The sequence below is a fragment of the Alligator mississippiensis genome, chromosome 11 (assembly GCF_030867095.1).
Source record: "Alligator mississippiensis isolate rAllMis1 chromosome 11, rAllMis1, whole genome shotgun sequence".
Classification (NCBI taxonomy): Eukaryota; Metazoa; Chordata; order Crocodylia; family Alligatoridae; genus Alligator; species Alligator mississippiensis.
Window position 1 is genome coordinate 49,932,637 of NC_081834.1, and position 143,768 is coordinate 50,076,404.

The 143,768-nt window shown below is 46.9% G+C and overlaps 3 protein-coding genes and 1 long non-coding RNA gene across 5 annotated transcripts in view; all 4 read left to right on the plus strand.

Moving 5' to 3' along the window:
* Positions 1-6,481: 6,481 nt before the first annotated feature.
* On the plus strand, positions 6,482-30,502 carry LOC106740117 (butyrophilin subfamily 1 member A1-like). 2 transcript variants are annotated; one of them, XR_009455662.1, is made up of 10 exons: positions 6,924-7,424; positions 11,314-11,465; positions 13,503-13,838; positions 18,628-18,909; positions 21,464-21,568; positions 22,801-22,821; positions 25,989-26,015; positions 26,507-26,539; positions 27,542-27,732; positions 29,394-29,478. XR_009455662.1 is itself a non-coding variant. In XM_059715018.1 (9 exons), exons 2-9 carry the CDS (start codon positions 11,369-11,371, stop codon positions 29,990-29,992), a joined length of 1,500 nt encoding a protein of 499 aa, XP_059571001.1. In that variant the 5' UTR covers positions 6,482-7,424; positions 11,314-11,368; the 3' UTR covers positions 29,993-30,502. The 2 variants fall into 2 exon arrangements, 1 of the variants encoding a protein (XP_059571001.1); XM_059715018.1 differs by lacking the exon at positions 27,542-27,732 and having other exon boundaries at positions 6,482-7,424; positions 29,394-30,502.
* A 4,197-nt stretch (positions 30,503-34,699) lies between these two features.
* LOC102572568 (putative selection and upkeep of intraepithelial T-cells protein 1 homolog) lies at positions 34,700-48,970 on the plus strand. The gene is made up of 10 exons (XM_059714043.1): positions 34,700-34,945; positions 39,593-39,742; positions 41,165-41,512; positions 42,204-42,318; positions 43,882-44,048; positions 45,086-45,190; positions 45,818-45,838; positions 46,772-46,793; positions 48,137-48,213; positions 48,592-48,970. Exons 2-10 carry the CDS (start codon positions 39,640-39,642, stop codon positions 48,678-48,680), a joined length of 1,047 nt encoding a protein of 348 aa, XP_059570026.1. The 5' UTR covers positions 34,700-34,945; positions 39,593-39,639; the 3' UTR covers positions 48,681-48,970.
* A 40,269-nt stretch (positions 48,971-89,239) lies between these two features.
* Positions 89,240-113,957, plus strand: LOC109283433 (butyrophilin subfamily 1 member A1). Its single transcript, XM_059714044.1, is given in 5 exon segments — positions 89,240-89,283; positions 95,128-95,279; positions 100,634-100,981; positions 102,996-103,277; positions 113,387-113,957. Coding segments are annotated over 5 exon segments (1,386 nt in total). The 3' UTR covers positions 113,947-113,957.
* A 24,385-nt stretch (positions 113,958-138,342) lies between these two features.
* The window catches only part of LOC102564161 (uncharacterized), a 12,662-nt gene continuing 7,236 nt past the window's right edge, over positions 138,343-143,768 (plus strand). Inside the window, exons 1-3 of the long non-coding RNA XR_002090595.2 lie at positions 138,343-138,493; positions 139,305-139,331; positions 139,904-139,936. This is a non-coding gene — a long non-coding RNA (uncharacterized LOC102564161). The remainder of the gene's footprint in view (positions 138,494-139,304; positions 139,332-139,903; positions 139,937-143,768) is intronic.

Consider the following 143,768-nt stretch of genomic DNA (forward strand, 5'->3'; position numbering starts at 1 on the left):
AGGTGACCAAAGTGGGAATTCCTCAGGCAGTTTCTCATCTAGGAGGATGAGGCAAAATGCTGCTTGGTGACTGAAACTTGGTGAGAAGTCAAACAGGACCTTGTGGCTTAGCACCACTTTGATATATGGTGTCTGGATAGAAGCCATGGCAGAAAGGGACAATGGCTTGGTTTGGTCTTTAAGAGTTTTCACATTGCTATCCAGTATTACTTCAGTCTTCATGCAAAAGTCCTTTTGCTGCAACCCTTGCTAGGAGGAGTTTTCATTCCTATTTCCATTTGTTTCAGAGTGGAGAAGAATCATGATCCATCCAGGTACGGAAAAATCATCATGGATCAATGTCTCCTTTTTACAGTGATACTCTAGGACTAACAGTTTGGGACATGAGAATATTTTTACCAAGATGGAAGGAGTCAAAACCGTTTGTGCCAGACTGAGTATTTTGGGGTCTCTGACTGTCCCCATCCCACTGGGGTCCATACGATTCTCAAAGTGGTGGTAAAAGTGGAGAACTTGGGAAGGGGGAAGTACCGGGGGGGGGGCAAAGAGCCCAGTGAAGGACTAAGTTGCTCAGTTATAATTTTCAGATTCTTGAACTGGCACCTGTGGTTGCCAATTTCTTCATTTTCCCCTCCTATTTTCATTAACATGAGTGCCTTACAGTTATCTTACTGGGTACAAAAGGAACTGACTCAGATAAAGCTTTTATTTTTCAAACCTGGAAAAAAAACTCTTAGAGAATATTTTTGACAACTTTCAGTGCTTAGTTAAAATTTCTGCATGGCTGCATAAAAGTCAAAGCTTTAGAAGTTAGAAAGAACATCAACTGAACAAAATACAGATCACCAGCTGAAAGTCCTGGCCTGGAGAAAATAGAGTGTGCAGATGGAGGAACTGAAAGTCAGTGGAGTAGTGAGGGTGGGTCAGTGGAGAGCTCAGTTATGTGAGTTCCCATGTTCATACTCATATATACAGGGCCAATTTTCTCTAATCTTCCTCTTTCTGGAGCCGATTCCCTGCCCTCCTGTCATCATTCAGGGCTCTGAAATCTTCTTCCACCCACAGTCATCAACACTACCTGCTGGGAGCAAATTTGGGAAAGTGTCTGCTCCTCCATTCAGCCACCATGACCATGATCTTTCTCCTATGTCATTGACTTGAGGCATCAATATTTCCTCTCTGTTTTTACTACAGTTGACTTCTTCATTTGGTCAGTCCTTAACCCTTTTCTCTAATGCGCACACACACATCACACCATGCCCATACTCTACTCCTCTTCACCACGTGCACACACACACACTCCTCCCCTGCCATTTGGCTATATATTTTTCTCAGTCCTCTTTACCATAAGGGGAGACTCTTCCTTTCTGTTACCCACTCAGTATTTGAGAAAAAGGACCCATTCATGAGCAGTACAAAAGCTAAAAGAAAACATACCTTGCGTCCTGGTGGTCTATGTTGTCTCTGCCATGGTCTGCACAACTGGGGATGTCTCTGAGGGAGACCGAGTCCTGGGCTGGGGCAAGTGGAGCAGGGTGAGATTTTAAAATGAGGACTAGAAACTGTCAGGGACAGTGAGCTGTGTGCATGCTTGCCCCATAATATACTGCTGGGACTCCCTGTGCCACCAGGGCCTCTAACCCCCACCTCCTGTGACAGACAGGTGCAGGAGGGAAACAATACTGAGTCCCAGGCTGGACCCAGCCAAGTGTTTCTGTCTATCACTAACCCATCGCTGCAACCTGCCTTGCCCTGTGCTAAGGCCCCAAAACTCCTTCCATTCAGGGCTGTGTGAATCTGGAGGGCAGGAAACTCTTTAATTCACCCTCAAACTGGGGCTGGTTCTGTCACTGACATGATCAAACTCTCCCCCAGGACACAGCTCTGCCCCAATGCCCTGATTCTCTCTTCTCCTGTGCAGAGAAAGTGATTCTGGATCCAGACACGGCTCATCCCTACATCATCTTGTCTGAGGATGGGAAACTCGTAGAAAGAGGCCCCAGATGGCAGAATTGGCCTGATACCCCTAAGAGATTTACTACCCTTCCCTGTGTGCTGGGCTCTGAGGGATTCACTTCAGGGAGGCATTGCTGGGAGGTGGAGGTGGGGGACGTGGGAGATCTGTGGGCTCTCGAGGTCTCTAGAGAATCAGTGAAGAGGAAGGGAGGGAGCAGCCGTGATGCTGACGATGGGATCTGGGCTGTGGAGCAGTACTTGCGTAAGTGCAGGGCTATGACCACCTCGAAGTGGGTCCCCTTGGGCCAGGTCCCCAAGAGGATCTGGGTCGTCCTAGGCTGTGATGAGGCATGGGTAGCGTTTGTCAGTGGTGATACGGATACCCTGATGTACACCTTTTCACAAGCCTCATTTGCTGAGGAGAGAATCTACCCTTGATTCTGGCTGGAGTATATTACTGAGGAACCCCAACTCCGACTCTGCCATTGAGATACAAGCAAAGTGTGGCAGAGAGGACCTTTAAATACCTGCTTCATCCTCAGATTATTCAGTTTAATCCTTATGTCCCTGGAGGGGCAGGGTTGGGTTGTTGGACTGCCGGACTACAGAGAGTAAGAAGTGGTTGAAACAGAAAGCCTAATCTCTTAGCCTATCTATCAGATCCTTTATGGACTGCAGGATCAGAAACTGCTAGATGGGAACCAATGGAGGGTGGGATGTTGGGTAATGGAGAGAAATGACCCCAAACTAGGAAACTTTGGGATTTGTAAATGCCACTGAAACTGGAAATGACCTGCATTGCACTGTTGCTTTACTTAAAGCCTTAGCTAATTTCAAGTGGAGACATTGCAAGGACTTATACATTTGATTTAGATAAACTTTTGTTCTTTCCACTTATTTCCTTGTTGTTGCTTACTCTTTCCCCAGTGATTGGATGTCCTTACAATTGCAGAACATATAACTACTTTTGCTAAATGCAAAATTGGTTTCTTGGTCTGTGATTTCGCCAACTCTGTTTTGATATTTGGTCCCTTGATGAGAATTTGTTAGCAGAAGCAGGTAGGCTGAAAGAATTAGGCTCCTCACTGACCATATCCCTGTTCCTGACTGGAGGGTCTTGTTCTCAAGATCTGCACATGCAGGATCAGGAAGGACTTTTTCCTTAGGTCAGATAGAAGGGCTGTCAGAAAGAAAGTCAGCAGGGCATAATAATGGGATCTTGCACTTGCTGATAATTAAAAGCCTAGTACTCTATGTAGAAAAACCAGGAAAATGTGCAGCTAGTATCCCACCTGCAGTCCTTACAGCGGCTCCTAATGCCACTGTCATGTGTGTTCGAAGGAAAGCCCATGAGGAAGCTGCTTCCTGGCAATAGGGCAGTGATGCTTCACCTGAAGGTTATCCAGTGGAGAGTGACTTTGGGCGGCTTGAGGCCTCTTCTGGTCAAGGAAAGGGACTAGAGCCTGTTCGAGGAGGGGAAAAGGGCACGTGCTTTTCTGGCTGTCCCTGAACTCTGCAGAAATAATTGTCCCTCATGTACTTTTAGATTAAAGATGGTCAAAGCACTTGCATTTTCAAAGTTTCTTCTAAGAAAGAGAATTTGTGGGGGGAAACTTGTGCCTTTCCATGTTGTCAACCAACTGTAAGTGAAAATCACCTTCCCTAGTGCAATCAGGCAGTCAACCAAGAGAAGTGCTCGGTGATGCTCACTTGCAGCAGAATTACACATTTATGGGGTACCTCTCCAATAATGTATTTAATCACACGATGAGTAAATGGGAGACACCTCCTTTCCAATTAAAGCTGAGAGCATAAAATTAGCCTCATTTGTAGTAGCTTCCATTGTGTTAACAATCTTGCTCATCTTTCTTTCATCCCAAGTGGTCATTGCTCAGACTCCCTGAGCCCCTTCCCATCTGTCACCAACTACCTGCTCTGCAGCCAGAATAAATGCATGGCCTAGCTATCACCCTCCAAATGGGAAGGGTGAACAGCAGGGAAAAGCAGAAAGAGCAAGAAAATGTGAAGGTACAAGGAACGCTAAGGTATGGACAGGCCAGCACTGTGAGTGGAGAGGAGGCTTTATTGGCAGTAATGGACATTGTATCTGTGCTGGGATTTTGCAAGTAAGAACTTTTCCAGCCAGTGGTGACCTACAGCACAAAAGCTGTTATGTGTCTTATGTTCAGCAGAGCCCTGGGTGTCCTTGACCTGTTGAAGCATTTATTTAAACATGGAAACATTTCTATATGTCAGTCTGACACTTGCCAGAGAGGAGAGCACAGAAGACCTGGGCTGGGCTGGGCTGGGCTTCAAACTTTGGACCCTGCAGTAATACATAAATGAACTTCATCAATCAAACAGTTACTGGTGACTCAGCTGTTTGGTGAAGTTATTCCAGTTTGGCAATTAAATGAAATGTCCTTTGTATTTAACCAGTCTCCTCTCCAACAGCACAGAGAACAAATGTCTCAGCATTGCTCTTGCCTTCTTCTAAAATGGAGGATTTGGAAGACAGTCTACAATCACCAGTGCTGCCAGTACAGCCAGTCTGTGATGGCTTCTTTGAAGAATTCTTATCTCCCAGTCCTAAAGAAGATGCCCTCAGGGACTGCCATTCCTCCTTTGCTACAGGTATCCTCGCTTGCTACTTCTATGAAGGCAGCAAGAAGGACAAGGAGGTATGTTACAGGTCAGCGTGAAAAAAGAACTACTTTTCAGTAGAAGAGTGGAAGGAAAACTGTCATCCAGCTCCTGGGCTTTGGCCCTAATTTGCTTTGGACAGTAGCCACACCTAGAACTTGGGGCAGTGTCTGGGATAGGATGGGCTGATCTTCATGCTCGTACGTAGGCACCTCAAAGGTTCATCATAAGGCTGCTCTGCTCTTCTGCTCAATGTCAAGCCAATTGTCAAATTAGGGATCAAGATTTTTCCCTTATGTCAGACTGGCAAGGACAGCAGGAGAGATATTTCTCTTCCTTGGATCCTCTGAGCGTATATTCAATAACTTCTCTCTCCTTGCAGTCTCAGTGCCTGCATGTCCCCTTCTTTTACCTGTGCCATTTTCTGGGGGCGGTTCTTCTTTAGTCAGGTTGTTGTACTTGTTGTAGATGAAAGTTTGCAGTGGGTCATTGTTAGGAAATATTTGGGCAGGGGGTGCCTGGAAATACAGAGGACTGAACTGGATGGCCTTAGAGGCCCTTCCAGACGTCTGTTCCTAGGCAGGGCTACCCAGAGTGGGGGGAAACTGGTGCAATTTGCCCTAAGCCCCTGCTTAGCAAAGGCACCGCATCGTAGAGGGCACGCTGTCTCTGAGCCGGTTACGGTCTGTCACCAAATCCGCACTCTGCAGCCAGAATGGATGCAAGGCCTAGCTATCAACCTCAGTGTGGGAAGAGTGAACAGCAAGGAAAAGCAGAAAGAGCAAGACAATATGAAGGCACAACAAATGCTAAGGTATAGACAGCCCAGCACTGTGAGTGGAGAGGAGGCTTTATTGGCAGAAATGGACATTGTATCTGTGGTGGGATTTAGCAAGCAAGAACTTTTCCAGCCAGTGGTGAACTACAGCACAAAAGCTCTTATGAGTCTTATGTTGAGCAGAGCCCTGGGTGTCCTTCACCTGGTGAAGCATTTGTCTCAGTCTGACACTTGCCTGAGAGGAGAGCACAGAACTGGGCTGGGCTGGGCTGGGCTGGGCTGGGCTGGGCTGTCTGGATAGAGGCAAACCCAACTCAGGCAGGAGATTGGACTAGATGACCTCTGGAGGTCTCTTCCAGCTGTACTCCAGCACAGCAAGGTGCAATTGCAACATCTAAAAAAGATGTCCTCAGGGACTGTCACTCATACTTTCCTACAAGGATCCTCACTTCCTACCTCTAGAAGGCAGCAGGAGGAAGGAGGTCTGTTTCAGGCCAGTGTGAAAAACGTTAAAAACGACTTTTTAATGGAAGAGTGGACTAAACTGGATGGCCTTTGAGGCCCTTCTAGGCCTATCTTCCTAGGTGCCCCTACTTGCATTTTATTGGAAGTGTGGCTGTTTCTTTAAGAGCGGACTCTATTCCCACTTGATTGGATTTGAAATTGCTCCATCTTTCTGTATGCGATCCCTTCACTTTCCAGCCAGGGAACACTGCAAGAGGAAATCTCATATATCAGTTTGGAAGGAAAAAAAAGGACTGTTTAATCCTGGAAGGAATGGCTGAGGATAAACCCTGCAGCTAGTTTATAATGGCGATTAGTTGTGAAACTTAATATTTTACACTGTGTATAGGGCCCCGGCCAAGCCGGATCATGGGGCAATCAGATCCCAGCTGCTCTTTCAGGGACGTGGCATTGCATGGGGGAGCAAGCAGGGGAATGCACTCCCCTGCAGTGGCTCTTCCCCACCCTCCTCCCCTGGCCCTTCACCTGCAAACTTTCCAGGGGGGCTGGACAGGGTTACACATGCACACTCGGACCCCCCAGATGAATTTTTCTTGCTTTGCCTATGCTTAGAGATTTGGCATAACTTTAATGGATGAGGTCTGTATGGATTTAACACTATGGAAGGACAGTGTCCCAGCGAGTCCTTCCACATGTTGCCCCATTTGTGTCCAGCATCACTCTGGTCTTTCCTGGCTTTTGCTTGAGCCAGATGCTCCTCATCCAGGTGTCCTTTACAGCTGCATTTGCTCAGATACGTTCTCACCCCGATTTCTCTTTCTTTCTGTGGAGAAGAGCTGTGATCTATCCAGGTAATGAAAGTTCATACCGTAGTGTATGCATTGTGTAATGTAATGTATTGTGTGACAATAGGAAATGTAACGTTAGTATATAGCAGAAGGGGAGCAACCCTGCAGAGTCCTGAGGGCTGTGATGCTGAACTATGCGATGCCTCCCCAGCAAATGAGGCTTGTGAAATTGTGATGCTTCCCAAGCCTCATTTGCTGGGGAGGCATCACTGTGGTGCTCCTGCCTGAGTATGTATATCGGCACTACATTGAATCAATGGTGAATGCTCTCTTTTCCTAGGACTTCTGTTCCCTTTTTCCTTTCCAGACAAGTTCTTAGGCTCACTAAGAGTTAGTGGCAGGAAATGCTTTTTACTAACATCAAAGGACTCAAAAGCTCTTAGGTCCGGACTTTTTTGGAGGAATCTAAAAGTCCCCACCACTCTCACAGCACTTTCTGTACATGTAAGTGCTCAGGACTGAGCATGTGCAGCTGGCTGCGCCCTGCCCAGGAACCTGCTCTTCCTTTCACTTCCCAAGTTAACAAATGCTGCAAGATGAAAACGCATATAGAAGTTTGAAATTTTAAAAACTGGACAGAAAAGCTACATTTAAACACTATAGCTCATTAACTGTGGGAATTAGATATGGATCTTGTTATCTGATATTCTGAAAAGCTTCTTTTACCTTGAGAAAACCGAAGTCATGTTTCGGGGGCAGAACACAGCACAGCACTGCTCAGCAGGATCAGCCAGGTAGGGGACCTTCACTTGATCGAGAAATATTCAGGAGACCTTTTATACCCTCTAAAATGCTCCATTTTTAGATTATGTAATAATACAGAGATTAGATGATCCTTCAACATTTTTTTTATTATTTAGGCAAAAACTAAATTATTTGTATATTCACAAATAATTTCATTAAAAATACTTTACAGACATCAGCAAAAACAAAACAAAAACCTCAAAAAACCCCCAAAATCCCCCACAAACCACCTAAACGAAACAGAAGAAAACAAACAAATCTTGCTCTAAGTTAAGACACACTTTTGTAAAAGAGAACCTCTTCTATTTGGGGTCCAGGAAATAAAAGAATATTCTGATCTCAACTTGTATCATTTTATTTTTTCATTATTTCTTTTGACCTTTTCTTTCTGCTTTTTTCATGCTCTGATTGTACAGTTATTTTAATATTTTTCTTTGAAAGAAGCAGGAGAATAGTATTTCCAGAATTAATCTAATAGGAAATTTGTATGTTTTATTAAGTCTGGAATCAGTGGGAATTTAGCATGTAATTAAATATTAATAAGTATGGAAATACATATATGCTGAATTGGGACCAATATTTCCAAAGATACTGTAATTTTCCATTGACTTAACAAATGTCCGTGTAGTAGATGTGGAGCACTGGCCTGCAGGGATAATTATGATATAGAGTCAGGGAAGATTTGATGACGTATTAGTGAAATAAGCATGTTACAAGTGGTGAATTATACTATTCTTCACAGTTTTTAATACAGGACAGAAAGTTTTATTGGAGTGTCTTCGGGGAGAGTAAAATTTTTTAACAATTTTTCATGAAAGCTTTTCAACATAATGGACTTTTCTTTATTTTAATTTTTATGACCTTTTTTCCAATTGTTTTAGAAAGCAATTCACAACACATATTTTTGTGTTGTCACAAATTAAATGGAAATTAAAACAAAATGAAACAAAAATGTTCCTAAGGGTTTTTTCTTTTTTTTTTTCTCCTTTAAGAATCAATAGAGAGTAAACAGTGAAAATCTATAGATTCCCGGCAATGCATATTTTTCACTTTGAAACTATTTGAAACAAGATCTTGTTTGACATCATTACATGACAAAATTAGAGGGGTAATTGCAGGAATACTTTAAACAATTTTAAAATTGTTTTAATTGCCATCTATGAATCTGTATTGTAATGCTGTTCACTTCCACTGCTACGTCACTAATGTAGAAATAGATAATGCTTTTCTTAAAGCCTAAGCTCCTTGATTCCTGCTATTAAATAATATTTACTGCTCCAAATTTTTCTGGTGTTTTTGTTTTTTAAAGAAATTTCTCATCCCTATTATATCAGAGAAAATTATATTCATATTCTTTCATACTCTCGATAATATGATCCCAGGATTAATGAAGGTCTCAGGTGACAGAATTCAAAATTAATTTTACACCCCATTATTTTTAGGCAAGTCCTATCAGGTCTGGGGCCCTGACTCATGCTTTTTTGAAGACTTGGTGTTAGCAGGTCCACGTGGGAGGCGTCTCTCCCCCAGCTTCTCTCACTGAACCCACAGCAGTTTGTGCAGGGCTTGGGCAGAGGGCAGGCAGCTCTGTGGGTTGCCCCTTTATGTGCGGGGATAAAGATCCAGACCTGCCCCTAGGTATTATAATATCTCCAGCTAAACGAAGGCAGTTCCTGCACAGCACAGGACAATGCTGCTCAAAATTCAAGAGCCTGATGCAATGATTGTTTCCCAGACTCACTTGAAATGTGAAACGACTCAAGGCGTGTCTACACCATAGTTTGTAGTAGAGCATGAAGATACCCGGTCTACCTGTAAATAACTTCCCAGGGAAGTGGTCCTCGCCCCTACCTTGGGCAAATTCAAGAGGAGGTTGGACGATCACCTGTCTGGGGTCTTGTGAACCCAGCATTCATTCCTGACTGTGGCAGGGGGTCAGGCTAGATGATGTGTTCAGGTCCCTCCTGACCCTAGCTATGAAACTATGAAGTTAGCTTGAGTAGGGGAATAGTGTAGCCACATCAGTGTGCAGGTTACTCTGCTACTTGGTTAGTCTGAAGAAACACTGCTTTGGGCTTCAGCTGACTTTCACCAATTATTTGTCTACACTTGGGAGCTGTCATGACCACAGCTGTGAAGACATAGCTGTAGTGATAGCACCCGCGTGTGGAGATGGTGGCAACTCAATCTGCCTGGTTTATTAATCTAACTGCATCTAACTACATCTACCTGGCAACTGAATTTACCTACAGTTTATCTATATTCAGAGTTGTCATATAGTGGATTTAAGTATTATTATAATTGTGATTTTATAATGGCAAAAAGTGAAGTTGAATGACATTTAGATTCATATTCATAAAAGAGACACTTGTGTGCCACTTACTTGTCTATGCGGCAAAACAGGATTTTGTCCTACGTATGGTTGTTTCGTAACTCCTATAAAAACTGTGAAATGTCATTTTGAGACAACCTGAGAACAGTATTAAAATAGAGATTGCCACGGGCACGTATCAAGAAGCGGGAATCCTTAACTTTCCCAGCTTCCAGAGTCACACCCCAGAGATCCTGGAAGCAGGGAAAGCCATGCAGGCACTCCTGAGGTTGAGGGGCCTGATCCTTCGTGGAAAATCCCGAGGCACACAAGGCTGAGACCCGAAACCCAAAGACCTCCTGCCTGAGGTGGCTGGAGAGTGTGGGAAGCTCCAGGCTGCCTGTGCTTCCCTGCCATAAAGAAAATAGATGTCCACCACAATAAAGCAGCACAAATTACTGCTACCTTTTTTAGCAAACACATTGCAGTATGACATAGAGTATGGCTGTCTATTTGCTTTTGCTTTGTACCACCATAAAAATGTGTATGGCATCACAAAGGCAAGAACAGTTGATGTCTGTATTGCTGTGCAGGATTGAATGGACACCTAGCAGGCGCCTGTGCCCAGTTTTACACAGCAGTGGAAAGCCTTCTCAAACATATATGTCACAGCCAAGTCAAATGGGTTTCTCTTTTGATTGACTGGAAGTTAAAACACTCAGTGTAGGTCTTCTGTCCAGGGGGAGTAATTCCAGAATAGCCATTCCCAATTAACTCTACATGTCAAAACACTTACTGTGAAGTAAGAATATCCACAGAGGAAATGATCAGGAACACTTTGAATTTATATTCTTATTCTATATTAATTTCCACTCATTCCATTTTGTCAAAACCACAACTTCCCTTTCCATGGCCAAGCTCAGTAACCAAATATCTCAGCAGCTTTTTCTGATGAGTCTTTGTTTTCCATCAGTTATGCCACGAGACTGTCTAACACTAGGCCCCTGGCATAATTGCATCGTTGTCTGTAAGTGAAACTCCTTTAGGCTGCTTGGCCTGTTGGAAATAGTGAAGGATTGTGAAAGTGTTTGAAACTCTAAGACATTGCAAAACACCATCTCCACACTGCAGAGCATTCAGCTCATTATGCAGTACTGACCAACACTTCCCACGTTTGCCACAGCCATTGACGCAGTACTCTGAAGAGCTTGAAGAGGGCAAATCTGATGTTGCCTTGAACAGCTATATTGGCATGTAACTGTATCTGGACCCCGTGTTTCCTTTTTACCAGCTCACAGTATTATGATTCTAGATCTCATTCATTTAAGATGGTCTAAAATGTAATGAAAACTCTTGATCGTCACCTGACTCAACACATGGTTTTTCATTGAGGGGAAAAGAGGGAGGGAGATATCAGGGATAATCCTGGAATTCAGCGGCTGTTTTAATTCTGAACTTTCATAAGTTTATTCAACCCAAGAGTGCTCCCCTTGTATACTTGTACGTGCTGTCCTCCTGCTATCTCATCCAGTGCACAAAGGTGGTAACCAGCGCTGTGTGTTCTCCAGGTGAATACTTTTCTGCCTTCCCCTTGTGCTTTTGGCTGAAGTTTCAGTGAAGAAGATGTCTTCCTCGTTGTGCCAAATCTCCAGAGTCTCCACATCGCTGCCTGGTTTTCTCGCATTCTTCATTACTTTTCATACTTGCAAGGTGGAATCAGGTAGGTATCTGCTCCAAATTAACATGTGGTCTCCTGCTGCTGAAAGGTTTATTTAGTTTTCTGTTAACACATTGCACCAATTGCAGTCTTTTCTTGAAAATGGAAAAGAATTTGTGAGAAGTTCCAGACTGCATCAGCATCATTGTGTGAGAAGAAACAATAGCTACATCTAAAATAAAAAAGTTTTCCTCTTTTTCCCCAAGCATACAGAAGAATAGCTCTTTATCTATCACCCAATCATATTTCCATATTTCTGTGTGCTCCTATGTTCCTCGTTCACACAGTATCCTCACATCCTCCTTCTCGTCAATCCACTGGCATTTCAAAACCATTAGTGAGGGGAGAAATCCTCTTTTACCACATTTCAATGATATGATATTTGTATCTAATCACAAAATGTGATTCAATCATCAAGACAAGTTTCCTTGGGTGAATTTGAGATCTTTTATTAGACCAACCTAAATGGTTGGAGAATAGTTATTAAGCAAGCTTTCGGGTTCAAAAACCCTTCGACAGGCTAAGGAAGCTGCAGCAGTTGGTGTGTGCTCTGCCGGGATGGGATGAGAAGTAAAGAAGCCAGGGGCTGGGCTGGGCTGGGGAGTCAGTTGCCAGGCAGGTTATAATGTATCAAAAATCCAATGTCTATGTTTAGTCCATGATCTCTAGTATCCAGGAGGTTGATGAAATGGAGCTCATAGGCTCATCTCTGGGATGTGTTGTGTAAATTTCCCTTGAGGATCAGGACTGAGAGATTGGAGAGAGAGTGGCCCTCCTGTGAGAAATGTGCCCCCACCGGTAATTGGGTGTTTCTGTCTTTGATGGATTTGTAAGATCCTGGGATGCTGTGGGGCCATTCACCCCTCCCTTGAACCTGTATGGAAAATCCTCAAAAAATTGCAACCCATATTAGAAAAAGACCCTATTCTTAAAAAGATCTTCCCAGAGCCACCCATCCTAGCCTTCAGACAAGCGCCGAACCTCGCCAACCTCATCACCAGAAGTAAACTTCCTCAAGCCCAGAACACACCAAAAGGATCCAGACCGTGCCAGGACAAGAGATGCAAAACCTGCCCCCACATCTCCACCACCCCCACTATTACTACACCCCACAACAGAGCCAGCAGCATCCCAGGATCTTACAGCTGCACCTCCAGGAATGTAATATACCTCATCCAATGCACCAAATGCCCTGATGGAAGGTATGTAGGAGAGACCAGACAACAACTGCGCACCAGAATGAACGCACACCGGAAATCCATCAAAGACAGAAACACCCAATTACCAGTGGGGGGCACATTTCTCACAGGAGGGCCACTCTCTCTCCAAGCTCTCAGTCCTGATCCTCAAGGGAAATTTACACAACACATCCCAGAGACGAGCCTATGAGCTCCATTTCGTCAACCTCCTGGATACTAGAGATCATGGACTAAACATAGACATTGGATATTTGATACATTACAATCTGCCTGGCAACTGACTGCCCAGCCCAGCCCCTGGCTTCTTTACTTCTCATCCTATCCAGGAAGAGCACACACCAACCACTGCAGCTTCCTTAGCCTGACGAAGGGTTTTTGAACCCGAAAGCTTGCTTAATAACTATTCTCCAACCATTTAGGTTGGTCTAATAAAAGATATCAAGTTCACCCAAGGAACCTTGTCTGCCTATATCCTTAGACCAACACGGCTACAACCTAAACCCCTGCATTCAATCATCAAGGCACTAAAGTTTTTTATGAGATACAATGTTCAGAAAATATCCAATTAAACAAGTTGACATTTCTATGATGAAAATACATATGTTATATTAATTCAGGATTTTCTATCATTTCACAGAGACTGAATATCTTATGTTCGGCACTCAGCTGCAGTTCAAGTTGCTCAGGCAACTATTTTAAGCCTGTGCTTTCAGTTATTTGTCACTTTACCAGTCCAGGCTAAAACTCTGCCAGGTGGTTATCCATCTCATGTTGAGTATCTTGGATTTCTCTATTTACTTCTTAGTTTACTTCAGGGTGTTTTTGGTACATCTTTTTACAGTTGTTGGACCTGATCAGACAATCACTGCCATTGTGGGGGAAGAGATCGTATTGCCATGCCGCCTGTCCCCCAGCATGAGCGCTGAGAACATGGACGTGAGGTGGTTCCGACCTGGGTCTACAAATTATGTTCATCTGTACCGTGATGGGAGAGATCAGTTTGGACAACAGATGCCACAATACAAGAGAAGGACAGCGTTTTGGAAAGATGGCATCACAGCTGGAAATGTTTCCTTGAGGATTCTCAATATTGGGCCTTCAGATGAAGGGCTATACATCTGCCTTGTTGAAGATGATATTACTTATAAAGAAGCTGTAATAGAACTGAAGGTAGCAGGTCAGTGGCTTGTGTCAGTTTGTCTGCATGGTTTTCAGGTTTTTTCTCTTTCAAAATATGCCAACTTCATGAAGACTATGTATGAATCTTTTTACTATTAGACACTGTATTTCAATTTTATCCAGCCATTTTCACATTTCAGTATTTTAATAATTTAAAGCAACATCTCAAAAGCAGTTAGTTTTTTCTTTGCTCTTGATTTCTCAGTGCTTAGGACCTTCTAATTTCACATCCAAGTTATATCCATTTTTTCTTGGACCAACATTGTCTTTTAGCTTAAATAGTGCTTTTTTGTTCATCATATTTACTCCCCAATATAGTTGCAGATAGCAAAAGTATCCCTCTCTGCCTCTGTTTTCCTAGGTTGTAAAAGCCCAGAAGTTCTCCTAAGATAAACCTTTCTCTTTTGAAATCCCAAACCTCAGTTACAGGCCTAGTTTGCTTCTTTTTCAATTTAATATGAATCCTGTCAGTCTGTAGTCAGTCAATTCCCAAGATAAGTTTCTACAACCAGCCCTTCTTAGCAAAACCTGGTAATCATTTGCCCTGTAGAGAGAGAAGATTTTAGCCCATGATCTGGACCTCTTTTGCAAGTTTAGACATGGAATTAACATACACCTACAATTCCCTTAATTACCACCACTCAGTCATGGGAGGGGACCCCTACTCCTTTTCCCTCCAGCCTTTACCCTATCTTTATAGATGGCTTTTTCTAATAATCTACTAACTGTTCTCTGATTGCCTTTGTTCAAATGTCATTGTCTCATGGAAACTTCTGAAGCTGAACTGAACCAGTTCTGTTGTGAACTTGGATGATGTCAATTGGTTGGGATTGACGTTCCTATGAAATGTACACTTCTGGGAAGGCAGGATTTCTTATCCCCTTCCTTTCACCTAATTGAGAGTTTTCACTGATGAGGCTGCTTTGTTTTCACATCTAGGAGGCTTGAACACAAATATCTATTATAAAACAATATTGAATACATTTAGTTACATTAATCATTACTGTAAGATAAAGCAGTAGTATTTCATAGATATCACAGAGTGTAGTGTCAGAAAGGACCTATCAGATCATTGAGTCTGACCCCTTGCCCTGGGCAGGAAAGAGTGCTGGGGTCAGATGACCCCTGCAGGTGTTTGTCCAATCTCCTCTTAAATACCTCCAAGAAAGGGGATAGCACCACCTCTCTTGGAAACGTATTCCATATTTTGGCAACCCTCACTGTGATTAATTTTTTCCTGATATCTAACCTAAATTTGCTCTCCTGCAATTTGTGGCCATTGTTTCTAGTTACCCTGATGGCCATCCTGGAAAATATTGTATCCCCTATTTCCTGCTGCTCCCTCCTGATGAGTTTGTAGATGGCCACAAGATCACCTCTCAGCCTTCTCTTGCAGAGGGTGAAGAGATTCAGGTCCCTCAACTGATCCTCAAAGGGTTTTTCCTGTAGGCCTTTAAGCATATGGGTGGCTATCCTCTGAACCCTTTCCAGGTTATCTAAATCCCTCCTGAAGTGTGGTGCCCAAAACTGCATGCAGTACTCCAGCTGCAGCCTTACTAATGCTACAAAGAGGGGACGTATCACCTACCTAGACCTGTTTGTGATGCACCTACTTATGCAAGAAAGAGTGTTTCATAGTTTCATAGTAGCTAGGGTCAGGAGGGACCTGAACAGATCATCTAGCCTGACCCCCTGCCACAGTCAGGAATGAATGCTGGGTTCACAAGACCCCAGACAGGTGATCGTCCAACCTCCTCTTGAGTTTGCCCAAGGTAGGGGTGAGGACCACTTCCTTGGGAAGTTGGTTCCAGATTTTGGCCACCCTAACTGTAAAATATTGCGTTCTGATCTCCAACCTAAACCTATTCTCCATCACCTTATTACCATTGTTCCTTGTCACCCCAGGTGGTGCTGGGGAGAAAAGAGCTCTGCCTATTTGCTGTTGGTCCCCCCTGATGAGTTTGTAGGCAACCACCAGGTCCCCCCTCAGCCTGCTCTTGCTGAGGCTGAGCAGGTTCAGGTCCTTCAGTCTCTCCTCGTAGGACCTGTCCTGCTGCCCTCTCACCAAGTGGGTGGCCCTCCTCTGAACCCTCTCCAGGCTGGCCATATCCCTTTTGAACTGCGGCGCCCAGTATTGGAAGCAGTACTCCAACTGCGGCCTGACCAAAGTCACGTAGAGGGGGAGTATCACCTCTCTGGACCGGCTTGAGATGCACCTTTGGATGCATGACAAGGTATGGCTGGCCTTGCTGGCTGCGGTCTGGCATTGGCGACTCATGTTCATCTTGGAGTCAATAATGACTCCGAGATCCCTTTCCACCTCTGTGCTTTCAAGAAGGGAGCTCCCCAGCCTGTATGTGTGCTGTGGATTCCTTCCCCCAAGGTGCAGCACCCTACATTTGTCTACGTTGAACCCCATCCTATTCTCGTCTGCCCACTTTCGTAGTCTGTCTAAATCTAGTTGCAGCCTCTCTCTCCCTTCAAGTGTGTCCACCTCGTCCCACATCTTAGTGTCATCAGCAAACTTGGACAGTGTGCTTTCCACCCCCTCGTCCAAGTCGCTGATGAAGATGTTAAACAGTACGGGCCCATGGACCAAGCCCTGGGGTACCGCACTGCTCACATCTCACCAGGTTGAGTACAACCTGTCCACCACTACCCTCTGGGTGCGCCCCATCAGCCAATTTTGTAACCATCCAACTGTGCAGGCATTAATGCCACAGTCACTTAATTTATTGATGAGGATGGGGTGAGAGAAGGTGTCAAAGGCCTTCTTAATGTCTAGAAAGACTATGTCCACAGCGACACCATCATCCAAGGATTTAGTTACTTGGTTGTAAAAGACAATCAGGTTGGTCTGGCAGGTCCTGCATTTGATGAACCCATGCTGATTGCCCCAGAGCATGATCTCCTCTGCAGGCCCCCCCACAGATGTGCTCCTTGATGATCCTCTCCAAGAGCTTCCTGAGCACCAAGGTGAGGCTTACAGGCATATAATTACATGGGTCCTCCTTCCTCCCCTGTAAATAGTGACCACATTAGCCAGTTTCCAATCCCCCGGCACCTGGCCAGATGACCACGAATTCTCATACAGCCGGGCCAAGGGCTCCCCGATGACCCCCGCCAGCTCCCTCAACACCCTTTGGAGAAGGGCATCTGGACCTGCAGGTTTAAAAATGTCTAGCCCTTCCAGAAGATCCCAAACTACATCTGCACTGACTGAAGGCCTGACAGAGCTATCCCCAAGATTGTCCCTACCTCTGGTAGGTGGGATATCCCGGTCCCTGTTCAGGAAAACAGAGGCAAAGAAACTGTTAAAAATATCAGCTTTCTTGTCTGGTGTGGCCACCAGATTACCATTTGTGTCTTGCAGGGGCCCTACATTGCCTGGTGCCCTCTTCTTGCTCCCAATGTACTTGAAAAAGGACTTTTTGTTGTCCTTAATCCTGGACGCTAGCCTGAGTGCCATCTCTGCCTTGGCCTTCCTAAGAGCCCTCCTACACTCCTGGGCAGAGGAGGAGTACTCCTCCTTGGTGATAGCTCCTCCCTTCCACTGGTTGTAATCCCCCTTTTAGTCCTCAGGCATTGCTGAATGCCCTTGCTGAGCCAAGGGGGTTCCTGAGCACTCTTACCCACCTTGCTTCTCTCAGGGACTGTTACCCTTTGGGCCTGGAGAATTGTCCCCTTAAGGTACGACCATCCCTTGTAGGCTTCCAGCTCCTCTACCTTCTGGGCCCTCAGTGCCTCCCCCACTAGTCTCCTAAGCTCATTGAAGTTGGCCCTTCTGAAGTCAAGGACTTTAGCCTTGGTGTGAGCCCTAGACACCCAAAACTGTGGGTTAGTGTGGTTAGCTTTACTTCTTAGGGCTGGGCAAAATGGCACCATTCCGTTTCAAGGTTTCGACGGAACAGCATTTCATATCAAATTTCAGTTCAATTTGAAACAGCTGTTCCAACAGCCTTACTGTTTTGACTTTGTTTCCATGTTTCGCTAGCTCGGATGGGGACAGGGACTCAGCCCAGCTGGGCTGACTTCCTATCCCCTGACTGATCTTGCACCAGGGATGAAGCGCGGTGGTTGAAACATTTTGACTTTCAACATTTTTTGAGTAGCCTTATTTCGTTTCAAGGCTGTTTTGAAGCCCTTCGTTTCCTTTCGATTTTGCTGTTTCAACCTCAAAATGAGTTGAAATCGTGTCAAAACGAAACAGCTGGGGAAATTTTGCACAGCCCTGTTACTTATTGCTTCATTGTGTTGGTGACTCATTCATTTTGGAGTTGACTATGACTCTGAAATCCCTTTCCACTGCTGTGCTACCGAGAATGGCACCTCCCAGGCTATCGGGGTGTTGATGATTCTTCCTCCCTAGGTGCAACACATGGCACTTGTCTTTGTTAAACTGCATCCTATTCTGTTCTGCCCACTTCCCCAGCCTGTCCAAACCCACCTGGATTTGCTCCCTGACCTCTAGTTTGTGTACCTCACCCCATAGTTTGGTGTCATCTGCAAGCATGGACAGAGTGCTTCCACTAATGAAGATATTGAACAGTACCAGTTCCAGGACTCTGTCCTGGAACCGGATAATATATATAATAATATATTTGGATTACCTGCTTTAAACCCTTCTGCTCTGTTTAATCTGATCTGCTTCAGCTTCATTTGCTTTCTTTCCTTTGCTCGATATCATGTCTGCAAAGGTTCATTCTGTGGTTACTCAGAAACAGGCTTTTGGGACTTTTGCTAAATTGACTCACAGGTTTAAGAAATATAATTTCTTACTTTTCTAGCTTTAGGCTCTAATCCTATCATCTCTGTGGAGGATTACCAGAAGGGAGGGATCCGCGTGACGTGTCGATCTGCTGAGTGGTACCCAGAGCCCCAGGTGCTGTGGAGAAATTCCCAGGGGCATCATATTCCATCGCTTTCTGAAATAAAGTCCCCAAAGGTGAATGGCCTGTTTGAAACAGAAATTTCTGTTGTCATAAACGGACATTCAAACCAGAACTTGTCCTGTTGGATCAGGAACAGCCTCCTCGACCGAGAGAAGGAATCAGCAATTCATATATCAGGTCAGTTTCCATTAAACCCTCCAGTGAACCGCCTCCGCTGGAAACCAAGTGAAACAGGAAGCAAACACAAACATGGCTAGCATTTCCACAGGGTCATAATAGAAATCTGTTGAACTGTGTGTTTGCAGTTTTTCTGAATCTGGATTTTATCTCACTCTAACATCTGAAATTTTACCTTAAGGAAACTGGCAGACACAGTCATTCAAACTATCATCGAGTCCAGCCCCCTGCCCCAGGGGCAGGAAGTCACCAGGGATCATAGGATCCCAGCAAGATAAACGTCCAATTGTCTCTTGAAGGTGTTTAAAGTAGGTGCTTGAACCACCTCCAGCACCAGTCTATTCCAAACCTGGGGGCTCGGACAGTAAAGAAGTTCTTCCTTATGTCCTGCCTGAAATGGTCATGGAGGAGTTTGTGACCGTTTGACCTTGTCATCCCTTGGGGCACTCTGGTGATTCCCACCGATCCTGCTGAGCGCCCCTGAGAAACTTATAGGTGGCCACCAGATCACCCCTGAGCCTGTGCATTTCCAGGCTGAAGACTCCCATAGCTCTTAGACTCTCATCATAGGGTCAGGAACACAGACCTTCAGCCCCCGCCCCATTCAGGTCTGACCCAACCCTCCCCTCAACCCCCCTCCTGCTTCAGGTCCAGACCCAATCCCCACCTACCCCACTTCAGGTGCAACGCCACCCCCTACAGTACGAGTCCAACCCTGGCCCCGCTACTTCCCCTTTTGGGTATGAACCAGCTTTCCCTGCCCCACTTTGGGTCTGACCCTGTTTCCCACCCACCTTTGGTTCTGACTCTGCATGCCCCCACCCCCCTGTTTGGGTTTGACCCTGATCCCCTCTTCCCTCCCCCCCTGCTTTGGGTCCAATCCTGCCTCTTCACCCTTCCTGCTGCTTTGGCTCTCACCTTGACTCTATGGTTCGGGTCCGACCTCACTTGCCTTTTGCCCCCCCCCCCCCCGCCCCACCTTCCTACTGGTTCTTGTCCGAACCCTCTCCCTCCTCCCCTCCCCTCCACTAAGGCTCCTACGCCACCCCCCATTCAGATCCAACCCAGTGCCCCCCTCCCCACAGTTTGGGTATGGCCCCGCTTCCCCCACTCCGCCTGTTTGGGTCCTATTCCGCCCTGCTTTGGTTCTGCCCCCGCCACCCCTAAACCCCTGGTTTGGATCTGACACTGCCCACCCTGCTTTGCGTAGTACCACGCTGCCCACTTTGACCCCGGTTTGGGTCTAACGCCACTCCCCTTCCCTCCCCCACACTGAGGGTCCTACCCCACCCCCCACAGTTCAGGTCTGACCCCACCCCTTCTCCTCCCCATTTTGGATCCAACCCCGTCCCCCCTGCTTTGCGCTCACCCCCCAGTCGGTCCAGGTCCGACCCTGTTTCCTACCCCTCCCCCTGCACTTCATGTCCAGCCCTACCCCCTCCCCTCCCTTTGGGTCTGACCGTGCTCCACCCTTCCACCCCACTTCAAGTCTGACACTGCTCCCCCCAGTTCAGGTCTGATCCCAGCACCCCAGTCCCCACCACTTCAGGTCTGAACTTGCTCCCCACTTCCCCTGCTTCAGGTGTGATCCGCCCCCCTGGTACGGATCAAAACCCAGCCCCCAAACCCCACTTTCAGGTCCGTTCCCACTTCTACCTGCTTTGGGTCTGAGCCCTCTTCCCCCCACTTCTGCTCCAACTCTGCTCCCTCCCCCTAGTTTTGGTCTGACCCCCAACGACCCCCGGTTCTGTCCAACCCTGCTCCCCCCATCCCTCTCCCCCACTGAGGGTCCTACCCCACCCCTCTCCCCCACACCGTTCACATCTGCTTCAGCTCCCTTACCCCAGCTCAGGTCTGACCTCACTTTGCCCCTCCTCCCCACTTCAGGTCCGAACCCACACATCCCTTCCCCCCATTTGGCTCCGACCCTGGCTTTTCTGAATGCAGGACTCCTTAGCATATAGTTCTGTAAGTGTGATCTTTTTGGCTTTTATGCACTGGTTAGATATATAATAGTGCTTGCCCTAGACCTTCCTTCTGAGCATGCTCAGTACCCCATTTTATGGCTGTGAAGATATTGGAGCATGTATGTAATTCCACATAGATCCCAAAGCTTTATTCAGAAAAAAAAAAAGACTTACAGCTACCAGTTTTTTGATGATGGAGAACATGGAGGAGGATTTAAAGTATTTCTGGATTTTGTTTCTAGCAGGTTCACATAAAGATTGATCCTCTTCCATTACAGATGGAAAAACTATTCTAACACGGCATAATTGCCAAAAATTGTAGTTATATGGCTAAATCATTTCCACTTAACCATGTAAAGATGAGATAACATGTTTCCAGTTTATTCATTATAAATCACTATGGAAAGTCAGTTTGGTGGTTATTAAAGCATATTTCTGATTTTTTGCAACTCTAGGAGTTGCTGCTGTCATTCATATCTCAGGCAATTCCCGAGAGGAACTATTAATGGATGGCCTTGGAATAAATACATTTGATATTTTTTCACCAATAACAAACTAAAGCAAGCCCTGGGCATCTTGTTTTTCAGCTCTCTTTTTTCCCAGGGTGAATCCCTGGATGGTGGCGCTGAGCGTACTCCTCGTGGTTGTGTTAAGTTTCACAATCCTGAATGTATATCTCTTCAAAATAAAAGGTAAATACAGGGGGAGATACATAGTATAGTTAGTGAATAATTTTATTTGAATAAACCAAAGAGTGTATGAATAAGATTATACTGCAGCCAACCAAAGGGAGGCAGGTAGGCACTGTGCCACACACCAAACCTCCAGCACAGCAATGTGCAATTGGCAGGGGGTGTTGCTTGTCTGCGGGTTGCGGGGAATCAGGAGCTAAAAAAAACCTACTCCCCACAGCCCCCAGTGGACACATACCCCTCCCATCTGATCCAGTGGCCATTTTTAACTCCAACTGCCCCCTAACTTCCCCACATGTCTGTACGTACCATTAAGAAAAAGTGGAGCTGTTATTCTATTAAAACTTCTGTTAACTTTATGTCCTTGAAATAGGTATATGCCTTTTGACACACATCTCTACACTCACATGGTTAGTCAAACACGGCAGAATATTTAATGTCATGCCCCTAGTAATCTATGTAAGTAAACAGCTGCTCAGCACTACTGGGCTAGGTGGGAGCTACTTTTCCACTGCTTTCTTTTGGTTTCAGAAGCAAATTAGCTTTTCTAGACCTTGAGAAAACTCAAGCATCTCAAGTCTTTACACTCTAGCACATACAGGTGTTTAGCTGACCTACTGGCACTCCAGAGATGCCCCTTGTTTAGAGACAAGTGGGTACTAGATCCCATCCTGAAACCACTAGAGGGATTTATGTATCACCAAAACATTTCCCTACACAGCTACATGGAAGAGTACAATACCATCCCCTGACACAACTCCTACCTGGAGCTTGCCCCTCGTACCCTGGAGCAATTGAGCACAGGCTTCATCCACCTTGGCTGTGATACCAGTCATGCTACCGTACAGGACACCTCAGCAACCTTTGACCCACTTTTCTCTTACAGCTTCAAATCTCTTAGAAAGTTCATGATTTTAGAAGGCAGTGAACATGCACACAGACTTGATTCACCTGGTCCCATATATTCAAATTCTTCAAATTAAAAAGCAGATAAAAGAAAGTTAGCACAGATTAAGTAAGCACAAAAGAGTTTCCCATTTCTCTTGCCCATGCACACCAATGAGGCTAGGCAGAAAAGAGAGACAGTTGTCAGCAACTGGACCCTGGATACTACTGGCGGTATTTGGATAAGCACCACAGAGAGGTTGTCACACAGAACAAAAAGTGCCAGGCTTAAACTTATGAACTTGTAGTGAAGAACTTAATCAATATATCTTTTTTTTTCAATCCAGGAAACCTTCAACAAGAACTTGGTAAGTTTTTTCTCTGTCCAACACAGCTTTTTCCAAGGTATTCGATGTAGCTAGAGCTAGCTGTTAGATTCATACTTTCTATGCTGGAAAGCAAAAACTGGCAGCAACACTAAGATGCCCTTGGTCATGAGTGCTTTGCTCAGAGCCCTCAGGCGCTCCTTTCTGGCCTTTCTCTTCGTTATTAGTCCAGAGCACTGCCGCTGTTGCAGCAGTTCATGGAGTGAAATTGGAACATGAATGTAATTGGAGAAACAGCCGTTAATTACTTTGAACCAAAGCTTAAGGTGGCATCACAATGTGGGTGGGAATCATTGAAGGTACTTCAACAAGTGTCTCATGTATACAAGGTACCCCAAGCCATAGAGAAGATAGGCATCTTTATTCTGTACCTATTAGAAACTTCTCAGCCAGGTTAGAGAGAATGACTAATGGCAATCCACCCTATATGGCAATAACGAGAGTCTCTCTGGAGGCAGGTCCACCCCCAGGAAATGGTATAGCAGGTCCAAGTCAGTGGTGTCTTTGGATACTAAGGCTCCCTGGTAGGGCTGTGTGAAATTTGGCCATCAGTTTTGTCTCGATGCTGTTTCCACCTGTTTCAAGGTTGAAACAGCAAAATTGAAATGAAACAGATATGATCAAAACAGCCTCGAAACAAAACAAGGCAAGTCGAAAGGTTTTGACATTTTGCCCATAGGCTATAATGGGGAATGATGCAACAGCCTATACCTTTGTCATTTCTGGCCAGATTTGGATAAAACTTGCGGAAATGGTAGCCACTTCTGAGGGCATATAGTGTGCCAAGCTTCAAGAAGATAGGTGGAGGGGATTCAGAGAAACTGCACTCGTAAATCTTGAGAGCCAAACTTTTGTCACGTGTATGTGTTAAGGCACAGCGGGGCCAAAACTGCAGAGGTGCTAGCCTCTGCTGAGGCAACAAAGCTTGCCAAGTATCAAGGAGGTAGGTGCACCTCAAATCTTGAAAGCAAAACTCATGTCACATGTACATGTTAAGCCACAGTGGGGTCAAAACTGCAGACCTGCTAGCCCCTGCTGAGGCCATGAAGCCTGCCAAGTGTGAAGGAGATAGGTTCAGTGGGAACTACACCTCATGCTGTGGACAAGCAAAACTCGTGACATGGGTGACTATGTGTTTTAAGGCACAGCAGGGTGAAAGCTGCAGGCCTGCTAGCTCCTGATGAGTCCACGAAGCCTCCAGCTGCACTGAGATCGGTGCAGGGGGAGTCTGGGGCTCAGAGACAAACCTCGTGACATGGGTGCTTGTGCAACTGCTGCCTCTCATCAGGCAGCAGGACTGAAGATCCCCCATCACTTGTCACCAAGACCTGAGGGTAATATCTGACCACAGTATGAACATGAGCCGGCAGTGCGATGCTGTAGCCATCAGGGCCAACAATATGTTGGCATGCATCAATTGATGCATCTTCAGCAAAAACATTGCCAAGAAGTGATTCTCCTTCTCTACTCAGCTCTTCTCAGCATGGTGAGACCACAGCTGGATTACTGCATCCAGTTCTGTGCTCTGCACCTTAACAAGGACATGGTAAAGCTTGAGAGAGTCCAGAGAAGGGCTACCTGTATGATCAGAGACTTGCACGGCAAGCCATACACGGAAAGGCTGAGGGCCTGGGACTCTTCAGCCTGAAAAAGAGAAGGCTGAGAGGGGACTTGGTAGTGGCTTACCGCTACACCAGAAGTGTACATCTAGGGCTCAGTGAACAACTGTTCCCCAGGGCACCCTTGGGAAAAACAAGGAGTAATGGTCACAGTCTGGACACCCCAGTTGTGAAGTAGTTTTTCCTCATGTTGAGCCTGAAACCATCTTCTGGGAGTTTATGACCATTACTCCTAGTTTTCCCCAAGGGTGCCCTGGTGAACAGTTGTTCACCGAGCCCTAGATGTACACTTCTGGTCTGGCAGTAATTGATGCATGCCAACATATTGTTGGCCCTGCTGGCTACAGCATCGCACTGCCAGCTCATGTTCATACTGTGGCCAATTATTATCCCCAGGGCTTGGTGACAAGTGATGGGGGATCTTCAGTCCTGCTGCCTGATGAGAGGCAGCAGTTGCACAAGCACCCATGTCATGAGTTTTGCCTGTCATCAGGTAGGAGTGCAGGGCCCCAGAGCCCCCCTGCACCCATCTCCTCGACAGCTGGCAGGCTTTGCGGCCACAGCAGGGGCTAGCAGCCAGGCCTGCAGTGGTTTCCCGCCCCCCCACCCTTCTCCCCCCCCGCCCCGTGCCCCACGACAGACACAGTTGCACAAGCACCCTTTACACAATTTTTGCCTGACAGCAGCCAGAGGTGCAGGGCCCCAGACTCCCCCTGCACCCATCTCAGTGACACCTGGCAGGCGTTGTGGCCTCAGCAGGGGCTACCATCCCTGCAGTTTTGACCCCACTGTGACTTAACACACACATGTCTCTTGAGTTTTACTTTCAGGATTTTGGGGTACAGTTTCCTTGAACTCTCTGCATCCACCTCCTTGAAACGTGTCAGGCTTTGTTGACTCAGCAGGGGCTACCATTCCTTTAGTTTTGACCCCGCTGCAGTTTAACACATGCACATGACGTGAGTTTTGCTCTGAAGATTTTGGGGTGCAGTTTTTCTGAATCCTCGGCATCTATCTTCTTAAATCTTGGCACACTTCATTCCCTCAGAAGGGGCTACCTGCAAGTTTCATTGAAATCAGGCCAGAAATGACACAGTTAGAGCCTGTCGACCTTCCCCATTATATCCTATGGGTGAAACGTCAAAACAGGGTCGAAACAGCAAAACATTTCAACAGAAAGGAACAGAACAGCCGTTTCAATTTGAAAGAAAAGTCAAAACAAAATACTGTTCTGTCGAAATGTCCAAACGCTGGTCGAAACGGAGCACTTCCATTTCGCACAGCCCTACTCCTTGGTCACCGCAATTTAGAGAGTGACTTAGAGATCTGACATCACTTTGATGGAAGAGGTCTGTATGGATTTATTGACATAAAAGGACAGTGTCCCTGTTAGTCTAGTTGCCCCATTTGTGTCCTGCATCACTCTGGTCGTTCCTGGCTTTTGCTTGGGCCAGATGCTCCTCATCCAAGGATCCTTTTACAGCTGCATTTGTTCAGATAAATGCTCACCTCTATTTCTCTTTGTTTCAGGGTGGAAAAGAGCTGTGATCTGTCCAGGTAATGAAAGTTTATATTGAATCAGTGGTCTCTTCCTGTTATTTCAATTCCCTTTTTTTCCTTTCCTGTTCAATTCTTAGGCTCAGTAATAGTTTCTGGGAAGAAGTGCTTTTTATTAAGGTCAAAGAACTCAAAATCTCCTATGGCCAGATTTTTTTGAAGAAACCTTAAAGAACCCAACGCACACTTTCTGTTTCCCTTTGTTAGTGTAAATGGCAGGTTTTAATAATGTAAGTGCCAATTCCTCTTTTGCAGAGGTAGAAATACTATTTCCCTTGACAGCCTGGACATGTAACTATACCTGTGTCATCTGAGCATGTGCAACATGTGATATGTGTGTGGTCCTCTGACAGAAAACCTGTCACAGAGTCTGTGTCTTGGCTATTAATTATGGCACACTGAAGTTTTAGATCTGTTTTGTCCCAATGTGACATTGCAGGTAATCATCTCTGCTAATGAGTTCTCATGTCTGATTCTGTGATTGCTTTTAGGGCTGGGACACACTGCACCGCCTTTGGAAAAAGGTACAATGTTCAGAGTGTATCAATTGCCAAGTCTCTCCAGCGCTGGGAACCTATTAATTTAGATCCTTCAATACATTAACACTATTGAGATCAATATATGTATTAATTGTTACTTTAGATTAATATATGTATTAATAGTTGCTGATCAGATAGAATGGAGATGTGTCCTCCAACATTTCTACACCCATACTGGTGGATGGCAGGGAGGGAAATGAATATGGGAATAAGGAAAAGATCATTCTAGATATATCTAGGGTTTAACACTCTCCTCCTATAGCACTGACTTTGTTCTCCTTCGGAGATAGGATACTGGACTACATGTATCATTGGTCTGACTCAGTAAGGCAGATTTATGTTCTTGTGTTCTTACTGAGTGTGGAAACACGTAACAATTGGACAGTTCCAGAATGTCACAGATTGGGGGCTGGTTGAAAATTGTTGTTTGTCAGAGGTGCCCACATGTACACTGCCCTAGCATTCAAGGTAACATGGTTACCCTTTAAGCGTTGAAGTGCAGTGGTTCTAACAGTGGGTGGGTTGAACAGTGCCAATCAGTGAAGGAGACGAAAAAAGAGGGGGACAATATTATTCTGGCCATATACCACAGTAGCCCGTTCCAGCAGTGGGCAGTGGGGAGCAGATGGGAGGAGCAATGCAATGTGGGATGTCTGGAGAACTGACCAGACCCATGTCACAGACCATTTGGTGTCTGCTTAACCAAAGTACAGTGAACTGGTTCAAAACAACTCTTCATTTTCTATTAGCATAATTAATCAGTTCCAGAATGTTTTAAAACCACGTTAATAGGCTGTTTTAAATTAATTAAGATGTATTTAACCTAGTCTAAGCCTAGCAAGAGACATTGCCAAATTGAAAGGGATCACATTAGAAACTGATCTGCTTTACTGAATGACACACATTGCCCATTATCCCACATTTGGTCTCCTGCCTGATGTGGGACAACAGGTGATGTGTTCCCTGTCCCTCTCTGCCTCACATCAGGTCCTGCAGCGACACAGATGCCCATGACACAGTAATGGATCTGCATGGGACTGCACCTCCTCCTCCAGACCCTTCTCTGCCTGCCTCCTGCAGAGATTTCTGAGAGGTCCTTCCTCCTGATCTCCCCCTTCCCCAAATTCCCTGCCATGTTTGACTACACAGCCAGCAAAGTGACCCAGCCACTATCCCAGGTTAGGCCTTCTCTACCTCAATCACTAGTTGCTGCTGTTCCTACCTCCCTTTTTGCCTCTGTTATAGTAAAGGCAGCACAAAGTCATGATCTGTGGAAAAGGGGCAAAGTGAACATTTTGTCTGAAAGAACAGCCCTACAAATACAGAAATCAGAAAATGGGGAAAATAGAAATTAAGATGAAATCAAGGAGCGAGCAAGAAAAGTATGGGTATTTCAAGCAACAAAGCAGGGTGAGAAAGGAGAAATAAAATATGCACAATAATAAAGGTACCAGGGAGAAAGACAGTCAATGAGAAAACAAGACAGGGCAAAGACTGGGAGGTCTGAGTATTGCGGGGCCAGGATCAAAATATTTTTGGGTGGATCAACAAAAAAACGTACTTGAGGCTGACCAGAAAGTTGGAGGACAGAGCAGGAAGCTGCCTGCTGAACAGACCTGGACAAAGGGGCATTGGAAGGGACTGGAGTTGGCCAGGGTGGCTGAGTGGAGGAGTTGTGTGAGCTCCTGTTTGCACATTCATACACCAAGACAACGTTGTCTAAACTGCTAGTTTTTGGTTCCTCTGCCCTATGTCTATCTCTACTTCCTTCCTCTGCTGTCTCCCCCTACCCAGTGCTGCTCTCTCTTCCTTTTTGTGATCTCTTCATTTGTGTGTCTGTTCACTCTCCTGTAGCTTTCACTTCTTTCCTCTTGCTTTTTCCTCCCCAAAGTTTGCTTGTCATCACAATGAGTGGTGATGAGGGAGAGGAAGAATCCAGCTTTTCACTCTCACAGTCATCCACCCTGTCCATGAGGGGATGTGACTCTCCTTTTATTTCCATTGCTCTTGGCTGGGGACACAGCCGTTCTTGAAAGAGCCACTGACTTGTAGAGACTGTTTGGGGACTGCTCCTCTAGATCATACTTGCTACAGGCCCAGACACATGGAGCAGACCCTTCCATAAGGGGATCTCTTACCGTGAGTTGGAAGAGGAGGCAAGCTCCTATAATTTCAGTAGTTTTGGGGTTGCTTTCCTTTTCCATCCAACCATCACGATAAAATCTTTCATCTTTCCTCATTAATTAGAGGACAGGCACTTACTGCCCAAAAGTTTATCCAAGAGCTCTTCCAAATATAGAGTCAAACCAATAAGATATACCACAAAACATCCTTATCTCATGGGCCGGCAGTGCTCCAACAATACTCCAACTCTATTTATTATGACACCAAGTAAATTCCTGGCTTTTAACACAATTACCTTCAATTAATTAATTAATTAATTAATTAATTACATTAGTCACTTATGGTTTCTTCACTCTCACTTCCCCACACATTTTCTCTCCATTTTTGCCTTAAACCCTTCTTATTAGTGTATATATTTCACTCCCTCCCATCTGCTATGTCTTAGGCTGGTCCTTTTGGGTAAACTCTGAAAAGTTTGGAAATTGGACCTGCACTTGAAGCCTAGGACACAACACATCTTTCTGACATGGACTGTTCTGCTCCAAATTTTATATTTCTTTCGCTGTGTCTTGCTGGAGTAGGAATGTCTCACCTCCTGCTCGGGTCAATCCCGGCTTCACCTCCAGCTGCGGCCAAAGCTGACCCTGCCTTGATCACAGCCTGTCCTCGGGCTGAGCACTGCTCCTCACGCTCCTGTTATCTCCTTTCCCCGCAGAGGACGTGACTCTGGATCCAGACACAGCTCATCCCTACCTCGACCTGTCTGAGGATGGGAAAGTTGTGCAATGGAGATACACGAGGCAGCGCCTGCCCAACAATCCTGAGAGATTTGACACGTGGTGCTGTGTGCTGGGCCGTGAGGGATTCACCTCCGGGAGACACTGGTGGGAGATGGAGGTGGAGGTCGGGGAGGGGAGGTGGTGGGCCGTGGGGGTGGCCAGAGAGTCTGTGAGGAGGAAGGGAGGGATCAGCTTTAGCCCCGAGGAGGGGGTCTGGGCTGTGCAGTGCTGCTGGAGAAAGTACGAGGCTCTCACTGCCCCTCATTGCACCCCCCTGTCCCTGCACCGGGCGCCCAGCAGGGTGGGGGTGTATCTGGACTGCACATTGGGGCGGGTGTCATTTCTCGATGCTGACACCGGGGCCCCGATCTTCACCTTCCCGCCGGCCTGGTTCGCGGGGGGCAGGATTCGGCCCTGGTTCCTGGTGGAGGTCGGTGAAATCAAGCTCAGATGGCGCCAGCGAGAGGGAAAGGGAACGTGCAAGACAGGACCTGCTCGTTGTCCCCTCCGGCCTCAGTCGTGCTCGTGTCTGTGACCCTGGAGGACTCCTCTCGCTGCAGACGATCAGCTGTGCTGTGTCCGTGGTCCTGGATGCGCAGGCTGGGTTTCTTCATCCCCCGACCACGGCGAGCAGGACGTGGCTGAGCTGGACGGTCGTCTCTGCCTGTGTGTTATGTCCTGCATGACCGAGGGGCCCTCGGGGGCCTGTGGGGTCTGGCACCCATGGGTGCAGCTGCGGGGGGTCAGGGGAGGGCGAGAAAAAGGAGGGACCAAAACTCAGGGCTGGTTGTGTTGGGAAATGCAGTTGAACCTGGCCCTGGTGTTCATTGCAGCGCTCCTTGTCCAAAGCCTCCGGTCCTGAGAAGTGGATCCGATGCCACTGGTTTTAAAGTGATTTGTGCAAATTTTGGCCCTTTCCCCTCATTCTGATTATTGAACAGTCACTCCAAAGTGATTAACCGCACTCACGATTGCAGTCAATAAAGCTGTTGCTGATACATATCAAAGTGTCTTTTGATTGGTGATTGATTGATTTATTTCACATCTCATTTCCTTGTCATAAATGTTGTGCAGTGAGCAAGTTTCTTTAAGAGATCTGAGTTCTCATTAACTTTGATTCCTCATTGCCTTCCCTGGCAAGTTGGCATGTCAGTCTGGTGGGACTGTAGCATCACTTGTGTTGTGTAACATCACTTCTTGTGTTGCCCATGAGCCAGACACACATAAATCTTTTCCATGGCTGCAGCCAAATCCCATTGGACCAGTTATCAGTTTGCCCTTCCTGCTAATTTAAAAACCTGAAGTTCAGATGTTCATTGCGCAGCCACTGGTGGGAATATTCGAACACTCGTGGCGCATGGGCCAGGTCCTGGAGGACTGGAAAAGGGCCAATGTGGTCCCTATTTTCAAGAAGGGGAGGAAGGACGACCCGGGCAACTATAGGCCAGTCAGTCTCACCTCCATCCTTGGCAAAGTCTTTGAAAAAATTATCAAGGCTCACATTTGTGAGAGCCCAGCAGGAAAAAATTATGCTGAGGGGAAACCAGCACGGGTTCATAGCAGGTAGATCATGCCTGACTAACCTAGTCTCTTTTTATGACCAGGTTACAAAACGCCTGAACGCAGGAGTAGGGGTTGATGTCATATACTTAGACTTCAGGAAAGCCTTCAATACGGTATCCCACACCACACTGGTGAACAAGATAAGAGGCTGTGACTTGGATGTCTACATGGTCCGGTGGGTGGCGAGTTGGCTGGAGGGTCGCACCCAGAGAGTTGTAGTGGATGGGTCGGTTTCGACCTGGAAGGGTGTGGGCAATGGGGTCCCACAGGGCTCGGTCCTTGGACTGATACTCTTCAATGTCTTCATTAGCGACTTGGACGAGGGAGTGAAGTGTACTCTGTCCAAGTTTGTGGATGACACAAAACTGTGGGGAGAAGTGGGCATGCCAGAGGGCAGGGAACAACTACAAGCAGACCTGGACAGATTGGGCAAATGGGCAGAAAACAACAGAATGCAATTCAACAAGGAGAAATGCAAAGTGCTGCACCTAGGGAGGAAAAATGTCCAGCACACCTACTGCCTTGGGAATGACCTGCTGGGTGACATGGAAGTGGAAAGGGATCTTGGAGTCCTAGTGGACTCCAAGATGAACATGAGCCAGCAGTGTGACGAAGCCATCAGAAAAGCTAATGGCACTTTATCGTGCATCAGCAGATGCATGACGAGCAGATCCAAGGAGGTGATACTCCCCCTCTATTGGGCGCTGGTCAGACCGCAGTTGGAGTACTGCGTGCAATTTTGGGCGCTGCACTTCAAGAGGGATGTGGATAACCTGGAGAGGGTCCAGAGAAGGGCAACTCGTATGGTTAAGGGCTTGCAGGCCAAGCCCTATGAGGAGAGACTGGGGCACCTGGACCTTTTCAGCCTCCGTAAGAGAAGGTTGAGAGGCGACCTTGTGACTGCCTATAAGTTCATCATGGGGGCACAGAAGGGAATTGGTGAGGTTTTATTCACCAAGGCGCCCCTGGGGGTTACAAGAAATAATGGCCACAAGCTAGCAGAGAGCAGATTTAGACTGGACATTAGGAAGAACTTCTTCACAGTTCGAGTGGCCAAGGTCTGGAACGGGCTCCCAAGGGAGGTGGTGCTCTCCCCTACCCTGGGGGTCTTCAAGAGGAGGTTAGATGAGCATCTAGCTGGGGTCATCTAGACCCAGCACTCTTTCCTGCCTATGCAGGGGGTCGGACTCGATGATCTATTGAGGTCCCTTCCGACCCTAACATCTATGAATCTATGTTGTAAAATCAAGAAAATGTGAAATAAAGCTCCTGCCTACTCTCCTTACAGGGAGTATGATAACAAGAAATATCAGTGTCATGTCTGCCCAGACTTAGTGACGTATAAACTGTGAGGAAACACACTTCTCTAAAGACTTAAATTGTCCGTATGCAGAGATAAAGTGACTCATGCAGCAAGAGATGTCATTGTCACCAATCCCTTGATTCAGGGATGATCTCTGCCATGAGTCATTCATGGGTCTTGAGGTGAGTTAAGAGTCCAATCCTTGAGCCATCTGCAGCAGTTAGGGGAAAGCAGTCCTCAGGGGAAAGTAGGCTGTGGGCAGTGATTCCTGCACTTGTCTTTTCTCTGTCCTCTCTTCTCTCCCTTCTGGGCAATATGTTTCACCTTGCAATGGACAGCCATTGGTTGAGACTGGGTCATCACTGCAGACAGTTGGTAGCCAGCACTTCCTAGTTCTTCAAGTCGGCATCCGTTTTCTAGATGTATGCCTTCAATATGCCCTGGCAGCATTTCCTCTGGACACTGTGAGATCTCATGCCAAGCCTAGACTGGGAGCTGAGCAGTTGTTTTGGGAGTCCAGAGTCAGACATCCCCACACAATGTCTGGTCTAGTGAAGTTGGTGCTTGAGGATCATTGACTCCATGATGGTAACATTGGCTTCAGCCAGGATGCTGGTGTTTGTGTGACAATCTTTCCATTTCATGTGGAGTGGAGGATCTTCCTAGGACATAGGTAGTGATCCCTGTACAGGCTGTTGAGATGACCATGGTAGGTCACACTTGTAGAGGAGAGTGGGGATGATCACTGCATTGTAGATCTGTATCATGGTGTCTTTCCAGAGACCTTCATGAATAAAGACCCAAGGGAGCAATTTCCCAAATGAGGCACCTGTACACTGGATCCTATACTAGTATGTATGTCAGTAGGAAGAGGTGGATCAGGGAAAGTGTGGGTCCCTTACTGAATGAAGGAGGCAAGCTCATGACAGAGGATGCGGAAAAGGATGAAGGGCTCAATGTCTTTTTCACCTTAGTCTTCACAGATGTCATCTCCCAGACTACAGCACTGGGCAGCACGTTTCAGAAAGGAGCTGAGCAGCTCTCAGTGATGAAAGAGCAGGTTAGGGACTACTTAGAAAAGCTGGATATGTAAAAGTCTATGGGGCCAGATGGGATGCACATAAGGATGCTGAGGGAGCTGGCTAATGAGATTTAAAAGCCACTGGCCATTGTCTTTGAGCACTCATGGTGATCAGGAGAGGTCCCAGAGGATTGGAAAAGAGCAAAAATAGGGCCCATATTTAAGAAAGGGAAGGAGGAGGATCCAGGGAACTTGTCAGCCTTGCCTCTGTGCTTGGAAAAATCATGGAGCAGATCCTCAAGGAATCCATTTCTAAGCACTCGGAGGAGAAGAATCAATGACTCTATGTGTAGTTGGCAGTCAGTATCAAGTCGAGTGCCCCAGGGGTCGATCCCAGGGCCAGTTCTTTTCACTGTCTTCATCAATGACCTGGCAGATCCCATACAGTGCACCTTCTGCAAGTTTGCAGATATACTGGACGTTTAGGGCTATGTTCAAAGTGATCCTGTCGATTATGGTTTGAATAGGATAGTTTGGATTTAGGCAAACCTGCCTCAGGCAGGAGGTTGGACTAGATGACCTCGGGAGGTCCTTTCCAGGTGCACAGCAAAGTGCAATTGCAACATCTAAAGGAGATGCCCTCAGGGATTGTCACTCATACTTTGCTTCCGTTATCCTCACTTTCTACCTCTATGAAGGCAGCAAGAAGGAGGAGGTCTGTTTCAGGTCAGTGTGAAAAAAGTGAAGAACTACTTTTTAGTAGAAGAATGGAAGGAAAAGCTGTCATCCAGCTCCTGGGCTCTTGCTCTTATTTGCTTTGGACAGTGGCCACATCTCCAATGGGGGCGCAGTGCCTGGGATGGGCTGATCCTCCTGCTGATATATAGACACCTCAAAAGTTCATCATAATGCTGCTCTGCTGTTCTGGTCTGTGTCAAGCCAATTCTCAAACCGCGGATCAGGATTTTTCCCTTACATTAGAGTGGCAAGGACAGCAGGAGGTATGTTCCTCTTCTTTGGATGCTCTGTGCATATATTCAATAACTCCTCTCTCCTTGCAGTATCAGTGCCCACATGTCCCCTTTACTTGTGACATTTTCTGGGGTTACACTGTGGTCTGGTTCTTGAACTTGTTCTATATGGAAGTTAGAAGTGGGTCATTGTTAGGAAACTTTGAGGAAAGGGGAATGCCTGGAAATGCAGAGGACTAAACTGGATGGCTTTAGAGGTGCTTCCAGACCTCTGTTCCTAGGTGCCCCTACTTGCAGTCTATTGGAAGTGTGGCTGTTTCTTTAAGTGCAGACTCTCTTCTCACTGAATTGGATTTGGAATTGCTCTGAGTTCCTGTACGCCGACCCCTTCACTTCCCAGCCAGGGACACTTCAAGAGGAAATCGCATATATCCATTTGGAAGAGAAAAAAGGGCTGTTTCATCCTGGAAGGAATGGTTCCAGTAAAACCTGCAGCTAGTTTATGACTGCATTTAATTGTGAAACTTAATATTTTACATTTTGAATTAATATTTTAGTCCATTTTAATAAATGGGAGTTGTCTCTTTGAGGATTGCACATAGGACAAAACTTCTAAGCAGGATCAATCAGGTAGGTGAATTTCAGCTTCTTGACAAAATTTAGCTGATAGGGGTGTTGTATTTACTCTCTGACAGACACCATTTTTGACAGTTAATGTAATAATACAAAGATTAGATGATCCCATGATAGTTTGTTTCAGTCTTTATTCAAAATTGCATCATTTGTTTCTTCTAAATGAATGGCATTCAGAGTCCATCTGGTCACAGACTGGTTGGTGAGAACAAACAAACAAGGAACCATCCTTCTTGCATTGAAGTTGGAAGTATATTTGTAACAAAAGAGCTTCCTTTATGTGGAAGAAAGGAGGGAACCAAAGGTTTCTCACTGTAGTGTCATGTACTAATTTTCCTCTTTTCATCTCTTTTAACTGCAGTTCTCACGCTCTGACTGCCAAGCTAAATACAGTGATACGTGTCCCTGAAAGTAGCAGAAGAAACCATATTTCCAGAATTAATCAAATTAGAAACCCCATATTGTACTAGCTGTGAGGTCCACAAGAGTCCAAAACATTTTAAAGTATTGATGAATGGGAAAACACATCCCTGCTGAACTGGCACCAGAGGGCATTTGTAGATGGCACGAGATATCCTGTTCATGCTGGCACAACTGCATTTGTATTTGCAGGATTGGGATTTCCCACCACTCTGTGTGTTTTTGGCACGTTAAACTAACACTACTCGGATATGTTTTATTTTGCGGCACTCCGCGGTTACATCGCCTTATCTATGGACTTGCGTCGTTCAAACAGGAATCCGCTCAAAGACTTGTAATTCCTATCTTCTGCCACCAGGCGGCACTGCGCTATTCTGCAGTTCAGCCCTTTGGCCACTGGGTGCCGCTGCGACTCGCTGCTGGTAGCTTTATTTCTTTATTTTATTTGGTTCCAGCTTCTCCCCCCTCCCCCAGCGCCGACCGGGGCCGGAGGCCGGGGCTGCTGCAGGGCAGGAGGGGCAGGGGCTGCCTCTGAGGGCAGCACAGGGGCCGGTGCCTGCGTGTGCAGGGGGCTGTGCGGGCAGGAGATGCTGCCCCTGGGAAAGGAGGAGGAAGAGAGGCTGTGGCCAGCCCCATCGCTGTGCTGTGCCCAGGCGGGTTTTTTAAATACCAGCCAAAAGACCAGCATTTCCTCCCCGGTTTGTTTTCAACACGGCCACCGCTAGTCAGATCTCCAGACCCCAGACTACCTGGCGCAGCACCTGAGCGCCGGGAGCTGAGCTTGAGATGTGCTTTGCTCGGCGGGGGGAGCCGGGGCGGGGCGGGGGGCGGGAGTGCGGGGCGCCGCGGGACCACACGGGGCGGGGGCTGCAGATCAGGGTTGTGCGCGTGTTGCTGGAAATACCTCCAGTGCAGTAGAGTTGCTTGTTGGTCTCTGGGTGAGAGAAGGAAAGGGATGGGGCCCGGCCTGAGAAAGGTGATAATTGGTGTCTCTGAAATGTAAAAACTTTCTACAAAGCCAGGGCTTTTTAGTGAATGACAAACTGAAGGACGTTCAAGGTAGCTCCCCTGACTGGGTAAGCAAACCAGTTTTTCTTCTTTTCAGAAAAGTTAACCAACACTTGAGAAAGTTAGCGCTAAAATCTTATTTCACTTTTCACATGGAAGCTAAATATTAACAAACCACTTAATGTTACATTGAAGTCCAAAGGCTAAATCCACAGGCTAAATGCCTATGTGCAGCTTAGGGCATTCATGCACAGCTGGCAGTTCACCTCTGGGTGTCCAAGCTTGCAAGAGGCCATTGAGCATGTTGGGTGGAGTGCAGATATTAAGGATCTGCAGTTCAACCCTACGTTTAGGAGACATGGAGCCTAGACCCCAGGTCTCCCACTTCTTGTGTAAATTAGCTAAACACCAATCTGTTGGATTAATGCATGCTACTCTTCTCCTCCTTCACCTCTACCCCTAGCAGAAATATAGGCAGTGATTCTGTTTTGCTGCAAGGTAAAGTAGAATCTGAAATTGTTCTTAAGTGCCAACAACGGTAGCTATGTATATGTGCCAATTAATCATTGAGAATGAAACTGGATTTAGCTGTGAGTGTGCACTGTGAAATTCCTTGGAGAAGACTGGGCAAAAGGAGAAGATAAGAGAGCACCAGATATGAAAGAAAACGGGAGGCAGATTTCAGAGTTCAGAATCTAAGAGCCATGATACTGCTTTGAGGGGTGCGTTTGACCCAGCCAACAGAGGAGAAACTCGTGCAAGGGGGTGAGGTTGATTGTGAGGGTGAGGGCAAGGGATGGAGAAGCTGACAGATTTTTTGCACGAAGCACTAGCAGAAACTGAGCTACGCAGAGAAGAGATGCCTGTGAAATTGGATGGCTTCATAAAATAAAAAGGCAACAGGCCCAAGTGGCATCACCCAAGTGTTATGGAAAAGCTTCAGTTGGAAGTGGTCTGGGTTGGCTGTGTTGGGTGGGAAACAGTGCATCTATATTTCAAGTTGGGACTAAGGGAGATCAAGGAAATAATGCAGCTGTGGATTTTACACCTTCATAGGTTAGAATGGCACGATACATAATTCAGGTGAGATGCACAAAATATCTGGAAGATCGTGATCTGAATGTGCCCAAGTAGCCCCATTTCTACAAAGGAGAGTTATGTCTCCCTAATCTTAAAGGATTCTTTGAACACAGCTGTAAAAAGCTTTGGAGAGGAAAAAGAACCATAAATTAGATGAATGGGGTTCATGATGGCAAGAGAAGTTCATTCTTAATTAATGAAATCCACGTAGCAAGGAAAGTTCTGAGCCTCTGAACCGGCCTCTACCAGTTTTTCCAGTCACTAGTAAATGCAAGGGGCAGTGGATAAGATTCACAAGGAGTGTCAAAAATAGGTCTGGGGAATTCCTGACTTATGGTGGTTAGACCATGCTGCTGTAAAACGAGAGAAAAATACAGGTTCAAAGCTTCTCTGTACAAGAAGATCATGGAAACCAGACCTCCAGCTTCCCATGCCAGTGGTCTAACCACTTAGGTACGAGAGCTAAAAATGGGAGAATCGGTTTCATCTGTGATCTTGCTTTTGGGACTTATGTGCTACGCGGTCATCTACACATTCAGTAACAAAACCCTGCATAGTCATCTAAGACTCTGAGACTGAATCCCTAACACAACTGTTATCTCCACGTAAGTGGCATTTTTGGCACTTAAGTAACTAAAAACAGCCACTTAAGGAAATTTCAGTAACAATTTATTACCCTTATTTAGCCACAGTTGTCTTTCCTCCTTACGAGGAGAAGAGGAAAGTCAGTCACTTTTAGCGTCTTCCAAAACATGCACACACTTTACTTCCTTATTACCACTTGCCATTTGTGTATACCATTTTTTCTCTCCTCTTTCATCCAGTGAGGGATTTACTTTATATCAAGTGTCTTTGGGGTTAGGGTCACAGGCCAACAGGCCAATGGGAAGAGACAAATACAGGTACATAAGCATCCACAGTATAACAACATACACTTAGGGGGCAAGTAAATAGGTAGGGTCAGTACCACTGGGGTACATACAATCTGCACGTAGAGGCCCATGCCCACCTCTGGGGATGCCCCCAAAAAACAGCCTTTAGTCCAGAGTCGCTCTGTGCAGGGCTGCAGGTCGGGGATCCTGTGCACTCGGTCTGGGGTTCATCTGTGCTGTGCAGGGGCTTCTCTCCCTTTCGGTTCAGCTCAGGGCAGCACCATCAGCTCCAGCAGTTCTGGCATATAGCCAGCCCGGGCTCAGAGAGATCCCCAACCTCTTCCTGCAGCCCCCTAGGTTTTCTGGCATGTGCGGTCCAGCAGCAGGGCTCTGCAGGGTTTCTTCTCACTTCACTTCCTGCTTCCAGGTGCCTCTGGGGTTTGTAGTCCATGGTTGGTCAGCACGTCTCCACAAGGTTTAGATGCCTAAGTCATGTTTTATCAGTTTTTAGATGTCTAAATCAGGGCTGTCCTACTTCTGAATGGCTGGGGATGCAAAATACACAGTCCCTGGGCCACATGCTGTACCACAGCACATGGGCTACCCCTTGCCACACCACATGGTGGGTTGGGCAACCACTGTTGCACCCTACCACTGCCTCAACCGTGTGCTGCTTGGTCCTCACCCTCTGTGGCATTCCAGCATCCCAGGACCTACTCAATGCAATGGCTGTGGGATCCCCTGGCCCTGTGGGCCATGCCGGGGCAGAGACAGGCCGTGGAAGCTGGAGGACAAGCCAAGAAATAATTCTGCTGCCCAGCATCGAGTTCTCTCTTCCCAAAGCTTTTCCATTTGTGTGTCTGCACTTCTTGTCCGTCATCCTGCTTTAGGAGCTGTTACAAGTGACCACTCAAGCTCTATGACAGCTCTCTCTCTCATGGCAGTTATTACTCCTTGTGTATAAAAATACTTGTAAGAGCAGGATCGTTAAAAGAAAAAAAACTTACAAGGACTCAGGAAAGTGGAAAAACTGGAGCTTGAATTCAAACACCCTTTAGCTGAAATGTATCCACATTTGCAATTGTTTATATTGCTTACAAGTATAATATAGTTCCAGGATGAACATGGAGCCCCAACCTGGACACATTGAATGCAAAGTGTCACCTGCAAGAAATCATCTTCTTTACCCTGAATACACATAACCAGGAAAAGCCAAATTCATTGTACTGGGACTGATCATTATCTTCTCTGCTTTACCCACTAGGTTCATACTCTTCCTCATGCTCCTTTTACTTTTGTATTTGGCTCACTATGAAGAAGAAGGCCTCCTCATTTCAATGCTTCAGTGTGAGCATGTCTCTTCCTGGTGTGATCATTTTCTTCATGACTTTTCATATCTTCAAGCGAACAACAGGTAGGAGGAATCCCCTAATCAATGTATGTCCCTTTGCTTCCTCTGGGAATTATTTCATTATTTGATATAAAGATTGTATCATATTAAGGAATTTGTGAAAACTGAACAGAAACTGCACACACACATGCACACCTCTCTAGGCATACAGAAAATGTTTTTTTCCACCAAGCTCCTCAGAGGTATACTACTTGCTCTTCCACACAACTATATTTCTTTTTCTATGTTGGTATGGATATGGTCCTTAACACCGTTCTGTTGAACACACGTCACCATCACCCCACTGCACACCTGGAAGCACAGCGGTCAAGAAAAGCAAGCTCTTGAAAAAAACATTTCCCAATATATCAATGTGTTCTCATTGCAAAGTAAGCAGACAATTCAAAATAATCATAATTTTTGTGGAGCAAATGTTTCAGAAAATTTCCAAAGAAAAACACTGACACTTTTAAATTAAAAAATGCATTCAGTATTGCACACAAACTGCCAGGTGCAGGCACTGAATAGCTCCAGGTAACGTTAGTTAAGGGCGCAGGTGTCAGCTACAGCTGTCGTTAAGTTTACCTGCGATGGCGAGGGGCGGGGGAGGGGAGCAGACGTAATGACTGAAACATTTCAAATGCCTTTGAACTCTCCCCGTGCTCTGTGAATGGGGTAGAGAGCCTGACACTTGTTCAGCTCCCAGGTTCTCCCTGGGTTTTGTGCTGTTGCTGTGCCCCCACGGGGAGCCCTGGACTCACACTGAGAGCCAGCACCCTCCCCAGCAGGCGCTTGCTTACTGCCCACTGCTGATGCCAGAGCTGGACTCTCTGGACCCCAATCTCCACTCTACCTTTGTGCTCCAGTAAAGTGAGGGAAAGGAGAGATTTGGGGCATGGGGGCTGGAGAGGTGGAAGCTTGGTGGCAGGACATTCCTACCACCATTACACAGCCCTACATCACCACGAAAAACTTCTGATCTCAGCTGCTGCCACCGCCAGAGCTGTGCTTTCCTGCCCCAGTCCTCAGTCCCTCTCTTCCCTGCTGCGAGGGGGAGAGAAGAGGTTGGGAGGATTTGGGGCTGGAGTGTCAAAATCCTGCACTCTTTTCCTCTCTGTCCCAGACAACCCTACAGCCCATCTCTGTAGCGGGTGGAGAGTGGAGCCACAAGTCTGTGCAGCCTCCTGCAGCTGCTCTTGGCTGTGGAGAGAGGTGCCACAGGTGCTGCACAGATGTACTGCAGCGGAAAAGCCCATTACACTTGAAATATTTTGAAAGGTACTTGTGTCTTCACCATGATGCTTTCCTGGTAAAACTGTTTCAGTTGCTTGTACTTTTACCAGTTCTGGCTGATTTCCTCCAAGGTGGGTATCTGCCTCCTGGTGATTCATGTGGAAAATCTCCTTTTCCTTCTCTCCTTGAGTTATTGCTTCATACATTTCACAGCCCAATTTAGGGTCATTGGACCTGATCAGCCAGTTACTGCCATTGTGGCACAGGAAACCGTGTTGCCTTGTCACTTGTCCCTCAACACGAGTGTGGAGAACATGGAAGTGAGGTGGTTTCAATATGAGCCTCAGACTTTTGTGCACCTCTACCACAATGGGAAAGATCAGTACAGACAGCAGATGCCAAAGTATCATGGAAGGACAGAGCTGCTGAAAGATGGCCTCATGGACGGACATGTTTCCTTGAAGATTGTCAACACTAGACCGCCGGATGAGGGGCCATCTCACTGCTGTGTTACAGACGGGATCTCTTATGCAGAAGCCATACTGGAACTGAGGGTAGCAGGTCAGTGATTTCTATCTATGCCAATTTTGTATGACCTACAGCTTTTTCTTTCATAATCTGACAACTAAAAAGTGCCCACTTAGATGACACGTAGAAAGACAATATTACCCATGGGGTACTAGTCATTCAGCAGCCTTCCTGCACTTGGGGCCAATAAAAGAAGGATGCACGTGGCCATGGGCACCTGTTGGGGAAGGAGACAGTTGGCTTTGGTCTCCTTTAGCGTAGGAATCCAGGACATCTATAAGCAGGAGGCAGGTAGCTATAGGTGAAGCAGGCATGAGATGGAGGTGGAGCAGAGAGGACCTCCAGAAAATTAGCTGCCATTAATATTACAGCACTTATGCTAGCTTTAAGGACCAGTGGGATAGATCAGAAACTAGAGCATCATCTAGAGGGAATGTGTAGGAAAGCATGGAAATGCTAAGGAAAGACTGGAGGGTCAACCAGGGAGTGGACCAGCACGTACCCGAGCAGAGAGCAGGAAGCTCTGAGGGACCCATGAGGACGGCTCTGGATTGGTGGGTTCTGGGCAAGGAAGCAAGGTGAGACTCCTGAGGGAGGAATGGATGGGGAGAGGGTGGGAGGTGGGCAACACTTTGCTTCCTAGCAATTGTGACTCCATATTGGAGAGCTCCACAACCCCCCCTGAACATACTACATGTAAGGGCTTGTGCCCTTTGTCCATGAGAGAAATCAAGACAGGAGGACATGGCCAGTTCCCCGCTGTACATCATTCACATTCTAGCTTATTTCCTTCAGGCATCTACCCCCACCAGCAGAAATGTGACTGAGGAGGCCGGCAAGTAGAGCAATGTACATCTAATAACCACCTCTGATTCAAAGATCCATGTCACAGCTCTCCTCTCTGCAAGGATGTGTAACCCTGCCCATCATCTCAAGTCATGGACTCATAGGCCCAGAGAAACAGGGCTGGAAGGGACCACAGAAGCTGACATCTAGTTCATCTTTCCAACTACTCTCCACCTCTTCTAGCCAGTGAATTGTAAATACAAAGTAGAATGACTCAACTTCCAAAGGTGGGCTGGATCAGTACATGGCTTGCCGCATTATGGTTACATACTATGCTAGGAGGTCACAAGAGATGCTGTTTCAAACTCCATCTGGAGAGGCAGGCCTAGGATCCATGTCTCTTTCTTTCCAGGCAAGTGAACTGACCTGTCAACTAGTGGGTCTTAAACACAGGATAACTCTCCTTATTCTCTGTCAAAAGCTGCCAGCGAGAGACTTTTTGGGGGACATAATATTGTGACTTATTAATACACATTGTATGCATGTACTTTGCCATGTACTGGCCTGGCCAGAATGCAGCCTACTGTGCATGTGGAGTTGCTATGTGGATGTTTCTGCATCCACACCACACCACTGCTAACACTTCAAATGAAGCGTAAGTACCAGAAATGGCTCTTACGGGTCTGGAAAACTCTCTTTTGGCCAGGTGAAGTGACATAGGATTTGGCTCTAGGAGCCTAAACGGTTGCTGCTAGACATAATAAGAACTGCCTAAGTGATGCAGGCACTCAGAAATGGGACATTCTCCTGCCCATTTCACCTTCAGAGCCCAATCCAGATGACTTTCCAGATCAGGCCCAAAACCAAGTTGACCATTTAGCTGGTAGCATTTATGGATCATGTTCCTAGGTGCCTGACTCTCCCTATCCTGTGGGAAGTGAGCTGAAGCACCTAGCTTGGACTCTGGGCTCCATGGGCATTTTTACATGTGGTCCATGAGGAGTGGAGGGCCAGGGTGGGCAGGGTTGGGAGGGCACTTTAATTAGTGAGCTACGCTAATTAGAAGTGCCCGTGTGTCACATGTATCAGTGTTCCCCAAGCTGAAAAATGGCAGCAGGGAGTTTTAAACTAAAGTTCATCAAATGAGCTTTAGTTCAAAGCACCTCATCGCTTTTCCCAGGGTGTGGGGATGCCGATTCACGTGACACTAAAGTCCACTGGAGTGCGTTAATGTCGTGCTCCTGCAGACTCAATTAATTGAGTCTGCTTCAACGCACTGGATTTCCAGCTCATCAGAGCCAGCTCCCTGCACATCTATAGTAGCCCCATGAGGTGACAAGGGGAATAGCAGTTAGATACTGAAATACCAATGCTCTTCAGTGCATAACTACACAACTGACAGTAGTCGATCCTCTTGAGTGCAAAGGCTCTCAGCCCCATGCCTTACAATTTACAAAATTAGATCATAACTTTTACAGAAATGCCCCTAATTTTCCTCTAGGCATAGGCTCTGCTCCTCAAATTACTTTTGAGAATTACTGGGATGGAGGGATACGAATGGTTTGTCGATCAGCAGGGTGGTTCCCTGAGCCCAGAGTGCTGTGGAGAGACTGAAGTGGACAGAATTTAACACCACTTTCTGGAACCAGATCCAAGAGGGAGGACGGCCTGTTTGAAATAGAAATCTCTATCATTATATATGAACATTCGCACCGGAACTTGTCCTGTTGGATCAGAAACAACTTACTCAATCACGTGAAGGAATCGGCAATTTTTATATCAGGTTGGTTGCCATCCATAGCCCCAAATTACACCCCCTGGAAGCAAGTGAAGCATTAATAGAAGTTATACAGGGAAGATGGGTGGCTAATCCATATTTGGACTAATTTGATTACCTTGATTTTAGTCTGGCTTTTTTAAATAATAATGAACACTGAGGGACAAATTGATTGCTAGTGTAACTCTCTGAAATCATTTCAGTCTCATAGTCTGAAAATTTGAATTATTTAGTCCATCAAAGAGCACTTCATCAGATAAATCCTGTTGTTTCACTGATAAATCCATGTTAAAACTGTAAGTGGGCATGTCTACATGAGATGATAAATGTGCAGTAGATGAATTCTACTGCAAATAACACATCCTGGTAAAAGTTGTGCTAATGTGCAGAATTAGTCTACTGCACATTAGCAACACTAAAAGACTGTCTTTTGGTGCTACTGTGCATTAGCACTGGTTACTACACATTGAGTTAGTACCTGGTATTTCAGGGCACTTTTACATGTGCTCCAGGGGTAATTGGGGGGGCGGTACTTCAAAGTGCCACCGAGTCTCTTGTGTCAGCACCCTCATACTTAAAAAGGTTGGTAGGGGTGCTTGAACTAACACTTAGTTGATTTAATTCAAGTGTCCCCACCAACATTTTTACGTACAGGGACGCTAATACACACGACGCAGGAGGCTGCTGGAGTGTGGCAATCACCAGGCTCCAGCAGACTCAATAATCAAGTTTGCTCCGACACATGGGACCCCAGCACATTGAAGAAGCCTCCACATTCGTGTACAGGTGCCCACAGATACTAAATGTAATGTGCAGTAATTTCGGCACATTCATGAATGTGCAGATGTGCTCAGTTAGAGGCATATTTGGAATCAGTTTCTGGTTTTTGAGGAGTGCTGAAGAGATTCTGCTCTCATTCTGCCCTCAGGTAAAACCAGTTGGAAAATAGTTGGAGAATAGTTATATGTTTCTGTGGAATTAATACACTTGATTTTTGTCACTAGTTGCACACTAATGGAAGTCCCAAGCATTTTGTTTTTCAGATCCCTTTTTCCCAAAGGTGAATCCCTGGATGGTGGCACTGTGTGTGATGCTAGTGGTATTATTCTGCTTTATTCTCTTGACTATATATCTCCTCAAGATAAAGCGTAAGTTTTCTAAGGGTGGTTATGCTCTATTTAGTAAGGGAGCTTTCTTCTAATACCTTAATCTAACTTATATGGGAAATAATACCCATTAAGAAATGGTGAAACCAGCTTTACCGTGTGCATAATACAAAGCTTGCAGAGTCCCTAAAAATACCCTTGTTGCTAGCACATGGTACAGCATCTCTTTCCCATGTAAAAGGGAAAAGCTTTGTCCAGTGAAATAAAATGATGGTTATGCTTTCTCATGGTCAGATGAGAAGTATCAGTGTAGCAGAAACATAGGAGTGCAGTCATCAGGATATGGACTGTGCAGATTTTCATATAGGGGATGTGCAGGGTTTCAATGTTCATATCAGGGTCAGCGTAATGACCAGGTTACCTCCGGCCCAGCACAAATGGACTGGGGGTCATGAGGAACTTTATGCTGCTCTGAAGCCAGCCCATATCCTTGAAAAGGAATCCTGCCCTAGGACCTCATAGCTCACTGTGTCTAGTTGGGATACCTGGTCTTTGTAGACCAGACCTTTGTAGTCTTTGGATAGATTTTCTCTTGAGAGGGCTGGTCTTAATTCCACCCACTGAGAGACTCAACCAGTGTGTTTTTCTTTCTCATTGTGTCTTATTTAGGTGACCTTCAACAGAAACTTGGTGAGTTTTTCTCTTTCCCTAATGCAATATATCCATGTTCTCATATCTCTCCATCTCCTGCTGTTATTCTGCCCCTCGGCTGATTGTCTGCTCCTTATGCATAAATGCTAAATAGTGATGACACTTATGGACTTCATAGAGTACCTAGTTCTGTCTCTTCTATGGGTATAACCGCCCCTGAAATAAGACAGTGTTGTTCCTTGTTTCTTTTGAGGAGGAGGTGTCAGCACTCTGAGTTCAGGTCCTGCTGTACTGAAAAGACTTTCTGGGCAGCAAGGTTTTATAGACCTTTCTAGGGATGACCAAGGCTCTAAGTTCATTTCTAAACTTTGTTTTAGAGCAACATTACCTCAGCCACATCGCCTCTGCCCACAGCTGTCATCAATTTATTCCTGGGATTTGTGCTCACCAGCTGTTGCGGTCCCTCACAACTGAAATATGGCCATTAATGTAGTTGGTGTTTGATTAAGGCCTAAATCCTAAACTGCCATTGGAAGCCAACTGTGAATTGGAATAGGGACCTGAGCATGTCTTATGTGCTCATAATAGCCTGAGCAATGAAAAGAGAGTGGCAGCGGCATTGTGTACTACTCAAGAGAGTTCATTGTCAGCTCTGATATAGTGGATTAGACTAATCCAACTGGTTGGTGACCCAAGTAGGAATTCATCAGACAGTTCCTCATCTAGGAGGATGAGGTAAAATGCTGTTTCGTCACTAAAACTTGGTGAGAAGTCCAACAGGACATTGTGGTTTAACACCACTTTGATATATGGTGTCTGGATAGAAGCAGTGGTAGAAAGGGACAATGGCTTTGTTTGGTCTTTAAGAGTTTTCCCATTGCTATAAAGCATTACTTCAGTCTTCATCCAGAAGTTCTTTTGCTGCAACCTTTGCTAGGACGAGTTTTCATTCCTATTTCCATTTGCTTTCAGAGAAGAATCATGAGCCATCCAGGTACTGAAAAATCATCATGGATCAACGTCTCCTTTTTACAGTGATACATTAGGACTAATTAACAGTTTGGGACATGACAATATTTTTACCAAGATGGAAGGAGTCAAAACCTTTTGTAACCAGAATGACTATTTGGGGGTTTCACCATCTCCATCGCTCTGGGGTCCGTAGACTTCTCAAAGTGGTGGTAAAAGAGGAGAACCTGGGAAGAGGAAGTAGCTAAGTGGTGGGAAGGAACCTAGCGAAGGGCTAAGTTGCTCAGTTATAATTTTCAGATGCTTGAATAGGTGTCTGTGGTTGCCAGTTTCTTCATTTCTCCCTCCAGTTTTCATTAACATGAGTGCCCTACTTTTACGTTACTGAGTACAACAGGAACTGACTCAGACAAAGCTTTTATTGTTCAAACCTAGAGAAAAAATCTTTTAGAGAATATTTTTGACAACTTTCAATACTAAGTTAAAATTTTTGCATGGCTGCATAAAAATCAAAGCTTTAAACGTTAGAAAGAACATCAACTGAACAATATACAGACCACCAGCTGAACAGGCCTGGTGTGGAGAAATCAGAGTGGGCAGATGGAGCAACTGGAAGGCACTGGAGTAGTGAGGGTGGGTTGGTGGAGGGCAGTCATGTGAGTTCCTATGATCATGCTCATATATAAAGAGGGGCAATTTTCTCTAATCTTCCTCTTTCTGGTGCTGACTCCCTGCCCTCCTGTCATCATTCAGGGCTCTCTAAGCTTGCCATTCAGTACACAAAGTCTTCCTCCGTCCACAGTCATCAGCACTACATCTGGGATGGGGTTTTCCATTATTTCCCTATTTTCCAATGGCAGACTCAGCAGTTACTACCGCGGACTCCTCTTAAGTAAGGAAATGAATCTTCTGTATCATCCATCCTGCAGTCACAGACAAAAGGAGCTACACAGGCTAATAACAGAAATTGGAGGAGCTGGGTTTGTTGTTGTGGTCAGAGCAGATTTGGGAAAGTCTCTGCTCCTCCATTCAACCACCATGACCATGATTTTTCTCTTATGTCATTTTCTTAAAACATCAAGATTTCCTCCCTGGTTTTACTACAGTTGACTTCTTCATTTGGTAAATCCTTAACCCTTTTCCTAATGCATGCACACACACCACAGCACACCCATACTCTATTCCTCTTCACCACATGCACACGCACACACTCCTCCCCTGCCATTTGGGTATATATTTTTCTCATTCCTCTTTACCACAAAGGGAGACTCTTCCTTTCTGTTAGCCACTCAGGACTTGAGAAAAAGGAGCCATTCATGAGCAGTACAAAAGCTAAAAGCAAACATATCTTGCATCCTGGTGCTCTAGGTTGTCTCTGCCATGGCCTGCACAACTGCAGATGTCTCTGTGGGAGACCGAGTCCTGCATTGGCGAAGTGGAGCAGGGTGAGTTTTTGAAATGAGGATTAGAAACTGTAAGGGACAGTGAGCTATTTCCATGATTGCCCCATAATATACTGCTGGGACTCCCTGTGCCACCGGGGCCTGTAATCCCCACCTCCTGTGACAGACAGGAGCAGGAGGGAAACAATACTGAGTCCCAGCCTGGACCCAGCCAAATGTTTCTGTCTATCTCTAACCCATCTCTGCAACCTGCCTTGCCCTATGCTAAGGCCCCAAAACTCCTTCCATTCAGGGCTGTGTAAATCTGGAGGGCAGGAAACTCTCTAATTCACCCTCACATTGGGGCTGGTTGACATGATCAAACTCTCCCCCAGGACACAGCTCTGCCCCAATGCCCTGATTCTCTCTTCTCCTGTGCAGAGAAAGTGATTCTGGATCCAGACACGGCTCATCCCTATATCATCTTGTCTGAGGATGGGAAAAGTGTAGGAAGAGGATCCAGATGGTAGAATTGGCCTGTCAACCCTAAGAGATTTACTACACTTCCCTGTGTGCTGGGCTCTGACTAGACTAAAATAGACTAGAAAATGTTGGGATTTGTAAATGCCACTAGAACTGGAAACAACCTGCATTTCACTGTTGCTTTATGTAAAGTCTTAGTTAATTTGAAATGGGGCCATTGCAAGGACTTACACATTTGATTTGGAGAAGCTTTTGTTATTTTCCCTTTTTTCCTTGTTGTTGTTTAATTTTTACCGAATGATTGGGTGTTCTCACAATTACAGAATTTAAAACTATATCTGCTGAATGAAAAAGGTGTTTCTTCTTGGTGTGTGTTTTCCCCAACTCTATTTTGATATTCGGTCCCTTGATGAGAATTTTTTAGCAGAAGCAGGTAAGCTTGAAGAATTTAGCTCCTCACTGACCAAATTCCTGTTCCTGAGTGGAGGGTCTTGTTCTCAGGATCAATATGAGCACATTCAGGGTCAGGATTAGGTCAGGTAGAAGGTCTGTCAAAAAGAAAATCAGCAGGGCAAAATGATAGGATCTTGCACTTGCTGGTCATTTAAAAACCTAGTACTTATATGTGAAAAAAACAGGAAAATGTGCAGCTAGTATCCTGCCTGCAGTCCTTACAGCGGCTCCTAAAGCCACTGTCATGTGTGTTCGAAGGAAAGCCCATGAGGAAGCTGCTTCCTGGTGATAGCAGTGATGCTTCACCTGAAAAAGTTTCTCCAGTGGAGAGTGATTTTGGGGAGCTTGAGTCCTCTTCTGGTCAAGGAAAAAGACAAGAGTATGCTCTAGGAGAGAAAATGGCACATGCTTTTCGGAAAGCTGCAGGTGACAGAGAAAACCAGCGTGCAAGACTTTACAACCAAGAGCAAAAGCAACAAAGCAGAACCCCTAGGAAGCCACTTAGACATACCCGGTGAGATCCTTGTCTTTTATCCATTCTTTTTCTTTTCCTAACACTACTCTTATAAGCTATAGAAAATCCTATCAATAGGGGATCTTAAGAATGACTCCAAAAGTAATTCCTACCAATTCTAATATTAAGCTACTGACTACATGAATTCAGCTACTGACTACATAAACTAACTCATATTAAGCTATCAACTAAGCTACTAAAAATATAAATACTAATCACTAATAGTACAAATACCTAGACAACAATAAATATAATGGAACGACTGGGAAACCTAGTAAACCGAAACACTCTCCTTATCTAGGTCTCTTGGTGGATAGCAGCAGAGGTATGAGAGAAAATACTTGACAATGCCTTTTTCTCCCTGACATCACCAGTCTTCACAGGGCAGGGAAGAACTTCTGTCCCAATCTTTTCTCAAGGGTGTGTTGGGATCTCATGAGGCTGCAGCAGGTCCTCCTTCCCCCCACCCCTCCCTGCCCGATATCTGATGTACCCTTTTGCACCCCTGTGTCCTCCTTTCTAAGTTTTACCAACCAAGGTCAACAAGGACATCCTGAGTTCAACTAATTTTTGAATTATTTGTTCAAACTGGAGGTCAAACTAGATGGGAGGTAGCTTTGGCTTGGGGAAGAGCAAAGGCCTGGCCCAGGACTGCGGGTCCCTCCAACTCCTGTGCCTGCAAGAAAATGGAAGAACAGGAAACGTTAGGAAAACGCTGAAGCTCCCAGGGCTCAGGGCACAACATCTCCTTTGTGGTCTCTGTGGTGGCCATGATGGCTGGTCACAGAGGCAGTTCGGGCTGAGCAGGACGCTGCCTGACTTCAGCTGTCCTCTCCTGCCAGTGCTGGGGATGCTCTCCTGTCCCACAGCTGTTCTGGCACTTTCCAGCTGTGCAGGATGACTCTTGTCTCCCTGCCCTCCCTGCCCTGCAGGGCTTTGTCACCCTCACTCTGATGGGCCCGAACAGCTCATCCTCTCTGGCTCCAAGCAGAGCCTCAGTGCCAGACAAGACCCTCCCTGGGGAAGGTGCTTGGGGTGGAGGGTATTGGGGACTCCAGGGGATCTGTAATAGGGATGATGTGGAGAAAGCAGGAGGTGTCAGAGGCTGTAGAGGGGTGATTGTGGGAGGGTCCCTGGCAGGGAGAGGACTCCAGACACAAAGATACTCAGCTCCCTGCTGTCAAAGATAGTCCCACTGACACCCTCCCTGGCTCCGTGTGGGCAGACATTAATGTCCAGGGATCTCGCACATGGGCCTATGAGCAAGCCCTTCACCTTCCTCCTCCTCTTACCCAAGCCTTGGCCTCTGCCTTAGAAGCAACTCCTCCTCCTCCTCCCACTCCTGCTCCCAGTCCAGAAAATATTTCTCCACCTGCTGCTCCTTCTCAACCCAGAGCTGGAGGTTCAATGGGACACAAAAGGGAACAAAGAAGGAGTCAGTGCAGACAGCAGCTAGCGACCCCACAAGACATATCCCCACAGACACACCATGGCTCAGGGCTTCACCTTTCTCTGCAACACCCCCAGCTTCTCAATGCCATGGAGCTGGACAAGGGCTTTTTCCATCTCTGCCACTGCTGGCTTCCCTGGTCCCATTTTTGGAATGGCAGGAAAGCCCACCAGCTTTGAATGCTTGGGCATTCGTTGATATTATTAACATCCTGCCAGGAACCAGGGACAGTCCCTTAAGTGCCTTGACATGGCCATGGGCTGGGGTTCCTGCTGCGCACTCTGTGTGATCCCGAGGGGGTGAGTGGCTGTGCCGTCCTCCACACTGTCCCTGGTGGCCCCAGGAGTTGCAGGGCCCTGGCAGGCAGCTGAGGCTCTGTCCAGGGTTGCCCAGGACAGATCTTGCCTGACTTCGCCTTCCCTGGAGCCACAGGTGGCCTGGGACACCCTTAGGACACTTCATTCATTTTGCTTGATATGCATCAGTTAGAATTACCTGCCAACAGAAATAATTGTAGGTCATTCCCATCACTTGTCCATTGATTTCTAATCACACAAGAGATTGAATGAAATGTACTTTTGCATGCCCCACAGTGACTGGCCCAACAGCTGCGGAGTTGGAGAAGCTGAACTTAGTGATTAATCGCCAGAATTATGTTTTTCTAAACATTTCCTCAGCTCACGATAGCTGAGAGCCAGGGCTACATCATTGACCACGCTTTGTCCACTGTCAAGTCTCCAAGTTTTAAAAATAACCCTTATGAGCTTTGCAGTAGCTGTGATAATAGGCCTTATTGGTAGAGAGTTACATCCATGCATCTCCTGGCAACCTTGGGAAAGGACCAAGAGGGCATGGGACTTTGCCCAACGCATGGGGCTCTGTAACAAGTAGCCTTCTCAGGGCTGATCTCAAGGTAGCCCCGCCCACCTTCTTACCTGCAATGCCTTGTTGGTAATTAGTTAAATGATGTAATTAAGCGGGAGGCTGCCCATTTTCTGCCCTGATGCCAGGGGGCACTATCTGCGGCTCCATTCCTCCCCTACACTGCAGCCCAAGCCTCACAGATGGTATTTGAAAATTGCTCTTTATGTTGGGGTCTAGGCCACTGTGGGCCTACCCCTTTTTTTCTCTCTCTAGCTAGGCCTGTCAGTCAAAAAAACCCAAAAAACCCGCCCCGCTAACCAGGGTTTTGACTCCCAGGCTCTAGCTCTCAAAAAAACACAACCCCTCACTCGGGCTCTTGCCCCTCTGTGGTGCTGGGGTCTACTCACCCGTAAATGCTGCGCCCTCTCTGACGCTGGGGTCAGCTCACCCCAAAATGCTGCGCCCGCTCTGGCACCGGGGTCCCCACACTGCAGTGGGCCCCCAAATGAGGCCTCCTCTTTCCCTAAATAGCCTCACCCAAACCACCGGTTGTTAACATCAAACAAGGGAGGCAACATGCCTGCTTACTTCAGCTGATCGTGAGGACGGCTGCGGGCATGGGGTAGTCTTCCGACAGAGACTGCAGCCGCAGCACCGCAGTCATTGGGAGTCCGCCTCCCTGCTGCCCCTCTGGCCTTCTCCACTCGCCATTTGTAGGGTCCTGGCCTCCCTCTTCCTGTCCCCTGACCGGCTGCAGGGCTTGGGCCTCAACCCCTACGTGACCGGCCGGCCGTGACGGGAAGGTTCTGGACATAAAGGGGCCACCATGTCTCCTAGTAACAGGGTCAGGGTTCCCTGTTACAGGCTCCCAGGCTCCATGGTCTACCAATGACTCCTTGCAGTCATCAGGATGTCCCTCATGCACCCTGTGCCTCAGGTACCCCATCTATACAAGCATAATATAAGCACTTGGTTTGAAATCCTCAGGCCATGCCACACTCACCTGGTTGCTGCTGCCAGGTGCCAAACATCTGACCACTACCCTTGTCCAGCCAAGTGCCGGGGAGGGGGGAAGCCGTCCCTGGACCCATTGCAGGTGGTCTGCAGGCTTCCAGGTGGTGTTAATGGAATGGGCTTCTCGCGTGCTGCCAGGGACCTGGAGGTGTGCAAACTGTATGGGAAAAGTCCTGGGCTCAGAGCACAGAGCCCCAGAGCACAGAGAAGGGGGACTCCAGGGGATCTGTAAGAGGGATGACTGGGAGGAAGAAGGAGGTGTCAGGGGCTGTAGAGGGGGTGTGTGTGGGAGCATCCCTGGCAGGGAGAGGACTGAAGGCCCAAAGCTGCTCAGCACCCTGCTGTTAGAGCCAGCACCACTGATGCCTTCCCTGGTTCCATATGGGCAGGCATTAACCCCAGGGACCTCCCACAGGAACAAGCCCTTCACCTTCTTCCTCCTCTCACCCGAGCCTCTGCCATAGAAGATGCTGCTCCTCCTACTCCCGCTCCTTCTGCCTGTCCTGAAAATACCACCTGCTGCTCCTTCTTGGTCCAGAACTGGAGGTTCAGTGGGACGCCGAAGGGAACAAAGAAGGAGTCAGTGCAGACAGCAGCAAGCACCCCCAGGACATCCCCACAGATACTCCAGCTACCCCTCCTTATCCTAGTGTAGTGACACTTGACACATTTACATGCCTGTCGATCAATGAGTGTGACTGAGGCTGCACAATCATGCACACAGAGGCCCTACTATAGGGCTCAGTGACAGGTGTGTTCTTGCCAGGACACCCTCACATATACACACAGACTGCCAGAATGCGGGCTCCTTATGTGTGTGTTTGTGTTTATGTTTGTATGCATCCAACACCCACAGCCCAATAACCATATATGCCACCTTTCAGCCACCTTTGCTTGGAGAGGGAAGTACCTAACCCGTTACTACCTGCGTTATACATGTATGTGTTACCCAGGACACCCTCAAATGTGTGCAGAGATACCCAGAGTGTGGGCTCCATACTGTGTGTGTTTGTGTGTGTGTGTGTGTGCGTCTGCTTGTGTTTGTATGCATCCAGCACCCAAAGCCCAATAGCCCAATAGCCACTTCTAAGCACATGCACAAACACATCTACCCCTTGAGAGCACGGCCATGCCCTAGGAATTCACCGTTCTCCACAGTACCACCAGCTTCTCTATGCCATGCAGCCGGACAAGGGCCTTTTCCAGTTCCTCCAACTGTCGGTTCCATTGGTCCCATTTGTGGACTGGCAGGAAAGCCCGGCAGCTTTGAACTTTTAAGCAGGCATGGAGACTGCTGACATCCTGCCAGGAAGCTGGGCACCGTCCCTTAAGCACCTTGACATGGCCATGGGCTGAGGATCCTTCTGCAGGTTGTGTGGGATCCCAAGTTGGTGGGAGCCTGTGTTATCCTCCACACTGTTGACAGCAGCCCCAGGAATCACAGGGCCCTGGCAGGCAGCTGAGACTCTGTGCAGGGTTGCCCAAGAGGGCTCCTGCCCAACCTAGCTGAACACAGCCTTTCCTGGAGAAACAGGAGGCCTGAGGCACTATTAGCTCCTAGGCACTGGAACGAGACCACATGGGAGTAATGCACAAAGCACAGGGCTCCCAGGCCCCATCCATAGCTCTGCCAATGACTCCTGGCTGCCATCAACAAGTCCCTCATGCAGCCTGTGCCTTGGTTTCCCCATTTATACAAGCAGACTATAGGCACATGTTTGGACATGCTCAGGTCATGCCACACTCACCTGGTTGCTGCTGCCGGGTGCCAAATGTCTGCCCACTACTCTTGTCCGGTGCATGGGGGTGTGGGAGCTGTTCCTAGATCTGGTGGGAGCAGTTCGCTGGCTTCCAGGTGGCGTTAGTGCTATTGGCAGCTCTTGCCTGCAGTCATGGACCTGAGGCTGCGGGAACTGGAGGAAGAGAAGAGATGACTGGGAGAAGGCACTCTGGGGCCCAGGCTCGCCAGGCACAGATGACTTACTCCTTTGCAGTCTATGGGGAACCAGCAGGAGAGCTTTTCCTACCTAGTTGTGAACCCCAAGGTCTAGCACCCATGGATCCTGCCAAGAACCATCATAATCCCTGCTCCTCGAGGGAAACCTCTGCTCATGCTGTGGCCTGGTGCTTGGATAGGTAATATTGTAGGGTATGAAGCTACTGACATCTTTAGCAGCAGGAACTGAAGCAGGAGGGAGAGGATGAACACAATGGGAGTTCACGTTTATATAATTAATTGGGCCTGTATCATTCAGAAATGTCATATGGGACTGTTGAAATAGGGGGAGCCTTGTAAATTAATCTGGTGTGACCTGATAGGAATGAATCAGCAATAGCATAGCTACAGCAGGGCCAGAGGGTGAGAGGTCAGTTATTTCAGGTTTGCTGGTGCCCAAAAGTGAAATCAGACAGTGAATCCATTCCAAGACCCCAAGCTACAGACCAGGAGGATAGAGGGCAACACTAAACAGATTGAGAAGCGGCAGGAAAAAGAAACAGACAAACGACACTAAAATAGAGACCAAAGAAACTCAGAAATTAAACATGGAGAGGTTGCAAGGAACAACATGTTCTCTCGAGCATGCACAAACCCAGACAATAAAAAATCTGCTCCAGGTGAGAGAGCTTGTCTGAAAGCCTTTACAACCAAGAGCAGCAGAAAGGAAGGAGAAGGCCAAGCAAGCCACTTCCATGCACTTGGCGGGATCCTTGTCGTCTCTCCATTCTTACTCTATTCCTAACACTACCCGTATCAAGTAGGGGATACTCTATCAATGGGGGATACTAAGAATTTCTGAAAAACTAATTCCTACCAATCCTAATACTAATCTACTGACTATATGTTTTAAGCTACTAATGACATTAACTAATATTAAGCTGTTACTAACAAAATAAATCCTTATCACCAACAATGCAATAAAAAACTGGGAACTCTAGGAAACTGTTCTGAGTTGATACTAACAGAGGTATGAGAAAAAAATACATAGCAATGCCTTTTTCTCTCCCACCAGTCTCTGCCAATAACTTCTTGCAGCCATTAGCATGTCCCTCATGCAGCCTGTGACTCAGTTTCCCCATCTACACAAGCAGACCATATATTTGGAAATCCTCAGGCCATGCCACACTCACCTGGTTGCTGCTGTCGGGCGCCAAACGTCTGCCTATTACTCCTTGTCCAGTCACGGGGCGCGGGGCGGAGGCAGTCCTCAAAAACATATTTCCCCAGGGCACTAAATTTCTCTTCACACCTTTGCAAGACAGGCTAGTCATTATTGCAGGTTGGCAGATGCCCCCAAATGAGAAAAGACAGTGATTCCATCCCAAGAGACAAGTTACAGACCAGGAGCACAGGGGTCAACACTACAGGGATGGAGAAGCAGCAGGAAAAAGAAACAGAAAGCAACACGCTAGAAGACTGTCAAAAGAGACTCACAAATTATACAGCAAGAGGTTGCAAGGAACCCAAGTACACGAGATGAGAGAACATGCACAGACCCAGACAGTGTCCTTGCACTGGAAAGCGGCAGGTAAGAGACAGAACCAGCGTGCAAGACTATGAAACCAAGAGCAACAGAAATGAAGGAGAAGCCCTAGCAAGCCACTTACACGCACTGGGCGGGATCCTGGTCTTCTATCCGTTCTTGGTTGTTTTCCTAACACTAATCTTATAAAACTATGGAAATTCCTATCACTAGGGGATATTAAGAATTACTCAAAAACTAATTCCTGCCACTTTTAATATAAAGCTACTGACTATATAAATTAAACTACTAACTGTATAAACCAACTAATATTAAGCTACTAACTAAGCTATTAAAACAGAAATCCTAACCACTAATACTACAAATACATAGACAACGATAAATATAATGCAACAACTGGGAACCCTAGTAAACCTAAATACTTTCCATATCTAGCTTTCTCGGTTGATGCCAGCAGAAATATGAAAAAAAATACTTGACAATGCCATTTTCCCTCCCACATTACAAGTGTCCATGGTGACATGATGATACATGTCTTAAAGGGGCGTATGCCCAAAAGGGGCACTGTATCAAGCTCTGTACCTGGGATTTTTCAACCTGGCTGCCACAGCTTTTCTTTCTTCCTTCAAAGCACAGGCATCTGCATTTCTTTTTCTGTGAACAAAATATAAGGCAGGGGAGCAGATGGGATGGATATTGATTGGTTTCCTGTGCTTTCTCTTCCCTTTTCCTCACTCCTGGCCCCACAAAAGGAGTAAAATCTTCTTGCAAGACATTTCTCTAATCAATAGTTTATTTAAACCCTTCCCAACAAACGGGGGAAAGTGATGCTTTTTCCATGAAACCTCATTTTCCAAAGCTCTTGTGTGGGATCAGGAGTCAAAACATGTCAGATTTCCCTGTGCATCCCAGAGGGAGGGAGATTTTTCCTTTGAATGTCCAGGTTTTCCTGTGGCTGGATTCCTTCTTTTCCCCTTTACATTCGATTTCATGGCTGTAATGAAAAAAAACAAAGAAAACTTAGTGGGCAACAAGGTCCCTGTGAGAATCCTGTGCTCTAAAACACCAATCTTAAACTCATCTGGCCAGATGGTTTTCCCAGGTCCAGCCTATGGGCTGGATGTGGAGCGTGGGGCCACATCATCTGTGGGAAAGCTGTCAGCAGCTGTATTAATTGCTGCGCATCCTGGAAAGTGGTTCACCGCACTGCCGCGTGTCCAGCCACGCAGGCAGCCCCGCAGACCGGATGACAAGGATTCAGGCTCTCAGGACCTCGCTTCTTCTCCTCAAGCACAGTCAGCCATGCTCCCTACAAAACGGTTACAGACCTATAGCATTACCCTGGAGACACATTCACTCAATACAGTTAAAAACAACACCAAATGGGAGCTGAACAGGGAGCAGTCTCTGGACCCTGCCACTAGGCCCAGGCTGCCATCGGCCCTGGGGTGAGGTGAAAAGGGCATAAAGGTGTCCTGCTCACAAAACTCTTTATAGGAGCTATGTTCAAAAAAGCCTGCTCACACTGGGCCCCCAAAGCGCTCCCCGAAACAAGGGCAGGCTGGGACTCAGCCCACTTAGCCTCTTTGGTTTCATCCGGCCCAGCCCCACTCTACTGAGGAGCTGCGATGGGTTGTCCTGCAAAGTGGAGGAGCTTTAGGGACACGTTGCAGGTGAAGCCCAGGTGCGGAACAGGGCACGGGCCGACAAGCCTGCTCCTGAGCATGGGCCTGAGTTGCTTCCCCACATCCCTACCCAGCTCCCATCCCACACCTGCCTCCACATTCAATGAGGGGCAATCAGGTGGCTTGTAGAAAAGAGCTTCCAAACCCCAGGGGTGGTTCGGTGCTACATCAGCTCATCAGATGAGCATGCTGCCTGGGGAAGGTCTGCACTCTGCAGTGCAGATCATGCAGGGAAGTGGTAGCTCCCTGCAGAGAGGGAAAAGGGAAACGTGTCCTCGCAGCTCCACTCTGCACCACCACAGCACCCTTGTTAATACAGCTTCCCTTCTGACCTCTTGTATCTCCTGTGGTTAAAGCCCACCTCCCCTTCCCTCTGCAAGTGTTGCTGACCCCAGCGCACACAAGCCAGGAATCACCCACTGTGGAGTTGCAGTGATGGGGGATATTATTCCCCACCTGTGACCTCACACTCACACTCACCAATCCCACATTACCCTGGCCCATAGGAGGAGGAAGAAAAATATGATTTCGGAGGGCTGAGTAAAACGTAAACTAAAGAAATACTTCGACACACAGACAGAAAGAGACAGACATGCACACACACTCAGCTTCCTGGCAATGGTAGCGGAACCCAGCCTGCAGCAGCAGCCCACTTCCGCCCCGTGCATAAATACTGAGGGCATGTGCCCCACGCCTCCCTGGCAGTGCATGCAGCGATGGGAGTCTCTCCACCCCCGCCCCGTCCTGCACCCCTGGATGAGCCCCTGTGACTATGCCCGTCCCATGACCCACCATGGCTTTAGGGCCCCATTGCCCCTGCCCCACAACCTCCCTCACTTCAGGGACCTCGATTTGCCCCCCTAACCCTTCCCCTTCAGGCTTACTGGTCGGTGCTTAATTCCTGGGCTGATCTGTAGTCTACGACCACATGTCTGTCTGTGAGTGTCCCTCCCCCTCCTCCCCACTCCCATCCCCACCGCTACAGCCACCCAGAGCCCACAGTCCTCTGTGCTGCCACCGCCGCCCTGCATTTTGGGGGGCTAGGTCCTGTTAGCCCCGGCCTTCCACCGCCTATGCAGCCTGATCCTCCCTGGCTCTTCTTTTCTCAGTCTCTGACCTGTAGCCTCCTGCAGTCCTGATCTGTGGGATCCCAGGATGGTGGGAGGCTGTGCCCTCCTCCACACTATTAGCAGCAGCCCTAGCAATCACAGGGCCCTGGCAGGCAGCTCGGACTCTGTCCAGGGCTGCCCAGGAGGGATCCAGCCAGGCCTGTTCGAATAAAGCCCTTCCTGGAGCCACAAGAGGCCTGGGCCACCATTAGTGCTCGGTATTGGACCATGACCACACAGGACTAGTGCTCACAACACAGGGCTCCCAGGCCCCCTCCATGGCTCTGCCAATGACTCCTTGCCGCCATGCGCAAGTTCTTCCTGCAGCTTCTGCCTCAGTTTCCATGTCTATATCAGCAGATGTCAGGCACATGGTTTGAAATGCTCAGGTCATGCCACACTCACCTGGTTGCTGCTCCCAGGCACCAAACATCTGCCCAGTGCTGTGGGTGGGAAGCAGTCCCTGGACACAGCTGCTGTGGTCTGCAGTCTTCCAGGCGGCGTTTCTGGAGTTGGCTGCTCTTGCCTGCTGCCATGGACCCAGAGCTGAGGGAAGAGGAGAAACAGAAGAAATGATTGGCAGAAACTGCCCTGAGGCTCAGTCTCCCCAGCCAGAGACCTGCACTTCCATATAAAAAATATCAGTGTCTTCCCCTATTGCATGTTTCTGGTTTCACTTCTGTTGGGGTTGTTGCAGCACAGGGACACCGGATGCTTCTGTATGCCAGAGCCCAGGCACCTGGCCCCTACGCCGGGCTCTTCCCCTGTCCTGTGCGCTGCTTCTCTGCCTGCCGCACCGGAGCCTGGGGACTACACGTCTCTGAGCACATGGAGCTTCCTGGCATCGTCCTCCCAGACATCCCCACTGCAGCTGGTGCTCCAGCCCTGGGGAACCTGCAAGCTGTTACAGGGACCTGCCAACATCTATAGCTCATACTTTGGGATCAGCTCTTGTTGTTCCAGTCCTGACGAAAACCCCCAGAGCCAGGCTGCAGTGCCTAGGAACCGCTCTCTACCCAGACAATAGTCTTCCCTCAGGATCTGCTGTTGTTTTCCCAAAAGTGACATTTCTTACATGTTTTGAGTGTAGGATCCATCTGAGGCAGCTGGGCCAAGACTTCCCCATGAGCCACACTCAGAGAGATCTTTGCATTGCCCCCTCTGCAAACTGAACTCTCTTATCATCCCAGATGTTATGTGACACAACCTCCCCTGCATTAACCCCGTTGCAGGGGCAGATTTCCCGAGGGGGACGGGGTAGGGCTGGGTTGTGGAGCACAGTGGTGCATTCCCACCCCTTCTGATTGTGCTTGGCCTGTGAAATGAGCTGTCTGAGCTCATCAGAGGATCAGTGCAGTCTCTGGCTGCAGCCGCTGCTGTCATGCTACTTCAGAGCTCGAGGGGGTGAGAGCTGCCACCATTCATCACTCCTTTTCCCCTCCCCAAGATGTGGCATGGAGGAGGAAGTGGAGGAGGGAAATGATGGCGCTACCTTTGCTCCTCTCTCCTCATGGAGCACAAGGATGCGTCTCCCCCCTGATGTCGCCCTCTTTATTTAAACTCTGGAATTACACACAAAATGGGAGAAATGCTGAGCTTGTATTATGCTCCAGAGAAGTTTGATCCCTGGGGCCTGGCTGCCTGGTGGACTCTGGGCCTGGGATCTGGGCATTTCACTTCCAGGCCCCTGCTTGCAGCTTGGCCAAGGCCAGCAGCGACTTGGATTTCCATCCACATGGGACATGTCTGGAGGCCAATGTGGAATGGCTGAGATGGAGAAATGGGGTCTTAATGTAGTCCCTGGTGAGCAGCAACTTCAAGGTCAGCAACCATATGGGAATAGTCCTGGCTTCAGAGCACAGAGAAGACTGATAAGCAGAATCTGGTGGCATGGTTTTTATTGAAAGCCTGTATAAAATCAAAGGTAAAACCTGACTTGTGTGGGGCAATGTGGCAGGTCCCAGGGGACACAACACCTGGCGCAGCATTCTCTGTGACGAGGGGATGGTCATTAAGAGGGTCATTTCCTAGGGTGGCCAATTTAGCTATGTGACTTCACCTCCCTCCTCGTCCAGCCCAGGAACTGACCTGCAAGGCCTATCCCAGAGCTATAAGGGGATTGGTACAGCTGGAGGCTTTGAAGCTGCACATGCCAAGCTACACCGAAGACAAGTCACCCAGGCCTAATGCTGATGTTCCCAAACTGAACCCCACAGGCCATGCGCAATCCATTAAAAATGTCTATGCAGGTGCAAAGAGACTTTTTCATGGTGCCTATCACTGTTCCCTCTACTGAACATAAAGGAGTTGCACTGTGGACTGATTTTTTCATGCACCCCACCCATACTGTTCCATAATTTAATTAGCTCTTCTTGAATAAAGAGTTGGCAGCCTCTGGCCGAAAAAATGCCTTCCAGAATTCAGATTGAAAATCAAATGCAGGTCTTTCCATTGGAGCCGCTCACTTATCCTGGGCTTGGGGGGAGACTCTGTCTCCACAGCAGGCCCCTCATTGCTGCATCCTACCACAACCTGCTAAGGAAGTTGCTCTGTCCAAAAGGTGGGCAATTCTTTGGCCTGGAGGGCCACTTAAGGACTTCTAGTGATGTGTTGAAGGTCAGGGCAGTGTGGGGTGCAAATGATCCCGTCTAGCCCTCTGGCCTCCACGCTGAGCCTGAGGTGGGATGGCTGCTCCCTGCACCATGCTGCTCTGCCACTGCCATGACAAGTCTGAACTACCCACTGCCCAGGACCCTACACCCTGTGCTCCCTGCACCCAGACCCCTGCCTCCTAGTTCCCTGTTGGCACTGCACAATCCTGCCACCACAACCTCCAGCACCTGGGTCTACATGACATGGGCCTTGATGCAACGAGCTGAGTAGTCGCCTGCCTGCACTGGATGGAGGAGTCTGTGTGCTGTGCATCCCGACACAGCCCCAGCTGTGCCAGAGTGCAGAGGTGTTGGGCACATCCATCCCTCCTCTGGCGCTCAGCAGCAGTTGACAGGCTGGATAGGATCAGTGGGCAGCCCAGATGTGACCTGCAGCCTGTACTCTGCCCACCCCTCCTCTTACCGACTGCCACATCGTCCTTTCCCCTTACAAGCCAAAGAAGGGAGCGAAGTGATCTCAGAGCTTCACCCTGAGGATTATGGCTCTGGTCCTCTTGCTTTCAGTCCCTGATGTGTACCTTACCGGAGTCCAGGTGAGTCTCAGCCAGCATGGGGATGCTGGGGAGGGTGAGGAATCACCCCAGCCTTTTGCTAGGGTTCATCTGTGCTCTTGACAATCCCAATCTCTTCACACACCTAGCAAAAGTAACTGGTTGTGTCTGGGGAGGGAAACTTGGCTCCAACTGTGCCAGTAAGACAGTGAGTAGGGAGAAGGAACATGATTCAGATTGGCTTCTCTATCTGCAGTCTCTGAGGAGAAGGACTCAGCATTATTAGGGACCCACTTCATTCGTGGTCTTGCAGGTTTAATATAAAATACAGCATCCAGGTTTGTTTGTAAAATCAACAATAAAGCAATAATTTCATAAAAATATAATGTTGATTCCCCAGCAGGAGCCAATGGTCCCCAGTGCTGGAAGGAAAGGCAGCAGAAAGGGCAGCACAAAGTCCCATTTTCGCCTAAACCATTTGAAATCTTCAGCTGTGTATTGTGGCCTGCTGTCTGAATACAAGTTATGGGGTTGACCATCCTTGGCAAAGTGAGCCTGGTTGTGTGTCCTTTTAGTAGTCCACCCTGCAAAACCTAGATGAGCATGAGCATCTATTGTGACCATATTGTTCCATTCAGAGGCACAGGGCCATGCCCCAGGGCTTCACCTTTCTCCCCAGCACCCCCAGCTTCTTCAGCCCATGCAACTGGGCAAGGGCATTTTCCATTTCTGCCAGTGGCTGGCTCCACTGGTCCCACTTCTTGATTGGCAGGAATCCCTGGCAGCTTTGGATGCTTAAACACTCATTGAGATTATTGACATCCTGCCAAGAAAGAGAGACAGTCCCTTAAGCACCTTGAAATGGCCCTGGGCTGGAGGTCCTTCTGCACACTCTGTGGGATCCCAAGGGGACAGGAGGCTGTGCTGTCCTCCACACTGTCCCCAGTGGTCCCAGGAATCACAGGGCCCTGGCAGGCATCTCAGGCTCTGTTCAGGGTTACCCAGATGGCATCCTATCCAACCTGTTTGAACACAGCCTTTCCTGGAGCAACAAGTGGCGTGATGCACCATTAGCTCCTAGGCATATGACCATGTGGGACTAGTGCTGAATGCACATGGCTACCAGGCTCTATGGTCTACCAATGACTGTTTGCAGCCATCAGGATGTCCCTCGTGCAGCCTGTGTCTCAATTACCCCATCTCTGCAAGCAGACCATAGCCACATGGTTGGAAACGCTCAGGTCATGCCACACTCACCTGGTTGCTGCTGCCGGGTGCCAAACTTCTGCCCATTGCCCTTGTCCAGCTTTGCGCGGGGGGTGGGCAGGGGTGCTGTTCCTTGACCTCGTGGGAGTGGTCCTAAAGCTTTCCGGAGGTGTAAGCAGGATGGGCTTGTTGTGCCGGCTGTCTGGGACTTGGAGCTCTGGGAACTGGAGGAAGGGATGAGAGGATTGGCAGAGGGACTCTGGGGCCCAGTCTTCCCGGGTGGAGATAACCCACTCTTTTGCAGTTTCTGGGGATGCAGCAGGGGCACTGTCCCTATTTTATGGGGAATCCCAGGGTCCTGAAGTCCTGGATCCTGCCAAAGACTATTACAGCCACTGGTCCCCATGGGAAAGCTCTGCTCGTTCTGTGGCCGGGTGCTTTGAAAGGTAATATTGTAGGGCCTAAAGCTACTGAAATCTTCAGCAGCAGGAACTGAAGGGAGAAGGTGAGTGTGGGGAGGAGGATAGGAAGGATCCAGCGTTTGGATGTCTAGAGCAGGGTCAGATGCCACCAAGCTTGGGCAAGTGTTACACTCTCCAACCCTCAAGAACACATTTGCTCAGGGCACTAAATTTCTCCTCCCACCCCTGTGAGACAGGCCGCTCATTATTGCAGGTTGGCAGATGCCCAAAATGTGATCAGACAGTGATTCCTTTTCAAGTGTCCAAGCTACGGAGCAGGAGCACAGAGTCTGCACTAAACACATGGAGAAGCAGGAGGAAAAAGAAAGACAGTGACACACTAGAAGAGTCAGAAGAGACTCACAAATTAAACAGCAAGAGGTTGCAAGGATCCCCAAGCAGACGAGATGGGAGAACATGCACAGACCCAGACAGTGTCCTGTATCAGAAAGCCTCAGGTGAGAGACAGAACCAGCGTGCAAGACTTCCCAACCGAGAGCAAGAGAAATGAAGGAGAAGCCCTAGCAAGCCACTTATACTCACTGGGCGGGATTCTGGTCTTTTGTCCATTCTTGTTTTTTCCTCACACTATCCTTATAAACTATGGGGTGTCTTATCAATAGGGGATATTAATAATTTCTTAAAAATTAATTTCCACTACAACTAATATGGAGCAATGGACTATATAAATTAACCTACAAACTATATAAACTAACTAATATTAAGTTACTAACTAAGGAACTAACAACATATATCCTAATCACTAATACTATAAATAGACAGTAAACAATCAATATAATGCTACAGCTGGGAAACCTAGAAATACTACACACTCGCTCTCGGGGGATACCATAGAGGTATGAGAAAAATGACTTGACAATGTCTTTTTCCCTCCCACATCACAAGTCTCCACGGTTCTGTGATGGCACGTGTCATAAAGGGGCACATGTCATAAAATAGGCTGTGTCAGGCCCTGTACCTGGGGTTTCTAACCAGGCTGCCTTGGATATCCATTTTATTTTTCGAGTGTACGCATGCATCTGAATTTCTTGTGTGTAAATAAATAAAAAAAGGCATCGGGGCAGGGGGAAGGGATAGTTCTCAGTTTGCTGCACCTCCTCCTCCCTTCTTGCACACACCTGTCCCAAAAGAAAGGAGAAAAATTATCTTCCTGAAAGTTATTTTGCCTTTACATTTGATTTCATGGCTGTAAGGGCTTGCCAGGACTTCTTCATTTCTCCTGATAGTGGTTTGAAAGTCTTGCACACTGGTTCTCCTTCTCACCTGGAGCAGCTTTCCACTTCAGGACAGTGTGTGTGTCTGTACATCTTCTCCTATCTCATGCTTGGTGTTCCTTGCCATGTCCTGCTGCTGTGAATCTCTTCTGGCTGTCTTTTGGCCTTATGTTGTGTTATTTTTCCTCTTGCTTCTCCATCTGTTTAATGTAGGCCTCAGTTCTCCTGGTCGGTAGCTTGGGCTCTTGGAATAGAATCAGTGTCTGGTCTCATCTTTGAGCAGGGAGAGCTTCAGCCCGGCAGTTCTGGCTCCAGCTCCAGCTGAAGCTCTCCCCGGAAAGCAGCCAGAGCTGAAGCCAGAGCTCCCTGCACTGGTCAGAAGCCGCTGGGCTAAATCGTCCATCCATGCAGCTTTGCCCCCCAACCCTGGTCCCACCCCATCCCCGCAGCTCAGGCAGCAATTGGTCGCGGTTGGGGCAGGCAGACCAACCAGGCTAATCCAGGCACACCTCTGAATCAAGGCCCTGCCACCGCTGGGGCCTCAGACCTCTTTGGTCCTGTGGCCTCTCTTGCTCTCCCTGTGGCACACATTTAGTTTCCTGAAAGGAGAAATATTTGAGTCCATCTAAAGCCATTGGGCTCAATTCTGAGCTAAAGGTAATGGCCAGGAGCATTCAGGAGGTCTGACCTGATGATCTCATGGTCCCTCTTTGCTCTGAACTCCTTGAAATCTCCAAGCTTCTTCGTGATAGAGCGTCTACTTCTGAACTGCTAGGCTCTTACGGTTTGTCCAGCTTCACCTCTTGTCTGGCATCTCATCCAGAAATGGAAAGCTCTGTGGTCCCCACGGGTGGGCACTTTGCTCCATGTTCATGCAGTACCAAAACCTAGGCCATCCTAGGAGCCTGTAGGAGCCGGAGCAACATGTACACTAAGCACTGGACATAGTAAATAGCCTTTCAGATATAAAACACCAGAGACGGGGCAGTTTGTAAAGTTGATAAAGAACAATTTGCACATGCATGCAAAGACACATGCACACACAGAGATGTGCATACACAGAGATGCACATTCAGAAATGCACACACACAAACTCACGTGCACGCATGCACACAAACACACACAGATGCACAAGCACACACATGGACTCACACACACAAAGAGGGGCATATGCAGTGATGCACATACACATGAACTCCCATGCACACCCGCACACAGATATGTGCACACACACAGATGCACGCACACACAGACATGTGCACACAAACATACAGAAGTGCACAGACACATGTATGCACACACACAGACAGACATGCACATAGAGACAGAGAGACAGACAGATATGCATGCCCAGTCACACATGGGAGGGGTAGCTAGCAGGGACTAAGGTGAATTTGGGAGGGACTATGACCCCCCAGTGCCACCGCCTGCCTGCAGAGGCACAGTGCAGCGTGGCACTCCCAGCCCGAACCCCCCCAACCTGATGTAAAGGGAAAAAGAAGGAATCCAGCCACATGAAAAACTAGACATTCAGAAAAATTCTTCAATTGCAAACTTTCAGGCACAAATACCCTTCATCAGGCATTGGAGAAAATATTCTCCAGGTAGAAATGAAAGTTCATATTTCATAGGATTTCACAGAGGCAACAATAGATAGAAAACTTCTCCGGGCAGGCAGCTCTCCCCACATCTGAGGCATTCCCTGGCTAGAGCTTTGCCCCGGGCGCTCCTATAAATAGGAATGATATTTCCCACTTGCTATTGCTGACTCGGAATGATCATTCCCTTTGCTCTTGCACAGCCTCAGTCACCCACATAGACAGCAGGGCCAAACTGCTGGTTAAAACTCACTGGCTTTTAAAAAATGAGGATAGACAGACATTGGCTGAGGAGATGATGTGTGCCTTTGAATAAAATCTGTAAAGAATTGCCTATCCTGGCACTTGTTGGATTTATTTGAACTCTGAGACAAGGGAAGCTCCAGGACCTGCTGTGAAGTGTGTCCTAGCCTCAGGAGGTGGGTGACGGGTTATTGCATTGTATTTGATCCCTTTTGCTGGGGCTGAGACTTGGGCAGAAGCCTGTTACATGCAGGAGGTGTTTGGCTGCAGTGATCTTACTACATAAAGAATGAGATTTCCTGGAGGGCAAACTCCTGGCCTTTCTCTCTCTCTCAGTCTGTCGAGGAAACTCATCTATGGCCTGAGAAGCCACTGCAAAATCTTCCAGACAACTTAATATTGCTGCAGCAGCTCTAAATAGGGGAAGCAGTTTTGAAGCATGGCCTTAGAGGGACCACAGCACAGTACCTTTGTAGCATCACAGGGAGCAAGGGACTGGTGGCCCCACTGCAATTAGGGCAGTCGTGTATTGTGGGGGAGGAAGCTGTGCTGGATTCCCTGGGCCTTGACCTTGGTCCCTGAGGATTTCACCTTCCCTTTCCCTGAACAGAGCCAGGGAGGTGATGGTTGTGACTGGTAGGTGGGGCACAGTCTGGGGTTACAGCAATATCTTTGTGCTGGAGTTCCCACAAAATAAGATAATGAATCCTACTCCTCTGCTTCACTGAGGACTTCTAGTTATTTAAATGGGTATTTTTTTTTACCACCAGCTCAAGATGCATTTTTAAATAATTCATTTCTTGTTACAGATCCTTCTGTCTGTCTGTCTGCCCACGTGTTTGTCTGTGGGTCCTCCCATGTAGTACTATATCTCAAGAGAGTTGCTATCATTGCCTTCCTCCTACAGAGCTGTAAATACCAGTGGGTACAGAAACTGCCCTGAGCTCTTCTTCTCTTCCAGAGGAGAGACTGAGGGCTCACAGGTACAAGGAGAGCTGCCCATCAAAGTCCAGCACAGCCCAAGCTGCTGCTGAATCCTCCAGTGTCTCACACAAAGGGTAAGGAATAAACTCGACTTGTGCCCAGGAGCACAATGCGAGGGCTGGGATGATGGGAAAGGCCTCATGAAAAGGGAAATGTGGTGGGGTGGAGGTGGAGAGGAAAGGGATGGAGAAGCAGAGCTTGCAGGAGGCAAAAACAGTGGGATTTAGACACAGAAAAGCCCAATCTCCCTTCCACAAGGAAGGGGGCCCTTATCCTCGCTACCATTTCCCTCTGCTCTTTTCCATTCCCAGGCAGCTTTCTCCCTTTCCCTCTGTCCCCACCTGCGCAATTTGCCTTCACCCTCTCTCCTCTCTCATGACAGAACAAAATGGAAAGGGAAAAGGGAGGTCAGAGACCATCAAATGAAGGAGCTGCCATGGCATCAGCCTCATCATCAGGAACAGAAGAAGGGCAAGAGGCAGATGCCCATCCTCCCTGCCTGGAGTCTCCAGCAGAGCATGTGCCCATTACTGGTAGGCTCAACTCCTGCATCTCCCGAACCTGTGAGGAGCGTGGCAGGCCTAGAAACGCAGATGTTCCCACCCACAAAGCCCAGATCCGGAAAGGGAATTTCCAGCTCAAGTTACAAGTGGCAAACATAGTGGAAAAGATTCACTTGTTGGGTCTGGAAGGAACAGAGAACGTGTGTGTGAGACGAGAGGAGGCGCTCACCTGGCAGGATGGCAGAGAAAGCCCTGGTGTGACATCCGACCCATCCTGCGCTCCCCAACCTGGCCCTGCAGGTCCCATGGAGGAGGCTGCCCGGGAGTGCAAGGTGCGGGACATACGTGACCTTGGTTCTTTGCAGCTCTTAAGGGCCCAGCTTCTTTCTAAACTAGCTTAACTTTTTTATTTCAGGAGAGCTGAATTTTCTAATATCACAGACCCACTAATTTTCCTTGCCAGAAAACTGTTTCTCTTAACGGTTCTGTATTACAGGCTTCTCCCTGTGGGTCGGGACTGGGAGCACTGGCCAGGAGAGTAATCCTGTGCTTCATTCCAGGCCATAATAATACCAGACAGAGAGGCCCTGATTCCTCAAAGGCAGCCCATTGCCCTTTGCAGGACTGGAGAAAACCCCAATCTGGTGGAACGAAGCTTTCCGGCAATGCCAAAATATGAAGCTTCCCTCAACTCCAGATATAATGAAAGGTCTACCGTAGAAATCCTTGCACCAAGATGGTTTTCTTTTGATATCAGCACAAGCAGGGATTTTCCCTAACTTGCGGCTAGGCAGCCATAGTATTTCTGAGAGGGAGGAAGCTGTCTCCTTTGAAGGACCAAAGTAAAACCCACCCAAACCATTTTTCTTTCTCCAGGAAGAAATTCAGAGCCGTTTGGAGGATCTCAAGAAACAAAGGGAAGAGCTTCTGGGATTGAAACGGGCAGGAAGGAGAAGGAGTCTGGAGTATCTGGTAGGTTCCCAGTCTGTTATCAGCAGCAAACCCATGGGAGACGTTCCCCAGGGGCTTTGGTGGACGTGGGTACTTGCATGCGACTGCATTAAAAAGTTGTGATACAGGAAGTGATCACTGATTGGCTGGAGTCTTAATATTTTCTAGCCTGTAAAAAAATAATGGTAACATAACACTCCCTATAAGAGGGCTCTCTGAAATGTGCTGATCACTGCATGTTACGTATCTTCACCCCTTGACGTGGTCTGAGGGTCTGAGGTAGGACTGAGAGCCCTGTCCCAACAAACCAGGAGTCCTGAAGGACTGTCTATAAGAAAACTGTAATAAAACTCTTACCCTGAAATTACATTAAGTACATACAGAGCTGTTCAATACTAGAATTCTTATTACCATTGCAATGGAAGGAGTTGTTATTACCATTTCATCCTTACTGAACCTGTAAAAATGGAAGTGGTCGATAATAAAACATAACCTGAAAAAAGTTATGGCTAATTAAACCAACAACTTGAAAAATGATAGAATAGGAACAAATCTTAAAAGGGACAAATTATAAGGTGGTTATAAACTGGACAAGTTATGAACAATAACATAGTTAGAAACCTAAGAGAGAAGGAGATTACAGTTCCTGAAATAAGAAAGGTTTCTTAGTGTGTAATTTGACTGAATTCTGTAATATTAAACTCACTAAGAGACAGCCAGCATGATAGGACAAAGATGTTACCTAAGTCTTCAGAGATGATGGTTTGAAAGGGAAAGAGGTATGTAATACCTGCTTTCTTAAGTCTGCAACCTGCCCTATTCCCTGTCTTCCACAGAAACAGACAGATGCTGAGAGGCGGAAGATTGCATCTGAATTTCAGAGTCTGCATCAGTTCCTGGAGGAACAAGAGCAACTCCTGCTGGCTCGACTGGGAGATTTGGACAGGCAGATTGCCAGGAGGCATAAGGAGCATGCCACCAAACTTGCTGGAGAGATTTCCCTTCTGAATGTCCTGATCAGTGACACGGAGAGGAAGTGCCAGCAGCCAGCGACTGAGTTTCTGCAGGTAAGATGCATTATAAACCCCTTGGGTCCCGGCCCCCATAAAGGATGGTTCCTGAAATGTGAGCCCGGAGAGCAAATGTATCCGAATTCTGGCAGCTGCACATGGCACTCAGACCGAAATAGCAAAGTGAGTCTCTTTCAGTGCAGGAGGGTTCACCAGGAGTGTCGTGTGGGACTGAACTCCCTCTCTCTCTCTTTCCTTTCTAGGATGTGAACATTACCTGGAGCTGGTAGGTGGCTCCTCTGCACTCACTCTCAATCTGCATTACATTGGGAAGGGGCCGAAAGCCAGTGTCAAACCTATGTTTCCCATCTCCCATCAGGCTGACATGTGCATCAAGATTACATGCACCCCAGATACAATTATCCTTTGTGGAACATCAACCGGGGACTGTCACCGCTTTATACAAGTCACTGGAAGTCTCCGTCTTAATAGAGAAAAGACTTAAACTATCACCTAAACAAGTGCATCCCCAGGGGGTCTGGCTGCCTTCAGACTCAGGGGCTGGAGCATGGACCTCTTATCTCTAGGTCACTGGTGACACTCATGCCCACGCCAGTCAGGCAAAACCTCTTCCTCCCACCCCCCACCAAGATGCCAAAAGAGAGGTGAGCTGTGCAGGTAGTGAAGTCTCAGCCCAGTGCCCGACGAAGCAATACCCTGGGGCAAAGCTCCCCAGGACTAGATTGGCTGTCAGGGGAGGAAACCAAAATGAGATTGATCATGAAGGACTGACTTGACCTTCCCTCCCTCTTAGCCCTGGAGCTGGTCCTAAACCGTCAGAGGCCCTGGGTAGAAATGCAGTCTTTTTGAATGAACCTAGTGAGGACATTGCTTCTGCTCTGAGGCCAGGATACCCAGAGGAACTAAACGCAGCCCACTTCACCTAGTGTCTGCTACTGGTGTGTCCCAGAAATAATCACAATGTTTTGTTCCCAGGTGTAACAAGCTGCATTCACAGAAGCTGACAGAGACTTTTCTTGAACTGGAAAGGAAGCTCAGTGCTTTTTCTCATCACGCTGTCGCCCTCAGGGAGACTTTGAGGGAATGTCAAGGTACTGATGAGAAGTGAGAGGTGTCGTTATAACCGGAGGAGGAGGCAGGCTCAGGCCAGTTTTTCACCTCTCCTCACTGGGAAGACCTGAATCTGTTTTTGTCTTGTTTGCACTCGCTGTTTTATCATCATTAACGACATAACTATGGTAATTAAACAGTGAGAATATCACCATAAACATAACCCCATGAAATCAGACTTCTTTTCCTCTCCTCCCACACAGACACCCTGACATCGCAACTGGACAAAGATTGGGAAAAATCTCCAGGAACCGATGGGAAAAGTGAGTCTCTGTGTTGCTAGTTTTCTTATATTCAGAAAAAGCATCAGGCATTACATATAAGAAAGAAAAGTGTACCTTCAGTAATATGCAGGTACAAGGAAAGAGTTTTTCACAGAAAAAGGGCTAAGGTCGGCCACACGATCCCAACACCAGCTTTTGTGTCTGGCTCCCCAGCAGACAGAGAAAATCGTCACTGCGCAGGTCAAAAATATCCTTAACTCTGTCCCTGATTTCTGGCAGACATTTGCCTGCTGTTGCTTTTCCTTTCGGAGAAGAGTATAGAGCAGTCCCTGCCCTCAGCCGTCTCCCTTCCCTCCCCACTTCGCTCCCTGGCCTCTTCCATCTCCTCGTCCCAGTTTCTTGGGCCAGTTTGCTTCTCTGCTTTCAGCGCTGCCCACCTCATCCTCGCTTTGGGGCTGGTGCCCTATTTGATGCCCCCATCTTCTCCCTCCTGTCTGGGCCATGGACTGAGCTGCTTCATCCCGTGACACTAACTCTCTGTTTGACTTTGAAGCAAACGTGACCCTGGATCCAGACACCGCCAATCCGTGGCTCCTCTTGTCTGCAGACCAGAAGTGCTTGAGCTGGGCGGCCGTGCGGCAGGATCTGCCTGTCCGGCACCAGCGGTTTCACTCTTCTCGCTGTGTGCTGGGCTGTCAAGGCTTCACCTCGGGGAGACGCTCCTGGGAGGTGGAGCCAGGGCTTTCTGGGGCCTGGGCTGTGGGGGTCTCCAGAGCCTCTGTGGGCAGGAAGGGGTGGGTGAATTTTTGCCCTGAGGAGGGGATCTGGGCTGTGGGGCTCAGCGGGGATCAGTACTGGGCTTTCACCTCCCCTGTAGGTCCCCTGTCTCTGAACCATGTCCCCAAGAGGATCTGCACCTTGGTGGACTATGAAAAGGGCCAGGTGGCATTTTCCAGTGCTGATCACACAGACCCAATCTTCACTTTCCCAGAAGCTTATTTCAGTGGGGAGAAAATCTTCCCTTTTTTCTGGGTGGGGAGAGGATCCCAGCTCAGGTTGTGTCCCTGAGGCCCAGGGTAATAACCCTAAGGATGTTTCTAAAATGGGATTTGCCTAATTGTATTTTGCTTGGGTGGATTTTAATTTGGTAGATGTGGTGTTAGCTCCATACTGAGCACTTGTGAAAATGTGAAGCTGGTCTTTATTGCAGCAGAGGGCTCCCCTGTTCCCATATAGCACCTGGTCTACACAGTGTAAAAGGGTGTGTGAGCCCGTGTGTCGCTGTAGTGAGGAATAGGAGAGAAAAGCCGATTGCCTGGCCTGAGGAAGGGTCTAATCTCTCCCAAACCAGCCCAGTGAGGCTGAAGGATTGGAGCAATGAGAAAAGGGAAAGGAGGAATGTCAGAATGATGCTAAAAATCCCCTTTGTACTAGATTCCTCCCACCATCCATCCACCCTCAGTAAAAGCAAGCAGGGACCAGCAGTGGTAGGGATTCCCCACAGTAACAGGGAGACTCACAGAAGATTGGAAAGGGAGTTCAAGTTCATCCCGGTGAGTGGCACAGAAAACACGCCCTGTGCCCATCACATCAAAGACCTTCCCACGATAAAACTTATTTCAAAAGGAGCACAGGAGCACAGGAACCAGTTGTTTTCTATGTTGGTAGACACCTTCTTATTCTGTGTCGTAGCATTGTTAGGTCTCCTCCTAATGCTTTGTTGATTAGCATTATTCGTATATATGGCAGGTGGAGGTCCAGCCAAGTTAGGCCAGATGTGCCTTGTGGTTTATGGCTGTGTCTAAAGGACAACTCTGCCCTAGGGAACTCATGGTCTAGTAGAAACATCCCCAAATGGTTAGGATTACATAATTATTGATATCCTTTGCTTTGCAGTTCCTGAATCTTCCCCTCTTTGCACTGTTGTACATGAATTGTCCTACGTGGTCTGTTACAATAGCTTTTTCTGTTTATCAGCAGCAGCTCAAACATTTCCCTGGTTCTGCAATAAATATGGGCACCTGTTATTCACTTTTGTGTTTCCAGAGTCTTTCCCAGAGATGCTCCAGTAAAACACAGATACATTAGTCAGGTGTAGTTCACAGGCCAGACTTGCCTGAGCAGTCATTTGCAGAGGAACAAAACAAGGGTGAATGCATTATCCCTTGTGGTGACAAGGCTTATTTCCTATGGCTGACGTTTTTACTTGCAAGATTCAGTTCACCTCCAGCTCCCTGAATAAAATAAGGCAGTGTTGCCCAAACTGCAGCTATGGAACAGCAAGGCTATGGTAAGAGGCCTGTGGGTTGGTGAACGCCTTTCCCATTTTTTTCAAGCTTTCATGATAAAGGTGCCTGGCAGTTGGTCCATGAGAAACATTCAGGGCTTCCACAGGTCCATTGGCCCCCAAAATTTGGAAGCCACTGGGATAAGCTGTATTAACTAATGGAGTTTTTGACAGTGTCTATCCTACAGCTCAAGCAGGCTGTGACAGCGGTATGTGTGATTTTTGCATACACACTAACCAACGGAGCACCCCTGGGTATACACGACGCATGGAGGTGGGGCACATGCCGCTCCCTGAAATTGGTCACCACCGATGTCCATGTCACCATCTGTGGAAGGTCGCTATTTGCCACCCTCCCTCACCCCACCAGTGTCATTGGGGCCACCTGCAGGAGCTCACTGCTCGCCAGCACTGTGCCCCCACTGCTGACACTGCTGCTGCCACCTGCTGGGCAAGTGATGTACTGAGGGGACGAAATGGGAACGAGGCCACAGGGAAAGGAAACTTCATTTCCTCCCTGAAACACAAGGAATGGGAGGGAGAGGGGGAAGAAGAGTTAACCCCCCTTATTTCTATTCACTCTTATTCAAAGCAGTCATTATCATTCCTCCTTTGTCTTTGTCTCCCCAATTTCTTCCCTTTCTTCTGTTTCTGGAGAGCCTGAGTACAGTGCTCATAGGGGTGTTCAGGTCTACTCCTGTCACATCTTCACAGACAAAACCTCAGGTGTTTCTAATGGGACAGTGCTCTTTTGCACTACTTGCTGCACAAACATAGGGGAAAAGAGACAATCCGGTCCCCAGACAGCTTGTGACTGAGGTCTGGGATGAGGGAGGTTGGACACAGGTGTGTGACGGGGTGGATGAACAACACTGGGCACCATCATTATCAGCTGTGTGTACACACCATGGGGGTTTACTTCAGTTTAATTCTCCCTAAACTGAAATGGTGGGTTTTTAAAAACACTGTTTCAAATTAAACCAAAGTAAAACTCTGTGGCACGTACACAAGGGTTGGGCCCAATCCAGGAGGGGCGGGAGGCGGGGCAGTGCTTCTTCTGTGGCAGCGGAGGTGCTCTCCAGAAGGCATCCACCCACAGGCACCCACCTGGAAACATCACCCCACTCCCTCCTCCCACAGCCAAAGAGGGGAAGCACCAGACCCTGACACAGCTCAGGCAGGCTCCAGGGAGGGAAAAAGAAAGGTCAGGCTTGCTGCTTTTTTTTTTCTACCACTGGATCCTGCCTGCACAAGCTGCCACTGGGCTGCCTGCATGGGCTGCCTGTACAGCTTCTGAGCTGCACAAGGCCCAGTGCTTCCCTCTGCAGCTGTAAGGTAGCAAACTAAAACACCTTGTACGTATTTTATTTTGCTACATCCCAAAGTCATTTAATGCGCAATATGCCGCTGACAGTGTAAACAACAGCACCATTAATGCACAATATATCACTGACAGTGTAAACAGCTGCACCATTAAAGCAGTGCAAAAGGGCATTTAAGCCACTTTAAAGGCCAGTTTTGTGGCATGTACAGAGGTCCACTATGGTTAATGCTCTTGGCACTGCCACTGCCCAACCATAGGCAAGATGTTTTTAGTCATCCCTTCAGTGGAGGACTTTGGGATGGTACTTCAAGGAGGTGTCCCCTTGCTATGAGAGGAGTAGAATGAAGCCATCAGCAAATCAGCATAAGATGGTGTTTTAGCCATGTCAGGTCCTTACAGAACAGTGCAGCTTCATCACACTGCTAAAAACCCCATATTTCAGTGCAACTCCAGTGTCAGCTCATATAGTGAGCTGCACTCCAGTTTCCCTCAACAATAAATAATCTCCCCAGTATCAGTATATGCCCTTTGCATCCATGTTCCACATCCAGAAGTAAAGCAGTGAAGCCACTTCTTGGGTATGGAAGCACACAAGAAACAAATATGAAGAATGATAGCAGGGAGGTGGAGGAAGGGGGGAGTGTGGCATCACTTTGTCATTTATAGGTTGGGGGCATGCAGGCAGGAGATAGGGTGCATTCAACATCATGTGGGAACAGTACTGACATACTTTGAATGTCCTTGTCTAACCAGCTCAACACAGCTCACCCTGCAGAAAGAGAGGATAAATTGCAGGGTACCATATTTAACTTTAAGTCAAGAGTTTTGAAACTACTGTATTGGGGAGTTTGTACATGCCATGGCATTTAATCCTCATTAATTTACTGCACCTTAAAATTTTAACCCCTGTTATATTATTGCATTCGCGTTTGTGTTTACATGCCATGGACTTTGAAATGACTTAAGTCATCTGTGTAATTCCCTGCAGATTCCAGCAGCGGGACCCAAATACCAATCAATCGTAGATCATCTGCCCCCTGATCCCACCAGCCGAGTAAAGTAAAATTCCTGACATTTGGTCAGGGCAGGGCTGGAGGGTAGGGCGGTGCAAAGCTTCAGGTGGTGATTCGATTCAGAGGAGATTTGGCCCAATTCGGTGGCCAAATCTCCAAATCCAAATTGAACTAGGGGACCAATTTAAAGCTTCAAATTGATTCAAAGCTCTCTGAATCTTTGCAAAAGATTTAGAGAGCTTTTATGATTTGGGCAGTGCCTGGTGGCTGCAGCTGGGAGCTGCAGCCGGACTCTGAGCTGGTAAGTACTAGGGGTGGGGGAGCTGGGGCTGAGGGGGGAGGGGGTGGGGACCATGCAGGGATCCCTGCCAGCACCCCCCGGACCTCTACCCAATCCTCCAGCCCTTCCCCCATGGCTGCCCCGCCCACCCCAGCTTCTGGTACTTTAAAGAAAAGCCCTGGTGCTCAATGGGTACTGCTGGGCGGGGGCGGGGGGTGATCCTTGTTGCCCCCCACTGCCCCACGCTGCATGGGGGGCTCTGAATGGGATGGGTTGGGGGGTGGAGGGGAGAAAATCTCTCAGCCTCTTGCTCCCAGGAGAAGAAAATAGGTGGATCCTGAGAAAGGGGAAAATTGCCCTCTGAAATGTAAAGGGGGCCTCTACTGCTTTTCTGGTCTTACAATGAACGACTATCATACTATACCACAGAGCATTACAGGCTCACAACAATGTCACCTTTCTACTGAAGAACTGATACTTCACAACAATGGTAAAGTGTTCAAGCAGATTTTGATTCCAGATATAGAATTCAATCCTGTTGCAAGGATGGATGCCATGCAGTCACAAAATACATGTTAGACATAGTATACAACAGGGCTGTGTGAAATTTCTCTGGCTGTTTCATTTTGACTCATTTCGAGCTGAAAACAGCAAAATCAAAATGAAATGAATAGCTTTGAAACAGCCTCAAAACGGAAGAAGGATAGTCAAAATGTTTTGAAAGTTTTGACAACGTTTAGAGTTTCAAAGTTGATGCTGGGCTTGTCTGCAGGGAAACAGAAGGTAAGGAGAAGGACAGGGAACAGCGGGGAAGGACTGCTCTGATACTGGCTGTGTAGCTGGCCAGTGAGTGTGGTCCTTCCCTGAGGTCCCTTCCAATCCCAGTGCTCTGGGGAAGGGACGGAAAAACAGCATAAAAGGCAGCAATGTTTGAACTGGCCGGCTTTCTGCCTTGGGGTCAGTTACTGAGCTATCTTCCAGAAGTTCAGCAGTGTTAGGCAACAATGATGACTACGACTGATTTCCTACGCGATAGCCTAGCAAGTGGGATTCCACAATACATTTTGCTTTTATTTTATTATTCTATTTATTGATTGATTCTTTTCAATTTTATAATGATATTGCATACTATCATATAGAATTTATATAGGAAAACACATATATACATTTATATATTTATATATTTATATATTTATATTTTTTTTACTAGCCAATTGCCCGTCATGAATGATGGAGTGTATCTGGGACAGCTTACATGCCCCTCACCACTCCTACTTTGGGGCCAGGCATGTAAACCAGAGGTAGGCAATTATTTTGGGTAGAGGGCCACTTCGCGAATTTTGACAAGATGTTGAAGGCTGCATGGGTAGCTCCACCCCTTGGCAGGTGCCCCACCCCCAGTGCCATCATGTGACTGGAAGTCCCGCCCCCTAACTCCTGACCTTTGCTATCAGAAGTCCGTCCCTTTACCCCCAGAAGTACTCCTTTCAGCAAGTTGTTGTGCCATCTTGGAACCAGTAAAATACCAAAATGTATTATAAAAAGGAAACATCTACAGCATTCATGAATCTAATTTCAAAAAATATTTTTGTCCTGATTTACATGTGTTTGTGCAGTGTACATAGAGGTGACTTCACAATAGCTTAAAATGAAGTTTTACTCTTGTATACTGTGTGGGGTGGGTACAAGTTTGTGGGGGGCTGTGCGTGTGTGGGTTTGTGGGGTGAGGGAGCATGTAGGTGTGTGAGTGTGAATATATGGGATTCATAGGATTCATAGATGTTAGGGTCAGAAGGGACCTCAATAGATCATCAAGTCCGACCCCCTGCATAAGCAGGAAAGAGTGCTGGGTCTAGATGACCCCAGCTAGATACTCATCTAACCTCCTCTTGAAGACCCCCAGGGTAGGGGAGAGCACCACCTCCCTTGGGAGCCCGTTCCAGACCTTGGTCTTAAGAAACAATGGGCCCCATGGGACTCGGAGCAGGGGGCAGCAAAGGCACCAGTCGCAGGGCTCAAGTGCCTATATACTAATGCTAAGAGCATGGGGAACAAGCAGGATGAATTAGCGCTCCTGCTTGCACTAAACACCTATGACTTAGTGGGGCTAACAGAGACCTGGTGGGATTCATCCCATGACTGGGCGGTATATATTGAGGGCTATAGATTGTATAGAAAGGACAGGTCAGGGAAGAAAGGGGGGGGGTTGCACTTTATGTCAGTGAGCAATATACATCAACCCTCATCAAGACAGAATCCGAGGTTGAGGAAGTAGAAGGATTGTGGGTTAGGCTACATGGGGGGCAAGGGGAAAGGGATTTGGTGGTAGCGGTCTGCTACAGAACCCCACACCAAGGGGAAGAAATAGATGCGGGGCTCCTGAGGCAACTCTCGGAGACCATAAAAGCTAAAGAGGCGGTAGTCATGGGGGACGTTGGTGGGTATATGGTTTGTGGTGGGCTGTGTGTTGGGGGAAGTGCCTAGGATATGTGAAGGGGTGTGCATGTAGGGGTCAGCATGTCTGGCAGTGTGAGGGGAGTATGGGTGCCTGTGTATGGTGGGGTGTGTTTGGGACTCATCCTATGAACACATACACACCCATGCACTATGTCCCTGGCTGCACAACCACACCTACCCACACAGTCTCCCCCTGGCTGCACACCCACTCACCCACCCACCCACCCACCCACTGTGTCCCTGGATGTGTAACCACAACCACTCATCCTCCAACTCTGCTCCTGCCGACACAACTACACCCACCCACCCAGTCTGCCCTTGGCTGCATATCCACACCCACCCACCCACCCACCCACTGTGCCCCTGGCTCCATAACCACAACCTCCCACCCTTCTCCTGGCTCCACACATACACCCCCCATCCCACTCTGCCCCTGGCTGCACACCCACAGCCACCCACACACTGTGCCCCTGGCTGCACACAAAAGGCACACCCCACACTCCCACGCACTAACGGGCAGCTCCATGCTCCCCACTGTGGCGATGAAGCCTGGCTATGTGGTACCAAGACTGCTGCTGGTGGGGGTGTAGTTGTTGGGGGTTTGGGCAGGTTGGGCTGCTCAGTCCTACTGTGGCTCCTCCTGGGTCCTTCTGCCCCTGTCTCCTATCAGCTTTGACAGGAGCCAGGGCAAGTCAATAAAGTTTTAAAGTGTAAGGACTCCCTCTGCCTCTGGCTTCCTGCCTGAGGGGGTAGGCCCATGCAGCCAATTGATGCCCACCTTCTCCAGGTTGCATATGTAGTTGACCCCCAATGTTACAGACAGACAGATGGAAGTACCAAGCCTTTTATTATATCAGAATAACAAGCAATACAATTATAATCCAAAGATTATAGAGATTTGGGGTGGGAAAAGATCTCATAATGAAGTTTTGCTTGTTGCCATCATCCATTCTTTATGGTACTTACATCCTAATGAAATACAGGCATGTGACATAGGAGAAAGGGAGAAAGTGAAACCTCTTTATCTTTACAGGAAGGACAACAAACTACCAGAGTGCTAGCAGTTGTTGAATATATGTGCACATCTTTCCCTATCAATCATGTCCCTTTGTCCCAGCAGTAAAATTCACATATAAATAGTATAGTCCTTTAACTGCAGAGTTGTCCAGCTTCTGGGTAGCTGGCAGCCACAGACCTGGGGTCCACCTGCTCCCTAATTTCTTCCTTTGCTTCATGGGGGAGGAATCTGTATCTGCCCTTTTTGGGCACTGTTTATTCCTCTCTCATTTATGCTACCTGCAGCACCAGTTGGGAACATTTTTCCAGTGGCAGGATGGGATGACTCTGCTGTGCTCTAGCCCTCTCAAGTCTGAGGTCTCTCAGGTCCCAGGTAGAAGAGAGCTCCCCTACACCCCTAGGTTCCCCAAGCACCCCACTATCTGCCCGAATCCTGCCAATCACCCCCCCAACCCCGGATGCTCCATCCTCCTTCTCACAGACCCCAATTGCTCCCCAAATCATGCTGATCCCTCCCTCCTACAAAGACCCAAGTTTCCTCTGGATCCCATCCAGGGTCCGCTTTCCCCCTTGATTACCCATATCCCTCTTTGTGGACCCAGAGTACCCACTCTTATCTCTCCCTCGACATTGCTTCACTTGCCCTCCTGATCTCACAGATTCCCCTTGTGGACCCCAGCCCCCATCTCTCAGACTCCCTGCAGACCCTGCCTACACCATGCCCAGTCCCTCCTGTGGACCCTAGCTGCCCCCCTGACTGCATATTGATGACTGCCCTTTTTCATCAGCTGACTAATATGTTACATAAGTGTGGATCCTTGGAAAAGACTTTGTGTGCTTACATTTATTTTGTGAGGAATTATTATTTATTTTATTATTATTATTTATTTTTCGTGAACTTCAAAAAAGTAAGGTATGCCTGATAAGGCTGTGTGAAGCTTCGGTTTCTGATTCGATTCAATGGAAATTTGGCTCAATTCAGTGGCCAAATCTCTGAATCCACATTTAATCAGAGGACCCTTTAATCTCTCTGAATTGATTTGTAACCCTCCAAATAAATTCGGAGAGATTTGGAAAGATTCGGAGTTTTGGACTTTGACACAGCTTTAAATGTTTTTTTACATACCTCTAGGTAGCAGGCAGCTCATGCACGCTGCAATGCTGGGCCAGATGCAGTGCCCCACACAAGTGTGGGGGGCTCCCCAGCAGCTTGGCATCAAACATGGAAATGGACCAAAAGCACTTCCAGTCCAGTTCTGGGCCTACTGGGGTGTGTGCTGGGGGGCCTGGCTCAGCAACTGGTGCCTCCTGGATCTGGGGGGGCACCTGGGGTCCCCTTGTGGGTGAGCACTGAGCCTCGAGGGCACGGGGGGGCGGCGTGCTCCCCAGTGGACCTGGAAGTACTTCTGGTCCTTTTCTGGTTCACTGCCAAGCACTTTGGAGAACCCCCCGTGCTCATGTGGGACGTATCATCTGCCCTAGCATCGCAGAAATCATGAGGCGTTTCTGCTACCTCAAGGTATGTAGAAAAAACTTGTAAAGCTGTGCCTGTGTCCGAATTGCTGATTCTCCAAATCAGCATTGGGTCTTCAGATTCAGATACAACTGCAGTGAACCTGGGATAATGATCCTAATCAATGAACTGAATCGCTATCCCCGATTCAGGCCGAATCTGAATCAAATGGGGCCTGTTCTGCATAGCCCTAATGCTGGACAGCCTAATGGGATGCAGATTAACATATACAAGGAAAGAGGAAAACTGAACCTTTCCATTTTTGTAGTAAAGGTATGAAACCCATCACAATTACACTCATTCTATAATCACTGCAAAACATTTCATATGTCAAGGACATCTCTCCAAAGCAATGATTCTGTCATCTATAAATATTCACAAAATATACAGGTTAATTTAGTGATGATAGTTCAATTTGTATGTTGCAAATGGGACATCAGAAACAAAAGTTTCTGATCTGTATCTTCTCAGAGGGTAAATTTTACCTTGTGATGGAGGCATGAAAAAGTAGGAGACCGGGGGTACTCAGTACTCCCTATACACAGCCAAGGCTCCAGCTTGTTAACGGTGCTTCCCATTTAATTCAAGTGGATAGTCAGTATTTAGGGTCATGTAGATTTGGTTCTATAAAAATGGGACATTAGCGATATGAGTCAGATATATTTTTGGTTTAAAATTTTTTATTAAAGAAAATTTACTCCAAAAAGGAGTGAGCAGTTTCCTTGGTCAGAAATCCCATTCTGATCCTGGAAGCTGCATATCTGAGAAGTTCTGTCTCTCTGCTTCCTTTCTGAGTCACATATACAACTCCCTCTCCAGGTTTCTCCTGGTTTTCTGCTTCCAGGTATATGAGTGTACACACACACACCTGCCACCAGTCTTATAACTACTGAGTTTTCAATCAGAGTAACCCCTGTTAGATTTAGTCAACATTACAAAATTCTGTGTCAGAGCTGTGCTGGTTAGGGGTATAAAGATTACACTAGGTAGCTGATGTAGATTTGTTGACATACTCATTGTGTGGTTACAACTCTTGCAGCTTCTGCCAGTGGAGCCTGTCATCTCTGAAAGCTGCTGTAGTTCTGACATCAGAGCCACATCCATATCAGAAGGACCAGCATTTGTAAAACCGCCATTACCATTACCAAATGGTTGGAGAATAGTTATTCAGCAAGCTTTCGAGTTCAAAAACCCTTCGTCAGGCTAAGGAAGTTTCAGCAGTTTGTGTGTGCTCTTCCTGGATGGAGTGAAAAGTAAAGCAGCCAGCGGCTGGGCTGGTATGCGTACAAGACAGGTAGTCAGTGAACATGTAGATTAAGGAATCAGTGGGTGAGAGATATCAGATTCACCCAAGGAACCTTGTCTGCCTATGTCCTTAGACCAACACGGCTACAACCTACACCCCATTACCATTACGGCATCCATCAGTGTTTACAAATGGGTCCTGGTACAAAAAAGGTTGAGAACCACTGAGTTAGGTGACCTTCAAAGAGAACTTGGTGAGTATTTCTCTTTCCCTAATACAGATCCTTCCACAGTCTTCAGTTTCTTTCTCTCTGGGTGTGTCTACACGTGGAAATAAGTGCGATTAAATTTAAGGTGCATTAAGCTACTCTGTATGAAGTGATTTTTGGCAGGTGTCTACATGTGAAACTTGGCACAAAAGTTGGCACAAAAGTTAGTCCCACGTGCCTAGTAGCAGGGCAGACCCAGCACTAAACTTAGTAACAGATCATGTCTACACATTAACTAATCAAGCCTAAATTTGATACATGCATTTTGGATAATCAGCATTGGCAATGTGTAGAGGGTGCAAACAGGTGCATGTGCACCCCCTAAGATTCGTGGTACACCCCCTGAGATTGTCTGCTACTGGTATGTGCTCACCCCCCTCCCCCACCACCGACACCACCGCTATCGCCAATGCCTGCAGGTGGTCTCCGTGCCCCATGAGCCTTGGGAGGCACGAGGCATTCATGATATTCAGTATGCTATTCTCTGCAGTCTCTCCGATTCCTCTGCCAGTCCCCAGATCCCCGCCCTACAGCCAAAATGTACAAAGTACGTGAGCTATTGAAATTACAGTACGGACACTGAACTATGGCAAAGCAGGAGGAACAAGAAAGCCCTGGGTGCAGAAAAACAATCCTCATTATTTTGTTCTGGGTTCATATAATTGTTCTGGGTTTGAATGGGACAAGAGTTGCTTAAATGTAAACATGTGTACTCATTCACAGACAGCCCAATGCCGTGACTCTTCCAAAGACTTTACTCAGAGTACATAGATATTATGTTTTTGACAGGATTCAGGAAGCACGAGCCTCCACTGAAATACGTCAAGAGAGAACTTTGCCTAATGCCACGTTTCTTATGTCATTTTAGCATTCATCTTTTATGGCTCAGCTTGACTCTTATCTAACAGCAGAGCTGGGCTGGCCTGCAACCTTTGGACCCACAGCAATTTGAAAAAGCAATCAACACTATACACTCCTGTTATAAATTCAAAGATTATTCATTCCCCAGTCACTAATTGACATAAAGCTCCTGTGCTACAGCTTGGGTCAGCTCTGTAAAGCTCAGTTAGGTTCCTGACCTGCAGCCCTTACATGTGTCTGACCCTTAGTGAGTGGTCAACCAGCACCTAAAGATTTGACATCACTTTTATGGCTGAGGTCTGTATGGATTTAATGACATGAAAGGAGTGTCGCAACTAATCCTTCCACATGCTGCCCCATTTGTGTCCAGCATCACTCTGGTCTTTCCTGCCTTTTGCTGGAGCCAGGTGATTCTCACCCAAGAACCTTGTTGGAGCTGTATTTGCTACAATTAAGTTCTCACCCCCATTTCTCTTTCTTTCAGAGTGGAGAAGAGATGTGATCTGTCCAGGCAATGAAAGCTCATATTGAATCAGTGATCAATGCTCTCTTTCCCTCTGACTTCTGTTCCCTTATGCCTTTCCAGTCAAATTCTTAGGTTCACTAACATTTTGGTGGCAGGAAGTGCTTTTTACTGAGGTCAATGGACTCAAAATCTCCTATGGCTAAAATTTCTTGAAGGAGCCTAAAACTCACCACAACACACATATCACACTCTTTTCCCCCTTGTGAGTGCATATGGATGGTTTTAATCATAGAAACGCCAAAAACTCTTTTTCCCTGGCGGCCTGGACAGGTAAGTGCACACGTATAGTCTGAGCATGTGCAGCAGGGTGTGTGTTGGCCAGGAAGGTGCTGTTCCTTTCACTTTTCAGTGAGACAAATGCTGTGAGAAGAAGACGCACATATTCAGTTTGAAACAACAAGAATCATTTAAGAATTGGACAGAAAAGGCTACCATTAAACCTATGGCTATTTTACTGCTGGACTTAGACATGGAATTAGACATTTGATATTCTGAACAACTATTTCAACTTTTTTGACAAGACCGAAGATGTCCTTGGAGGGCAGAACACAGCATAAAATGTCTCAGCAGGATCACTCAGGTAGGTGAACTTTGGTTTCAATATTTATATGACCTTTTATGCCTTTGAATAAGCCCCATTTTATAGGTAAATTAAAAATAAAAAAGACTAGATGATTCTTTGACAATTTCTTTTATTATTTATTCAAATAATACATTTGTACTTTCAAAATCAATGATGTTAAAAATAATTTAAATATAGATGTCATAGCAATGACCTTCAAAACTCCAAAACCTCAAAATAGAACAAGTCCCTGCCCTCCCAAAACAGCCAAACTAAATGGAAAGAAAATGAACAAATGGACTGGATCTAAGTTATACAATGTTTTGTAAACAATGCAGTACAGGAAAGAAAAGACTATTCCAATCTCAGCTGACCTCATGTTCCATGTTTATTTTTTTCTTTTCTTCTTTTCTCTCTCCAGTGTTCATATTCTGATGGTAGAGTTAAGTATTTTAATATTTTTCTTTAAGGCCAGGAGGAGAAAAATCTTTCCCGAATGAATCAAATTAGAAAACTATCTTTGACTAATTCTGAAATCAGTGGGAATTAGGCACATATTTAAATATTAATAAATAGGGAAATACATATGTGCTGAATAAGGATCAATATTTCCAAAGAGGTTACCATTTTGAATTGACTTAACAAATGTCCATGAAGACGTGGAGGGGCGGTTAGCAGGGAAGATTATGATGTAACTTCAGGGAAGATTTGCTGAACTAATGGCAGGATAAGCCATGCTACAAGTGTGATTTAGAGTAGCCTCCACTCTTTTTAAAAAAAAGACAGAAGATTGTATTGGAGTATCTCAGGAAAGAGTAAAAAAAAATCCTTTTTCATCAGGGCTATTCAGCAAAATGGACTTTTCTTTATTTTCTTTTTTTTTTTTTACAGACTTTTAAAAATTGTTTTGGAAAGCAATTCACAACACATTTTTGTGTTGTCACAAATTAAATGGCAGTTAAAAAAACACAAAAAAGTATTTTCTATATTTCCTTGTTTTCGTTTCACCTTTACGAATCAACTAGCAAATTGTCCGTCATGAATGGTCGAGGGGTGAATGGGCAGGGAGGAGGGTGATTGTTTCAGTAAGCATTGTGATTGGCTGCCGAGACGACCAATCAGAGTGCTCATAAAACATTATGACTGGACAGACAGACTAAGGCTTTTATTATATTAGGATGGAGGGGAAACAAAGAGATTCCCAGCAGTGCGTATTTCTTACTTCAAGAGAAAAGCTAGAAAATACAATTCCAGTGTAAAGTGAAGTCTGAGGTGGCAGAATTCAAAACGTATTTTTCACCCCAGGATTTTTAGGCAGGTCACAGGAGCTCTGGGGCCTGACTCATGCTGTTTTGAAGACTTGGTGTTAGGAGCCTGCAGGTCCATGTGGGAGGCGTCTCTTCCCCAGCTTCTCTCACTGAACCCACAGCGCCTTGTGAAGGGCTTGGGCAGAGGGCAGGCAGCTGTGTGGGTTGCCCCTCCTGTGTGGTGGGACGGAGATGCAGATCGGGCCCTGGGTATTATACAGTCTTTGGCTAAAAGAGGCAGTTCCTGCACAGCACAGAGAAAAAGCTGCTCAAAATTCAAGAGGCCGATGCAGTGATTGTGTCCCAGACTCACCTTGAATGTGAAACAACTCAGGGTACATCTACACCATAGTTTGTAATATAGGGTGAAGATACCAGATCTAGCTATAATTAAGCTAGCATGAGTACTGGGAATAGTGTAGTCACAGCAGTGTGCAGATGACTCTGCTACTTGGTTAGTCTGAAGAAAGACTGCTTCAGCCTTCAACTGACTCTCACCAATTATTTGTGTACACTGTGGAGCTGCTGCCACTGCAGCAGTGAAGACACAGCTATAGATATAGCATGCACTAGCGGGGATGGTGGAAACTGAGACTAACTGGTTCAGACTGGCAGGAGCTTTCACAGGCAACAGTTTACTTCACTGGATGCTGTGAACAGACTGGCCAAGAGGGGCCTGGGACCAGAGTCCTCCTGTTCCCAGGAAAGGACTGGAGACACTCAGCTGTTGGGGTCAATTATAGGGGGCTGCTCCACCACTTTGTTCATGGTGCATGCAGCCAGATATGCACGTACATGGGTGTCTACACGTGCTGCGTAGGTATCAAGGAACAGAATTTCCCCCGTACAGCAGCTCCCTCTGCCCCACCACCCCAGAGGCCAAAAAAAAGAAGCTGCCATGAGTACATTACAAGCGTCTGGGCCAGCTGAGGAAAGGTGGGAGCCCCTCTCAGCAGCCCAGCCTCCTCTTCCACCCTCTGCTGTGGCAGCTCCCTCTGCCCCACCTCCACAGAACCAAAAAACCCACTTGGGAAGAGCACTTTAAAAGCCACAAGGCCAGGAAGTGGGGCAGGCAGTCAGGGTAGGGGTGATTCACCGCCAGGGTGCTGCCTGCCCCAGGGCATGCAGTGTGGGGCGAGGCCCCATGGCCATGTGCTTCCCTCTCTCCCGCCGCACCCTCAGCACATTCCACTCTGTGTCCTGCGGCCATGCCCCTCCTTCCTTCCCTCCCACCTGCCATGCCCCGCACCACCTTGCACCCTTCCCACTGTGCCCTGCCATGCACTCCACACTGCACCCCTTGGCCATGCCTATTCCTCTTTCCCTTCCACCATGTCCTGCAGCACACACTGCACCACACCCCCAGCTGCACCCCTCCCTTCCACCACACCGCACAGCACGCTCCACACCATGACTCATGGCCACGCCCCTCCCACTGTGCCCTGCAGCATGCCCCATGCTGCGCCACATGGCTTCACCCCTCCCTCCCTCCCTATTGCTGCTTCCCGCTCTCTGCTGCTGCTGTGGGGGTTGCTGGGTGATGGCTGTGCTGCTACATGCAAGCTCTGTGCCACCTTCCTGGGAGGCAGCATGGGCTGGAGCAATGGGAGGTGGGGGGGGGGAACCCATTGGGCCAGACACGGAGCAGGCGGGGGGCTGCAAGGCCAGACAGGGGGGAGAGGGGTGAGTGGGCTTAGACCCAGGGTGCGCAATGCGGGGCGAGGCCCCATGGCCATGTGCTTCCCTCCCTCCTGCCCCACCCACAGGGCGTTCCACTCTGCGTCGGTGCGTCCGTGTCTGGGGTACGTGTGCGTGCATGCATGCATCTGTGTTCATGGCAGGGAGAGTGTGCTTGTCTCTGTCTGTCCATGTGCAGAGAGTGAATACAGTGTACACTAGGGCTGTATGAAACATCATTATTTCATTTCGACGTCTGTTTCACCATTCAAAGGGACAGTGTTTTGTTTTGTTATTTCATTTCATTTCGAAGCACTGTCCTGTTTCATTTTGTCGAAATCGTTTCGCTGTTTCGACTCGTTTCTAGATTTCGCCCATAGACTATAATGAGAAATCATGAAAATGCCTAAAATGTTGTCATTTGTTTCCTGATTAAGATGCAAATTGCCAGGTGGTAGCCCCTTCTGAGGGCATGAAGATTGCCAAGTTTCAAGGACATCGGTGCAGAGGTTTCTTGGAAACTGCACCTCAAAGTCATGAAACTAAAATTTGCTGGGAGCAGCAACCCTCTGTCATCTGGGCACAGATCTAGGGGCCCATATCTGCGGGAGGGCTGCGGGCTGTGCTGGACTCCTCCTGGGGATGTGGGCTCCTGGATCTGTGCTGGAAGACAGGAGGCTGTCCCTGCCACCTGGGACCAGCACTGGGCGCAGCCTGCGCCCAGAGCCGGGAAGACAGATGCTGCCACTGGCCCCAGGCAGCAGCAGCAGCCTCCTGTCATCTGAATACACATCTCATGGCCCGCAGCCCTGAGAGGGCTGTGGGGCTGTGCCAGACTGCTCCCAGGGGTGCGGGTCCCCGGATCTGTGCCAGATGAGAGCAGGCTCCCACTGCGTCCTGGGACCAGTTTTGGGCGCAGCCTCCACCCAGCGCTGGGCTCCATGGAGCTCAGCCCAGAGGCTGGAGGCAGAGCCCAGCGCTACGCGCCATGGGGCTGGTGCAGCTGATCATAGCACAGCCCGGTGGCAGAAGGTGAGTAGAGCTGGCGCTGCGCTTCGTTCGGCTCCTCCAGCCCCATGGAGCGCAGCCTTGTGGTTGGCACTGGGCTGAGCTACATGGGGCTGTGGAACGACTCAGAGCACAGCCCTGGCTCTCCCCGGCCTCCCACCACCCGGCTGCTTTGAAAATCAAAACATTTCAAAACTTTTTAAATGTTTCGAGTGACTTCATTTCATTTTGCAGCTGTTTCGATGCTTTTTGTTTCATTTTGATTTCACTGTTTCAAGCTCAAAATGCATGAAAACAGCTTCAAAACAAAACACTCAGTGAAATTTTGCACAGCCCTAGTGTGCACCTCTCTGCATGTGTATCTGCATGTGTCTGTGTGCATTTCTGTGCGTGAGTGTGTGTGTCTGTGTTCATGGCAGGGAGAGTGTGTTTGTGTCTGTGTGTCCTTGTGCAGCGAGTGTGTGAGAGAGTAGTGTGCATGCCTGTATGCGTGTGCCTGCGTGTGTTGTTACCAGATTTGCCTGTCACGTTGGGGTGTGCTTATTTATTGCAGGTACATTTCTGGGGTCTCTGTAATTCTGTCAATGTTCTGCTTGTGTTACTTGTGTTTTTATACGGAGCTGTATCTCTCCCTTCTGCAAGTCTTCACTGACAATGGAGCTATCTTGCAGGACTCAAGTTTAATGGGGCTGGGTTCCTCCAACCACTAAATCAGTCAAACAAATGTATGCACATACACACACACAGATTAACAGAGCCCAGCTGATTTAGGCCAGATTATTCAGCATTAACAGGCTGACACCCTCATGTGCCTTGAACACAGCTCATCCCTTATTTCATCAGGACAATAATAAATGCAGTTAGACACATGTGCTAACAGAGTATGTCTGAGCAGGCTGGGTCCAATCAGCACTTTCAGCTGATACCCGCATGGGCCTCAAAACTCAGCACATCCCCAATCTCTTGTCATAATGGTCCTAGTAGTAACTCCCTTGATGAGCAGACCTCACCGTAGTTTTGAGCATTACAGGGATCTTTGGCTTAGGTCAAAGAAGCGTTGCTGCAGAGCTAACGGGGATGTCAAGGGGAAGGAAGAGTAAGCGAGGTTCAGAGAGAGAGTATAGTAACCATCTTGACCACAAAAGTTATTTATTGCCAGGTATATGCATTTAGGATGATAACAGTAGTAATAGCCATACAAGAGAGACAAACAGTTACAATATTACATAGTTTCCTTTAGGTATTTGAGGAAGTTTAGCTCCAGTCTGAGTAGCAAAAGTCAGGTTTAGAAAGCTGTGCTTGGAGTAAGAAAGCAAAAGTCATTTTCCTGGAGTCAAAGAGCGGGAGAGAGAGAGTTGGGGTCTCACCACTCAGCGAAGCTTGAACCAGTCCAGGTTCCCAGGTGTTAGTCGGAGCTTGCAGACAGGCAGAGTCCTGAGCATGACCTATGGAGGGATGCCGGGCAGAAACTGGGGCAGCTTTTGTATCCAAGGACCAGGACGGAAACTTGAGCTTGAGTAGGGAGTTTTGTAGAGAATGAACCATGGCTCGAGGGAGAACGCTAGGGTTGTTCATGGGTAAATGATGGGTCATGTGCTGGATGATAGGAACTGATCACTCCTGGCTGTGGGTGGCGTTACTCTGAGGGAGCTCACAATACAGACAGGCAGATTCAGAGTGTTGGGTACCAATAAAGGTGTCATGACTGGAATTGGTCTGATAAATGCTCAGCTGGGTGTGTGTAGACATAGGTTGATTCACATTTGGAGCAGGGATCCCCCATCATGCAGTGCTCCCCTGGTTCCCTGGTCCCAGAATTCAGTGCGGTTCTCGCCTTGGAATCTCTGTTCTCCATCCTGAATGCTAATGAAGGTGCTTCCTGTCCCATCTCTTATGTAAATGAGACCAGGGGAGTTGCTTCACTCTTATCTACCCTTGTCTGGAGGGCTTTAGATGTATCTCCCACTGCATCGTCATTGTCTTCTGTAAGTCCTTCCTCCAATCAGCTCTTGTTCAGGCAGAGGTGGGGAGGGGGCGAGTCCTTTGTGAGTCAGACAGGCTGCGTCCTGTGCCAGGGCTCCCCAAGACCCCCGAGCTGAGCGGTAACAGTGTGTGTATGTTTGGCCATAGTGGGGGAGTGGGGTGGGGAGCAGGGCAAAGAGGCATGCATGTGTCTCCTACCTCCACCCGACAGAGTCTCCCCAGGCTCCCAGCCAGCACCAGGAGGGTCAGAGGCCCTTCCCTGACCTACCCCCTGTGGTCCAGCTCCCATGCAGGGATGGGGCCTCTAAAGTTGTGTTTGCCTTGGGCCCCAGGACACATTAACCCACACAGTGGGGAATGGGTCTGGACCTGGAGCCCATCATTCTTGACGGGCAAGTTGCTAGTATTATTATAATTGTGATTCCATAATGGAAAAAAAATGAAGTAGACTTACATTTAAATTCGTACTTTTAAAGGAGACACTTATGTATGTACCACTTACGGCCGCATCCAGATGAGTGAGCACATGCCTGTTGTGGCGTCTCAAAGCAGTTGGAAATGCTGCAAGTGGCACGCTGGGAATGAAGCAATGTTCCCATACTGCAGATATGCAGTGCAGACTCTAAATGCAATATGGGAAAATCCCAGTATCAAAAAATTACACAGCAGAAAAAAGTGGCACAGGGCACAGTCCTGGAGCCTGCCCAGAGGAAACCAGAGGCTGCCCCCCCCCCCGAGAAATGCTCTAGCACCCAGCCAGGGCATGTCTATTAGGCCTGTGTGAAGCGGCTAGCATTTGCTTCGGATTCAGATTCAGCTGATTCAGGGGACAGTGATTTGATTTGGTGATTTGAATCACTGTCCCAAATTGATTTGGCCAAATGTGATTTGAAGATTCAGTCACTGCTGATTTGGCTGAATCTCTGAATAAAACAGGCCCCATCCCCTGCCCATTCTCCCAGCCCCATCAATGGCTGCCCTGCCCAGCTCCAGCATCCCAGCTCTTTCTCACCGTGTCCTGCCAGGCAGGGAGGCTATCCCCACTGCCCCGCACTGTCCCGTGCTGTGTGCAGGGCTCTGCCATGAGCCCCCAGAAGCAGCCGGTAAGTGCAAGCTTTTTTTTTTTTAAAAGAACTGAGATGCTGGGGCCAGGTGGGGCAACCATTGATGGAGCTGGGAGAGCAGGCGATCAGGAGGCTCTCAGGGGAGCAGGCAAGGGATGGGGCCTGGTGGGAGTCCCCCCATGTTCCCATGGGGCAGGACCCGGTCTGGCCTGAGAGCACACAGATTTGCTTGCAGTGCCAGGAGGCTGACAGAGGGAAGTGGCTCAGTTCTGCATAAGGGCACGTGGGTTGGGAGGGGCCAGCGCCACGTGCAGCTGCTGACCTGAGGTGGCACCGTGCCACTGGGGGTCTCTTCCAGGAGTGGGCATGAGTGCCCTGATGGCCACCTGTGCTGCTGCTGTAGGAGGCTGCACACCATGCAAGGTGGCTGGTGTGGGACCCACCCCTGCCAAGCAGTCCACACGCCCACCATCTCCCCACCCCCACACTGTCCCCCCACGATCCCCCCACAAGCTCCAAACCATCCCAAACCCCTGCACAAGCCTGACACTACCCCCACAAACCTCATCCCCACAGACTCCCCCAATCTCTCCCATAAAACTTAAACCCACTCCCCACACCCTTTCCCTGCCAAACCCCACACAAACCCACAAATCTCACACCCTGTGTTCCCAGCTACCAGATAGGATGGGACAGGACCTGCTGGTAGGAGCCAGGGCTGCAGGGGCAGCTGCTGCACTGCAGCCATGCTCCATGCCAACACTGGTGCGGGGACATGTGGCCCCGGCCTGTGGGAGCACCTGGTCCCAGGAACCACTTGGGTGTCATGGGCTGGGGGGAGGGGTGGAGGTGGCAGCAGGGTTGTGTAAGAGAGGGAGAGATGGAGGTTGGGGTGAGGGAGAGCTTCAGGTAGGAGAGGCCACTAGTGATGGGCTTAACACCCCTCTGCCTCCTTAGAGCATCTTGTGCATGGGAAGGGAAGGCGCTTGACCAGTCCAGTCCCTGAGCCCCAGTCAAGGGCTTCCCAGAAACAGCATGGGGATTTCTGGGGCCTAGGCACAGGCATGGGGAGCAGGACAGCAAGGGCTGGCACTGCTCAGAGCCACAAAGCAGCAGGTGGAACAGCTGCAGCTAGATTCATATCCTGGTGCTGGGATGAAGCTGCTGCCAGGAGGGAGCTGGCGGGGGCAGGCAGGGGCTGTGGGTCAGGAGTGAGTGGCACTGGCAGAGCTGTGGGTTGAGAGTGAGGGGCAAGGACAGGGGCAGGGCACCAGCATATCAGTGTTGCTCAGCACCCCACATCCTGCCCTATTTACTGCTGTTCGGTAACTGCTATAGAAACTGTGAAACAGCATTTTGAGACAACATTAGACCAATACTAAAATAGCTATTGCCAAGGGCATGTCTCTGGAAGTTGGGAACCTTAAGCTTCCCAGGTTTCAAAGACACACCCCAGGGATCCCGGAAGCGCGTGTCTGCAAGCAGGGAAAGCCATGAAGGCAATCCTGAAGCTAGAGGCCTGATCCTGTGTGGGAAATCCTGGGGCACATGAGACTGAGACCTCCAAGACCTTCTCCCTGAGGTGGCTGGAGAGGATGGGAACCTCCAGGCTGCCTGTGCTCTCCTGCCATAAAGAAAATAGACACCCATCACAATAAAGCAGCACAAATTACTGCTACCTTCTGTAGCAACCACATTGCAGTGTGATAGGATATAGATGTTTATTTGGTTTTGTTTTGGGCCACCATAAAATGTTTGTGCCAGCACAAAGACAAAAAACATGATGTCTGCATTACTGTGCAGGATTGAATGGACACCTAGCAGAAGCCTGCGACCAGTTTTGCACAGCAATGGACAACCTTCTCAAAACATACATATCTTAAGCCAAGTCAAATGTTTTTTTTCTTTTGATTGATTGGAAGTTAAAACATTCAGTTTAGGACTCGTGTCAGGGGGAGTAATTCCAAAATACCTATTTCCAGTTAACTCTACATGTCAAAACACTTATTCTGAAGTAAGAATATCCACAGAGGAAATAATCATGAACACTTTGAGTTTACACTCTACCTTATTCCATATTAATTTCCATTCACTCCATTTTGTCAAAGCCATGACTTACTTTTCCATGGCCAAGCTCAGTAACCAAATATTTCAGCATCTTTGGCTGAAGAGTCTTTTTTTGCAACATTTATCCCATCCGATTGTCTAACAGTAGGGCCCTGGGATAATTACATTATTGTTTGTCAGTTAAACTTCTTTAGTCTTCATGGCCTGCTGAAGATAGAGAAGGATTGTGAAACTATCTGAAACTCTCAGACATCCCAAAACACTATCTCCACAATCCAAAGCATGCAGCTCATTATGCAGGACTGATCCACACTCACCACTTTTGCCAGAGCTATTTACACAATACTCTGAAGATCTTGAAGAGGACATATCTCATGGTGCCTTGAACAGCTATATTGGCATGTAACTGTATCTGGATCCCATGTTTTCTTTTTTAACACTGCACAGTACTATGAGTCTAGGTCTTCTCATTCATTTAATATGGTCTAAAATGTAATGAAAAATCTTCATCATCACCAGACTCAACACATGATTTTTCATTTAGGGTAAAAGAGAGAGGAATTATCAGGGATCACCTTGGAGTTTCTGCTTCACTGGCTGATTTTCTAAGGAATTTCTGTTTCGTCATAAGTCCACACTTTCATAAGTTTATTGAAACCATGGTTGTTCCCCTTGTATAGCTTGAACTATGCACTGTCTTCCTGCTATCTAATTCAATACACAAAGGTGATAATCAGTGCTCTATGTTCTCCAGGCAAATTCTTTTCTGCATTCCCCTCATGCTTCTGGATCAAGTTTCAGTGAAGATGATGGCTTCCTCGTTGCGCCAAATCTCCAGAGTCTCCACATCGCTCCCTAGTTTACTCACATTCTTCATTATTCTTTGCATTTTGAAAGTGGAATCAGGTAGGTATCTGCTCCATATTAATGTGTGTTCTGCTGCTTCTGAAAACTTTATTTAGAGGAAAAAAGCCCCAGTTAGGCTCAGGAGCAGTGAGAGATGCGCAGCTGTGCCCCTGCTCTCCCGAAGCCCCCCAGAAACCCTCCAGCAGCTGCGGAACCCCCCACCAACCCCCAGCACAGCCGGAGGTAAGCGGGGCCTGTGGAGAAAGAGGGCTAACCCCTTAGTGTGTGGGAGGAGGCGGCTGAGTGGAGCGGGGCCGGGTCAAGCCCCGCCCAGGCCCCTACTTTACCCAGCCCCCCAGGGAGCCACACGACCGGAGCCACGCGAACAGGCTGCGCAAACAGGCGCGCTTGTCTGCCGGCGCGTGAGTTAGCGCAGAGTTCACATGGGAGGGCCCAGGACCCTGCCTGCGCACCCCCCAGGGTAGACAGTTCCAGCCGTAGCCAGCCTCCCAGAGGCATGCCACGGATGGGCACGCGCCGCACCCTGAGGGTCCCCTCGGGCTCTGTGGTTCCCCCCCCCCGCCCCTCCGGCACCTCAGAGATGGCCACCCAGACGGAGCCCCTGGTCCTGGGCTCCACGCAGACGGAGCCCCTGGCTCTCGGGTGCGGGGGCTGCCTGTCCCTTTTTCAGGCTCTGGGGCCTGGGAGCATGGCGACCTCCCCTTGTGGGGTCTGCTCCCTTTTGAGGTCTCTGGCGCACCAGCTGGAGGAGCTCCAGCCCACAGTCCAGAGACTGCGTGCCATCAGGGACTGCGAGCAGGAGATAGACGCCTACTGCCAGGCCCTTCTCCCCCGGGAGGCAGAGGGTACACCACAGTCTCCCTCCACGCCAAAGGAGGACTCTGGGACCTCCCACTCTGTCCAGCCAGGGGCATGGACCAAGGTGGTCAAGTGGTCAAGGGCCCTAAGGCCCGCCACACCAAGGCCCCTGCCCCACCAGAGCTGAGCAACAAGAACGCCCCTCTTGCCGCTCCAGCAGAGCCTGCTGAGTTGCCGGCCCCCACAGGCAACATGGGCCCCACTGCAGCTCCCGCCCCTGCTCTCCCCAAGACAAAACGTTAGGTGTTTGTTGTGGGAGACTCCCTCCTGAGGGGGACTGAGGGGGCAATCTGCCACCCCGACCCCTTAGCCCGGGAAGTCTGCTGTTTCCCAGGGGCCTGCATCCGGGACATTGAGGAGAGGATCCCCAAGCTCCTCAAACCCACAGACCACTATCCCATGCTCCTTATTCATGTGGGCACCAGTGACACGGCTCGGAGCACTCCCAGCCAGGTCATGAGGTGCTACAGGGATTTGGGAGCAGGGCTTAAGGGTCTGGGGGCACAGGTGGTGCTCTCGTTGATCCTCTCAGTCTCAGGCTATGGGCTGAGGAGGGACAGGAGGATCCACATGGTCAACCAAAGACTGCGGCACTGGTGTCGTCAGGAAGGCTTTGGCTTTCATGACCACAGCCCGCTCTTTGGCGAGAGAGGCAGTGAGCTGCTGGGAAGAGATGGCCTCCACCTCTCTCCCCTAGGGAGGAGGCTCTTCTCAGCCAGACTGGCTGACCTGCTCCACCGGGCTTTAAACTAAGCCCATTGGGGGACGGGGGGACTACCGCCACTGCTGGACCGCTGAGCAATCCTTGCAAAGCCAGCGGATCATGGCACTCAAGGGAGCCCACCCTGGCCCCAGCCCTGGTAAAATCTGAGGGCAAGGAAGGAGCCCCCCAGGGGGCACTTGCCTGCCTGTACACTAATGCCAGGAGCTTGGGGAATAAGCAGGAGGAGCTCATCCTCCTGCTCAATGCAAATAGTTACGATGTCATAGGGATAACGGAGACCTGGTGGGACTCCACCCATGACTGAATCACGGGTATAGATGGCTATACCCTGTACAGGAGGGATCGTGTAGATAAAAGGGGCGGGGGTGTAGCTCTCTACGTTAAGGAAAGCTACGCGTCCCTGCAAGTCGATATTGGTGACCAGGGTGGACGGCTGGAGACCCTCTGGGTTAAAATCCATGGGGAACACGGTACAGGGGACACAATGGTGGGAGTCTACTACAGACCTCCCACCCAAAGTCCTGAGCTTGACCAGGAGTTTGCCCGGGAACTGGCTGAGGCAGCTTGCTCCAGGACCATGGTCGTCATGGGTGACTTCAATTACCCGGACATCTCGTGGGAGGATCGCTCAGCAAAATCCGAGCAGTCGCAAAACTTCTTCTCGTGCGTGGATGACCTCTACCTGACTCAAGAAGTCTATGGGCCAACGAGAGGCAAAGCACTGCTTGACCTGGTACTGGCTACTGGGGATGACCTAGTCGGCGACCTAGTGATCGATGGGAAGCTGGGTGACAGCGACCACGAGCTGATCACCTTCACCATTCGCCGAAAACCTTGCAAGTCAGTCAGCAACACGGAAGTCCTTGACTTCAGGAAAGCTGACTTTGACAAGCTCAGGAGGCTTGTCAGTGAGGCCCTCGGGGACCATGACCACAGGGAGAGGGGAGTTCAAGAAGAGTGGTTGCTCCTCAAGGGAGCGATCCTCAATGCACAAGCTAAGTCTATTCCATCTTGGAGGAAAGGCAGCAAGGGGGCACAGCAGCCCCCCTGGCTCTCCAGGGACCTAGCAGACCTCCTGAGGCTAAAAAGAAAGGCCTACAAAGGATGGAGGACAGGAGTCACCTCCAAGGAGGATTATTCTGCACTGGTCCGGTCCTGTAGGGAGCATACCAGGAAAGCCAAGGGTGCAACTGAACTCCAGCTAGCTTTGAGCATCAAGGACAATAAAAAGTCCTTTTTCAGATATGTGGGGAGCCGGAGGAAAAGCAGGGGCAACGTTGGACCCCTGCTGAACCAGATGGGGCAACAGACAACTGACGCCCAGGAAAAAGCCAACCTATTAAATGGGTACTTTGCGTTGGTCTTTCATCAGTCCCATGGGACGCCCATGCCTGCTATGGGACAGGGAAGTCCGGGTGAGGGTGATCCCCTGCCCTCCATTAATGCTGACTTTGTGAAGGAACATCTTGAGAAGCTGGATACCTTCAAGTCAGCCGGCCCTGACAATCTTCACCCCAGGGTACTCAAGGAGCTGGCGAGCATCATAGCCCAGCCTCTAGCGCGGATCTTTGAAAACTCTTGGTGCTCTGGTGTAGTGCCCGAAGACTGGAAGAAGGCCAATGTGGTGCCTATCTTCAAGAAAGGGAGGAAAGTGGATCCAGCTAACTATAGGCCCATCGGCTTGACTTCTATCCCAGGGAAGATCTTAGAAAAGTTTATTAAGGAGGCCATCCTTAATGGACTGGCCGACGTCAACATCTTAAGGGATAGCCAGCATGGGTTTGTCGTGGGTCGGTCTTGTTTAACCAATCTCATTTCCTTCTATGACCAGGTGACCTATCACCTGGACAAGGGAGAAGAGATTGATGTCATATATCTTGACTTCAAAAAAGCGTTCGATCTGGTATCCCATGATCACCTCTTGGTGAAACTGGCCAGTTGTCGCCTTGGGTCCACCACGATCCACTGGCTGGAAAATTGGATCCGTGGTCGAACCCAGAGGGTAGTAATTGATGGAAGTCACTCATCATGGTGTCCTGTGACCAATGGGGTCCCCCAAGGCTCTGTCCTTGGACCCATATTGTTCAACATCTTCATTAATGATGTGGACACTGGAGTCAGAAGCGGACTGGCCAAGTTCGCCGACGACACCAAGCTTTGGGGCAAAGCATCCACACCAGAAGACAGGCAGGTGATCCAGGCTGACCTGGACAGGCTCAGCAAGTGGGCAGACGAGAATCTGATGGTGTTCAACGCCGATAAATGCAAGGTACTCCACCTTGGGAAGAAAAACCCACAGCATCCTTATAGGCTCGGCAGTGCTACGCTGGCTAGCACTATGGAAGAAAGAGACTTTGGGGTCATCATTGACCAAAAGATGAACATGAGCCCGAAATGCGATGCTGCGGCTAGTAAAGCGACCAAAACAATGGCTTGCATCCATAGATGCTTCTCAAGCAAATCCCGGGACGTCATTCTCCCCTTGTACTCGGCCTTAGTGAGGCCGCAGCTGGAGTACTGCGTCCAGTTTTGGGCTCCACAATTCAAAAAGGATGTGGAGAAGCTTGAGAGAGTCCAGAGAAGAGCCACGCGCATGATCAGAGGTCAGGGAAGCAGACCCTATGATGACAGGCTGAGAGCCCTGGGGCTCTTTAGCCTGGAAAAGCGCAGGCTCAGGGGTGATCTCATGCCCACCTATAAGTTTATCAGGCGTGACCACCAGTATCTGGGGGAACGTTTGTTCACCAAAGCGCCCCAAGGGATGACGACTAGGTCGAATGGTCATAAACTACTCCAAGACCGTTTCAGGCTGGACATAAGGAAGAATTTCTTTACTGTCCGAGCCCCGAAGGTCTGGAACAGCCTGCCACTGGAGGTGGTTCAAGCGCCTTCATTGAACACCTTCAAGAGCAAACTGGATGCTTATCTTGCTGGGATCCTATGACCCCAGCTAACTTCCTGCCCTTTGGGCAGGGGGCTGGACTCGATGATCTTCCAAGGTCCCTTCCAGTCCTAATGTCTATGAAATCTATGAAATCTATGAAATTTTTATCAACACCGAAAGTGTCTACATGTGCATTTACGCCAGTTTAAATTTAGTGTGCAGTAAGCGAGAATAGACCGGTATCTACACATGCAGGCATTAAAGCACATTAACACTGTGTGTGGACTGACTTGGAACTAAAGCTAGTCCCAAGTCAGTCCACAGACACACAGTTACTGCCCAGTAAGGCATCTGCACATACATTACTATGCAGTAACTAATTGGGCATAAATTTGAAACCTACATGATGCAGAGATGAATTTACAATCACTTTGGCATATGTCACCATATTTACTGCACAGCAATAGTGTGCACATGTAGAAATGTGCCAGTACTGCACAGTCACATACACGTGACATGAGTTTTGCTTTCAAGAATTTGGGGTGCAGTTCCCCATGAACCCCTACACCAATCTTCTTGAAACTTTGTAGGCTGCATGCTCTAAGCAGCGCATACCATCCCTGCAATTTTAATCCAAATAAGACAAAAAACAGCAAAGTTATAGATATTTAATTGATTCCCCATTATATCCTATGGCCAGATTTTTGAGGTGACTCCAAAGCTTTGGTGCTGCTTTGTCCGGATTGGAGCGGGAGCCTGGTCTGGAGCTCTGGATCAGATCCCTGGCATCCAAAGTGGCCAGATCCAAAGTCAGATCGAATAGCTGCCTACTCGCACAGGCCTAGTATCCACTTGTTTGCTGAGTACCTTGGATTTCTCTTTTTACTTCTGAAATTATTTTGGGGTGTTTCTTGGTACTTTTTACAGCCCTGTTTACAGTTGTTGGACCTGATCAACCAATTACTGCCATTGTGGGGGAAGAGATCGTATTGCCATGCCACCTGTCCCCCAGCATGAGCGCTGCGAACATGGAAGTGAGGTGGTTCCGACCTGGGTCTACAAATTATGTTCATCTGTACCGTGATGGGAAAGATCAGTTTGGACGACAGTTGCCAGAATACAAGAGAAGGACAGCATTTTGGAAGGATGGCATCACAGATGGAAATGTTTCCCTCACAACGCTCAATATCAGGCCTTCAGATGAAGGGCAATACACCTGCTTTGTTGATGATGGTATTATTTATGAAGAAGCTGTAATAGAACTGAAGGTCGCAGGTCAGTGGCTTGTGTCAGTTTATCTCTGCATGGTTTTCAGGCTTTTTCTCTTTCCTAATATGCAACTTCACGCAACTTGTATATCAAATATTTTACAATTAGAAACTATGGGCATTTATACATGTATCTTTTTGTCCCGCGATGTGCCATAGATCTGCCACTTCACATCAGACTCAATTAATCGACTCTGCTCTGCATGTGAGCTGATGCGAACTGTGTTGTACCAAATGCACTTGTATAAGGGGTGAAATGCACATAAGCACGCAGAAAATGGTGGTGGCAAGTTTTTGAGCTAAAACACCTTCCATGTGTTTTAGTTCAAAAGCATGTCACAGCCATTTTCTCAGTGCTGACGTGCATTTTGCCACTTATACAACTACAAGTGATGCTGCACCAGGCGCTTTTCAAAGCACCCAGTGCTGTGGCACTTGCATGTCTAAAAATTTCAATTTTAACAAGGCATATTCAAATTTCAGAAATGTATTTTAATTTTTGTCAGTGTTTTAATAATTTTAAGCTATATCTCTAAAGTAGTTAGTTATTTTTTGCTCCTGATTTCTAGGTGCTTAGGACCTTCTAATTTCCAACCTTAACTTATTTGCATTTGAGTTATATTATTATTTTTTCTTGGTTCAACATTGTCCTTTAGCCCAAAATAGTTTCTTTCCCTTCATCTTCTTTATTCCCCAAATATATTTATAGATAACATAGATATCTCTTGCAGCCTCTGCTTTGCTACTAGACTGAGAAAACCCTAGCTATTCTTCTAAAATAAGCCTTGAGCTTGAAGATGCCTCAGGACTTTTCTACATACAATCTCTGATATCCTCAGTTGACTTCAGCAATTAATTCATTTTGTTAAAATCAATGTTTGCTCTTTTGAAATCCCAAACCTCAGTTACAGTCCTGATTTAGTTTATTTTGCATTTAATTTGAACCCTGCCCATTTGTAATCAATCAGTTCCCAAGATTATTTTGCACGAGCAGCGCTTCTTAGGAAAACCTCAGAATTATTTGACCTCTAGAGTGACAAGATGTTAGCCTGCCTATGATTAGGACCTGTTTTGCAAGCTTAGACATGGAATTAATGTACAGCTACAATGCCCTTAAATAGCAACACTCAGTTAAGGGGCGGAGGAGCATGGAGCGCCTCCTCCCCTTTTCCCTCCAGCCTTTACTCTATATTTATGGATGGCTTCTTCTAATATCTACAAACTATTCTCTGATTTCTTTTATTCACTTTTCTTTGTTTCATGGAAACTTTGGGAAGTGCACTGAACCAGTTGTCCTGTGGATTTGGAAGATATCAATTAGTTAGGATTTATGTTCCCATGCAATGTACACTTCTGGGAGGGGAAGATTGCTTATCCCCTTCCTTTCACCTTGTTTAGAGTTTGTATTGATAAGGCGGCTTTGTTTTTACATCGTAGAGACTTGAACACAAATATGTATTACAAAACTATAAATACATCTGGTTACATTAATTATTACTATAAAATAAAGGTATAATGTAATCTATTTTAAAAATTATCTTTAGTGGCAGAAAATTATCTGTAGTGGTAACAAATAATTATTCATTTCTGCCTTGCCATATTCTGGCAACAAAGAAGCACCCTGTCATGTAGTAGGATTCTAACTAGCTACACTTGGATTATGGTTATAATGCAACCTTAATAATTAAGGCTTATGCTGGGTACAGGGTCTGCACTTCATATTGTGGTGTTTCAGTCCCTGACCATGTCTGAAGCCTACGGTCTTTTATAATGCCCTCATTACCTACCAAAATCCAATCTGAATTACCATAATTTTTTATTGGCTCAGTGACTGACTTTTGATGATGAAATTTCTCAGCTATCGCACCCAGGAATATCTAGTTTCTCTAGTTGTTAATAGAAAGTATCTCTTGCTCTGCTATACCCAGGAAGTCTTTACAGCAGGAACAACATTTCCACAGTCCTTTATAAAATTGGCTCATGGATTTAAGAAATATTTAAAATTACCAATTTTCTTCTAGGTTTAGGCTCTAATCCTATCATCTCTGTGGAGGATTACCAGAATGGGGGGATCCTGGTGATATGTCGATCAGCTGGGTGGTACCCAGAGCCCCAAGTGCTGTAGAGAAATTCTCAGCAGCATCATATACCATCACTCTCTGAAATAAAATCCCAAAAAGAAAATGGCCTGTTTGAAACAAAAATTTCTGCTGTCATGAAGGAAGATTCAAACCAGAACTTGTCCTGTTGCATCAGGAACAGCCTCCTCGACCGAGAGAAGGAATCAGCAATTCATATATCAGGTCAGTTCCATCCAAACCCTACAGTGAACAGCCCCAGCTGGAAACCAGGTGAAATATGGGGTAAACACACACCTGGCTAGCATTTCCACAGGGTCATGATAGAAATTCATTTAACTGTGTATATGCAGTTTATCAGAATCTTGATTTTATCTCAGTCAAACTTCTGAAATTTTACCTTAAAAAACTCATTTTTTTCCTGGCAGAGACAGTCACTCAAAACATCAATGCAGGATATTTCTATAGTCTCAGAGTTGCCTCAGTGAATTTTTAATGGGTATTTTCACAGCATCTATCTACCCGTATTGATTTTTTTGTGAACTCTTAAAGTCTTTTCACTGCACTGAATCATTGTTCATTATTTGTCATAAAAAAATGAAAACTAAGTTGTGTGTTGTTGCTCCTCTTGTCAGGGTAGTTAGGTGGGGCAATTGTTTTTTAAATGGTCTTTTCAGTAGCAGTTGTGCTCCAGAGGCATTTTGCCCTTGCCTACACACTCATTGAGTTCACTGATTCAGGGCATAAATCTATATATTTGCCTTTGCTGGGGATTTTGACTGGGGCTCCAGCGTTCCTGCTGGGGCTTAACCCCAAGAAATCCTGGGGTCTTGCCTAAGGTCAGACAAATTGACATATTTGGAATCAAGGATTTTTATCCCCTGGTTAGATTGGTATGGACTGTGAGGAGTTTATCTTCATCTGTAGTAGCGGGGCATGGCCCTCTTCTTTGGGTCTCTAAGCATAATTTAAACAATCCTCAGAGCAGTAAGACATTAGCTGTCACTCCGCTCCTCACCCCCTCCCCTGGCCTGTTTTATCTCAAGCAGTTTAGGGTGTTAAGTCTTGTATTTGAGTCAGGGTCAATACCAAAGCAAGGTGGGGGTGAGCCAGGAGATCACCCTGGGCGCCAAAGTGAAGGGGTGCCAACAGGTGCTGCCCTCCCAGGGTGCGGCATGGGACAGATCCATGAGCAGCTCTTTTTGGGAGTGCAGGGATGGGGGAAGTGTGGCTCCTGCTGGTGCGCGCACTTCTGGGCATACTTGCTGCTGCAGCACTGGTCAGGGTTGACTATAGGTTTTCTAACAGACTAGACAATGGGTTTGTACAGGACAATTTGGATACAGAAGATCCTACCTCAGGCAGGGGGCTGCACTAGAGATTAGGGCTGAGCAAAATGTTGCTTCCAGTTTTGTTTTGATGCTGTTTCAACTCGTTTCGAGGTCAAAACAGAAAAATCAAAATGAAATAGATATGGTCGAAAAAGCCTTGAAACAAAATGAGGCAATTTGAAACGTTTCGCCATTTCGACACTGTTTTGAAGTTTTGCCCATAGGCTATAATGGGGAAAGTTGAAGCAGCCTATAACTTTGTCATTTCTGGCCTGATTTTGATGAAACCTGCAGGAATGGTAGCCCCTAGTAAAGTTATGAAGTTTGCCAAGTTTCAGGGAGATACATGCAGGGGGGTTGGGGAAACTGCACTCCAAAATCGTGTGTTTTTCACATTTATGCACAGTGTAGATATATAATTGTGGTTGCCGTAGACTTTCCCCCTGAGCACACTATACTATGGTTGTATAGATACTGGAGCATATATGTAATTATAGATCTCATAACTTTACTCACAATAAAACTATATGTAGCAGTTCTTCAATGCTGTAAAAGACAGACAAGGATTTAAAGTTTGATTGTATTTTGTTTCTAGCAGGTTTCTATAAAGGGTGATGAGCCTCTTCCATTACAGATAGAACTAGAATCCAAATGCTGCACAAGTGCCAGATTTGCAGTGGCTTCTTTATGGCCACTTAGCCATGAGGTGAAACCGGATTTAAGTCTGGGAGACAATGTTTGCTGCTTATTCACAGATAAATCAGTGCCAAAGTCAGTTTCTTGGTTATTAAATCCAGTTTTTAATCTTTGTATGCTGCTCAGATTTGCTACTGTCATTTGCATCTCAGGAAATTCTAGTGGGGAGCTATTCGTGTATTTCCTTGGTATAAATATATTTCATGTTGGTCACAAGTTACAATATAAAACATGCCCCTGGCACCTTGTTTTTCAGCTTTCTTTTTTCCAAGCGTGAATCCCTGGATGGTGGCATTGAGCTTGATCCTGGTGGTGTTGTTGAGTTTCATAATCCTGACCATATATCTCTTCAGAATAAAAGGTAAATACTGGAGGAATTTATTGTAGTTACAAATTAATTTTATTATAACTCAACAAAGAGTATAAGAATAAGATTTTCCTGCAGCAAACAAAGGCAGGCAGGTAGGCATGCTACCACACACCAAGCTTTCAGCACAGCAAAGTGCAATTGGGACGTGTGCTAGCAGAAATGTGTAGTTGACACAAGCCATTGCAGGTCAAGATGCAGCAGCACATATTTTATTGTATTCTGTTACATCTTTTATAACAAAATTTACTCTTCATAGTGATTTGTATTTGTCTTTACTTGTTTAGAGAACAAGAATGCAGAAATCGGTAAGTCTCATTCTCTTTCAATGCATAAAAAGATCATTTATCCCAACTATCTAATCTTCCCAGTAATCTTTGTAAGTAAACAGCTGCTCACCACCACTGGGGTGGGCAAGGGGTGTGGCAGAAATGTCACCGTCTGTGTCCCTCTCCAGAACTCTGTCTCTGCCAGCGTGAGAGGCTGGTGTTGAATTCCTCAGGGAGGGGGATCTTCCTCCCTGCCTACATGACAAAAACCTGGTGCCTCAGGTGTGGATTCTCTGGTCACCTGGGGAGGGAGAGGGAAAAGCCCCACTCACCGGCCCAGGTAGCCAGTGATGCTTTTTAAATTGGTTGGCTAGTGGCCAGCACTGGCAGCTTCAATTGGACCGGGCTGCTGAGGTCAGGAAGGTTATTTAAAGGCCTGGTCCAGGAAGAAGGCAGTTATTAGCCATGCAGTCATCCAGGTGAATCTGAAACTGGGAGAGGAGCTTCACCATCTGAAACTGGCTCTCTCCTCATCACCGCATGCTCCAAGAGTGCCCTGCCTCCAGGGGAAAACTCCAACCACGTCTGGATGATGCGTGTGAGTAAGCTACTCGAGATCCGACTAGATATTTAGCTTATAGTAACTCAGATGCAAGATCAAAAGGCTACCTCAGCCTTGCTGGTTTGCTCTATGGGATCCCTCTGATATTCCTCTGATATTGCTCTACCTTTTACCCTGTTTTCACCCTACCCCGTGTAATCAATAACGTTCTTCTTTGTGACCAGTGTGGAAGACTTATTGAGGGGTGGGTCTAAATTATTCTGAGGAGGCCTTTTAGGTCTGTGGACTAAGGGAGACTTTCCTGTTAAGCCCCTGGCTTGGGAAAGTGCCCCAAGTGCCTGTATTGGGTCTAGTTCCCATTGGACGATCAGGCCTGTGTTTTCCAAGGTGTGCAGAGCCAGACTTGAGTGCAGAGCCTTGGATGGTGGCAGCGGGAACCCCAGGCTAGCGGGTGTGCTCCAGGGAAGGGGTCGGCCGGACGGTAGCACCCCAGGGAGGCACTCGGAGCCTGGACGGTGGTTGGGCGCAGGGAGGTGGGTGGCTCAGATCAGGAGCGCCCCCTACTGGCCCACCACAAGGGGTGCTGCTCCACTGCTCCGTTTTGGTTTCAGAAGCACTGAGCTCTTCTAGACCTCAAACAGGAAAGGGTCTTTGAGTAGATGAAACCTCTTAAGGCTCAGATCAAGTGCGGTGCCTGTTCTTCACCCGGCTGGGGAGAAACATGTATCTGTGTCCATGACAGCAGTGCTCCCAAAGCGCACCCGGGGAGAACTGCTCTTAGGGTGTGGGTCAGTGCCGTCGAGGTGTAGCGGCTTTAAGCTCGCTTTATGGAAATGATATTCTCCTCCCTAGCTTGCTTTGAGGGCCTTATAGATAAGTTCAAGCAAAACTTGGGGGCATCTCAACCCCAAGCCTTCGGGCTTGGGCCTGAAATTAAGATGGCTGTCAAAGGATTTGGAAACATCTGAAGCCTCAGGGGTGAGTGCAGGATGTTTGCCAGTAGCCTGGCCAGTTATTGTTTTGGTCTGACTCATGGATTTGGAATTTGATTTGTCTGTTTTGGCTTGGAATATGGATAAATTAAAAAAAAAAAAAGGATGTGGTATCTTTTATTAGACCAACTAAGAAGTTGGAAAAAAGTTCTTAGCAAATTTTCGGGTGTGTCTGCTTTTCTCAGCTGTAGAGTTTGCCCAGAGAGAACAGCAGAGAGTCCCTATGCCTGAAGAAGGGTGACTGCACCTGAAAGCTTGCTGAGAACTTTTTTTCCAACTCCTCAGTTGATCTAATAAAAGATATCACATCTACTCCAAAAACCTTGCCTGCCCAGGCCCTTTGACCAACACGGCTATGACCGAAAACCTTCAAGACCTTGAGCATACTCAAGAATCTAAACTCTTCACTTCTTGGCCTTTTAGCTAAGATCAAGAGTAAGGGGCATCCGAATCCTAAGACCTCTGGGCCTACAAGTAGGATTCCTGCCAATGGATTTTGGAGTATCTGAAGTCCTGGCCTAAGGACACTGGGGTGGAGGGTGGTTGCTAGTAGTAGTGCCACATGATGCCTTTTGAACAGCTGAGTCAGAACTGATTTAGCAAGTTTAACTTGGAGCACAAATAATTTCCAAAAAACCCTCCCAAAAAACAAAAACAACAACAAAAATCTCAACTCTTTTGACTCTAGGCAGTACAGGTTTCTATCTGACCTACTAGTATTTGAGGCATGTCAGTTGTTTGGAGGCAAGTGGGTACTAGATCCCAGCCTGAAACCACTACAGGGATCTATGAATAATTACAACTTCTCTCTGCACAGCTAGATGGTAAAGTACAATGCCATCCCCTGACACAACTCCTACTTGGAGCTTGCCCATTCTACCCTGGAGCTCTTGAGCTGAGGGCTCCTCCACCTTAGGCTGTCATACAAGTCACACTAAGCCTGGACTACTCAGCAACCTGTGACCCACTTTTCTTTTATGGCATCAAAGGTCTTATAAATTTCACAAGTTCGAAAGGCAGGGCCCATGCACAAAGACTTCATTCACCCAGTCTCTTAAAATGAAACTGTTAAAAAGCAGATAAAACCGAGTTAGAACAGTCAAATAAACATGAAAGAGTTCCCACTTCTCTTGGCCATGCACATGAATGGGGATAGGCAGAAAAAGGATGCAATTCTAAGCAGTTGGGCGTGCATACTAGTAGTGGTACGCAGATAAGAACCACAGAGAGGTTGTCATGCAGAACACAAAGTACCTGAGTTACACTCATGAAGTGATTAGGTGTTATTTTATTATTTATATTCATAAAGGGACATCAGCTTGGAAATCCCATGAAATACCAGTGTTAATTTCTTGACTGTAATTCTGTGTATAGGTACTGGGAGATGATAAAATATCATCACAATTGTATCTTGGCAAAGGGTATAATTCATCAGGTGCTATAAGTTCCACGGAAAGGGACACCAAGGGGCATTTGTGCTTCCTGTAAATGGAAAGAAAGGTCTTCATGTGAGTTTGTTAGCAGTGCTTCCTCTTTGTTTAAAGTTGTTTATAAGTTCTCGCATCTTGCAGATTAGTTTAAACTAAAACAGGAAATCAGTGGAGATACGTCAGTTAGATTCAAGGTATAGTCTTCTTAAAAATGTCCCTGAAATCCTCCTTCTCTGAAGGCAGCAGAAACAAGGTTCCTTGCTCAGAAATCCCTGCATTTGACTCTACAAAGACCCTCCCATGGGCTAGAAAAAGAACCAGCATCTCATTAGTTCCTCTGTAGCCTGGATAAATGGGCTCTGTAATACTTTGCACAGAAGGAAGGCTGGGATTGCTAATCTTCTGTGTGAGAAGCACTTAATTTATGTATTTTTTTTCAATCCAGGAGACCTTCAACAAGAACTTGGTGAGTTTTTGTCTGTGTACAATATAACCTTTTCCATGGTATAAAATTTGTCCATCTAGCTGTTGGATTCATTTTCTCCATAGTGGAAAAGGCCTGGTGGAACATAAAACTGGAAGTAACACGAAGATGCCCTTGGCTAGGGGTGTTTTGTCCATAGCTCTCAGACACTTCTTTCTGGGCTGTGTGATGTTCGTAACCCATGGCCTTACAGCAGTTGTAGTGGTTCATAGAGTGAAATGTGAACACTCAGGTAACTGGAGATACATGGGTTAATTAGCTGGAAGATTAGCGACAAGGGTGTAAAATGGTATCATAAGATGGCTGGGAATCATTGGAGGGACCTAAATATGTGCTTCATGTGCAAGGTGCCCTAAAGCATGGAGAAAATCGGCAGCTGTATTCTGGACCAACCAGAAATTTATTAGTCAGTTCAGAGAGAGTGACTACCAGTAAACCAGCCTAGATGGCAATAATGGGAGTATCTCTGGAGCCAGGCCCTCTCCCAGGAAATCGTACAGCAGCTCCAAATCAGTGGTGTCTTTAAATACTGAGGCTCCCTGGTCACTGCAACTTAGCAAGTGGTCAAACAGCATCTAGACATTCGATATCACCCTGTTGGATGAGGGATTTAATGGATTTATGGATTTAGTGACATGAAAGGTCAGTGTCCCACCTAGTCTTTCCACATGTTGCCTCATTTATGTCCAGCATCACTCTTGTCTTTTCTGGCATTTCCTTGAGCCAGATGCTCCTCATCCAAGACTCCTTTTACAGCTGCATTTGCTCAGATAAGTTCTCACCACTGTTTCTCTTTCTTCCAGAGTGGAGAAAAGCTGTGGCCTGTCCAGGTAATGAAAGCTCATATTGAATTAATGGTCAATGATCTCTTTCCCTGTGATTTCAGTTCCCTTTTTCCTTTCTGGTCAAATTTTTAGACCTCCCTAACAGTTTGTGGCAGGAAGTGCTTTTTACTTAGGACAAAGGATTCAAAACCTTCTATGGCCACATTTTTTGAAGGAACCTAACAGTCCCCACTGCATACACAGCACTTTCTATTTCCCCTTGTGAGTGTAAATGGCTGATTTTTAATCATTTGAGTGCCAAAAGGGTCCCTTTTGCATAGATGACATTGTATTTTCCTTGGCAGCCTGGACAGGTACATGTACATGTAGTCTAAGCCTGTGAAGCAAGCTATGTTGGCTACAAAGGTGCACTGCTACATATACGTGTCACTTCTGAATTGTACTAGTGTTAAAAGCTTGAAAATGTAGGTGGCCAGGAAGGTGCAACTAGCAAGTGTTAAACTGCGCAAGAGTGGGTGGCATTTTTGTATTTTAGCTCCAACATTTGACTGCTTAGGACAGTTGTTCAGGAAACTGGAAATCTGGGTTCTTACTGCCCTTTGCCCCAACAGGATTTGAACCTCTTTTCATAGCACAGTTCATGCATTACTCCACATTGTTGTGGGCACTCCTTCTGAAACTGGGTGCTGAACAGCCAAAAGAGATAGAGCTGTGGGGCCAGGAGGCAGAGCACAAGCTAGCTGGGTCTGGCTGGGTGAGGTGGCTGCAGCTGCCCAGGAAGGGATAGGCCCTGCGTTCTAGCCTAGACCCTTGTTCCTAATGAGTCTAAAATATCTCTACTAGGTGGCTCTGCAGGAGATGGGTACATGGTAAGAATACATTAAATCACTCACACATTAAAGATCTCCTCTGTTTTTGGCTTTTGCAAAGAATTACACACCCACAAGAAGCATCTATCCTGTCTTTGACAGCCTGGCAGGTGCAAGTAGAGGTTGGTCAAAAGAGGTAATAGGAGCCTGACAGAGAGGCCTGTAGGTCAGTAATGATACGGGCACAATTTAATGGGAGGCTTTTGTTTTGTCTTAGATTCATACATGCCTAAGTCACTTGGATGGATCTGAACATTGTACCCAGAGCCGATAATGTCTTGCCCCTGCTATTTAAGCATGGTGACCACCTTTCCTCACACTGGTGCCGTGTCTCCATTGGAAAACACTTGTCAGAGCCAGCAACTCTGAAAAGGAAATTTCAAATCCCCTCCTATGTGGCAGTTCCCCCAGAAGGTTTATATTATATTACCCTGAATAGAAGGAAACACTCTTCTTCTGCCTCCTGCCACCATTACTCCATAGGCCTGGCCCTTCTCACATTTTACTAAAGGCAGGCTTTTCCATTATATGAAAGGCAGCAGAAGCAGGTCTTCATTAGTAGTCTTGTTATGCTGCTAAAGAGTGTTTGTAGGGAAAGTTGTCTGTACTATCAACAACTATGTCAGCAACAGTGCTCTGAGAAATGTCAAAGACTGCTTAGTGTGTGGTCCTCTGGTAGAGAAGCCATTACAGTGTCTGTGTCTTGGCTATTAATTCTGGCACGCTGATGTTTTAGATCTATTTTTACCTGGTGTGATATTGTATGCAATAATATATTGTGTTTATACATCTCTTCTAATGAGCTCTCATGTCTGATTCTGTGGTTGCTTTCAGGGCTGGGGCAAACTGCACGTCCTGTCAAAAAATGTGAAATGTTTAGATTATATCAATAGCCGAATCTCCCCAGCACCAGGGAAGCTATTCAGACTAGACATCAGGAGGCGCTACTTCACAGTCAGGGTAGCTAGGATCAGGAACCAACTTCCAAGAGAAGTGGTGCTCGCTCCTACCCTGGGGGTCTTCAAAAGGAGGCTACATAATCACCTAGCCGGGGTCGTTTGACCCCAGCATCCTTTCCTGCCATGGCAGGGGGTTAGATTTGATGATATGCTCAGGTCCCTTCCAACCCTACCAACTATGAAACTATGAAGGGAGTGCAGTTGGCCAGGGTGGCTGAACAGAGGAGTTACATGAGCATCTGTTTTTATATTCATATACCAAGACAACTTTCTCTAATCTACTATTTTTTGGTTCCCACACCCCATGTCTACCTCTACTTCCTTGCCTTGTCCTCTCTCTGCTGTCTCCTTCCTACCCAGCACTGCTCTCTCTTCTTCTTTGTGATCTCTTCCTTTGTGTGTCTGTTCACTCTCCTGTAGCTTTCCTTCCTTTCCTCCTGCTTTTTCTTCCTCAAAGTCTGCTTGTCATCACAATGAGTGGTGACGAGGGAGAGCAAGCAGCCATCAGCCTAGCAGCCATCAGCCCTGTCTGTGAGGGGATGTGACTCTCTTTTTATTCCCATTGTTCCCTGCTGGGGACACAGCAGTTCTTGGTCCCATCACTGACGTGTAGGGACTGTTTGAGGACTACTCCTCTAGATCATACTTGCTGGAAGAGCAGGCGAGCTGCTGTAATTTCAGTAGTTCCTAGGGCTGCTTTCCTTTTCCATCCAACCCACATGGCATACTCTTTCATCTTTCTTCATTTATTAGAGGAAGGGCACTTGATGCCCAAAAGTTTGTGCAATAACTCTTCCAAATATATAGTAGGAAAAATAAATATGCCACAAAACATCCTTGCCTCCTGCACATTTCTTGGACCTTTGCAGCTCCAACAATACTCCAAATCTGTTTATTTAAGACACCAACTTCACTTCCTGACCTTTTACACAATTAACTTTCTCTTTACATTAGTCACTTATGGCTTCCTCATTCCCACTTCCCCACACATTATCTCTTCATTTTCACCTTAAACCCTTCCTATTTGTGTATATATTTTGCTCCCTCCCATCTGCTATGTCTTTGGCTGTTCCTTTTGGGTGAGCTCTGGAAACTTGGGAAATTGGACCTGCACATGAAATCTGGGATATAACAAATGTTTGTGACATGTGGGCTGATCTGGTCCAAATGTTAATTTCTTTGGCTGTGAGTTGCTGGAGTGAAAATGTCTCTCAGGGAAAGGGTCCCCCAGAGTCTGAGCACGGGGAAGTTGGAAGAGAGTGGGATTGAAGGCAGGCAGTGGATAGTGCAGAGGGAGATGAGCTGTCTCCATGCTCTCCCCTTCACACCCTCTGCCGGGCTCTCCTGAGCCCCCAGGGTCTCTCATCCCTGCCTGTGACCGGCAGGTGCAGGAGGGGAAGGATCCCGTGTCCCAGCCCTGGCCCAGCCGGCGTGTTTCTGTCCCTGGCCTGTCTCTTCCTGCCAGGGGGGAATCCGCCCTGCCCTTTGCTGAGGTCTCCGGGCTCCTTCCTGCTCGGGTCAATCCCGGCTTCACCTCCAGCTGCAGCCAAAGCTGCCCCTGCCTTGATCACAGCCTGTCCTCGGGCTGAGCGCTGCTCCTCACGCTCCTGTTGTCTCCTTTCCCCGCAGAGGACGTGACTCTGGATCCAGACACAGCTCATCCCTACCTCGTCCTGTCTGAGGATGGGAAAAGTGTTAGAAGGACACACACACGGCAGGATCTGCCCGACAATCCTGAGAGATTTGACACGTGGCGCTGTGTGCTGGGCCGTGAGGGATTCACCTCCGGGAGACACTGGTGGGAGGTGGAGGTGGGGGAGGGGGGATGGTGGGCTGTGGGGGTGGCCAGAGAGTCTGTGAGCAGGAAGGGAGAAATTAGCTTTAGCCCCGAGGAGGGGGTCTGGGCTGTGCGGCGCTACTGGGGTCACTACGAGGCTCTCACTGCTCCATGTCATACCTCCCTGCCCCTGGACCGGGTCCCCAGCAGGGTGGGGGTGTATCTGGACTGCACGTTGGGGCGGGTGTCGTTTCTCGATGCTGACACCGAGGCCCCGATCTTGACCTTCCCGCCAGCCTCGTTCGCGGGGGGCAGGATCCGGCCCTGGTTCTGGGTGGGGGATGGTGAAATCCAGCTCAGGCGGCGCCAGTGAGAGGGAAAGGAAACGTGCGAGACAGGACCTGCTCGTTGTCCCGTCCGGCCTCAGTCGTGCTCGTGTCTGTGACCCTGGAGGACTCCTCTCGCTGCAGACGATCAGCTGTGCCGTGTCCGTGGCCCTGGACGCGCAGGCTGGGTTTCTTCATCCCCCGACCACAGTGAGCAGGACGTGGCTGAGCTGGACGGTTGTCTCTGCCCGGGTGTCGTGTCCTGCATGACCGAGGGGCCCTCGGGGGCCTGTAGGGTCCGGCACCCACGGGTGCAGCTGGGGGGGTGGGGAAGGGGTGGCAAAGAGGAGGCACCAAAACCCGGGGCCAGTTGTGTTGGGAAATGCAGTTGAACCTGGCCCTGGTTTTCATTGCAGCGCTGCTTGTCCAGAGCCTCCGGTCCTGGGAAGTGGAGCCGCTGCAGCTGCTTGGAAAGTGATTTGTGCAAATTTTGACCCTTTTCCCTCATTCTGATTATTGAAAAATCACTCCAAAGTCATTCATTGTCCTCACGATTGCAGTCAATAAAGCTGTTGCTAATAAATATCAACATCTTCTGCTTGGTGATTGATTTATTTCACATCGCATTTCCTTGTCATAAATGTTGTGAAGTGAGCAGGTTTCTTTAAGAGATTTGATTCCTCATGAACAAAACTGATTGCTTTCCCAGTGAAATTGGCATGTCAGTCTGGTGGGACTGTAGCATCACTGCTTGCGTTGCCCGTGAGCCAGACACACATAAACCTTTTCTGTGGTTGTGGCTGAATCCCATTGGGCCAGTTGTCAGTTTGCCCTTCCTGCTAATTTAAAAACCCAGTTCAAATGTTGTAAAATCAAAAAAATGTGAAATAAAGCTTCTGCTCACACTCCTTATGGGGGCTATGACAGCAGGAAATATCAGTGTCATGTCGGCTTGGAGTAAGTGATGTATAAACCGTGAGGAAAAAGACTTATCTAAAAAATTAAATTGTCCGTATGCAGAGTTAAAGTGACTCATGCAGCAAGAGATGTCATTGTCACCAATCCCTTGATTCAGGGATGATCTCTGCCATGAGTCATTGATGGGTCTTGAGGTGAGTTACGAGTCCAATCCTTGAGCCATTGGCAGCAGTTACAGGTCTTTCCTCAGGGGAAAGTAGGCTGTGGGCAGTGATTCCTCCGCTTGTCTTTTCTCCATTCTCTCTTCTCTGCTTTGAGGGCAATATGCTTCACCTTGCAATGGACGGCCACTGGTTGAGCCTGCTTCATCACTGCAGTCAGCTGGTAGCCAACTCTTCCTAGCTCTTCAAGTCAGCATCCATTTCTAGATGTATGCCTTCAATATGCCCTTGCAGCATTTCCTCTGGACACTGTGAGATCTCAGGCCAAGCCTAGACTGGGAGCTGAGCAGTTGTTTTGGGAGTCAAGAGTCAGGCATCCCCACACAATGTCTGGTCTAGTGAAGTTGGTGCTTGAGGATCACTGACTCCAGGCTGGTAACGTTGGCTTCAGCCAGGATGCTGGCGTTTGTGTGACAATCTTCCCATTGATGTGGAGTGGAGGATCTTCCTAGGACCTAGGTAGTAATCCCTGTACAGGCTGTTGAGATGACCATGGTAGGTCATCCACATTTCACAGTTGTAGAGGAGAGTGGGGATGATCACTGTATTGTAGATCTGGATCATGGTGTCTTTCCAGAGACCTTCATGAATAAAGACACAAGGAAGCAATTTCCCAAATGAGGCACCTGTGCACTGGATCCCATACTGGTATGTGTGTTGGTACGAAGAGGTGGATCAGGGAAAGTGTGGTTCCCTTATTGAATGAGGGAGGCAACCTTGTAACAGCGGATGCAGAAAAAAGCTGAAGTGCTCATTGCCTTTTTCACCTCAGTCTTCACACACAAGGGCAGCTCCCAGACTCTGCACTGGGCAGCACAGTTTGGGGAGGAGGTAGGCAGCTCTCCATGGTGAAAGAACAGGTTAGGGACTACTTAGAAAGTTGGATATGTACAAGTGTATGGGGCCAGACGGGATGCACCCGAGGATGCTGAGGGAGTTGCCTGATGAGATTGAAGAGCCACTGGCCATTGTCTCTGAAAACTCATGGTGATCAGGAGAGGTCCCAGATGATTGGAAAACGGCAAACATAGGGACCATATTGAAGAAAAGGAAGGAGGAGGATCCTGGGACCTACAGACCAGTCAGCCTCACCTCAGTGCTTGGAAAAATCATGGCGCAGATACTCAAGGGATCCATTTCTAAGCACGTGGAGGAGAAGGAGTTGATTAGGAACAGTCAGCATGGATTTGCCAGAGGCAAGTCATGCCTGACCAACATGACTGCTTTCTCTGATGAGGTGACCGGCTCTATGTGAAAGTTTGCAGTGGGTCATTGTCAGGAAACTTTGGGGAAATGTGTGCCGAGGAATGGACTAAACTGAATGGCCTTAGAGGCCCTTCCAGACCTATGTTCCTAGGTGTCCCTACTTGCAGTCTATTGGAAATGTGGCTCTTTCTTTAAGAGCAGACTCTATTCTCACTGGATTGGATTTGGAATTGCTCTAACTTCCTGTATGCAATCCCTTCACTTTCCAGCCAGGGAAACTGCAAGAGGAAATCACATATATCGGTTTGGAAGAAAAAACAAAGGACTGTTTAAGCCTGGAAGAAATGGTTCCAATAAACCCTGAAGCTAGTTTATAACTGTAATTAATTGTGAAACTTAATATTTTACATTTTGAATTAATATTTTAGTCCACTTTAATAATGGGAGTTGTCTCTTCGAGGATTGGACACAGGACAAAACTTGTAAGCAGGATCAATCAGGTGGGTGAATTTCAGCTGCTTGACAAAAAAATTAGCTGAATATGCTGTTTTATTTACCCTCTGACAGACACCATTTTTGACAGATAATTTAATAATACAAAGATGAGATGATCCCATGATAGTTTGTTTCAGTCTTTATTCAAAGACTGCATTATTTGCATGCTCAAAATGAATTGAATTCAAAGTCCATCTTGTTACAGATTGGTTGGTCAGAACAAACAAAAAATATTCCTTCTTGCATTGAAATTATAAGTAGATTTGTAACAAAAGAGCTTCCTTTCTTTGCAATAAAAGAAGGGACCAAAGGTTTCTGACCCTAGTGTCACGTGCTTATTTTCCTCTTTTCACCTCTTTTAACCGCAGTTCTCAAGCTCTGAATGTCAAGCTAAATACTGTGATACGTGTCCCTGAAAGTAGCAGAAGACACCATATTTCCAGAATGAATCAAACTAGAAACCTCATATTTTACTAGTTGTGAACTCCACGAGTATTCAGTACATTTTAAAATATTAATGAATAGAAAAAGACATATCTGCTGAATTGGCAACAGAGGACATTTGTATATGTCAAGAGATTTCCTATTTACACTGACACAACTGCATTTGTGATTGCATGATTGGGATTTCCCGTCGCTATAAAAGTCTTCTTGGTGCATTAAACACTACTCAGATATGTTTTATTTTGCGGCACTCCCCGTTTACATCTCCCTATCTGTGGACTTGTGTCATTCAAACAGTAATCCGCTCAAAGACTTGTAATTCCTGTTTTTTAATCTTGGAAGGAATGACTGAGGATAAATCCTGCAGCTAGTTTATAATGCCAATTAGTAATGAAATTTAATATTTCACACCGTGTATGGGGCCCTGGTTGGGTCAGGGGACAGTCAGAACCCAACGGCTCCCCCAGGAGTGCAGTGTGGGGGAGCCAGTAGGGGTATGCGCTCCCCCACAGCAGCCTGTCCCCCTCCCCCGGCCCTTCACCTGCAATCTTTCTAGCAGAGGGCGGGGGCATCCATGAGCATACACACTCAGCCCCCAATACAAATTTTTCTCCCTCCGCCTATGCTTAGAAATTTGACACCACTTTGATGGATGAGGTCTGTATGGATTTAACGAAATGAAAGTTTCCATCTAGTCTTTCCACACGTTGCCCCATTTGTGTCCAGCATCACACTTGTTTTTCCAGGCTTTTGCTTGGGCCAGGTGCTCCTCATCCAGGAATCCTTTACAGCTGCATTTGCTCAGATACGTTCTCACCCCGATTTCTCTTTCAGTGGAGAAAAGCTGTGATCTATTCAGGTAATGACAGTTCATACTGTAGTGTACGTATTGTGTAATGTAATATATTGTGTGAATAGGAAATGTAATGTTAGTATATAGCAGAAGGGGAGCAACCCTGCAGAGTCCTGATGGCTGTGATGCTGAACTACAAATCCCAGAGGCATCTGGAAGCAGGAAGAGGAAGTGATGAGCTGTGATGAGCAACTCTGCAGAGTCCTGAATTTTCTTTATAAAAGTGAGAATACCGCTTTTGGCTGTGGTGCTCCTGCCTGAGTATGTGTATTGGTGCTATATTGAATCAATGGTCAATGCTCTCTTTCCCTGGGACTTCTGTTCCCTTTTTCCTTTCCAGACAAGTTCTTAGGCTCACTAAAAGTTAGTGTTTTACTAACATCAAAGGACTCAAAACCTCTTAGAGCCAGACTTTTTTATTGGAGGAATCTAAAAGTCCCCACCACACACACAACACTTTCTGTTTCCCCTTGTGAGTGTCAATGGAAGGTTTCAATCACATAAAGTGCCAAAAATGCCCTTTTGGATAGCTAGGAAGGCCATTTCCCTGGTAGTCTGGACATGTAAATACTTCTGTCTAAGCATGTGCAGCAGGCTGTGCCCTGCCCAGGAACCTGCTCTTCCTTTCACTTCCCAACGTAACAAGTGCTGCAAGATGAAAACGCATATAGAAGTTTGAAATTTAAAAACTGGACAGAAACGCTACAATTAAACCCTGTAGCTGTTTTACTGTGGGAATTAGATGAGGATCTTGCTATTTGACATCCTGAACAACTTCTTCCAACTTGACAAAACCGAATGTGGTGGGAGAAACCTCCCTAAGGTTCGTTGTCTAGCTGTAATTTGATAGACAGACAATGCGGGTAAAGACAGACAGCTGTTTATTTGCTCGAGCAAAGACCATAAAGCCAGCAAAAGGCAAAATGCCCCCCCCCCCCCCACAAAGGGTGAGGCGATCTTTTATACCTATTATAATAAGGCAAGATTTATAGGGTTAACAAAAGCAATACTTGGGCGGTGCTTTATAAATCTTTGTAACAGCATATTTCTATTAAGCTGAACTACCACTTTTTTTAAAAGCTAAAAGTTAAGTAACAGTAACATTATAATATGTTAGCAAAACCTTACACAGTAGTAGATACTTCTCAAGGACACAACCAGTGCACCCAGAACAATGGCTTCCCTGTCTCATCTTACTTCTTGCTGTAGCTGATTTTTTAGCACACAGACACAGATTCACTTTTTAACTCAAAAAATGCTTAATACAGTTAAAATGATTATATGACACAAGCAAAGGCTTAGCTATCATTCTGCCTTGTGGTCAGCTGCATTGCTAGGCCACAGGTCATGCCTTGTATTCAGCTGCAAAGCTAATACTTCTTAATAATCCAAATTATTGTTAACCTAACAGTATGTTATCAGAAAACTATTTTATTTCAGGGTAATAACAAACATGCTCACCACAATTCCTTCTTTGTTTTAATTTTCCAGAGGAAATTTTGGAACACACTTTTAGGTATTTAACTTTTTGTGGGGTTAGGTTTTGATGATTGATGCTGGATATTTGTATAAACTGAACATATATTTTTATTTGTTTTTGTATAAACTGTTGTCCTAGAGAGCATAGACACTGAAAACAACACAACAAGAAGATTATAGTTATAACAATTTCGATTAAGCTTAATATAAAAGGTCTAAGCCATCCTGTAAGGGAAGGCAACCAATTAGTGAGCCAACTAAGAGATGTATCTTTGGGGATTTTAGCTATATCTTCAGCTTTTTGGATATGGACAGCTGCATCATTGAGGTGGGTTTGTATTATTGTAAAAGAACTGTTAACCCAAACACAACATTTTGGTCTGATAACCACACAAGCTCCCCCTTGAGCAGCGAGGAGAAAATCAAGGGCTATACAGTTTTGAGTTATTATTTGTTGGAGTTTTTTTGGGGTGTTAGCCAAGGCAGCAATGGCCTTTGAGAGTTTTTTGTGACCTTTATTGAATTCATGAGCCACGATTTTTATCACAGCTTGCAGGCGTAGTGTAAATCTTTTAAGACAAGCGGTGTCTATTTCTGGGAGTATATCTGTTAAAGAACACCTGACTAATACTCCTTTGGTAAGCGGAGTTTTTTGATATTTGTTTATTATATCACGGCTTTTTTGTAAATCCCTCTTGTTTTGCCACCTGCCCCATGGAAGGTGTGTGGCGAAGGACGTAGAGGGTTTTAGCATTGCCAGATAGCAGATACCTTTTCCTTTGGCAGGGATTTTATGGTAGGCGTGGGAGCCACAGACCCAGTATTGTCTTTTTAAAGCAGCGAGGTTTGAATACTTAGGAGGTATTTGGCCCCCGTTTTTTAATCCTAGCACCCCGCGTTTATCCTTTGATTTAAAGGAAGGATTTGCAGTTCCATTGAAGAAGCATTGTCCCCGGGAGGTATCAGTGTACAAACAATATCACAAGGTATTATTTAAAGAGGAGATGGGGGTGTAGGTAGGATTAGTGTCCTTGGTTAAATTTTTGTCGCTGTAGAAATCATTGTAAGAGCTGCAATAGGTAGGAGTTGTTGTGTTATTATTACGCCAGTCTCCTCCACTTGAACTAGTAAAATAGTGGTGACATATGCTTGTGCCTAAATTAATGTAGTCTGATATTGAGCAGTTTATATAGAAACACTAATCTTTAACAACAGGCTTTATTAAAAGGAACTCCTGCTGACTTTGGTCCCAAGCTTGGTTATTAGAGGGGTTTAAAAGTGACTCGATGGGACCCAAGGGGATGGGAGTCATGGGAATTCCTCCTTGGGTGTGGAGAGGAAAATGACTGCACACCCAACAATCACTTTGGGTTTTTGTTTTAGCGGCTCTCTCAACATATTGGAGATATATATTATTATCAGAGATATGGGCAACAGTAGGTTTAAGAGTAGTTTTAGCCTGAGGAGACTCTACAAATTGTCTGAAAACTGGGTGGCTAGGCTTTATATAATATTCTGTCCCATAAGTAAATACCCAACTTTTGCTGAACTATAACAATGTGAGGGAGGATACCAACGGGCAATGTTGATCTTCACATCTATATCAGAGAGTTTGATTGAATCGCTTACCCAGACAGGAAAACCTCGGGCACCAGGATTAGCACATCTGCAGCAACTGGCAGCTATAGCCGACCCCTGTGAGAGACTTATTTTTTTAGCAAAGAGAAAGATTAGAAATAACATAGTTATTATCCATGTTATAACATGTTATAACAAAATCAGCACAAACAGTATGCACAACCCTGCAGCTCCAATAACTGATCTTCTGGGACATGTTATAATCTGAAAGTGCTCAGTTTTAGCCGATCTAAAAGTGTCTAGAGGATGCAGTACTTGGAGTTCGGTGCTCTCTGGGCTGGGCAGGACCCCAAAAGGGTGACAGTTCATTAGTGGACCTTGGTTAGTTTGAGTTTTATATTATCTAATGGGCTGCAGGTCCAGGAGGTGTTTGTTTTTATTTTTTTTGTCTGTTTTTGGCTCACTCTTGTCGCGGTCAGGTGGGCATGCGGTGCTCCCGCGAAGTCCGCAGTCGTCTTCTTCTGGCTTCCCCTTTTCCAGGTCAGGGAAGCTTGCGTTGGAGCCGATCCTGAACTCTGGTGAAACTTCTGTCTTCTTTGTACGAGTATAATGAATCCAGTTGTCCTTTTTTGCTACTTTTATGGTGGTGTGGGAGGTGAGGAGGACTTGATATGGTCCTTGCCACTTAGGTTTAAGGGGAGACCGTTTTTAAGTTTTTATATACACCCAGTCTCCGGGCTGGATGCGATGTGCTGGGACATCGGCAGGGAGAGGTTGGCTTAAAGCAGCATACCTGTGGAGAGATTTTAACTGAGACTGTAGAGATAAAATATAAGAGGTGAGTCCTTTATCGCCTAAAAGAGAAGAAGTGTGAGCTGGTAGTAAGGGGAAATGTTGGGGCACAGGGTGTCTAAACAGCAGCTCGTAAGGCCTGAGCTTTAGTTTTCTCCTGGGGGTTGATCTGATGGACATAAGAGCCAGTGGGAGAGTCTTAGTCTATTTTAACCCGCTCTCAGCACATAGCTTTTCAGTTTTTTGTTTTAGGGTCTGATTCATTTTTTCTACTTGTCCTAAGCTTTCTGGGTGCCAAGGGGTATAGAATTTCTATTCTATTCCTAGGCAGCTGGCCAGTGTTTTATTTAAGTCAGCAGTAAAATGTGATCCTTGATTGTTTTTAATGATACTTGGAGGACCAAAACCTGGGTATAATTTTGTTAAAGAATATTTTTATTATTTGTTGTGCTGTAGCTCTTCTGGTGGGGAAAGCTTCTACCCACCCCGTGAGTTGGTCAACAATTACTAGGAGGTTTTTGTACCCATTGTCTTTAGGCATATCAGCAAAATGTATCTGTAGTCTTTTAAAGGGAGTATAAGCCCAGGGGCGGGCTCCAGGGGGTCCTAATTTTTTTTTTTTTATATTAAACTTTTTGCATATACTGCAGTGTTCTAAAAGCCTTTTTGTTTCCTGGTAGACTCCGGGTGCGTAGAACAGCCTGTTAGTGATAGTGGCAAGTTTTTGACAACCTAAATGCTCGCTTTGATGGAGTTGTTGCAGATAGGGTCTAAGGGCTGCTTTAGGTAGCACTATTCTTTTATCTGGCAATCGCCATATTTCACCTTTTTTATAGGTGGCTCCTGCTGCTTTCTATCTCTGTTGTTTTAAAGGTGGTGCAGACTCATATATTTTTGGCTCTAGCAATATTTCCAAATATGTCTTTGACTGAGGAATTTGAGCTTGGAAGGCTAGGGCGGATAGTGGTTGTAAGGCTGCTGTTTGAGCTGCAGCATCAGCCAGGGCATTGCCTTTTGAGACTTGATCTCCCTTTTTGGTATGGGCTGGGCAATGTATTACAGCTATGGCTTTTGGGGACATTATAGCTTGTAGGAGATCATAGACTTGTTTAGCATTTGATAAAATGCTAAACAAGAAGTGTTCCAGAAGCTGTCATAAATCCCCTCTGTTTCCACAGTTGTCCAGTGGCATGACAGATTCCAAAGGCATACTTAGAATCAGTCCAAATATTTACAGAGTGGCCTGATGCTAATTGACAAGCTCGTGTAAGGGCAGTAAGTTCAGCCGCCTGCGAGCTCAACTGCCCAGGCAGTAGTTCAGCTTTAAGTACTTCAAATGGAGTTACTACTGCATAACCCATTTTTCTAACTCCGTTGACTAATTTTGAAGAGCCATCTATAAAAAAAATCAAGTCAGGGTTGTCTAAGGGTAAGTCACTAAGATCTACCCTGGGTTTGTCTGAAAATGCTGTAACTTGAAGGCAATCGTGGGAGTCTGGTTCCCCATTGCTGGGTAGAGGTAATAGAGTAGCTGGATTTAGGGTATTGCATCTCTCTATGACCAGGTTTGTAGCCATTAAAAGTGTGGTTTCCTGTTTGTTTATTCTCTGATGAGAAAAATGTTGAGTATTTTTCTGGAGGAGAAGGAGGGCTACTGTGTGTGGAGCCTTTAGGATAAGGGGGTATCCGAGGATTAATTCCTGGGCTTTCTCGACTATTGTTGCAGCTGCTGCCACTGCGCAAAGGCAGCCTACTCCCCCCTTTTCCACTGGATCTAATTGTGCAGAGAAGTAAGCTGCGGGCAGCTTTATGATCTCAAAAGACTGGTTCTTCTGCATCTTTTGTTTTTCTTTCTTCCTTTTTTCTTTTCTTCCATTAAAAGTTTTAGTAGCAATGGCTAAGATTTTTTGTCATGGATTTATCCTTAACACCCTTAGTGTTATGTTGGAGTTTTTTTTTAATATCTTCGCTAGCCTGACTTATAAACACAAGTCTTAACACAGGCAAAGTGGCAGGTGTCTCGGGGTCCATGTTTTTATACTGACGTATAGCTTTACAGAGTCTTTTAAAGTAATCTGAAGGGTGTTCTCATCTGAGGTTAAGAGGCTTTTGAGAAGCTGCATGACATCTGACCAGGAGGGGTTATGAGTCATGAAAATGGTTTTGAAGCGCCTTAGAACTACTTCAGGATCATCTCTGAGCCTGGGGGTGTTTTCTTGCCAGTTTAAGAGGTCTGTGGTGGAGAACGGAGTGTGTGTCCAGTGACTGATAACTTCTCCACCCTCGCCAGGCACAGGGTATTCTCTTAGAGGTAACTGAAGTTCAGGCTTAGACAATTTTTGACGAGTGCGATTTGAAATCGGAGTGGAACTGGAATCTGGAGAGGGCTCTCTGGATCCCTCTCCAGATCCGGGACTTGGGGATTCCGAGAGAGACAATCGAGGTGATGCCTCCCGAAGGCTTCCCAGTCCCTTGGCCAGCCCGGGGGCAATGTTTTGGGGTTCAAACATTGGAGGTGGTATCAACGGTAGGTTAGGGGACCTAGGCATGGGTCTGTAATCATCTTCTGAATATGACGGTGGTGCGGCAGGTTTTGGACATTGAAGGGGAGCTAACAAATTCGAGAAAAGTACAGGGGTCGGGGTGACTAAAGGCTTACTAGCAACGTTGTCTCATAAATATCAATAATTCATTAGGTTGAGGCAGAGGTCCTCCAAGATCGTAAGGCAGCCAGGCAATTTGGGTCAAATGATCCATTTTCTGGCCATTGTCTTCCCAAATCTAACTGAGACGTATGCGATGTCTAATTAATTAAACAGAGTTCTGCCATATGAGACTTGGACAGTTCTGCCCGTTCCTCCAAATGTTTTCAATTCCTGACCATATAATCAAGGGGTGAATATCCTAAGCCAGAACCCATGATTATATCCAAGCACAAGCAGTCTTATTTCCCTAAGTCCTACCTGCCTAGAAGCTGTTTCGTCCACGTACAACAACCGGTGTTCTTGGACCCCACTGGCTTTCTCTGTGAGGAGGGGCGTCTTGAGTCCGAGACCCTAGTCATTGGCCGTTATAACAGCATTTCTACCTTATATCTGTGTCTTTCGCTTTTCGGCTAGGCTGCTGGCTCTAACAGCATTTAAATCAGCAGACAGATACCCTCAAAGACTGCTTCCAGAGTCCTCTAGAGGTAAAACCAGAAAACCAGAAGCCAGATAGAAACCAAAAACATACCTGACCTGAGGTACTCGCCGGTACCGTTCCTTTACCAGATTTGAGGATCCCGCCTTATTGGTCTTGAGGGGACTATCCACCTCCCGAGACTGACCTAAATAGGTGAACTCACCTGGTGCACGCTGGGGTGTTGGGGGATGGAGGTTTCCAAAGGCTCCAAGCTAGATGGGTCCCATCTGGGGTGCCAAATTGTGGTGGGAGAAACCTCCCTAAGGTTCGTTGTCTAGCTGTAATTTGATAGACAACGCGGGTAAAGACAGACAGCTGTTTATTTGCTCGAGCAAAGACCATAAAACCAGCAAAAGGCAAAATGCCCCCCCCAAAGGGTGAGGTGATCTTTTATACCTATTATAATAAGGCAAGACTTATAGGGTTAACAGAAGCAATACTTGGGCGGTGCTTTACAAATCTTTGTAACAGCATATTTCTATTAAGCTGAACTAGCACTTTTTTAAAAGCTAAAAGTTAAGTAACAGTAACATTATAATATGTTAGCAAAACCTTATACAGTAGTAGATACTTCTCAAGGACACAACCACTGCACCCAGAACAATGGCTTCCCTGTCTTATCTTATTTCTTGCTGTAGCTGATTTTTCAGCACACAGACACAGATCCACTTTTTAACTCAGAAAATGCTTAATACAGTTAAAATGATTACATGACACAAGCAAAGGCTTAGCTATCATTCTGCCTTGTGGTCAGCTGCATTGCTAGGCCACAGGTCATGCCTTGTATTCAGCTGCAAACCTAATACTTCTTAATAATCCAAATTATTGTTAACCTAACAGTATGCTATCAGAAAACTGTTCTATTTCAGGGTAATAACAAACATGCTCACCACAAGAAGACATGTTTTAGAGGCAGAACACAGCACAGCCCTGCTCAGCAGGATCAGTCAGGTAGGTGAACTTTGGTTAATTGAGAATCATTCAGGAGACCTTTTATACCCTCTAAAACACCCCATTTTTTAGGTAATATTATATGGAGATTAGATGATCCTTTGACATTTTGTTTTATTATTTATGCAAAGACTAAAGTATTTGTACATTCACAAATAATTTAATTAAAAATACTTTATAGACATCATAGCAAAAACAAAACAAAATGAAACACAAACGTCAAAAAAGAACCCCCCCCCCCCCCCCCCCCAGCCCTCACCCCCTCAAGCTTAATGGAAAGAAAACAGACAGACCAATGTTGCCCTAAGTTAAGATAAAGTTTTGTAAAAGAGAACCTCTACTATTTGGAGTCCAGGAAAGAAAAGACTATTCCAATATCAACTTGCATCATTTTTTTTTGTTATTTTCTTTTCATCTTTTCTTTCTGCTGTCTTCATGTACAGTTGTACAATTAAGTATTTTAATATTTTTCTTTGAAAGAACCGGGACAATAGTATTACCAGTATTAATCAAATTGGAAAATTGTATCTTTTACTAATTTTGAAATCAGTGGGAATTAAGTACATCATTAAATATGAATAAGTATGAAAATACATATATGCTGAACTGAAACCAATATTTCCAAAGACATTATAATTTTGCATTGACTTAACAAATGTCCACGTAGTAGATGTGGAGTGCTGGCTAGCAGGGATAATGATGATATAGCTTCAGGGGAGATTTGATGACCTGTTGGTGGGATAAGTCATGTTACAAGTGGTGAATTAGAGCATTCTTCAGGTTTTAATACAGGAAAGTTTAATTGGAGTATCCTAGGGAAGACTAAATATTTTAAAGCATTTTTCATGAGAGCTTTTCAACAGAATGGAAATTTTTTTATTTTAATTTTTTAATGAAATTTTTCCAATTGTTTTAGAAAGCAATTCATAACATAAATGTTTGTGTTGTCCCAGATTAAATGGAAATGAAAACAAACAAACAAACAAAAAGGTGACAGAATTCAAATTTACACCCCATTATTTTTAGGCAAGTCCTATCAGTTCTGGGGCCCTGACTCATGCTGTTTTGAAGACTTGGTGTTAGGAGCCTGCAGGTCCACGTGGGAAGTTTCTCTTCCCCAGCTTCTCGCACTGAACCCACAGCAGCTTGTGCAGGGCTTGGGCAGAGGGCAGGCAGCTCCATGGGTTGCCCCTTTATGTGCGGGGACAGAGATCCAGACCTGCCCCTCAGCGTTATATCGTCTTCAGCTAAAAGAGGCAGTTCCTGCACAGCACAAGAAACAGCTGCTCAAAATTCAAGAGGCTGATGCAGTGATTGTTTCCCAGACTCACCTGAAATGTGAAACAACTCAGAGTCCATCTACACAATAGTTTGTATTAGAGCGTGAAGATACCAGGTCTTGTTGTAAATAAGTTAGCTTGAGTACTGGGAATAGCGTAGACACATCAGTGTGCAGATTACTCTGCTACTTGGTTAGCTTGAAGAAAGATCGCTTTGGGCTTCAGCTGACTTTCACCAATTATTTGTCTATACTGAAGAGCTGTCATGACCACAGCTGTGAAGACATAGCTGTAGCGATAGCACCCGCTAGTGGAGATGGTGACAACTGAATCCACCTGGTTTACTAATCTAATTGAATCTAACTGAATCTACCTGGCAACTGAATTTACCTACAGTTTATCTATATTCAGAGTTGTTACCTAGTGGATTTAAGTATTATTATAATTGTGATTCTATAATGGAAAAAAGTGAAGTAGAATGACATTTAGATTCATGCTCATAAAAGAGACACGTGCCACTCATTTATCTATGAGGCAAAACATAGAGGGGGAGGATCACCTCCTTGGACCTACTCGTGATGCATCTATGGATGCATGACAAGGTGCGGTTAGCCTTCCTGACCGCTTCCCCACATTGGCGGCCCATGTCCATCTTGGAATCAATAATGACTCCAAGATCCTTTTCTGCCTCTGTGCTGACAAGAAGGGAGTTCCCCAGCCTGTAGGTATGCTGCTGGTTCTTCCTCCCCAGGTGCAACATCTTGTCCATATTGAAACCCATCCTATTTTCATCTGCCCACCTCTGTAACCTGTCCAGATCTAGTTGTAGCCCATCCCTCTTGTCTAGCATGCTCACTTCTCCCCACATCTTAGTGTCATCTGTGAACTTGAACAAGGTGCTTTTCACCCCCTCGTCCAAATCGCCAATGAAGATATTGAACAGCGTGGGCCCAAGGACCAAGCCCTGGGGAATCCCACTGCCCACATCTCTCCAGGTCGAAAATGACCCATCCACCAGCACTCTCTGGGTGCAGCCCTCCAGCCAATTTGTGCTGATCAACACTTTCCACTTTTGCCACATCTATTTACGCAGTTGTTGCTGGTAGGTGTTGTAAGGCTTTGGGGACCTCTTTGTCACTGCCCTGTCCCCCAGAAAAAACAGGGTGAAACCCTATTCTGGTGCCAACCTGGGGGTGTCTTCATGGGGCTCCAAACCTCCCCTTTACCCTACCCTTACCACACCTTCGGCCTAGGTTGGTGCTGTTTCCCGCAGATCTTCCCCACACTGCCTGCCTTGCAAGGGCTGGGTCTTCTGGGCCATGAACCTTCAGGGGTTCGCCCCTGGTCTTTGGGCTCATTTTCCCCTCTTCAAGAAAATAAACTTTCCCCTGATGGGGTCATCTGTAACTCAACTGAAAACACCGGTGCCTGCCAGAAGAGCTCCTGAGATTGCCTCTTTCTCCCTCTCTCTCTCTCGGGGGTCCTTTCTATCCCCTCCCAGGAGACTTGTTCATCCTCTCCCCTCTAACAGGCAGAGGTACTGGAGGCGCCCTTCTGCCCCATCCCTACCAGTTATTCTGGCGTCCCTGCCCTGGCGCCCGGCTGACCTGAGGTTCTGTCATCTTGGTCCCTTTTGCCAGCATCACTCCTCTCTCCCTTTAGTGGGCTCATGGTTCCCCATTCTCTGCCCCATCTGGAGCCGTCCAAGAATGGTTGAGGGCTTGAGGGTCTACCGTCAGCCCTGGTTCCAGAGCTCCTAGTCGGAGCCCTGCTGCTCCCCAGTGGTGTCCCACCTGGTTGCTGCCTCTCAGTGGGGCTCCTTGCTCCTGCCAACCCCAGAGCCTGCCTCCTGCCTTGTTGGTCAGGGTCTCCAGGTAGGCAGCTGACTCTTTATCTGGGAAGCTGAGGTTAGAGCTGGAGCCTCCCAGCTCCGGAGCCAACGTCTCCCAGCTGGTGTTATGCTACTCTCTCCCTGGCTTGCCACCAGCTGTTTCCCCAGCTGCCTTTTGAGCAGCCAGCGGTGCTCAGAAGCCATGCCTCCAGCTCTCTCCAATACACAGGCTCCAGCAGCTGTGAAACTGCTGAGCCTGTGCCTGCGCCTGCGTCCATGCTCTGATTTCCTCCCAGCTGCCGCCTGTCTCTGCTCCTGCGGTGAGTGCCATGGTGCTCTGATTAGGGGTCTGGGCCACACTGGGGGGACTCCTGTCTTCCCTCTCACAGCAGTACTCTGATGATCTTGAAGAGGACAAATCTCTTGTTACCTTGAACAGGTATATTGGCATGTAACTGTATCTGGACCCCATGTTTTCTTTTTTAACAGTGCACTGTATTATAATTCTAGATCTCATTCATTTAATATGCTGTAAAATGTAATGAAAACTCATCACTTGACTCAACACATGATTTTTCATTTAGGGGAAAAAGGAGGGAGTTATCAGGGATAACCCTGGAATTTCTGTTTTCAGTGGCTGTTTTAATTGTGCACTTTCATAAGTTTATTAAAGCCAAGGTTGTTCCCCTTGTATACTTGTATGTGCTATCCTCTGCTATCTCATCCAGTACACAAAGGTGGTAACCAGCACTCTATGTTCTCCAGGTGAATACTTTTCTGCATTTCCCTCGTGCTTCTGGATCAAGTTTCAGTGAAGAAGATGCCTTCCTTATTGTGCCAGATCCCCAGAGTCTCCATGTTGCTGGCTGGTTTTCTCACATTCTTCATTACTTTTCATATTTGCAAGGTGGAATCTGCTTCAAATTAATGGGTGTTCTCCTGCTGCTGCTGAAAGGTTTATTTAGTTTTTTATTGACACATTGCACCAATTCTAGTCTTTTATGGAAAATGGAAAAGAAAATGTGAGAAGTTCCAGACTGCATCAACATCATTGTGTGGGAAGAAAAAATAAATACATCTAAAATAAAAAGTTTTCCTCTTTCTCCCCAGGCATACAGAAGAATAGCTCTTTATGTATCGCCCAATCATATTTCCATATTTCTGTGTGATTTTATGTTCCTCATTACCACAGTATCCTAACATCCTCCTTCTCGTCATTCCACTGGCTTTTCAAAACCAATATTGAGGAGGAAAATTCTCTTTTACATGACATTTCAATGATTTGACATTTGTATCTAATCCTAAAATATGATTAAAACATCAAGGCACTAATAAATTTTATGGGATACAATGTTCAGAAAATGCCCAGTGAAAAATGTTGACATTTCTATGACAAGAAAATACATATGCTGTACTTATTCAGGATATTCTATCCTTTCACAGACACTGAATATCTTAGGTTGGACAGTCAGCTGCAGTTCAAGTTGCTCAGTCCTTTCTATTTTAAATCTGTGTTTTCCCTTATTTGTCATTTTCCCAGTCGAGGCTGAAATTCTGCAAGGTGGGTATGCTTCTCATGTTGAATATCTCGGATTTCCCTTGTTACCACTGAGCTTATTTTGGGGTGCTTTGGTACATTTTACAGCCCTGTTTACCGTTGTTGGACCTGATCAGCCAAACACTGCCATTGTGGGGGAAGCGATCATTACCGTGCCACCTGTCCCCCAACACGAGCGCTGAGAACATGGAAGTGAGGTGGTTCCGACCTGGGTCTACAAATGATGTTCATATGTACCGTGATGGGAGAGATCAGTTTGGACAACAGATGCCAGAATACAAGACAAGGACAGAGTTATGGAAAGATGGCCTCACAGATGGAAATGTTTCCTTGAGGATTCTCAATATTCGGCCTCCAGATGAAGGGCTATACATCTGCCTTGTTGATGATGGTATTACTTATGAAGAAGCTATAATAGAACTGAAGGTAGCAGGTCAGTGGCTTCTGTCAGTTTATCTCTGCATGGTTTTCAGTTTTTTTCTCTTTCCCAATATGCCAAATTCATGGAACCTATGTATGAATTATTTTACAATTAGACACTGTATTTCAATTTTATACAGCCATTTTCTAATTTCAGAAACATTTTATTTTTGTCAATATTTTAATAATTTTAAGCAACATCTGGAAAGCAGTTAATTTTTCGTTTCTTTTGGTTTCTCAGTGTTTAGAACCTTCTAATTTCCAGACTAAATTTATTCATAACCAAATTATATAAATTTTTTTCTTGGACCAGCATTGTTTTTAGTCTAAATAGTGCTTTTTCATTCATTGTATTTACTTACCAATATATTTACAGATAGCAAAGATATCCCTTTCTGCCTGTTTTGCTAGACTGAAAAAGCCCAGCTGTTCTCCTAAAATAAACCTTTCTCTTTTGAAATCCCAAACCTCAGTTACAGTCTTAATTTGCTTATTTTTCGTTTTAATTTGAACCCTGTTAATTTGCAGTCAGTCAGTTCCCAAGATTATTTCAGTGACCAGCCCTCCTAAGCAAAACCTTGTAACCATTTGGCCTCCAGAAAGACAAGTCTTTAGCCTATGGTCAGGACCTCTTTTGCAAGTTTAGACATGGAATTAATATACACCTACAATCCCCTTAATTACCACCACTCAGTCGTGGGGGGCGACCCCCTCCCCTTTTCCCTCCAGCCTTTACCCTATCTTTATAGATGGTTTATTCTTATAATCTCCTAACTTTTGTCTGGTTTCCTTTGTTCAGATTTCATTGTTTCATGCAGACTTCTGAAGCTGAACTGAACTAGTCTGTTGTGGACTGGAATGATGTCAATTGGTTGGGATTTATGTTGCTATGAAATATACACTTCTGGGAAGGGAGGATTTCTTATCCCCTTTCTTTTACCTAATTTAGAGTTTTCACTGATGAGGCTGCTTTGTTTTCACATCTAAGAGGCTTGAACATAAATATCTATTATAAAACAATATTCAATATATTTAGTTACATTAATCATTACTATAAGATAAAGCAATAATATATTATATTTGAATTACCTGCTTTAAGCCTTTGTGCTCTGTTTAATCTGATCTGCTTCAGCTGGACATGCCATTTACTTTCTTTCCTTTGCTAGATGTCATGTCTGCAAAGGTTCATTCTGTGATTACTCAGAAACAGGCTTATTGGACTTTTGCCATAGTCATACTTTGTAGCTCTGCAGAACATTATCTTTATTAGCAACCAATGATTATTCATCTCTGCCTTCCTGCATTCAGTCAATAAAAACACGCTATCATGTAGTACGATTCCAACTAGCTACACTTCGCTTACGGCTAGAATGCAAACTTAATGCAGTAGGCTTCTGCTGGGTCCAGAGTCTGCACTTCATGTTGTGATGTTTCAGTCCCTGAAGCCTACAACTGACATGTCTGAAGCCTACAGTCATTTATAATGTCCTCATTACGTATCAAAATCAGATCTCAATTACCATAATTTCTTATTGGCTTAATGACTATTTGATGATGACATTTCTCATCTATCACATCCAGGAGTATCTAGGCTCTATAGTCATTAATAGAATTTCTACCCTGCTCTGCAATATCTAGGAATTCTTGAGATCAGGAATAAGATTTCCACAATCTTTTACAAAATTGACTCAGATTTAAGAAATATAATTTCTTCCTTTTTTAGCTGTAGGCTCTAATCCTGTCATCTCTGTGAAGGATTACCAGAAGGGAGGGATCTGCATGATGTGTCAATCAGCAGAGTGGTACCCAGATCCCCAGGTGCTGTGGAAAAATGCCCAGGGGCATTGTATGGCATTGCATTCTGAAATAAATCCCCAAAGTTGAGCGGCCTGTTTCAAACAGAAATTTCTGTTGTCATAAACGGACACTGAAACCAGAACTTGTCCTGTTGCATCAGGAACAGTCTCCTCGACCAAGAGAAGGAATCAGCAATTCATATATCAGGTCAGTTTCCATCCAACTACAGGGAACCACCTCCGCTGGAAATGAAGTGAAACATGAAGCAAACACACACACGGCTATCATTTCCATGGGGTCATAATAGGAATCCAAGGCTGTGGAGTATGTGTGGGGCAGGGGGGCGGGGGGTGGTGTCTTTAATTAGCTCAGCTTTGAGCTTTGGTTTAAAGACCCCTGCTGCCATTTTTCAGCACAGGAACACTGATACATGTGATGCTGGAGGCCAGCAGACTCAATGAATTGAATCTGCTCCAACACACTCTAATTACAGCATGTTGGAGCAAGTTCTCTGAACATATATAGGAGCCCTCAGTGTGTTCACTGATACACATCATAAATAGAAATATTTTTCCTTTGCTGCTGTCACATGTCAGGGTTATTTTGCCTTCTTCAGACCCACTGGGTGTTGCCTGCAGCCAGGGCTGGGGATTTTGACCAGTGTGTGCCAATATCCTGCTGGAATTTAAACCCAAAAGATCCTGGGGCCTTGCCCAAGGTCAGACCACATGACATATTTGGAGTCAAGAAGGATTTTTACCCCCTGCTTAATTATTATGGACTGGAAGATTCATCTTCATCTGTCACAGGGGAGCATGGCCCCACTCTGAGTCTCTCAAGCAGAATATAACTGCAGGCTACCATCCCTGCAGTTTTCACCCTGCTGCACCTTACCACACACATAGTGTCACCTATGTCATGAGCTTTCAATGTCAGCAATTTGAGGTGCAGTTTCCCAGAACCACCCCCACCACCTATCTCCTTGAAACTTGGTAGGCTTTGTGGCCTCAGCAAGAGCTACCATCCCTGCAGTTTTCACCCCACTGGCTTAACACATATACGTGACATGAGTTTTGCTCTCAGGACTTTGAGGGATAGTTTCCCAGAAACCCCTGTACTTATCACCTTGAACTTTGGCATGCATCATGCCCTTAGCAGAGAATACCATCCCTGCAAGTTTCACCTGAATCAGCCAAAAGACAAAATTATAAATATTTCCTTGCTTCCCCATTATACTCTATGGCCGAATCTCTGAATTGGCTCTGAATCTTCCAAAGTGATTCGGCTGAATCGAATTGGAAAAAGTATTTGGACCTCCAAATTGAATTTCTGGCATCTGAATCTGAATCAAATAGTTCCCTATTCATGTAGCCTACAGTTTAGGGCTTTTTGTCTTGTAGTTGTGTCAGGGTTGACTATAGTTCTTTTTAACAGACTAGACAGTGGGTTTGTACAGGACAATATGGATAGAGAAGATCCTAACTCAGGCCGGGGGCTGGACTAGAAAACCTCTCAAGGTCCCTTCCAGCCCTGCCTTTCTGTGGGTACCTATGCACGTGTCTAATACCTGCTCCTCTGCTTTCTAATTCAAATGCTCCAGCAGCCCCCATGTCATGTGTATTCAGCGTCCCTGAGTTTCAAGATGGTGGTGAGGGCACTTTAATTAAAGCTCACTCAACATGCTTTAGTTAAAGCACCACCACCATTTTGAAGCACAGGACACTGAGTACTTAAGACCTTGTAAAACACTCCAATTAAACACCCCCTGCGCCTTCCTACCCACTCGCTCTGGTGCATATGTAAAAATGACCTATGATTGTACAATATACACAACAATTGTACCACCTTGTCTCTGGCATACACATAGCAGTAGTTTAAAAGTGCTTATAATAGTACTAGCAAATTACCTGTCAAGAATGATGGTGTGGCGGGCGGGGATGGGCCCTGGGTCCCTACCTCCCCCAACTTTGGTTTGACCCTGCTTCATCCCCCTAACCCCCTTCCCCTACTTCGGATCCAACTCCACCCCCTCTGCTTCGGGTCTGACCATACTCCCTCCTCTCTCCCCGCACCACTTTGGGTCTGACCCAGCCCCTCAGTTTGGATCTGACCCTGCTCCCCCTGATTTGTTTCAGACCCCACCCTTATCCCCCCTGCTTCAAGTCCAAACCCACTCCCCACCTCCCCACCTTCAGGTTTGCCTGGCCCCCCACATTCCCTGCTTTGGGTCTGACCCTGCTTCCCTTCCCTACTTCCAGTCCAACCCCACTTCCCCCCCCTCCCCCCTGCTTCAGGTCTGACCCTACTTCCCCTCCGCTTCAGGTCCGACTCCGCATGCCCTCACCCCCCTGTTTGGGTTCAACCCGCTCCCCACTTCCATCCCACCCTGCTTTGAGTCTGACCCTGCTCCCATGTTTTGGGTCCAACCCACCTAGCTTAGGGTCCACCCTGCCCCTCCTTCCCACCAGTTCTTGTCCAAACCCACTCCTCTCTCCCTTCCCTTCCACTAAGGTTCCTAACTCCACCCCTCCCCTATTCAGATGCAATCGAGCTCCCCCGCTGCCCCCCATTTGGGTCTGTCCTACTCTGCACCCCTTCAGTTCTCCCCCCCCCAACTGGTTTGGGTCTGACACCACCCACCTGGCTTTGCGTAGTACCACGCTCCCCCCACTCTGCCACGGTTCATGTCCAACACCACTCCCTCCTCCCGACTAAAGTTCCTACCCTGCCCCCCAGTTCAGGTCTGACCCTGTTCTTCCTCCTCCCCAGTTTGGGTCCAAACCCATCCCTCCTGCTTCGGGTCCACCCCTGCCCCCTCTCCTCTGGTCCAGGTCTGACCCTGTTTCCCACCCCTCCCCCTGCACTTCAGGTCCAACCCCACCCCCTCCCCTCCCTTCAGGTCTGACTCTGCTCCACCCCTCCACCCCACTTCAGGTCTGACACCGCTCCCCCCCATTCGGGTGCAGCCCCGGCACTCCGCTCCCTCCCACTACTTTGGGTCTGAACCTACTCCCCACCACCCCCACCCGCTTTGGGTGTGAATCATTGCCTCTGGTAGGGCTCCAACAATGCACCCCAGACCCCCTTTCAGGCCCGATCCCTCTTATCCCTGCCCCTGCTTTTGTTCTCACTGAGCTTGCCCCCCACTCTCCCCACTTCTGCTCTGACCCCACTCCCTCCCTCCCAGTTCTGGTCTGACCCCACTCTCCCATCCCTCTCCCCAACTGAGGCTCCTACCCCACCCCCACTCCCGCACACTGTTCGCATGTGATCCAACTTTCCCCCCACTCAGGTCTGACACCACTTCACCCCTTCTTCTCACTCTCATAGTAGGGTCTGAACCTGGCTTTTCTGAATGGAGGACCTCTTAGCATATAGTGCTATAAGTGTGATTGTTTTTACTTTTATGCACTGTTTAGATATATAATAGTGTTTGCCCTAGACCTTCCTTCTGAGCATGCTCAGTACCCCATACTATAACTATGTACGTACTAGAGCATGTATGTAATTCCACATAGATCCGAAACCTTTACCCAGAAAAAAACCCCAAAACACTGACAGCTAGCAGTTATTTGATGATGGAGAACATGAAGGAGGATTTAAAGTATTTCTGGATTTTGTTTCTAGCAGGTTCACATAAAAAATTATCCTTTTCCATTATAGATACAACAAGAATCCAAATGCTGCATAATTGCCAAAAATTTCAGTTATATGGCTACATAATTTCCACTTAACCATGTAAAGGTGAGATAGCATCTTTCCTGTTTATTCATGATAAATCACTATTGAAAGTCAGTTTGTTGGTTATTAAAGCATATTTCTGATTTTTTTGCATCCTGCAAGGAGTTGCTGCTTTCATTCATATCTCAGGCAACTCCTGAGAGGAACTATTAATGGATGGCCTTGGAATAAATGGATTTGATTTTTTTTCCACCAATAACAAACTAAAAAAACCTCTGGCCATCTTGTTTTTCAGCTCTTTTTTCTAATTGTGAATCCCCAGATGGTGGGCCTGAGTGGGATCCTGGTGGTTGTGTTAGATTTCATAATCCTGATTGTATACCTCTTCAAAATAAAAGGTAAATACAGGGTGGATATATAGTGTAGTAAATGAATAATTTTATTCTAATAAAACAAAGAATGTATAAATAAGTGTCACAGCAGCCAACCAAAGTGCAATTGTCAGGGGGTGTTGCTTGTCTGGGGATGAGGGGAATTGTGGGCTAAAAATAGCCATGGGTCCTAAAGGGGAGTGGGGCAGACAGCTGGCCAACACACCATACTTCCTCAAGCACACCACAAGTCCCCCTTATCCCACCAAACTGTCTCAGACTCCTCTAAACCCCTTTCCATGGACCCTGCTTGCCTCCTCAATCCCTCTGATCCCGTGTGCCGAGCCCACTTTCCCTTTTGATCTCTGAAATCTCCCACTGCAGACACTGTCTTCCTTCCCTTAGGCCTCCCATGGATCCTGCTTCCCTCCCCAATCTCCCAGACACCTGCCTACACACCCTGCTTACTCCCCCCAGCACCCCTGTGGACACTGCCTGCCCCACCAATCCCCCAATCCCCACCTCTACCCCTCCCATCTGAACTTACTTTAGATCAGGTGGCCATTTTTAACTCTAACTGCCCCCCAACCTCCACAAATGTCTATACATACCATTAAGGAAAAGTGGAGCTGTTATTCTGTTAAAACTTCAATAAATTTATGTCCTTGAAATAGGTATATGACTTTTGACACAAATCTCTACACTCACATGGTTAGTCAAACACTGCAGAATATTTAATGTCATGAACCCAGTAATCTATGTAACTAAACAGCTGCTCAGCACCACGGGGCTAGGTGGGGGCTACTTTTCCACTGCTTTCTTTTCTGGTTTCAGAAGCAAATGAGTTTTTTCTAGACCTTGAACAACCTCAAGAATCTCAAGTCTTTACACTCTAGCATGTATAGGTGTTTACCTGACCTACTAGCACTCCAAAGATGTCCATTGTTTAGAGACAAGTGGGTACTAGATCCCATCCTGCAACCACTAGAGGGATTTATGTACCACCGAAACATCTCCCTATACAGCTAGATGGAAAAAGTACAATACCATCCCCAGACACAACTCCTACCCGGAGCTTGCCCCTTCTACCCTGGAACTCTTGAGCAGAGGATTCCTCCACCTTAGGCTGTCATACCAGTCATGGTACCATACGGGACACCTCAGCAAACTTCGACCCACTTTTTTGTTACAGCATCAAAACGCTTATAAACTTCAGTTTTCACAGGTTGAAGGCAGTGAACATGCACACAGATTTGATTGACCTGGTCCCGTATATTCAAATTCTTAAAAAGCAGATAAAAGCAACTTAGCACAGTAAAAGTAAGCCCAAAAGAGTTTCCCACTTCTCTTGCCCAGGCACACTGAAAGATAGGCAGAGAAGTACCCTGCGTACTACTGGCAGTATGCAGATAAACACCACAGAGAGGTTGTGGCAGAGAACACAAAGTGCGAGGCTTAAACTTATGAAGTTGTAGTGAAGCACTTAATCAATATATCTTTTTTTTTCAAATCCAGGAAACCTTCAACGAGAACTTGGTAAGTTTTTTCTCTGTGTCCCACACAGCTTTTCCCATGGTATTAAATGTAGCTAGAGCTAGCTGTTAGATTCCTTCTGTCCATGCTAGAAAGAACAGAAAACAGAGAACAGAAAGAGCAGCAACACTAAGATGCCCTTGGTCAAGAGTGCTTTGCTTAGAGCTCTCAGGCACTTCTTCCTGGCCTTTGTCACCCTTATTAACCCAGAGCACTGCCACTGTTCTAGCAGTTCATGGAGTGAAATCGGGACATTGATGTAACTGGACATGCAGCTATTAATTAGTTTGAACAAGGGCTTAAGATGGCATCACAATGTGGTTGGGAATCATTGAAGGTACTTAAACATGTGCCTCAAGTACACAAGGTACCCCAAGCCCCGGAGAAAACAGGCAGCTTCATTCTGTACCTACCAGAAACTTCTCAGTCGGGTCAGAGAGAATGACTAACAGTGATCCAGCCTAGATGGCAATAACAAGAGTATCTCTGGAGCCAGGCCCTCCCCCAGGAAATGGTACAGCAGGTCCAAGTCAGTGGTGTCTTTGGATACTGAGGCTGCCTGGTCACTGCAACTTAGAGAGTGGCCAAGCAGTACCTAGAGATTTGACATCCCATTGATGAATGAGGTCTGTATGGATTTATTGATATGAAAGGACAGTGTCCCATCTAGTCCTTCCACATGTTGCCCCATTTGTGTCCAGCATCATTCTGGTCTTTCCTGGCTTTTGTTTGGGCCAGATGCTCCTCATCCAAGAATCCTTTTACAGCTGCATTTCTTCAACTAAATTCTCACCACTACTTCTCTTTGTTTCAGGGTGGAAAAGAGCTGTGATCTGTCCAGGTAATGAAAGTTCTCATTGAATCAATGGTGTCTTCTTTTTATTTCAATTCCCTTTCTTTCCTTTCCAGTCAAATTCTTAGGCTCACTAATAGTTTGTGGCAAGAAGAGATTTTCACTAAGGTCAAAGAACTCAAAATCTTTTGTGGCCAGATTTTTTTTTGAAGGAACCTAAAAATCCCCACCACACACAGCACTTTCTGTTTCCCTTTGTGAGTATAAATGGCAGTTTGTAATCATGCAAGTGCCAATTCATCTTTTGCACAGGTGGGACCTAGGCCTGGCGGAGTTTCTCCTGAGTCCATCCTGAATCTCGTCATACTTCTAAAGAGTGTTTGTAGGGAAAGTTTTCTTTAGTATCAAAACTATGTCAGCAACAGTGATCTAAATATCAAAGACTGATAAGTGTGTGGTCCTCTGAGAGACAAGCCATCACAGTGTCTGTCTTGGTTATTAATTACAGCACACTGAAGTTTTATATCTATTTTTTCCCAGTGTGACACTGCATGCAATAATGCCTTGTTTATACATCTCCTCTAATGAGTTCTCATGTCTGATTCTGTGGTTGCTTTCAGGGCTGGGGCAAACTGCACCGCCTTTGGAAAAAGGTACAATGTTTATATTATGTCAATTGCCACATCTTTCCAGCACTGGGAGCCTGTTCATTTAGATCCTTTAATAGAGTAATGCTATCAAGCTTAGTATATGTATTAATTATTAAATGGGTCCTATGGCATTTCTAAACCAGTACTGGTGGATGGCAGGTAGGGTAATGAATATGGGAATAAGGAAAATATCACTTTAGATATATCTACGGTTTAACACTTTCCTCCTATAGCATTGACTTATTCCTCTGTTGGAGATAGGATACTGGACTACATATATCATTGGTCTGACTCAGTATGGCAGTTTTTATATTCTTGTGTTCTTATGGGGTTGAAACACAACAATTGAACAGTTCCAAAATGTCACAGATTGGGGACTGGTTCACAACTGTTGTTTGTCAGAGGTGCCCACACATACGGTGCCCTAGCATTCAGTGTAAGACTGTTATCCTTTACACACTGAAGTGCAGTGGTTCTGACAACCAGGACTGGGGCAGAGTGAGCACCCAGCCCAGGATGTCTCACAGTGGGCGAGTTGACCAGAGCTAATCAATAAAGGAAGGGAAAAAAGATGAGGGCAATATTATTCTGGCCAAATACCACAGTAGCCAGTTACAGCAGTGGGCAGCAGGGAGGAGGTGGGAGGAACAATGCAATGTGGGGTGTCTGGAGGACTGACCAGACCCATGTCACAGACCATTTGGTGTCTGCTGAACCAAAGTACAGTGAACTGGTTCAAAACAACACTTGATTTTTCCAGGTATACAATTAATCCATTCCAGAAGGCTTTAAAACCACTTCAACAGGAATTTTAAGTTCATTAAGATTTCACCTAGTCTAAGCCTAGCAACAGACACTGCCAAATTGAAAGGGATCACGTTAGACACTGATCTGCTTTACTGAATGACACACATTGCCCATTGTCCCACATTGGGTCTCCTGCCTGATGCAGGACAACAGGTGACATGTTTCCTGTCCCTCTCTGCCTCATATCAGGTCCTGCAATGACAGATGCCAGGGAATCCCTGGTGCCCTGTGCCCCCTCGTCCAGACCCACACTGACCCATGCTTCAGGCAGAGGCACATTTCAGGATGAGGTGGAGGGAGAGGTGGGGGCAGGAGCCAAGGTATGTCCAGCATGGTTTAGCATGGTCCAGGCCTGGAGGCATAGGGCACTGGAAATTACTCAGCTTCTGTGCCCCCCAACACTGGGACTCACACTGATGCATTCCTCTGCACGAGGCATGGGTCAATGCAGGACCCAGCACAGGTCCTGGGGTGGAGGCTTCAGGTCACACCGATCTTAGAGTGAAGGCACGAGGCGCGCAGTATTCCCTCAGTCCCATGCCTCCACACCGGAACACACACTGGTTCCCTTACTTACAGGGATGTGCCCCAGGCCTCTCTATACATGGATAAAACCAGGTGGGTCCCTCAGAGGCCTGAAGGGATCAGGATTGGTGCCTTCAAGCTCCCTCAAGCTGCCAGAGCACCTGCCCAGGGTGGAGAATGTGTTTCTGCCCTGAGCATTATGTGTGTCCATGCCCCATACGATATATCCCAATCTGGCAGTGGGTGGGGATGTCACTCCTCATGGCAGGACTCTCACATCCTCATGCATTTCAAAGCACACCATGAGATGTGGCAGCCCATGACACAGTAATGGATCTGCATGGGACTGCACCTCCTCCTCCAGACCCTTCTCTGCCTGCCTCCTGCAGAGATTTCTGAGAGGTCCTTTCTCCTGATCTCCCCTTCCCCCAAATTCCCTGCCATGTTTGGCTACACAGCCAGCAAAGTGACCCAGCCACTATCACAGGCCAGACCTGCTCTACCTCAAGCACTAGTCACTGCGGTTCCTACCTCCCTTATTGCCTCTGTTCCTACCTGCCTTATTGCCTGTGGAAAAGGGACAAAGTGAACTTTCTGTCTCTGAAAGACCAGCCCAAAAATACAAAAATTGGAAATGGGGAAAATAAGAATTACGATTAAATCAAGGAGAGAGCAAGAAAAAGATGAGTATTTCAAGCGTTTCAAGTATTTCAAGCAACTGAGGTGAGAAAGGAGAAATAAAATATACACCATAATATAGGTACTAGGGAGAAAGGTCTGAGTATTGTGGGGCCAGGATCAGAGTAAGTTTGGGTGGTGCAACAATGAAAAGGGACTTGAGCCTGACCAGAGAGCCTGAGGAGAGAGCAGGAAGCTGCCTGCTGAATAGACCTGGACCAAGGGGTGTTAGAAGCCAGGGCAGCTGAGCGGAGGAGTTATGTGAGCTCGTGTTTGCACATGCATACACCAAGACAACTTTGTCTAAACTGCAGTTTTTGATTCCTCTGCCCTATGTCTATCTCTACTTCCTTCCTTTGCTGTCTCCTCCTACCCAGTACTGCCCTCTCTTCCTCTTTGTGATTCCTTCCTCTGTGTGTCTGTTCACTCTTCTGTAGCTATTGCTCCTTTCTGCCTGCTTTTTCTTCCCTCAAATTTGCTTGTCATCACAATGAGTGGCGATAAGGGAGAGGAAGCATCCAGCTTTCTCTCCCATTGTCATCCACCCTGTCCATGAGGGCATGTGACTTTCCTTTTATTTCTATTGTTCCCTGCTGGGGACACAGCTGTTCTTGAAACAGCCACTGACGTGTAGGGACTGTTTGGGGACTACTCCTCTAGATCATACTTGCTACAGGCCCAGACAGATGGACCAGAGCCCTTTCCATAAAGGAATCTCTTACCGTAACTTGAAAGAGTGCATGAGCTGCTATAATTTTAGTAGTTTTTCAGGTTGCTTTCCTTTTCCATCATAGATTCATAGATTCGTAGATTATAGAGTCGGAAGGGACCACGAAGTATCATCATGTCCAACCCCCTGCCCCAGGCACAAAAGAGCGCTGAGGTCAGATGACCCTAGTCAGGTGTCTATCAAGCCTCCTCTTGAAGACCTCCAAGTTAGGTGAGAGTACCACTTCCCTTGGCAGCCCATTCCAGACTCTGGCCACCCTTACTGAGAAAAAATTCTTCCTAATGTCTAACCTGAATCTACTCTCTACTAGTTTGTACCCTGTAACAGGTAACTGTTCTGTGCCGAGATAAACTGTGACCCGCACACCTGTTCCTGAGGCAACCACCCGCCTTCTCGCCTGCCATGCCTTGTTGTTAATTAATTAGTTGATGTTAATTACCGGGAGGCTGCCATTGTACTGCCCCGTTGCCAGGGAGCACTGTCTGCGGCTCCTATCCTCCCCAATACCACAGCCCAAGCCTCGCAGATGGAATAGCTGTTATGTCTCGGCCTTTTTCCCAATCAGGCCCTTCTTTGGGCCTTCTCAAGTGTCACCCCCCACTCTGGGGCTCACCACGCCCGCTCTGGGGCTTCTCAACAGTGCCCCCCCGCCCCCCTCTGGGGACCGCCACCCCCACTCTGGGGTTTTTCAACAGGACCCCCTCTCTGGAGCTCACCATGCCCACTCTGGGGTTTTTCAGCAGGACCCCCTCTCTGGGGCTCGCCACCCCCGCTCTGAGGCTTTTCCACAGTGCCCCCCTCTGGGGCCGGGGTCTATGTACCCTGTATGCTGCGCCTCTACTGGTGCTGGGGTCCCCATGCTACTGTGGGTCCCCTATGAGGCCTGCTCCAACCCCTAATAGCCTCACCAAAACCACCGGTTATAACAGCAACAGAAACTTGAGCCTCCTGGCTATAACTCAAACATAAGCCACCTGGCTACCACAACATTGCTCCACTCAGGTCAAGCTGTACCTGCTGTCAGGCTTCTACTCGCATCGTGGCTTAGGGAGCTCCTACCTCTCTGACTGCTGGCAGGGAACTGCCTCTGGCCTC

Bases quoted from the DNA above. Each gene is read 5' to 3' on its own strand.
- LOC102572568 (XM_059714043.1), top strand. From the start codon at position 39,640: ATGAAGAAGAAGGCCTCCTCATTTCAATGCTTCAGTGTGAGCATGTCT. The intron at 39,743-41,164 runs GTAGGAGGAATC...TACATTTCACAG, and splicing joins TATCTTCAAGCGAACAACAG to CCCAATTTAGGGTCATTGGA. The intron at 46,794-48,136 runs GTACTGAAAAAT...CTGGTGCTCTAG, and splicing joins AAGAATCATGAGCCATCCAG to GTTGTCTCTGCCATGGCCTG.
- LOC106740117 (XM_059715018.1), top strand. From the start codon at position 11,369: ATGTCTTCCTCGTTGTGCCAAATCTCCAGAGTCTCCACATCGCTGCCT. The intron at 18,910-21,463 runs GTCAGTTTCCAT...CTTGTTTTTCAG, and splicing joins ATCAGCAATTCATATATCAG to CTCTCTTTTTTCCCAGGGTG. The intron at 26,540-29,393 runs GTACAATGTTCA...CTTTCCCCGCAG, and splicing joins TGCACCGCCTTTGGAAAAAG to AGGACGTGACTCTGGATCCA.